The sequence below is a fragment of the Sphaerodactylus townsendi genome, linkage group LG03 (genome assembly GCF_021028975.2).
Source record: "Sphaerodactylus townsendi isolate TG3544 linkage group LG03, MPM_Stown_v2.3, whole genome shotgun sequence".
Lineage (NCBI taxonomy): Eukaryota > Metazoa > Chordata > Lepidosauria > Squamata > Sphaerodactylidae > Sphaerodactylus > Sphaerodactylus townsendi.
Genome location: NC_059427.1, coordinates 17,428,865 through 17,547,536, shown reverse-complemented (window position 1 = coordinate 17,547,536; position 118,672 = coordinate 17,428,865). Strand labels below are relative to the sequence as shown.

Below are 118,672 nucleotides of genomic sequence, written 5' to 3'. Positions count from 1 at the left end.
AGTATTGTGAGAAAGAGAGAAAAATTTCTCTCTGTCAACATCGTGAAGAATTTTTCCACATAACTACTGTAATTTGGATGAAGGGGGTATTAGAGGGGGATGTAGAATATTGAAAATATTATTTAAGTTACGTGGGTATTAGGAGTACATGTGAAGTTAAAATAACTGCTCTCATCACACAGGAAGCATTCGTTTCATAGAAAACAAAATACCCACTTATACCATGTCCTACTGTTAACAGAATTTGACAGTTTGAATGTTTCTGTGGAGTCCCTAACTTTCAGACAATTTCCTTCATAGTTGGAAATGTAATATTTTTTTCTATGAATTGCTATCTGTTTCCACACACAGCGGTTACCCCAGAATGAAGCTACTTCTAGTCTCTTGCTTCTCTGTAGTACTAGTAATACCACAAGTATGACATGAATGAGTCAGTCTCCATCTTTTTCCACACCATTGTCTGGCATTCTGTTTTTCCAGATGTTCAAGAAAAAGGGAAGAGCCAAGGAGTGTTTTCTATTTTTGGTGGCAGCCAGCTGTCTGCTGTATCTGTCTACCGTGGGGCAATTGCTGTCAGTAGCCTTGCAGGTTCAGGTTTCTAACTGATAACAGCAATGACCGCATGACATCAAGGTTTTAAATTCAGCCCTAAGGCCAGATCAGCTTAGAGCAGGAGTCTGCAACCTGTGGCTCTCCAGATGTTCGTGGACTACAATTCCCATCAACCCCTGCCAGCGTGGCCAGGCTGGCAGGGGATGATAGGCATTGTAGTTCATGAACATCTGGAGAGCCACAGGTTGCAGACCCCTGGCTTAGAGCAATCTGTTGGTTCAGGCAAGGGACATGTCTCTCACCACTTGTTGTCATGGCCAAAACTGCCTCTCTAGCCAGCCACGGGCCTGGTGGGAGCAGTGCAGTGGGGAGGCCTGTCCTTCCTGCAATTGTGCTACAGCTGTGTGTGTCCCAGATGGGCTGCAAAACATCTCTCCAGCCTGCCTTGGACTTGTTAGGAATAGGGCTCTGTGGTGGAAGACGCCATCAAGTTGCAGCAGACTTATGGTGACCCTGTAAGGTTTCCAAGGGAATAGATGAGCAGATAGGTAGCTTGTCATGACCTGCCTCTGCTTCAAGACGCTAGTATCCCTTGGTAGGCCACCAAGTTTAGTATTTGGTCTCCCGGCCAAATACTAAACCTGACTGAGCATGCTTCGCAGCTTCTGAGAATTGATCAGACCAGACTAACTGGCCACGCAGGGCTATACTCTGTGCTAAAAGCTGGCCTCCCTTCATCTATTGGCATGTCTGCACAGGAAGGCTCTGAACAAGATGGTTGGAGGGGAAAAAACACTGTACTCTGCTGCAGTTGGTAATACAAAAAAAGGAGTGAAAAAACAAGGGCAGATATTTTTTTTCCTGTAGGGCAATAAACTTTACTTTAAATAAAATACACAGCAAAAGCCGGTCATTACAAACACACCAAACTGCAATCGGGCTGCCTCAAACCACCACGGTTCTCATCACAGCCCAAACCCAGAAAAACTGCTTGAAAGGCAGGAAGTGGCACTATTGCCCAGTAGGGTAGGAGGACAAGAGCCAGGAGCAAGCATACACTTGCCTAGGAACTTAAATGCCCCACCTGCCAGAGCAGACAACATTCAACAATGCAAATGTACCACTGTCATGTGACTGGGGCAATCCGGGATAGGACAAGGGTGAGTTAGTAGGGGAGCCACCCTAGTTGAGCAAGGCTACTGTCCCCACATGTACACACAATGCTCTCTCCCTCTCTCTCCTGGTGTCACCCAATGGTACCCACAAGGCACCAGCCTCCTCATACTGTTGGCCCTAGAGACAATGCTGGAGAAGCTATAAAAAGAGGATGTAACATCACGTTGCCTGGGGGAGAGAAACAAAAGGAGGACAAGGGCAGGCCTCCAATATGCTGTAGTGTGTCGAGAAGCCCCCTAGATGGGGCGTCAGTGTTCCGTTTTAAAAGGCCACGCTGTAGAGTCCCGGGTGGCGTCTCCCTTACAGCAGAGAGGTTCTCAGAGGCAGGAGCAGTGGAGCTTCTGTGAATCAGCCCGACCTCTGCTCTCTGGTCGCCCCACAGCCAGCAAGACACAACCATGTAAAAACAAACAGCAGGTTTCCTTAACTCATCCCTGCTTGGGTTTCTTCCCCTTCCAACAGCCTTTCCCTGTAACTCGCTGGCCACTAAAGATGATAGTGTCACCAATAACTCAACAAGCTAGGAGAAGTGTGCGGGGGGAAAGATCAACTACCAGCATGCAATGCTGCCAGGAAACAGGTGCATGCTGGCAGGAAGGGGGAAGGGCAGCCCAAAAGTGGGACCCAAGTGCCAAAGTTTCCAACAGCAACTGGTTTTGGACAGCCACCACACCGCCGGGAGTGTTTAGGGGCAGGAAATCTGGGTCATACCAAATGGGATAGGAAGGGTTTAAGAATCTACCAGCGGGCTATGCTCCAGAGAGGTGAGGCCAAAACAGCTCCGCTATCTGGGGATTTCAGAGGGGCATCTGCCACTCTAACCCTTCTTTGAACTTCCTTATCCCGACCATCTCTGTTCTCCTGCCAGAGGGTGTGGGTCAGAGGCTGATGCTACGGTGGTGCTTGAAGGGGTGGGGCTGAGCATTGCGGCACTGCTCCCGCTCCTCCAGCTCATCGCTGTTCAGGCTTGCAGCATCCGACAGCCCCAGCAGGTGCTCAACCGAGTCAAACTTCTGCAGGTCAGAGGCAATGGTCTGGAAGCTGAGGACCGAGAGAGTGTCAGCAGAGGGGGCCGGTTCCGGAGGCAGCGTCGACCCTCCATACAGCACGGCTGGACAGGCCTCGGCACCAACCGGGGAAGCTCGCCGCCCCACCAGGCGCTGCAGCCGCCGGGCGTGGATCTGCTCGCTGATCTGCTCCAGGTTCCGCAAGGCCACCGAATAGCGCATCTTGGCCTGGGCCACCTGCTTCTCCAGGGACGTTACTCGGGCCTTGTGCTCCTAAATGGTGGGAAAGGAATAACTGAGATCAAACGGTCTACATGAGTTTTCCCTGCTTCTTTGCTTTCAGGGTGAGGAAAGAAAATACCACTCAGGCAAAATTCCAAACTGAAGTGTTTAGCATTCTAGGAATCTGAGCTGGATTTCAAGCCTGTGGACAAATACTAGCATGATGGAAGGGAGATTGCCTTTTTGCTAATTGCTAATTGCCTTTTAATTGCTAATTGCCTTTTAATTTGTTTGGTAGACAATAGTCCAGGCAGTAAATTACCTAAATTTTACCAGGCACCAAATTACCTAAGGAGCATTACAGATGAGATCACTGTTCCTATTGTAGATTCATGCAGAATAAGAACTTCATAAACCCGGTAGATAATAAACAATATCAGCTGAAGAACTTCACAATGTACAGTTCTAAAAACATCATTTATGACATCATGTGCTTATACGAACAAATATCTATACTGGGAAAACTATAAGATGTCTAAAAACACACATTACTGAACTCAGAAGAACAGGAGCCCCTCTAGTTGCACATTTCCCGGGGCGGCGGGGGAGGGGTACAATAAGTATTAGCCCATAATGTGACACTCCTGAAGGAAGAGGGAGAGTGGGTTTTTAGACTAAAACCTTGGGTGCCATCTGGGCTAAGTGAAAATTTGAAACTTATATTTAAGACCTTTAAAGTCAAAGTTATCATTTCCTGCAATTGAGTTTAATTTCAATTTTTTTTTATATAGAGCCTGTTCAGTTCTAAGGTGTTTTATACTCTGCTATATAAAGAACTGACACATGTTATATACACAATGATCCTAAACATTATTTTGAACGATGGCCCTTTAAGGGTTAAAGGAACACTTATTGCATCAGATTATATAACCCCTTCAGCCAGATTCCATCTTTATTGCTCACGGTGAGAGAGGCTTCCACTAAGGTAAGCAGAATAGCTGTTTAATAATTAATTAATTTTGCCGCTAGTTTCCTAGGGTTCAATTATCAAAGAATCTTCTAAAATAATATTTTAATTTTCTAAAAGACTTTTTCTGGTCATAGGTTCCTAAGATTTTTAACCTAAGAAAATTATTCTAAATCAGGGGTCTTCAAACTATGGCCCTCCAGATGTTCATGGACTACAATTCCCATCAGCCCCTGCCAGCATGGCCAAGTGGTAGGGCTCATGGGAATTGTAGTCTATGAACATCTGGAGGGCCATAGTTTGAAGACCCCTGTTCTAAATGAACTCTATTTGGTTATATGTTTTATGACTTGTTAATCTATGAGAGTATTTTCCCTGATTACAATAGATCCCCTGAGGAAAACACAGGTGAAACACATCAGGACTAGGAAATAACAATAAAGGATTTATTCAACACCATGATTCTTCTGCTTGTAGACAGTTATCCAGACACTAGATTGATCTCCTCTCTGCCTACCAGAAAAAGGTTATTTCTGAATGAACGCTTAGCCACCGCTGAATCAGAAGGTTCCTCCTATCTCTTCCTTACAGCCAGTTACTGCTAACATAGCCTCAAGTCACCAGGCATCTACTAACTCAACTACCAGATTTCTGTGCTGAACAAACCACGCTATTCTTTGCCAAATGAATTCACAGGTAAACAAATTATCCTCTCTCCCTGACTACCCATCCAGGAATCCAGATTCTGAGGTGTGCCAGAGCAATGTCTCGCTTGTCTAGTGTGAAAAAAACATTGACAGAACTCAAAAACTTCAGCACGCACTGAACCACCTTTTTCCCGAAAGCAACCTTAGCAGACCAGACACTGATTTTGTGGAACTTGGTGAAAATATGAGGGGAGAACAACGCGGCTGCCGCAAACACTTCCAGCCTCAAAGTTTCAGAACTGGTGCCTCACAGAACAGCAGAGAATCTAATTCGGTAGGTGATTTATCAGAGGCAGCACAGCCTTCGGTGATGTGTCCTCTCCAGCCAAATAGTGAGGGAGGTCTTTGGAGTGTTCCTGCCCCTTGTGTAGCAAACGTAGAAAGGGACCTTCTGAATGCTAGATCTGATGACAGTGAGGTAATTCCGAGATTTGGGCTTGGATCCTTTGAATGAGGACCATGCGCGCTAGTCAGTTTCCTCTGTGACATGTGCTGTGTCTTCCACTGTCACTTGCGCAAGATCAATGGCTTCCAATGAGCCTTGCGCAAACAGAAGGGCTAGTGAAAGAGGAAGTGCCTTCCATGGCAGAGAAAGTCAAGTATGCACAGAACTCATCTGTGGGATTCAAAGATCTGTGAGCAGAGATGATGGCCGCCGTGCACATTGTCTCAGTGCTTCTTGAATCAGGAAAATATACAAACTGGGGAATGTTTTGGCTGTCCACAGGTTAATAAAGATTTTCCCAAGCACGGGGAATGGCAGGTATGTGGATCTACAGACACTGTTGCCAAGGCACAGTCATTGCACTAAACTTCTGGGACCTCTGATTCTTGAGAAGAATCCTAGTGTCTTCATTCTTCAGGAGATGCATAGAAACCCAATGTGTGGTGGAGAGACCCAAAGTGTACAGCCACCACGTAGAAACCTCACCACAAAGACTGCTCTTCTCAATTCTACTGATTAGTGCCATTAGTGCTCAGGGTCGTCACAGAGATTTTTTTTTTTCTGCTCACTGAAAAACAGTAAGGAATCTGTGTTCAACCTCAACCCTTCTCCTTCTCTCAGCCTCATCCTGAAAAAGACTACACTGAAGAAGCAGACCAGACTGGAACCTGCAGCCATCCACTACCAAAATGAGAGGAAGGCTATCGCTAGGTGCAAAACCCAAGTCCCGCCTTCTTACTCCAACACTAACTGAATCTTTCTTGGCAAAGAAGGCGCTTTCTAACTAATGGAGAGATCACTTCAGTGTCTGGATCACTGGAGGATGACAAACGCAGAGAATTCAGTTTCGTGCTCAGTTATTTCCAACTCCAGAAAATCTTTTAAAAACATTTTTATGCCATCTTTACACCCAAAAGAGAGACCCAATATCACATTTTTCCACCTTCAGACATAAAATACTCCCTGCAAGGCTCTTCAAGTAACATTTGAAGACCACCTTTCTAACACAACAAAGATTCCTTTGTGATTTCAAGTGCAATTCATTGGGTATTCTAACATTGCCAGTATAGCTGAAGCCATTTGATAAACAACAACTCCCAATTTGGGGATAGAGGTTAGCAGCTGTAAGATCAACATTTTCAATTTTTGAGGAACCGCCACATTCTGAATAGTGCGGAAGTTAACATTCTAACTTGGTTTGTGCTTCCTTAATATCATCGACAAATGTGGGGGTGCAGGGGGACACACCCAACTTTCAAGGACCAGACCAAGCTCCCCATACACTTTGTGAAGAGACCTTACAAGCTCTCCCCCGTAGAACTGCTGAGGGAGGAAGTCTCACCTCAAGAATCTGGTTGAACTGAGCCTTCAGCTCAAAGTAGGGCTTACTCTTCACAATGACCCGCTTCAGGGACTTCTGTAGAGACTGAACCTTAGCCTCTGCTTGCTGACAGAGCTGGGTGACCCGTTGGTGTTCCCGTTCACTGCGTAGCCGCTCCTCCTCTGCCTCATTCACCTAGTGGGGGAGAAAAGGAGGAGGTCAGAGCCAAGAGCTAACGCCGGGCACAATCCCTCAGTCCTCCTATATGGCCATGCCTGCTGAACCTCACCCAGCTGTCTCATCTTGGACTGAAGAATCAGGCCTCACGAAGTATTACTCCAATTCTTCAAAAGACTTTAAAATTATACAGCAATTCCCCAGAATCTAGTGAGCTCTGAATGGTAGTTTGGTTCCCCCAATGTTGAACATTTTGAAACTGGTATTGTCAAAGGCTTTCACAGCCGGATTCAACTGGTTGTGGTGGGTTTTCTGGGCTGCGTGGCTGTGGTCTGGTAGATCTTGTTCCTAACGTTTCGCCTACATCCGCAGCTGGCATCTTCAGAGGTGTATCACACATGGAAGTCTGTTACACACTGTGTCTCTGTGATACACCTCTGAAGATGCCAGCCACAGATGCAGGCGAAACGTTAGGAACAAGATCCACCAGTCCACGGCCACGCAGCCCGGAAAACGCTCCACAACCATTTTGAAACTTATTTAAAACCACCTTTCCATTCAAATACAGTCCTCTGTTGTACATTGCTGTTTTGAACTGATTCTTTGAATTGCCTCCTCTTGTTGCAGCAAAGTGGCATCTAAATAGCTCATTATAAACAAATTAAATAGGTGGGCACAGACTTTCCAGAGACTTGACAGCATGGCTGCTCCGCTGGTGCTTTGCAAGCTCACTCCCTGCCTTTTTACGCGAGGGGTCACACTGCTGCCAACAGTGACTGCCAGCACGCCAGACTGCCATTTTAGAGCAAACCAACCTATACCACTATTAATGCTTCTGCAACGTGATAAGTTCTGCAAACTTGGTAGACAATTCCAAAGTACCGACAGTCACTGAGAACAGTAGTGAAATAGGAAGAAGAGGAAAAGAATAACCAGGCTTTGGGGGGAAGGGAGGTCATCTTTGGTGGACCTGGTATTAGGCTTACAAAAGCCTCATCCCCCCCGCCCCCACCCACCCCGGAACTCATGAAACGCTAGATCAGTGGTGGCCAACCTTTGGCACTCCAGATGTTATGGACTACAATTCTCATCAGCCCCTGCCAGCATGGCCGATTGGCCATGCTGGCAGGGGCTGATGGGAATTGTAGTCCATAACATCTGGAGAGCCAAAGGTTCGCCACCACGGCACTAGATCTATGGTGCAAATGGCGAGACCTTTGTTCTTCAGCCACCCAGTCAATCTAACTTTTTGCTTCCTTTTCATAACTGATTCAACTCTTGCTTGTCTTGGTGATGAAGGAAGGAGAATGAGAGCGGCAGCCTTTGTCTCAGCACAGGGGAGCTCACGGCTGGCTGAGGAAGGGTCTGATAACAGGGCAAACGCCAGCTCCACTTGGTGAACTTCGCCGGACACATGCTCGGGTTGTTTGCCTTGACTGCAGGATTTGGGCGACCACGATTGGGTTTGGACCCACCCCCAACCCTTCCAGTTAATCTACTACCTCATTTCCTGGTTTGCAAACTGCACCGGCCTTGCACTATTCTTTCATGTTCCCTACATCTGCCAAATGGATTCTTCCTCCCCAAGGCAGAGGTTCCCCTTGAACTACACTGATTATTATTTTACTATTATTATTTATTCGCTTATTTATACACCCCGAAGGGCTCAGGGCAGTTCACACACCCATCAAACATAATACAATACAATTAAAAATCGAATAATCCCAATTAAAACAATATGATAAAACAGTAGCAGTAGCATCAGTAACCTGTCCATAGTTAAACAATTAAAACAGATGACGTCTGGTACTAAACCCCGGGAGAGGACTGGCAGATGTTCAAATAAGCCGATGGCACAGAGGGCAACAAAGAGGGCGGAGTCAGCGGCCAGCCTCCCCAAAAGCCCGGCGGAACAGCTCGGTTTTACAGGCCCTGCGGAACTCCCCAAGGTTCCACAGGGCTCTGTCAGCTGGTGGAATAGTGTTCCACCAGGCAGGGGCCAGGGCTGTAAAGGCCCTGGCCTGGGTAGAGGCTAGCTGCATCATAGAGGAACAAGGGACCACCAGTAAATTAGCCTCTGCAGAGCGGAGAGGCCGACTCGGGACATAAGGGGCAAGGCGGTCTCGCAGGTATGGGGGCCTCGCAGGTATGATGGGTCTCGCAGGTATGATCCTTTCATCCTTACGGCGTGCGCAACTGTACAGCCCTCAGCTTCCCCTCAGACAGGCTTTCACCTTGCACGTGGCGTGGTTGAGCATCTCTTGCCAGGTGGGGTCGAGCCGATTCTTGTCCGCCATCACACCTTGCTCAGCCACAAAAACCATCTCCCGGGCCGCGTTGTGCATGCTGACCGCTCGTTCGTAGCGGAGCGCGGCCTTCTGGGTCTCCTGCTGCGCCTGCCAGGGCCAAAGAATGGACAACTCAACAGAACGGATAACAGCGAAACCCACCCTGCGCGTGGCCGGGAAAAGAGATGAGAAAGCCCCAGCTCCTCCTATCTTCTCCTTTCCCCGGAATCATTCGCCTCCTGCAATCTAGATTTTTGAACCGAAACGAGTCTGAAAACTGAGCGGCACCATCGGGAGAATTATTGGTGGCTCTTGCTGGGCTGCCCCACTCCAAGCTGCAGGTAGAGGGATCACTTGTTGGGCTGATCTCCTGTCTCCAAAAAAATAAAAGTTCCCCATTCATGCTGAGCTAGCATGTGTGTGGGGGGTAGGGGGAGGAGAAAGGGTGCATCTTTTAAGAACGAATGTTCCTAAATTTAACATATTGGTCTTCCTTTAAAAGAGGGATAAGATGGAGGAATAGTATTGTGGTGTTATGTCTTGCTGTTATTTCATGCTTGTTGTTATACAGTTGCTGATAAGGTCAAGCTGTTATCTTAAGAACATAGGAACATAAGAAAGAGCCTGCTGGATCAGACCAGAGTCCATCTAGTCCAGCACTCTGCTACTCACGGTGGCCCACCAGGTGCCTTCGGGAGCTCACGTGCAGGATGTGAAAGCAATGGCCTTCTGCTTATCTTATTATCCTATTATGTGTATGATGCAGTTATATTTTATGCTAAGTGCTAATATGCTTTTGCTGTTTGTTATTCCGTTAAGAAATGTTAATATTGTTGACATGCTGTTTAGTGATGTTTGATAAGCTGGGCTTATGGTTTTGGTGTACTTGTTGTTGTTCATATTTATTTATTGCTCATATTTGATTCTGTTATTCTGTTTTGTTGGTTGTTAGCCGCTCTGAGCCCTATGGGGGAGAGCGGGGTACAAGTCCAATAAGTGAGTGAATGAATGAATGAATGAATGAATGAATGAATGAATGAATGAATGAATGAATGAATGAATGAATGAATGAATGAATGAATGAATGAATGAATGAATGAATTAGAAGCCTTTCTTCTTGAGAGGGAGAAATCAGTCGGACACTGCAACCCTCGCCATAATGAACCCACCCCACAGACATACACTCACACATGCTGCCTGTTTAAACGTCTGTGTTGTGGTGACAAGGTAATCTCAGTGCGCTTCCACAGTGCCTCATGCGTAAAGGAAACGGGAGGCAAGAACAGCCAGGAAGGGCTTGTCCTCATCTCCCGCCAAACTTTCCATCCTATTCCTCTTTCTTAAAAACTGGGTGAGAGTCAGATGAAGTTTGGTGCCTTGTTGACTAAACAAGGAAAGCCAAGAAGCAGTGAGAGTTTTGGGAAGGGGCTGTCCCTGGCAGAGTCAGGTGCGTGGGAAAGAGAGTTATTCTAATGACAAGGCCCGTGATCGCTGCAGAGGGCAGTCTCGTATCTTGTCATCTCTGGGGGAAAGATAAAATTGCAGTTTTCACAAATCTGGTTTGGCGATCTCTGAGAAATAACCTGAGCTGCTCTAGAGGGATGCAAAAGTATGTGGAACCAGCTTTAGGTGTCGCTTCACATCAGTAATCCTGTCTCAACAATACCTCGCCTTCCTCTTCCATTATCTGTGAGGGATGAAGAAAGTACGCTGGGGGTAGACTTCTATGAGGAAAATGACCTCTACTGATTCAAGACAGCAAAGAGGATGGTGCTGAAAACACCCAGAATTCCTTGGTCATGAACAAATGAAGACCTAGTTCAACGACCACCACTTTTGAGACGTAAAATGAAACCAGAGGAATTCTGAATCCTCTGAGTATTTCAAACTTCCTCCGCTTTGATGTATTTATTTCATAGAGGTGTGGGCACAATAGCATCTAAGCCACAGGTATTTGTTCAAAAACAGGTAGGGATGTTGACAGTGGTGGGATCCAAAAATTTTAGTAACAGGTTCCCTCGCCAGCCCCCCCTCGGCAAAGGGGGCAGAGGCGTACCTAGGCAAACCTGAGCCCTGGGCAAAACCTGAGTTGGATGCCCCCCCCCATGGGCAGCCACCCCACCACGACCCCCAAATTTTCTTTTTGCACCAGGTCATTTCTAAATCATTATCACATTATAGAAAATGCCCCAACTCACAAATCTGAACACAGCAATGGTGAAACACACAGGTTCTTTGATAGAGACTGGTGAGATAAAAGGTACGAAAGGCTGAGAATCAATGAATTGCAGTACCTGAAAGGGATTAACCCAGTTCAGGGAGCTACATTATTAGTCGCAATTGCTATATGGAACCTTCACGTTCAAAGGAAGTATGCCTCTCGGGGAGGCGAGGGCGTGGAGATGGAAAAGCGGACCCAATTAGTAACCCCCTCTCGGCACACACAAATAATTAGTAACCCACTCTCAGGAACTGGTGAGAACCTGCTGGATCCCACCTCTGGATGTTGATGCATCTCACAGAAGAGCTGCATAAAGCCAGTGACTCCCGTACCTCTTTGGCCAAGCGCCTTGCCTCGTAGTAAGGGCGTGCTTTCTCAATGCAGCTCCCCAGCTGAGAGCCTTGAGCGTTCAGCTTCCGGGCGGATTCTGATAAAATCCTCCGATACGTTGTACGGGCTTCCTGTTACATTCAACAATATAAACACAACTTACTCGAATCCTTGCTTCTGGACAGATTTCCAGGTCCCAACATACATACTATATTGGCGACATGGCTACCTACCACAAAACCCCATCTTTTGTAACCAGTGCCAATATTTCAACCCATAATGTGTAAAAACACTGATCGCATGACCACTTTGCACTGTTACATCAATGGAGCTGAACCAGTGATGTAAAAACTGCAGCCTTGTATTCCAAGCGGTCCATGTGATCCGTGTATCTGCATATCCCCCGTGTAGCTAATCGCAAAGAAGTAGTTGAATCCCAAAATGTCACAATGATAACTTTTGAACTGCCAAGCAAAATCTGCACACGCTGTAAGCTCCTGTATGCGGTCCCTGTCCGGTGAATAAAAGTCCCTACAATTATCAGAAGAAGCTAAACAATCCCTGAAGCTAGAAAAGCTTAGAGAGCCAGCATCATGTAGTGGTTAAAAGCAGAGGATACTAATCCGGAGAACCGGGTTTGAATCCCCACTCCTTCACATGAAGCCTGCTGGGTGATGTCAGGCTGGTCACTGTTCTCTCCGAACCCTTTCAGCCCCGCCTACCTCACAAGGTGTCTGTTGGGGGAGAGGAAGGGAAAGGAGTTTGCAAGCCACTTTGAGACTCCTTGTGGTTGAGAAAAGCACAGTCTAAATCAAATCCGAACTCTTCTCTTCTTCTGAAGCAATGCCCTATTTATTCACTGATATTTCTTATAATAGATTTTCTTCAGTTGTGTTGCATTCTTATAGCTGTGAGTGTGTAAGGTGCCATCAAGCAGATTTAAGGTGACCCTATAGGGTTTTCAAGACAAGAGACGAACAGAAATGCCTGGCTCTGCATGGTGACCCATGATGGTCCTCCTTGGAGGTCTCCTTGGTGGTCTCCCATCCAAGCATGAACACCAGCCCTAGGGCTTCTTAAAGGGACAGAACTAAGTTAGGTTCCCTCCCATTGAATACTATACAAAACATAGCTAAACCCATACTAACTGTGGGGAAACTAAATCTTAAAGGGGAAATAAACAAAGGCCTTGTGGGAGCATGACAGGTCTCCCATCCTCCAAGCATGAACCTTGTTTTGCTTCTGAGATCTGACAACATCAGGCTAGGTCCATCTATATAGCAGAGAAAATGCCCCAGCACCCCTTTAAAGATTACTACCAGTATGATACAAACACCACCACTGTCTCATCTGTCACTGTCAGAACAGGTGTTGGACTCTGTGTGGAAGTGTGTCAGGGATCCTTGCAAGGTCCCCAAAAGGAAGCTGAGCCACAAAAAAGAACAAGGGAAGTGATCGGCTCTTCCTCCTTCAGTGTTCACACTTGAAGCAGGTCCCCAGACAGGGTGGTGGTGGAGTGAGCATGAGGCCCTCCAGATAAGAAGGCAGCAGCATCTCATGAGGGCCAGAGCCAGCCACATTCGTATTACCCCTCCCACACAGCAGATAAACAAGTGAGACTAGAATTTGGAAGGAGAGTGAATGTTCCCGCTGAAATTGGCCCGTTCGATTCAAAGGTGGCCAAGGAGGTTGCATCTGGGGGAAGCACACAGCTGAGCGACACAGCAAGTGCTCTGCTAACTAAAAGCTCCAACTTTCCATCACCAATTACACATGTACAAGCAGGGGCAGAGTGAGGGGGAACTGCACCCGGGGCACGCATTCACCCTGCACCCCCACCGTGGTGCCGCCCGCCCCAGGGGCGTCGTGCCCCCCTTCCCCTTTGGCGCTATGCCACTGTGCACAAGTGAAAGGCCTTCCACTGAGCCAGACCCTTGGCCTCACAAGGTCAGCCTATCTACTTGAATTGTCAATAACTTCCCAGGCGGTCTTTCACTGTTGGATCTCTACCTGGAGATGCTGCGAATAGGAGCTGAAGCCATTTGCATGCAAAGCAACTATTCTGCTGCCAAACCCTGGGCCTCCCCTACTGAAAGAGATACACAAAAAGATAAGTGGATTGAAGGGAGCTGCATCAGCAAAGGCCTTTGCCTGAGACCTTGGGGAGCTCCTCCTACTCAGAGTGGGCTCAACTGTCTGACTCGGTGCAGGGCAGCTTCTTGTGTTCCTACACAGCTTTGCATATGTGCATCTTTGCCCATGCTCACGCACAGAGCAGACAAGTGGCAGTTCATTGGAGGAGGATGCTCTGTTACATATATTCAAAAATGGTAAGAGGAGTTCCAAGTGCTGGAGAACACCATCTTTACTCACATCCAGTTGCAGCTCCACACGATTTATCTCCTCATTTGCCTGGTTGAGATGCTCCAGTTCCTCCTTTGGTTAGGAAAAAAGGGAGTGAGTTTCAAGGAGCAGGCAGCAAACCACACGCAACTCTTTACCAAAGGTTGTGTTTGTACGCTCAAAACCCCAACAGACGCCTCAACTGCAGTGCAGACATTTTTCAACAGAAAAAGAAAAATCCCCTTTTCCCATTCAAAAGCAACTGAAAGTTGTATACAGCTGATGAGTGAGTTATTTTATTCTTCCGGGGCCCCTTCCACACATGCAGAATAATGCACTTTCATTCAACCCACTTCCACAATGGTTTGCAAGTGGATTTTGCTATTCCACACAGTAAAATCCAGCTGCAAAGCAGATTGGAAGTGGATTATTCTGCATGTGTGGAAGCGGCCTCAGTAAACAAAGGCATTCACAAAATTTGCATCTATTTATTTATGCAAAGACAGGGGGCGTAGGAGAAGGGATAGATGGACAGTTGTGGCAGAGATACAGGAAGGTCTCCCACAATCCTAAATGTAGATGGCAGAAAACAAAAGTCTCTAAATTTATTCAACCAGAAAGGGAAGAAAAGGCCAAAAAATGTATTTTTACCAAAAGACAATACCAGATCCAATTTGTTTGCCTATTTGTTTTTGTTGAAAGATTTCCAACAGTTTCCTATACAACCATGAGGGATAGAAACTTGTGGTTTGGGGGAAGGAACTGGAGGTGTGTGGAATCTGGAATCCTCTTGGTATTTCTCATTAACCAGCAGGGTATCTTTCACTGTGAAGAGCCACAGAGGAAGGAGGCAACATGTAAGAATCCATGCCGCCGCCACCCTCGTGCCAGAATGAAATGGGTTTTTTTTTTATCAGAGACTTTAAATCGCTAAGTGAAAACAATTATTCCAATCTCCCTTGTACAATAAAAATACCCATTTTGTTTCTTCACATATTGCCTAAACCAAACCAGCATACTCATTAATCTGTATAAGTTTTAAAGCATGTTTGCAAAGAGGACAGGATGGTTGCTCATATCCTGTTTGGGTTCTGAGATTGCACTAAGCCCAGCACACTCCTTACATTCTTAAGGGCTAGAAGCATTTCTTTTAAATACACACATCCATCAGTATCCCAAATTCTACACCTGAATATTCAGGGTGCGATCAAGCCCTACCCTGAGGTTAATCACTTCTACAGTGCTGAATTTGAACTAACCAACTGTCAATGCAGTTTCTTTACTCTGCTTTATTGAAGAACATCTATACGACAAATTTCAGCATATTTAACTACCAGGATTCATCTCTGCCCCTCTCTTCTCTTCTTGGCCCTAGGCCAAGACTGCTGGGACCTATTGTCTTGAGGAAATGGTGATCATCCCCAAACAAAACAATTTTAGTGGCCTCATAAAATAATAATTTGTAACGTTCCTAGAGCTGCCATATTTTTGTTACATAAATTTGCGTAATTCAAGCACAGTGAGGGGCAGACTCCAGCAGAAGCAGAGCTGACAGCAAAAGTCCTCTGTTTGATCCTAAAGCTGGCACTGGCAGATAAAGAAGACATTTGCTGTAGGAAATTGATTCAGCTGTTATGGGTGCTGTTTTACCTAGCAGTGTACGTGTCAAGTCGATTATCTGAATTACCATTGGCTGTGCTACATTTTAAAGCAGTGATTGTTGTTCTAACTCCCACTTACTGCAACTTTAAAATCTGTCTCCCTGTTTTGCCAACCAGCACAAGCAAATCAGTAACATTCTTATCAGTCGTCCAAGATTGTCATTTTTGTTCCAATGTGGGATGGGTGGGTGAAAGAGTAGCACAATGTGTGTAAGAGCCTCCTCCTGCACTGCTGTCCATTTTAAGTTGGCAACACTGTTGTGATGCTACCCACCCACATGGGTACATGGGGAGCCCGTGGGCACAGCCCCGCAGGAAGCATCTATTGCACATTCTCCCGTCCCATCCTCCATGGACCAAGGTGCAAAATGCTCAGCAGGCCCTGAGCTTCTGAGCCAAGCTCCCAAATGCATGCGTATGAGTCACGCCATTCAAACCTGTGCATTACGGAAAAAATGGAGGCTGCTAGCTTTTAAGTCAAACATTCCTGCCAGCTAGTCCCTAATCTTGGCTTTTAGAGAAGAAGTCCTGGCACCTGGCCCAGAGGCAGATGCATCCGTAAATAACTCAGCAGCCTTGTTTGGTTCCTGGTTGGCTGACAACCCAGAGGGTTTCCCTAGGGGAAGGGTGGGGACCAAAGCAGTCTAACCTGTTCCCTTCGGATGTGCCCTTAGAACAAACCACATTCCGAGCTTCCACACTGCAGTTGTAAGAAGGCAGAATGCCCCCCTGGGCTGCCTGCAGGCTCCTGAAAGAAGAGTCCCGCATTATCTCACCTGGATTCGGGGGTCCAGCTCTTCCTCCTCCTCTTCCTCAGTCTTCTGCGGGGTCTTGGCATCCCCACCCCCATCACAGATGGCTTCTGGCACAGGCGTTCTCTGCTCCTGCCCCTCTTCAGTGGGAGTCCGCAGCTCCCCAGGAGGTGTCTGCCGCCCATCCCCCATGTTCATGCCCAGCACCAACCGTTGCCCAGATCCCTCCATGCCAGGCTCCCACGGCCCTTCTGCAGTCTCCAATCTCCCTGCCTGGATGGGTCGGGCTTGTCACAGGGACGCAGGTACCATTCTAACACTGGGACTATCCGCAGAGGGTTGGCAAGAGGCTACCAGGCTCACAAGAATGCATTTGGCACAAGACGGCAAGGAGAAGTAGGCAGAAGACAAGCAGATCTTACAGGGCCAGTCTGGAAAGTGATGGGGCACCTCCAGATTCTGTGTGCTATCCACACCAGAAGCAAGCAAGTCGGATTAGCTTCGCAATACTGACCCCACAGATACCGCAGGTAGAAAAGGCACCCACAGCGGACGCTTGCTCACAGAGGGGGTGGAGAAAATCCCCCCACCAGGCATGTCCTCCACCCCCTCCTCCACTGCCCACCCCTAAGACACCTCCTCCAGGGGAGCAGCCAGTATCCGAGTTGGAGAACTGAAGGTGCTCAGCAGAGACAGGGCTGGAAAAGAAACCAGGAGAGGAGTTATAGACGCTACTCTGCATTAAGGCAACAGAAAAGTCGATATCCCACCGTCACAAATCAAGATTGTGCTGACACACGAGGCTTCCATTTGCCATGAGATACCTCTGTTGGTAGATATCATGGCTCAGCTGTAAAAAGCCCCAGATGCGGGCATGGTGGGATGGTGGTCCAGAAGGTGACACGGCTAGGCAGGAACTTTATTCAGCCCTGATATATGAAGTGCTATCCTAGGTTGTAAAAACTGATCCTGATATACAGCAACATGAAAGCTGTTATTAGATCTATCATGAAAGCAAGCCTGGCTCAGAGTTTCTGGTTACCAGCTTGCACACAGGAGTATTGAAGATCCCTCAAAAAGCTGCCACCATATCATGAAAGCAAGCCTGGGAGAGCCACGCTTGTTTCAGTAAAACCTGGGTTCTTTTCTCCAATAACTCCAACCAGCTGAGGTCTCAACGATTTTTATTGAAAAACAGAAAACAAAGAAATAAAACATAAATGCAGTAAGAGATTGCCTTTGTCCCCATTCCGGGAACCCATGGCCCAGAGATGTTTCTCTGTCCACGTCTCAAGATGAAATTCCCAAACCTTTGTTTTCCCCTTCTCAGGAAAACTCTGTTCAGGCCATGAGGTAACTTAGGCCTTTGAAGTTTCATCCTAGCACCTCTGCATAGTTTCCTGTCCTCCCTCCAGGAGATCAAAAGGCAAAGATGCTTTTCACAGTCATATGTGACTTCCCTTTACTGTAGCGATAGCATCATTCCATGACAAGATCCATTCCTAAATACCTGCATCTGAAGAACTGCGTGTGCACTTGAAAGCTTATACCAAGAATAAAACGTTGGTTTTAAAGGGACTATAGACACAAACTTATTTCTCCTATTTGCTCGCCCCAGCATTTACATACTAGGAGGAGAGTTATTTGGCAACAGTTTCTTCCCCTCTTTACTGGGAGCCCACAGCTGCCCAGAAAATATGTCAATTAGTTCTCAGAGCTATAAGGGATTTGAACTCTAATCTGAGCCATAAGGTTCAGCTAGAAAACAGGCTGTTTGAAGGAGCTGGGAAGGGAGCTAGGACGCCAGTATAATTTATTTCTGCACATCATCTGCGCAGCTCTACATCACAAACAAGGACTACTGTATGACAGCCTTCACGTGCAGGCAGTGCAAAAACATGTCAGCATGTTCAGACTTCGTCTCAAAGGGGCCTTGAAGATTTATTTTTGTTCCGATTTTGTGCACGACAGCTTATAAGCAACCTTAGCCGTCTAACTGTATGTCACAGCCTCCTCCAACACTGTCAGCCCAAACTCTTTAGGTGCCAGATACGAAACATTCAGATTTTTCAGGTTTGTAGGTGCCAATAACCAAGGTCCAAGTTTCTGCTACTGAAGGAGACGCCCAGCCCGCTTCTACCACTCCTTTCAAGCAGGTCGCTGTACACCAATTTCAGATCATTTCGCTCTCTGACCTCACCTTCCCCACTAAACTAACACACACAATTTCCAGAAAACATCATCATGCCCATGGTGTGAACTATGCTGTGATTGCAATTATATAAACTTCTGAGCTGAGCACCCATGGCACGTACCCACCCACACAGTCCCAGGTCCTTGAGTATCAGCAAGGAGAGCACTGCAGACCCCTACTTTGATCCTGATAATCCTGGGATCCCACCCCCCCACCCCGCCCCGCCCCGCCCCGGAGCAAAATGTCAGGAGGCTAAGAGTTACCAGAGCCATCAATGGATAACTGGATACATCCTGTTACTGAGGTGGAGAGAATGCCGGGATGTTTGCGGATGAAAGAATTGCCTCCCACATTTCTTCCCGTAAACTTGAACTGACCCTTCCTTTTCTTAATCTGTATAGAACTTTTAGGGGAATTTCCTCGCTTGGCATGCACCCATCACCGCAACATTGCAAAGGGGGGTACTCCAAATGCAAGATTTTAGCCCCCTGAAACCCAACAATGCTTTTGGATGCAGCCTAGCCTTTGGATGGCTCGGAATCCACTCTTTCAGATCCAGCGAAGGGATCCCTCTGCCCCCACCCCACTGAGATCGCATAGGCGAGAAAGGGAGGGTGCCATCGTACGAATGCTCCCAAGCCACCCAACGAGCTCCCACGGCAGGTGGACTCGAACCCGAGCCTCCCTGAGAAGGGGCCACATGAAGCTCTGGACCCTTTCCCCAGTTACCCTGCACCCCTTTCCGCTTCCTCCCCCACCCAAAGGTGCTCCCCATTCAACGCCAACCAAGCAAGGGAAAATGGTTCTATTTACCTTCAGCTCCAGCTGCAGCCCCCTCCAACCTCAGCAGAAACGGAAGCGGAAACTGTGGTCCTCCGAAGACCCTTCCCTTCGTACGTACAACATGGCGGCTCCCGACTCTCTCATCCAATTTGCTGTTTTACGGGCTGAAGTGTTCCCCACCGCGAAGAAAATGCACAGAGCTCTGTAGTGTTGTCCAGCTCGGCCACCGCTAGACTATGGAAGCCAACGAGGACACTCTGAAGTGTTTGTCAATTGGGATTGGTCACTGTGGGAAGCGCCATGTTGAGTCACGCAGGAACTGGGATGATTGACATTCCGTAACGAGGGACTGGGAGCGCTTTCCGTCCCTTGCGGCCATATCCGCAAGGGGGCGCTGCACGGGTGAAGGAAAGGGGTCGAGGCTCCCATAAGATGCTAGCTGAATATTGCAACGCTCTTTCCGAAAGGAAATTTGACTGGTCTGAGCAGTTGCCTTTTGTTAGCCAGTGGGAGGTCTCTAGGCGTTTATAGACCCTTTTATTGATAGGAAAGGTGGAAGTGTTTTTCGGGTTTTTTTCTTGCCTTCTTTTTATTTATATTATTATATTTATTTATACCGTACATTTCTACTCTGCCAACCTCCCAAGGAGACTCGAGGCGCAAGTTACATATAAACATACAGTAAAACAATACAATAATATAAAAACAGTATAAAATATATAAACATTAAAATCAATTTCCAACAAGATGGCATAAAACCTACACAAGAACATAAAGGTCTTGCAATGTGGTTATCGACGGAACAGAGGGGGATAGGGAATAGTATGTCCCAAGCAAATTCATTATTACGTTTTTATAGGATCTGCTTCCATGGATAATGTCTGCAAACCTTTGAATTATACAACTCGTCATGTATGTCCTTTGGCCTTCTAGGGCAACTGTTTTGATCACTGTTTTGAACCAGAATATGGGACTAGATAAACTCCTGGTCTCATCCAGCAGTATGCCTGTTAATTCTAAAAACAATACAAGTTATTATAGGTGGTTTCTGCTCAGCACGCTAATAAGATGTGTAACACATTATTATTGAACCCTGTTTGCCTTCGCATTGGAGATTTCACCCCTCCGGGAAGCAACTGCAAACAGTCGGGTTGCTGTGGTTCCTTTGGTTTCTCCAAAACGATCGCTAGTTTAGCCATGTTTGTAAAACCCGAGTTGAGGGAAATATAACGTGCTAAACCTGGCTTGGGGAAGAGCCCTGTGTGAAGTTCCTCCCCCAAACGGGATAAATAGATATAAATAGATTCCTGGGCCCGTTATATTTGGGCTGTACGGAAACCACCATACTTGTGTTACTGTTTTTTTTCCAAGCAGGTACCCTGTTCTTTTTCAAGCAGGAGGAAGTTGATCAACTGCTGCTTTTTTCTATCACACAGGTGCAGTTGCTATGGAAGTAGAACATGCTTAATCTCTGCCTTTCTTGTATTTATGAAAGGCAATGGAAATTTATTATTACTGATAGATATTCAATTCAATAAGCCTTTATTGGCATATACACGATAGTTCCAGTTAAAATATAGTTCCAGTTAAAAAATACAGTTCCGGTTAAAAAGTGAATAGTAAAAAACTTCGCGTTTTTTCAGTTTACAAACTTCTGACAAAAACTTTGCCACTATAAGGCAACAATGAAATCCTGACAATTTAAAAGCATAACTACTTTATCTGATTCAGTATAATCAATCGTAGGGTCTATAGCTTGGGATAGCAGTGGCTAGGATCAGAGTTCTTGGTATAATACGCAGTTCAGGAGAATGTGTGGGATGGAATCCAGCTGTCCTATGCTACAGGTAAAGAACTTCTGATCGCTTGGAAGACCTTTAAGTCTTCCTCTATGTAGCGGAGATGGCATGATGTTAAATCTAGCCAGCATATAGGCTCTCCTGTGTATGGGATTTGTGAGCGCTGTAATATAATAGGCTGGGTATCCCTGCGTGAAAGGAATTGACATATTTGTTGGTGAACAAGATTTATTTGCCAAGCTCTGCAGTTGTTGATAGTCCATTGCTAACAGCCTCTCTTTAATGAGGTCAAAAGTTTCAGTAAAGGTTAGCATATTGAAGGAGTCAGACTGATAGATATTAGAATTCCTTTATCCTACCTTCTTCCTCCAAGGAACTTGACAGTTCCCTCACCCTCATTTTGTCCTTGTCAACAACCTTGAAAGGCATGTTAAACTGAAAGACTACCAGCCCTAGATCAGTCCTGTGAGTTTCATGGCCAAGTACATTATCTTCCCACTTCTTTCTATTAGTTTTCATCGCTTGCTGGGCAAGTGTAAATAATCTTCCTCATCACATAAACTAACTCAAGGGAAGCGAAGCTTTTCTTTAATGACAGCTACTTCTAGAGTTGCCAACTTTTAAACTGGTTGCTCTAATCTTCCCAGTATTATCATTTTAATCTACAAGCAATTATTAGTGATGTTAATTCATGCCATGTCATGTCATGAAAAGCTTCAGCTGCTCATTCCTACATATAAAGTCTCTGTTAAAGGGACAGGACAGTCTTTTCCCGGCCAGCTGACAACCTGATGAAAGAAAACCCACAAGCAAGTTATAAAGACAGTCACTCTCTCCCACTGCTGTTTCCCATGAACTGGCATTCAGAAATACACAGTTTTGAACATGGAGGTTCCATTTACCCATCATGGCTAATAGCCATTCATAGACCAATTTGTCTCTCACAATACTAGAACCAGGGGGCATACATTGAAAATGCTGGGGATAAGAATGAGGACTAATAAAAGGAAACACTTCTTCATGCAATGTGTGATTGGTGTTTGGAATATGCTGCCACAGGAGGTGGTGATGGCCACTAACCTGGATAGCTTTAAAAGGGGCTTGGGACAGATTTATGGAGGAGAAGTCGATTTATGGCTACCAATCTTGATCCTCTTTGATCTGAGATTGCAAATGCCTTAACAGTCCAGGTGCTCGGGAGCAACAGCCACAGAAGGCCATTGCTTTCACATCCTGCATGTGAGCTCCCAAAGGCACCTGGTGGGCCACTGCGAGTAGCAGAGAGCTGGACTAGATGGACTCTGGTCTGATCCAGCTGGTTTGTTCTTATGTTCTTATGTTCTTAAACAAATGGTCACCACTGTAGCAGGGAATATCATAAGATAACCACACGGCATAAAGAAGTACTTTGGTCTCTCCCAAATTTGCTGCCCTCAGTTCTACTGGATAATTGTAAAAAAATCGTTTTCTCCTTAATATGCATGACTTCTTTTTTTTTTTTGCCATAAACCTATGGTAACCCCTGGTGGGGTTTTCAAGGTAAGAGATGTTCAGAGGTTTGGTATTGACTGTCCACTCATCATGCCCATGGTATTCCTTGGAGGTCTCACATCCAAATACTAGTCAGGGCTGAGATGGAGAGTATGTGATTGGCTCAAGGTCTTCCAGCAAGTTTCCATGGCAGAAAGGGGATTCAAACCTGACTTTCCCAGATCCTAGTCCAAATTGGCCCCAATGACGAAGGCTAAGTTTTTTTCTCACTTCAGAGCAGGATTCCACCAGGAGCGAAGTAGTGCCTCGTTCACTGCAAGAAGTGAAAAGGCACTAATCCCTATGTCCACTGGCTGTGAACTCTACCATTTAATTACTCATTAAATAAAGTAATACTTCCTTTTATCTATCCTGAACCTGTTTCTCAATAACTTTACTGGATGCCCTGAGTTCTTGTATTATCTAGGCAGGCAGAACTCTCTCTATTCACCACAAGCAAAATAAATCTCTACTATGCCCAACCCCACCCCTCAATTGTCTTTCTCTATATGTCCATCTGTTGAAATCATTAGGGAGAACCATATTTTTTAAAAATGTTTTACAATATAGGAAGCAAGTTTTGGCAGTACAGGTAGCATTTAGGTGGTCCCCAAGTTCTTGCCAGGGTGACAGACAAAATGCTTCTCCAGGAACAAGTACAGTTAGACATTTTTGAAATAATGTCTCGAAACCAATTATGGCAAGAAAGACAAATCGAAATGATGAAGATATGGACTGAATTTACAGATTGGATGAGAGAAATTGGAGTCAAAGAAGAAAGATGGGAGAAGAGGCTACAAAGGATGAACTTGCTGCTGCCTACTTAAGACATGAAGAAAGAAAATCCCTAGGGGAGGAGGGAGGGGAAAGGTATAACTTTGGATAAAATGTAAAGTATGCAATATGTTTGTAAGAATCCGGTCCAAATATACCAATAATTTTTTTTTTAAAAAAAGACAAAATGCTCCTCCTATACTTTTCTGCAGCGAGAAGGACAGATATTAAACATCCTTTAAAAAGAACAATTCCCTCTGCACGGCGATCAGTCCATGAAAACAAAATACATTGCTACGGCAACTCAGAAGGGACAAATGCAGATCCGGTAACCGAGCATCTGCTTTGTTTACTCGAAGGTCTCAGGTTTCATTCTCGACAACTCCAGCTGAAGAAATATTAGGTGGTGATGGGGAAAACCCCTCTGCCTGAGACTTTGGCCAGCTGCTGCCAGAGACAATACCGACATTGGTCTGTCTCACTGCAAGGCGGCTTTCCCACCATCATTCTTTTAACGTTTTAAAAAGCTTCAGCGGGTGCAGCTCGTCTCTTCCCAGCATTAGAAGAATGTACCTGCCAAACTTCTTTCATCTCCACATGTATTAAAGCAGGAGTTCCCAACCTGGAGTGTCTGCACCCTCAGGGGGTGCAAGATGGAATTTCAGGGTGTGTGGCACAGGGTGGCTTGAGTCCCTTAGTGATGAGTCATGAGTCATCACTCAGATGGCTTCCAGTGTGCCTTGAGCAGCGGTAGTAGGTGGTTATGTTGTGAAGATAGTGGGTTATTTAATCAAAAGGAGAGAGAATAATAGAATTCACATATCCGTAAAGGAAGTAACTGATTGCTTTCAAAATCACTGTAACGCAACATCTGGCATAATCATTATATTCTGTTCCACTCATACGATTGTGAGAGTTCTTTAAGTATTTTGCCCCTGGGGGTCTCTCAGCTTGCCCACTACCTCTGGACACACTCACTGTACCTCCCTCCATCATTTGAATTCATTTGACCGATCCTGTGCTTATTTCCCCTTGTCCATCTAATCAAAAGCCTCTCTTGTTGGCACTGATTTCTCCTGCACTGAGGAGAAGTCATGAGGTAATGTTTGTCTAAGGTGACCAGATGGTCACCTTTGTCCAATAGTCAGAGACGGGGTAAAGTGGCTGCGTCTTGTGCCGGGAAGCGGAACTGCCTTCTGGGGCTTGCCGTTTCCCGCCCCGTCATGGGCGGAAGCGAGCAAGCCGCGATAACGTCAATACTCTTTGACGATGTCTTGGCGCTGCTTGCTTGCGAATGGCAAAGCCCCCCCCCCCCAATGGACAGAGGCGCCTTCAGCTCCAGGGCCACTCCCCCCGCGGACAATTTGTCCTTGTGCCCCAGAAGGCAGTGCTGCAGCCTCCCAAAAATCGGGACAATTGAAATAACCCGCGGGATGTGGGACAAATTGTTTGAAGGCGGGACTGTCCCGCCAAAAGCGGGACATCTGGTCAGCCTGTGTTTGCCCCAAGGTCACTCCAGTTTCCCACTGCCTAAGTCAAGAGTGACGTAAACTCCTTTGTGTGTGTTCATTTCTCCATATTCTGACCAACTACACAGTGCTGTTCACTTTTCCAGAAGTTACTCCCACATAAATGGTAGCAGTGGTTGAATGCGCTGTGACACAGTATTCATCACGAATCTTGTCACTCGAGCAGCACATTTGCAGAAGCCCACAAGCACGCGCGTGTGAATCATTATTATTAGAGAAAGCAAGAAAAAAATTGGATCGGCGTCTTTCACAAATGATGTCGTTCACAACCAAATCAACGATTTGAGCGAAGATAGTTTGAAGCAAGTCACCTCAGATGTTAGAGCTAGTCCTCTTAAAATCTCTGTTCAATTGGATGAGTCAGCATGTCTCCGGTCGTAGTGAACTCATAAGATTAGCGAGGTATGTCAGCGACGGGGCCGTGAAAGAAGATTTCCTGTTTTATAAAGATCTCAAAACAAGCACAACTGCAGCTGCAGTATGTGATGCAGCTGGTGAAAAGACTTCCTTGCCAAGCATGACCTATATTATTTTAAAAAGGAATGTGCATTCACTCTTTCTTACAAACTGGCGTAGGTAGGCTCACTATGACGTACTTATTTACAATGCTCTGGGCCAGGGGTGTCAAACTCGCGGCCCTCCAGATGTTCATGAACTACGATTCCCACCACCCCCTCCCAACATGAGCATTGGCTATACTGGCAAGGGCTGATGGGAATTGTAGTTCATGAACATCTGGAGATACTTCTCCCCTGTACCTTCAGACCCGTCCCATTTGCCTAACCCAGTCATTTCACACTTTTATATGCCACACTTCCTGTGGCACATGATGTGAGGTGTTACCATTTTAACATTCACAACGGCCCTTTGAGGTAGGATAAACTGGTCTGAAATTATGCTGTGAACTTCTAAGGGGTGGGGGTTACAACCAGGCCTGTCTGGTTTCTGTCCAGCACTGTGATCGTGATACCACCTCCGCTTTCTAGGATTCTTGGCTAGTCTTGAGAGCTGGTTGCTTAAAACTGGCTCTGCCCTTATAACAGAAGCCTGACATGCAGCAGTTCTAACAGGTGAAGCCTGTTCCTGGCATGGAGATCACAGGATTGGGGAAAGCACCACTTCTTGATATTTGCATTTAAAGCAAAGGGGGCAGTACAAGTTTTCAAAGGCGACAGCCTCAGCTATGGAATATTCCTACACCCGTACATGGGTACTTCCTCTAGCACCGTGAAGAATGTGCTGTTGATTTGCAACTGACTCACAGCAACCCGATCCACAGGGCATCCCAGGTAGGAGATGAACAGATGTGGTTTGCCACTGCCTTCCTCTGAATAGCAACCATAGTCTTCCTCTGCATAGCATCCAACTGCTGACTGTGCCCAGCCCTGCTTAGCTCCTGAGTTCACGTGAGTCGAAGCTAAGTTGGACTTTACAGGCCACTCTAGCACCCTACGTTATAATTTTCCATGCATTCTACTTTTTAGGTTTGTTTTCTGCATGCTGCCACATATCTGGACTTTTGCTTTTACAAACGCGATTGCAGAGATCTCCCCTCCTGTTAGGCTTTTGACTTTTTATTTTCAGATATAGCATTTGTATTTTGTGTTCTTTTCACATACACACACAGGTTCTCCAAAAAACCCTATAAGATTAACTGAGATAGAGGGATTTCCCCAATCCTGTGCAGTGAAGATCACGGCAAAGCAAAGGTTTAGGATTGCCAGTTAGTGAGGGGTGGCTGGGTGATCTAATCTGGTCCCCTTAACCCAGTGATAGTGAACCTTTTTGAGACCGAGTACCCAAATTACAACCCAAAACCCACTTATTTATCGCAAAGTGCCAACACGGCAATTTAACCTGACTACTGAGGTTTTACTTTAGAAAAAACAGTTGGCTCCGAGGTGCATGTTACTCGGGAGTAAGCTTGGTGAAGTAATCATGCAACACTTCGAATGGGTGAATTGCGACCCTGGCAGGGTTTACTCAGAAGCAAGCCCCATTGCCAGCAACTAAGCTTACTCCCAGGTAAAGGATCATGCCCAGGCCAGCCTAGGTGTGGGTGTGGGTGTGATTTTCTGCCCCTCCCCCATGATGAACTCTGTGCACGCGTGCCCACAGAGAGGGCTCTGAGTGCCACCTCTGGCACCCATGCCATAGGTTCGCCATCACTGCCTTAACCGAAGTGTAGCCTGCAAAAATCAGGAGGTGGAATTTTCAATGAGGTGGAACTGAACATTATCAACCTCTATGCAGATCAGCCTGCAGTTAAAGGGAAAGCTACAGCAATCTGCTTAAAAGACAACCAAGAGGCACTTGAACATTCGTCCTTCAGTAGCCTAACCTTAACACCCATTTCTTGTTTGCTTCCCTTTAAGAGACAGCTGCAAAACAAATTAAGCGAACACTGAAGGCTTTTCAAGGTGATCTGCCCCGTCTCTATCATTGTAACTGCACCTATCAAAGGATGCCTATATAATTGATTTTTCCCTCAAGTTGGTTCTCTTTCTTGAGAGTCTGAGTGAAAATAGATACTGTAGTTAAAAAGAAGTGGTTATGTCTGAAGAAGCTTAACGATTAGAGTGGTGAGTGGGGGCTTTTGAGGGGGTTTGAAGGCAAATTTTAAGGAAGAGATTTGGGTTTTTCTGGTTTTAACTGACAATGTTTTCAGCTATTATTGTAAGCCACCTTGTTCCATGAGGAAAGGTGGAGTATAAATATTTCCATACATAATAATTACGCAGTTTATGTGGAAGCTTTCAGAGCCCCGAGGAGACTTTTAATGTTATATGTATTGAATTTTATTATACTTGATTAATTATCCTTTCTGTGCAATGTTTTTAAAAACAGCAAACTTACTGCATATCTTCTTAACTCTTATAGATGCTTTTAAGGATGTTCTAGTAAAGCTCTCTTTTTATCGTGGTTTTTACACAACTCAAATACAACAGGCTGAGGCAGCTATTTATCCCATTTTGGGGAGAACTTCACATTGTGAAACCCACAGTGGATTCAGACTGTTATATTTCCCTCAACCCAGGTTCTACAAAAATCGCTACACTGGTGATCTTTTTGAGGAAACCAAAGGAGCCACAGCAACCTGGATTGTTTGCAGTTGCTTCCTAGAGGGGTGAAATCTCCGGTGTGAAAGCCAACAAACTGGGTTGATTAACAACGTGTTAACACAGGTTATTAGTGTGCTGTGCAGAAACCCCCTATGCCTAAGATCACTTACTGGGTCTCTAAAGATCTTTTCTGCCTTGGTTATTTGTTTTACTTATATGTGTCATTTAGGGAGTTCTACTGATATAGCTGTAAAAGACAAGACAGTAATTCTTTGAGTCAAGTCTGTACAAGAGAAACACACATTGTCTTGCAAAGATATCCTCTCTAAAGATATTCTCTATATGAGCAATGATATATGCACAGAAGACAACTTTAAAATTTCCACACATAAGTGCCATCTTTTTTCTCTTTGCAGATTTATTTAAGGGGTAAGATCACCTTGATTTCTTCTGCTCTTTCTCTTCTTTTTGGAGATTTCCAACAACTTGTGTTGTGGCTCTAGGAGCATATATTATTATCAGGTAATTTTGTATGTGTTGGCCTTTGGGTAGTTTATTACATTGGATGCGGCTGATACCTAGTGAGTTCCTGAGCATGTCAAAATAAGGGGCTTAGAAGGAGGGAAGGTGGTGGCAACTCTAAATATTTGTGTTCAGGAACTGTGCTTTATAAGAAAGAGGCACATCCAGAGGTGGGATCCAGCAGGTTCTCACCAGTTCCCGAGAGTGGGTTACTAATTATTTGTGTGTGCCGAGAGTGGGTTACTAATTGGGCCTGCTTTTCCGTTAGAAATTCCATTAGGTCCAAAAATCATAAAGTCCTGTTGTTTGCTATATGGCTGGTTAGCGAAGGTAGAAAACGGGATAATTCTCCCCGTCGGGCTGTTTTAAAAACGTGTTTTAGAAATATGGTCAAGTTCCTTGTTTAAGGAAAGTATCCTTCTTTTGATTTCTAGAAACAAAATTAAGTATTTGAAAGTATTAAGTATTTGACAGGCAGTCAATTAGAGGAGAAGTAGTTGTTTCTGTTGGCAGTAGACGATAGGACCGTGGTGGCGAACCTTTGGCACTCCAGATGTTATAGACTACAATTCCCATCAGCCCCTGCCAGCTAGGCCAATTTGCCATGCTGGCAGGGGCTGATGGGAATTGTAGTCCATAACATCTGGAGTGCCAAAGGTTCGCCACCACTGCGATAGGACTTCCTATAATGAGTTTAAATTATGGACAGAAAGATACCAGCTGGAAATTAGGAACTTTTTTTTACAGTAAGAGGTTTTTACAGTAACAGAGAAATTATTAATGCCCGGCCCCGGAATGCCCGGCCACGCCCCCGTTGTACCCTGCCCAGCCCCATTGGCACTACACCACTGTTTGAACCCCACCACCATGAGAACCTGTTACTAAAATTTTTGGATCCCACCACTGGGCACATCACACAGGAATGTTTGTGTTCTCTTTATCCTCTTTTGAAGCAAGAACTGCTTAACCCCTTCCCTTCCCTTCATGTGAGAATCTTGGGAAAAGGAACCTGAGTGACTTGTGTACACCTGGCGACCAGAGTGAAGAGACTTAACTCTAGGTCAGAACTGCATTAATTTCTTCAAGAACGGCTCTACCAATTACCCACATAATTATTCTGCTTTATGAGGAATTTTGTAGCTTGCTTCGAGACTGTTGTCAAGTATGTGTTTTCATCTTTTCAAGGTTTATTCATGAAGGACAAAGTCATTCTGTACATGCTTAGGAACACTCTGATCATGGTTCGAAGTTACTGGGGATCCGAAATCTGCAATCTTACTGTTAAGCCTTGATCTTTGGGGGTGGATAGAAATTCAAGAGATGAAAGTCCCCCATGATTTGGTTACCAGTTAAAGTCACAGGAGCCCAGCCAGTGGTGGGATTCAGCAGGTAAAAGACAAGACAGTAATTCTTTGAGTCAAGTCTGTACAAGATAAACACACACTGATATCCTCTTGCAAAGGATGAGGTGAAGTGAACCGCTTCAGCCGAACCGGTTGTTAAAATGGTGCTTGTAAACAACCAGTTGTTAAATTATTGGAATCCCACCACCGGAACCAGTTGTTAAATTATTTGAACCTAGACAAAAAAAAACACTGACCCTCCTACCCTGCGGCATTGTCCATATTGACCTTTTTTTTTTGCTTCACCTCTGCTTGTGAGGTGCAAATTAATTCTCCTTCTTTCCCAGGCAGCGATGGCTCCTAGAGTCAGTGACGCAAGAGAAGACAGCAGCTGCAATTCCAAGACCCGACCAAAGGATCCCGCCCTAGTCCAGAAGAGCTACCAATGCCCGGTGTGCGGAAAAAGCTTCCAGCGGAGCCCCAACCTTCTCACTCACCAAAGAATCCACACCGGCGAGAGGCCGTACCAGTGCCCACAGTGTGGGAGATGCTTCAGTCAGCAGTCAAGCCTCACTATCCACCGTAGGATCCACACTGGGGAGCTGCCCTATCCCTGCCCGCAGTGTGGGAAACGCTTCCGCCAGAGCTCCAACCTCCTGAAACATAAACAGCTGCACGCAGGCATGAGGCCTCACCTGTGTTCGGAATGCGGGAAGCGTTTTGCTCAGCGCTCCAACCTCCTCACCCACCAGCGAGTCCACACGGGAGAGATGCCTTTCCTTTGTTCCGAATGCGGGGAAACGTTCAGGCAGCACAGGAGCCTCATTCTCCACCAGAGGGTCCACAAGGAAGATGGATCTTGGGGCTACGATTGCCCCGAGTGTGGGAAAACCTTCTCTCAGAGTTCAGACCTGGTGAAGCACCTGAGAGTCCACACAGGGGAGATGCCGTACAGCTGCCTGTACTGCGGGAGGAAGTTCCGCTACGTTTCCAACCTGAACAGGCACAGAAGGACCCACACTGGGGAGAAGCCCCACGCTTGCCGCCAGTGCGGAGAACGCTTCAGCCACTTATCCAGCCGGAATATGCACGAGAAGGTCCACACGGGTGAGAAGCCTTATGGTTGCGCAGAATGTGGGAAAAGATTCATCTCCAGCTCCAAGCTCCTAAGGCACCTGAAGATCCACTCCAGGGAGATGTCCTATATCTGCAGCGAGTGTGGAAAAAACTTCCTTTGCCACCCGAACCTCAAACAGCACCAACGAGTCCACAGGCCCCGCAACTCCCGCTTAAAAGGAAAGCCAAGTCGATGACCCAACCGGTGTGCTGGGCTCCATCCTCTCTGCCAGGTAATTCATTGTTCATTTCCAGGGGTCTGCAACCTGCAGCTCTCCAGATGCTCATGGACTACAATTCCCATCAGCCCCTGCCAGCATGCTGGCAGGGGCTGATGGGATTTGTAGTCCATGAACATCTGGAGAGCCGCAGGTTGCAGACCGCTGACTGAGGGCTTAAATGGGGCCCAGTGCATAGATCAGTGGTGGCGAACCTTTGGCACTCCAGATGTTAAGGACTACAATTCCCATCAGCCCCTGCCAGCATGACAAATTGGCCATGTTGGCAGGGGCTGATGGGAACTGTAGTCCATAACATCTGGAGTGCCAAAGGTTCGCCACCACGGGCATAGATGGTTGGAGGGTCCTGGCAAAATTCTGTTGAAAGGACTACCTCTCTGCCTGCAGTTGGGAAGCAAATACTGGCTGATGCTCTTTGGAGAGGGAGAAACTAGGGGTCCTTCTGCTAGTAGCAATAGCTGCCCACTTGCTCTCTGGTTACTCTCACCCTGGTTAGTGGCCCTCGGCAGTTAGTTCTGGCAGCGAGAACAATGATCTGGAGCAGGCACTATTGCTAGCCCACTGTCTGACAGAGAAGGACCCCCTCTGGTGGTGATGGTTAGACCATTACAGGGGGCCACCCAGTACTAGCAGTACTGCTCTTAGGGTTGTGAGAGAGGGAAGGCCTAACTGTGACTTCTAATGTAGCATAGGGGTCTGATCTTCTCAAGGTCGTTGGGCCTTGGCAACTGCCCCGTGTTGTCGATCCCTTCATGAATCTTTCAGGCCACCTTTACCTTAATATGACTCTGGGGTGGGCGTGATTTGTACCAGAGAAATGGTGCAAGTGAACAGTTTGATTCCCCCCCCCTTCCTAGTGGCAATACAGTTGTCATCTTTCAGTAGGAAAATGCATGGAGATCTTGGGTACTGGCCTGGGTAGGGGGAGAGACCTTATCAGGGTACAATGCCATATAGAGTCTGCCCTCCAAAGCTGCCATTTTCTCCAGGAGAACGGATCTCTGTACTCTGGAGAGCAATTGTAATACTGGGAGATCCCCAGGTTCCTCCTGGAGGTTGGCAACACAAAGCAGCAAACTCGGGATCCCTGTTTGACAGTAGTTTTATAGTATTAGATCCAACAGCAATTCTCCCGCTGTGCTCTTGAGTTGTGGTCCGTCATACTGGATATCCAGTGGTGGTTTGTGAAAAGATGTGGTGAGTCCCATTGGCTTAGATGGGACAGACACATCATGGGAAATGCGGCTATTAACTGTGGGGGGTTAAGTGGCCCTCCCCTCTCTCACACACTGAATAATGCACTTTCAATCCATTTTCAATGCACTTTGCAATTGGATTTTGACAAAACCCACTTGGAAATTATTGCTAAAGTAGATTGAAAGTGCATTAATGTGTGTGAAAGCATCCATTAGTTTCTTCCTCTCCCCCAGCCTCCCACATTTGATATTGGCTTTGGACACAAAAGATTATCTACTGTTATGTTGTCCTTTTGTTTCTAGGTGCGCCTGGCTGCAGCTGAAAGCAAAATGCTTCCCTTGATGAGCGTCTGGTCTGATCCAGGAAGGTTTTCTCTTCTCCTGGTCACAGATTCTCCAAAGAAGAGTCCTAAGAAATTGCATATGTACCTGTAAGATATTGTGGACTTGGTTGCTTTGAGAAATCCTTTTCTCCAAGTTTTCAATGTGTTTAATATCTCAAATGGCCTCATGACTCCATGGAGCAACTAGTGATGTGGGAAGACTTCTGGAGCTACTAAGCACTGAATCAGAGCTCCTGCACATACTGTGACTCGGAATGATCAGACGCAAAAAAAGAATTATGAGCTTCTGGTACAAGAGGCTCATCTGCTCCTCCTGTTTGAAATTAGTTGATAAGGTTGAGTTGCTGTTGGGTGAACACAGCCATAACATTCTAAATCTTAGATGCTTTGGAAGCAAGCCAGATTAACATCTGTGGCAGATACTTCTGGCCAGTGATTTAAGACTGGAAGTACGCTTATTCTCCACACCCTGCGTAAGGGTGAACAGTGAGGATTATGTTATGATGCAGTTATTGGTTGAAGTTACACAAGTATGTGTTTCTGCAGAAATAGAAGGCATTGGATCCAAGTGGTTGTGCATTGAAGAACGAGGGACAGTTTCTCAACTGGTGTCCATGGGTGCTCAGGAATACATATCTGTATTCCTGCTGAAGGAAATGGCCACATAATAGTGAGAACTATAACTTCTGTACAAAATGCAAAAGTGGCTGAAAGAGAATGGAAAGCTATTAAGTGTAATGCATGTGTGACTGGCTAAAACTGCTCCCAAGCAAACTTGGAGAAAAACAAAAATTCATATGTGAGCTGTGAAAAGTGGCCAGGAGTGTGGAAGTCCTGAAGGCCTATAGAAGATTGTATATGCTGGAAGAGGGGGGGGGGGGGGGAAGAGAAGGTAAGATGTAGAGGTTTGGCATGAATAACTTCTCCGTTAGTTGCTACAGCAATACAAATTGGGTTTCTGAAAGTAAGTTCTGCCTATTTCAAACAGCCCACAGATCTTTAATTTAATTTTTTTTGGTGGACAGTAGTTTGAAGGGGTCTTATTCTTGTGCTTGAAATGTTCTGTGCCTTGTGCTTAAAAGAGGACTTCTGTGGATGGCTATTTGTGTGTGTGCATATGTTTCCTCTATAATAAATGTCAGATCACTCACTTCTCTTTAGTACAGCTGCTGGGTGCATTAAAACGAGAAGACCATTACAGGCACATAGATGGGTCAAATTCAGTAAAGTGGGAGGAATGGATTAGTTGCCAAGAGCATTTGAATTTCCTGGCAGTAACAAGAAGAGTACCCAGTCAGAGCTTTTCTATCAGCCCTTTCTCTGAGGGACCCAGGAGAATATAGATGGTCCTCCCTACCCAACTTTATCCTGACAATCTGATGGAGTTCGGGTTAAAGTGGAGAGAGTGTGACTCTCCCAAGGTCACGCAGGGTCCAGTGTGGTGTAGCACTTAAAAGTGGTGGACTCTAATCTGGTGAACTGGGTTTGATTGCCCATTCCTCCACATCAAGAAGAAGGAGGAGGAGGAGGAGTAGTTTGGATTTATATCCCCCCTTTCTTTCCTGTAGGAGACTCAAAGGGGCTGGCAATCTCCTTGCCCTTCCACCCTCACAACAAACACCCTGTGAGGTGGGTGGGGCTGAGAGAGCTCCGAAAAGCTGTGACTAGCCCAAGGTCACCCAGCTGGCGTGTGTGGGAGTGCACAGGCTAATCTGAATTCCTCAGATAAGCCTCCACAGTTTAGGCGGCAGAGCGGGGAATCAAACCCGGTTCCTCCAGATTAGATACACGAGCTCTTAACCTCCTACGCCACTGCTGCTCCTACGCCACTGCTGCTGAAGCCTGCTGGGTGACCTTGGGCTAGTCACAGTTCCCTCAGAATTCTCTAAGCCCTGCCTTTCTCACAAGGTGTCTGTTGCAGGGAGGGGAAGGGAGAGTGATTGAAAGCTGCTTTGCTTTCTTCTGGGGAGGCTGTTTTTAAGAGCTCTATGGTTCCCTCACACTGCTGATCCTGGATTTTTTTAGAACTAGTGGGCCTAATATCCAAACCCTTCTAGTTCATCTTTCAAAATTAAGGCCCCCAGGTGGGGGGTGGGCGGGCGATGTCCCGGGTGGAGCAGTGGTGGAGGCATGGCTGGGCCATTGAAGGGGCATGGTGGGCGTTCCAGGGTGGGGGCAGGCAACGCCGCAGCAGGGGTGCAGGGCGCATGCTGCCCCAGGCTCAGTTTCCCCTCGCCCCACCCCTGCCCCAGTATCAGGGGAGGGGGGCAATTAGCCATGGTGGCAGGGGCTGATGGGAATGGTAGTCCCTGAACATCTGGAGAGCCACAGGTTGCAGACCCCTGCCCTAGGGCCAGGGGTGTCAAACTCACAGCCGTCCAGATGTTCATGAACTACAATTCCCATCAGTCCCTCCCAATATGAGCATTGGCTATACTGGCAAGGGCTGATGGGAATTGTAGTTCATTAACATCTGGACGGCTGTGAGTTTGACACCTGTGCCCTAGGCAGTCTTGCATAGCTAGTGCCTCCCTGGTCAAAAGCTATAAGACAGGATTCTTTCTTGTGGTCTCTGTACAGGATTTCTCTCCCTCCACCCCTTCCCATTGTTCTGATCTTCCTACCTCAAGAGAGAACTGTCTAGCCATTTGGCTGTCCACAACATTCTAGGAAGTGTACAGGAGTGATATTGTAAAAAGGGGTGAGATAGCAAACCCTCTGCCCCTCCAACCATTTGCATAACAGACAGTTTGGTGGATGGGTGGATTATTTCTGGTGCCTGTACTCTCCGCTATCTACAGATTTGGTGAAGAGCTCCTGTGAAATGCACAGTGTAACTCAATGGTTGAATTATTGGGGTGGATGTTAGAATAGAGGGGTATTTCCCAATGGAGCTTTCAAGCCAGAGGAGAGAGAGCGAGACGCACACTTGCTTCTCATCAGCCCTCCCTACCATCTGACTGCATCTGTTGCAAGCTTTTTGTGTAGGTTTCTGGTATGATCAGCACCTTGGCCTTTAAGATGCCATCATGGCTTCCCCTGTTTCATTACTTTAGTTCAGTGGTGGCGAACCTTTGGCACTCCAGATGTTATGGACTACAATTCCCATCAGCCCCTTCCAGCATGGCCAATTGGCCATGCTGGAAGGGGCTGATGGGAATTGTAGTCCATAACATCTGGAGTGCCAAAGGTTCGCCACCACGGCTCTAGTTCATAGGTGTCAAACTCGTGGCCCTCCAGATGTTATGGACTACAGTTCCCATCATCCCCTGCCAGCAGGCAGTGGATGATGGGAACTGTAGTCCATAACATCTGGGGGCGCGAGTTTGACACCTGTGCTCTAGTTTACCATATACCCTGCCATATAGTCATTATAATAAAGCCTTTTCCCAATCACTGATTCTGAGTAAGCTGAATCCAGCCAGGGGTCTTGGATCTCCCTAACTCACCCATAGGACCTCTGACTTGGATGGATCCAATTGTAGATATCTTTGCTGTAACCATTTCACCACAGCCTCCTGGCACATGGCCAAAGTATTCAGGGCGGTGGTCATTCTGGCCATCTATCAATAGATACAGCTGGGCATCATGTGCATATTGATGACACCTCAGCCTGAAGCTCTGGACTAGCTGGGCAAGGAGGCCAATCCAATCCAAAAACCTTTATTAGGCATAAACCAGAAGTACCATACATTCCAAGTACAAAAACAGGATCATTGTTATATATCATGTAGAACATGGATTTAAAATGTAGCAACTGCTTCAGAAATTTCTACATTAGGGCTGTTCAATAGCTTAGACATTTTTAGTGTGTATGAGAGAAACTTAAATTCTAGAGATAGTAAAGCTCCCAGATCGGTTCTAATATCATTATACCTCGAACAGTAAAGCAGGATATGAGGGATTGAGACCATAGCGTTGGGACAGTACCGACAGCAACGCTCACTTTGTGGGATGTTAAAGAAACGACCTTGAAGATAGACAGAGGGGAATGAGTTTCACCTTGGCAAGGAGACACAAATAGATGTTAAATAACATTGGAAAGAGGATTGCCCCGGAGGGAACCCAAACAGCAAAGAGTCATGGCAAGACCCTCCCCTGTAGCACCACCCTCTGCCCCTGATAATGGAGAAATTAGGTCAGCCATTGAAGGGCGATATCCAAAGTGGCGAGGAAGTGAGTCACTAGGTCACAATCATTGGAGTCAAATGCCACCAAAAGATCTAATAGAAAGAGCAGCACTGACTCGCCTCAGTCCAGCTGTCTGTGGAGATCGCCTTTTGAGGGTGACCAACTGTGTGCCAATGGCCAAGCCAGAAACTGAGCAGAAATGGATCCAGAACTGATACATTATCCAGGAAAATCTGAAGCTGTTCTGCCACTTCTCTCTCTACTACCTTACCCAGAAACAGAAGGTTGGATACTGGACAGCAGTTAGTTAGATTCAAAGGTCCTAGAGATGATTTTTTTTCAATCTCAGGGTTTGCCTCGAGATGCTCGAAGGAAGGTTATAATAAAAGGAAGTGTATAATCAATCACCAACTGTTTTCTAGAAGAGAAGAAGAGTTTGGATTTATATCCCCCCTTTCTCTCCTGCAGGAGACTCAAAGGGGCTGACAATCTCCTTTCCCTTCCCCCCTCACAACAAACACCCGGTGAGGTGGGTGGGGCTGAGAGAGCTCAGAAGAACTGTGACTAGCCCAAGGTCACCCAGCTGGCGTGTGTGGGAGTGCACAGGCTAATCTGAATTCCCCAGATACGCCCCCACAGCTCAGGCAACAGAGCTGGAATCAAACCCGGTTCCTCCAGATTAGATACACAAGCTCTTAACCTCCTACGCCACTGCTTCTACAGCAAAAATGGAAGTAAATTTTATTGCCTATGTCTACTGCATAAAACCCTAGTCACTAGTTAGTGCAATATAGAATCCCACATAAGTTGTAATGCATACAGCTATCCTAACACAACATGCAGAAAGTCATCCACAAAGGTTTTTCTCTGTCATGTGGCCTTTCTGCGTACAAGACCTTTCTGTGTATTAAAATGTTATTGCAACACTCAGTGGACTGATAACCCTACATTTATTATTAATGATCACAGTCCAATACAAGCCCATGCCAGACCAGGCTAGGAATATTGTGTTTAGCAGCATTTTCCAACATGCGTTGATTTGCACACGTGCTGTACAGTTATAGTCATTAATTTTAATTACCTTTAATTTCCTAATTATAATTTCCTTCCCATTATTCTTTGCTGTTCTCCGTGTGTGAGTATTGCAATTCACTGTACGTTTGCTGTATCAGAGACAGCATGTTCTCAGCAACAATGACTGGGGCGGCTGGCCAAAAAGCCCTCCAGACACCTTTCCCCGGACTTCAGCTGCAGAGACAAGAGCAATTCACCTCTCTCCTCTCTAAACGTTTGTATGCAGGCTGGGTGGAGAGCTAAGTTGGGAGAGAAGTTCCAACTCATTTTTTTTAAATAGAAGCCACTATCTCAAGGATAAATTTTGAACAATGGGCAAGGAAGTAATTCTTCATGATTTGCACAACTGTTCGATCAAAAAGACTTAGTTGGACAAATGGTTTGGCCATTCATCTCTTCTTAGAGGGCTGAGGCATTAAAATAATACACCTTGTATAGTAACTATCTCAGCCTTTGGCTGCCTCTAAGGCCCCTTCCGCACATGCAAAATAATGCGCTTTCAAACCACTTTCACAACTGTTTGCAAGTGGATTTTGCTATTCCGCTTCAAAGAGCACTGAAAGCAGTTTGAAAGTGCATTATTCTGCATGTGCGGAATGAGCCTAAGTGTCTGAAACAAGTATTTTCACAATCAACGTTCTAAGTTATAGACTATGGAATTCCATGGAATTATTTTAAACATATCAAGAGAGACGCATACAGTGCTAATTTATCACAGCAAATGCCATATCATGAATGAAAATGCAATCTTATAGACTGGGAAAGTATGGAATTCTAAAAGGAGGGTAAAAATATTTTGCTTGCCGGTTTGGACTGATACTTCCAGGAAACAGATAGATGCCAAAAGAGATTTTAACAATTTTTTTTTATTGAATATCATAAGGAACTGGAATACAATAAATTCAAAATTGGAAAATTCCATGTCTACAATGATAACAGGTGAAGAAATAATAAGCGTACAGAGAAAAGAACAGTAAATATAAATATAACAAAACTCAACAAATTAAAAATTGAAGTTTTCAGGTAACTTCTCTGGATTACAGGAACTTCCAATGCAGTCCTAAACAAAGTCACACCATTGCGTGTCCACTGAAATTTTAAAAAGATGGTCACATTGCCTAGGATTGCACTGCCAGTTAAATTAAAGAGAAACGCTAACTCCTTTCAATGGGGTTGGCCAAGCTAAAGAGAAAGTACAATTCCTACCGAGCTAACACTAATTAGATTCTTTTACACGGAGGGGGGAAAGCCTTATCCTTGGTGAAGGACACGGACGTTTCAGTAACTGCTAGCAACGGCCCTAATTTTGAAACCTGCAAGAAATCAACAGATAAGGATTTTTACCACCACTGAACCATAATTAGACTAACAAAGCTTACAAAGTAAAAGGCATTTGCCCATTCTCTCCTTAACCAGCAGATCAACTCTCATCTTACATTTCCCTAGTTAATTTTGCCCATGTGACTTGTAACTGCACTTAATGCTGCATTCTTCTTTCTTGATACATGATGCGCTCACGGGGTTACAGGAGGAGGATGCCTGGCTGCGAAAAACTGCTCTAACCTTTGGTGATTTTTTTTTAAATGGTGGCAGGTTATAAGTTAAATCTATTGTGTTCTTTGCTGCCGTTCAGATTCAGCTGCAACTAAGTTTTTTTTTTCATTCAGGCCAATCAAAGCCGACCCTTTTTTGGCATAGCTGAATGACTGAAGTTCTGGTCCGGCATGGGAACTTCACATATGCACAGTACGAGGACGCAATGCCCCTCCAAATGCTTTAATACGTACATTTCTTCAGCTGTGCTGTATCAAAGAACAGGCAAGTACCTCCAGCTCAGAACAGTAATCACGATCAGTGTTTCATCTAGATGCCCCAAACAAGCTACTTCGCAGGTGCATGAAGAAAGTTGAGCCATTTCTGTTTGGAGTTCTCGGGGATTCCACCAGACAATGCAGGCAAGTAACCTTTCGTTGGGTCAGGAGCTTGCCTATTCAGGTTAGAAATATCTTTATGGTTCCTTGCAAGTGTTTTATGTGATCCTTGACCCAGATCTAACCTCTCCCTTATGTGATCCTTGATCCAGATCTAACCTCTCCCTTGGTCAGGAGAAGTTTAATTGAATTTTTAGGTGGCTCTCCCATAGGGCTGGGGTTGTGTAGTGGGTGCAGGACAGGTAAAACAGGACAATATGATAAGGTGCACACTTGTGGCTCCACCCACGCACATACACTATTGCAAGCTTTTTTCCCCCAATAAAGCTTGTACACACCAAGCAGGTTCTGATTTTTAGGTGCTGAATTTGCCCATCACCAATAACGGTGAAGGTCCGAATTTGACAGAGGTGACTGATATCATAGTATTTATCTTACTCTTATTACTAGATGGTTACCTACTATACAGAACCTACAACATCCACAGGAAATTGGAAAGGAAATAAAAAACAAACCCACAGAAAGAGATATACCAATCCTGGACTCATAATCTGATGTCAAGAAAGATATTGCGGGGGAACGGGAGAACCCTTCAGAATGTATAAGATTTCAATTTGTAAAAGCATGCTTTTACACACCCTTTTCTCTCTAAACTCTTGAAGCTGAGAACTTCAGAGCTGGGACAGTGGAAGACTACAATCCTACCTGAGATCGTGCAGGTCATACCACCACAGATGGAACACATAAAGGGACTAACTTAAAACACACCCACCCATGCGCACACACACTATTATACTTGTATCTTCAGCTAAAGGTTAAAATTAACAGACTTCCACAGTGACTTCTACAGTCACAGAGACAGATTATGGCAGCAAGGTGGAAGAACTCAGCAGTAGACAGAAACTCCGTCCTCTTTCCTCACCAGCGGTTTACTTTTATAGCCTGCTGCAGTGACCCCATGGTAAGACACATGCCTTCAGAACTCTGCCCTACCTGCTGTCTGTACAGAGAAGCCCAGACAACACAAAGTGTATGTAACTCTCTTCCTAGATTTGACAACAAATCAGTCTCCACAGTTCTGCTTTTCAAAATCAAATCCTTATAAACAGGAAGACAAAGTTGGTGCCCCCCCCCCCCTCCCGGGGCCAGGCCGCATGTTCCAAAAATTTACAAACAATTATTCAAATTGGATTACAGTTTGGGGGAAAGTAACAACTCATTGTTTTCTTGTTCATCTCCCTGCGTTATCCCCATCATAGAATGCATGACAGGAAGACTATTCCGTCGCTTGAGATTGCTCTGTCAAGGTATGGGATAAATGCCAGTTAGAGCAAGAGACAGAGATGGCATGTTTTCTGGCATCACTTTTTAAGCTTAGTAACGTCTTCAGTATTGCCTATTGTCCCACCCCTCTCCACGGGAGAACAGTGGTCGAACCTCGGAGGTAAAAGGATGACAAAAAAAAAATACTATAGTAAATTCACATGAGGAATGGAGGAATCAAAGGAAGATTACTATATCAGGACAGTCCTATAAGGTCTTGTCATGCTAGCCTCTTAACATAATTTGGGCTGGAACTCCTTGGAAATTCAATTTAGAAAATTCATATTGAAAAAAAATAACACAAAACGAACAGACATGATATTTTCCTGTTGGGAACAAGCATCTGTTGGCAGCCATCCATTGAAGCTTGTGCAGGTACCGATTCCAGATCCACAAGAAATGAGAAGTTTTGAAATGTCACAAGCTAGCCTTACCCTTTCCTGGTCAAGGAAATCAAATTCCAAAGTCTGTGTCCCTTAAGATAGCAGGAAAGAGAGTGATATGACACTTGGTGCAAATGTTTTGTGTTCCCCTTAGTGGTCTTCTGCACAGGATATGACCTCATCAAAGGGACATGATCAGGAAAAACAAAACAAAAACAGCATTCGGTGGATTTCTCCATGCTCAGACACTGCACCCGTACAGGAAAGGACCATGCACTATAAATTAAATTAAATAATTTTTATCAGTGACTTAAAGCTCCACACTATCCAGATATAATACTTTTCTCTACCAATAGCAATTAAACACACACAAATTCGGGTGAAACTCTAGAAGACGACAAACAGCAAAGTCTCGCTTCTGTGAAACGATATCTGTGCTTACAAAGAAAGCCTGGAGGGGCCACGTTTATATTACAGACTGCAATATAAACCAACTTATAACCACCCCTTGGGAATAACCCAAGATGGGGGGGGGGTGGGGAGTGAAATTTAAAGTATTTATTTTGAAGGCTACTGCAAGCAACAACTAGTTGATTATTTTTTCTTGGGTCATTCCCAGGACATCTATATAGGGCGGCTGCTCTTTTCAGCCCCCTCATGTCCTGTCATGTTTCTTTATGACCACGCTCCCAATTTGTGTGTACTTTCCCACAAAGAACCCCAGGAAGAATCTAGGAAACCCTAATCAAAAATTCCTCTGCACTCACATAACAACTACATTTCCAGGGATTCTTTTGGGAAAGCATCAAGAATCAAATAAATCACAAGATTAGTTTACAATGGAGATACGGCTGGATACCCTTGTTGCTATGCTCCTTCAGGTCTTGCACAGATGTGCACAATGCAAAAAATAGCTTGTGGATTCCACAATTTGGTCAATTTAAGGCATATCCAACCTTCCTCCTTGCTCAAAAAGCGGTGCCTAAATGATGCGGCAACCAGATCCCCAATTCCGATTACTGTTCTGCTGTGACTCAGAAAGCCAGCATTTCATAACTAGGTACCAGGCCCAGTCCATTCACCTCCTAGTTTCCAAGCTTTAGTAATCAAGGGCACTCTACTTTTACTTTTACTTCAGCCAAATGGGTAGATGTAGCTGCATCACAGAGCAAGCGAGTAGAATTAGCAGGTTCACTACCCTGCTTAGTGGAGGGGGCCACCCCCTCTTTCTGGCCCCAGTGGCCATCAGGAGCTTGTGACCAGGTTGTTGCTACAGGTGAGGGGTCTGTTTCAGACAGAGTTAATCCCAGGGTTCCATCCTTCACATGGACCCTTTGATGGGATACAAGGCGTGAGCTCCGAGCAAAGCACTTCCCACAGTCAGGGCATGTGTAGGGCTTCTCTCCTGTGTGGATTCTCTGGTGAGTGACCAGGTCAGCGTTGATACGGAAGCTCTTGCCACAGATGTGACATTCATAAGGCTTCTCGCCTGTGTGGATTCTCTGGTGTTTAATAAGGTCCGAGCTGTAACTAAAACTCTTCCCGCATATGCCACAAGGATAGGGCTTTTCTCCTGTGTGAACTCTCTGATGGCAAATGAGATGTGAGCTCCGCTTGAAGCCTTTCCCACAGTCGGGGCATTCGTATGGCTTTTCTCCTGTGTGGTTTCTCTGATGGGTAACCAAGTCATAATTGACCCGGAAGCTTTTTCCACAAATGGAACATTCATAAGGTTTCTCACCAGTGTGAACCCTCTGATGCCTGATCAAGTGTGAGCAGTCACGGAAACGCTTCCCACAGATGCCACAAGGATAGGGCCTTTCCCCAGTGTGAACTCGTTGGTGGGAAATCAGGTGGGAGCTCCGGGTGAAGCTTTTCCCACAGTCAGAGCAGATATACGGCTTCTCTCCAGTGTGGCTTCTCTGGTGGTTGACCAGGTCATAGTTAGATCTGAAACTCTTCTCACAGATGATGCATTCATAGGGCTTCTCTCCAGTGTGGACTCTTCGGTGAGACATCAGTTGTGAACTCTGAGAGAAGCCTTTCCCACATTCCAGACAGATGTAGGGTTTCTCTCCTGTGTGGACTCTCTGATGGGACACCAGGTCCGAACTGAACAGGAAGTTTTTCCCACATTCCAAGCAAGTAAATGGTTTCTCGTCTGTGTGGGTCTGCATGTGTTCTATCAAGCCGACCTGCTGGCTGCAGCCTTTTCCACACACAGGACATATATATGGTTTCTCTTCTGCATGCCCTTTCTGATGCTCAACAAGGCAGGAGCTCCCATTGAAGCACTCCCCACAGACAGGACAAATATATTGCGTCTGCATTGGGTAAACGGATGCAGTTTCATTCACTGGAACATCTCCATTCCTAGGGAAAGATTCATTCTCCTGGTGCTGCATGGAGTTTCCCTGCTCTGTCTCTGAGCTGCTTTCACTGCTGTCTTCCGCTACTTCAAGGTCCAGGGAAGCTTGGCTCTCGCAATTTCTGGGTGGCAACCCAGATGGCTCTGCTTGCTTAGAACCTCCTTGCTGAGAAGTCCCCTCTTCATCCTCATTCACCATCCTTTCCCCTGTTGGATAGAAAAGAGAGTCCAGACATGAATACTTTTTTACTCTGGGGGAAACCAAGTCACACTTGCTTCAGAACACTAATGCAGTGCTAGTCTTGATTGTCCTCATGTCCACACTACAGGCCAGAAGGTGAAGGACAAAGACAAGTATGTTAACTGTACGTATCTGTATAAACAGATGTAAAAATAAACAGGAGATCTGTGGCACCTGAGATACAGTTTTTATTCCAGAATACACTTTTCCAGGCTTCTGCACTTCACTGTCCATTTCTTCAAAGGCAGTAACCAGTTCCTGACTGTAAAGATATTTTATGTGATGGGTATGAAAAGAAAATAAGCAGCATAGGGCATGAAATGCCAGAAGAAGAGGGTCAAATGTAATTATGGAAAAGTCAGATCTAAGAAAATATAGAGATAATTCACTGGTTATACTAAACTAGTTGACACCTTTACAGGGTGGGGTGTCTCAGGTTCGCTCATAGTGATCCTCGCTTCCTGCACTTCAGGGATCCTCAATTCTGCTGCTTGTTAATTTTTTTCCTTCCCACACTCCCCACCGAAAACATCCACAGAAATGAGGCACTCTTTGCATTTTGTGGGTTCTGGTCTGCGGAAGTTTATGCCAGAATACAAATGTGTTATTCTTGGAGGAGCCGCAAAAAGAAGAGTTTGGATCTATACCCCACTTTTGTCAACCGTAAGGAGTCTCAAAGCATCTTACAAACTCCTTTCCTTCCTCTCCCCACAGCAGGAGAGAGGTAGGTGGGGTTGAGTGAGTTCTGAAAGAACTGTGACTAGCCCAGCTAGCATGTGTTGGCGTGCACAAGCTAATCTGGTTCACCAGATAAGCCTCCACAGCTCAAGTGGCAGAGTGAGGAATCAAACTCAGTTCTCCAGATTAGAATCCACGGCTCCTAACCACTACACCACACTGGTTGTCCCTCTAGAACACAGGTGTCAAACTTGCGGCCCTCCAGATGTTCATGAACTACAATTCCCATTAGCCCTTGCCAATATAGCCAATGCTCATGTTGGAAGGGACTGATGGGAATTGCAGTTCATGAACATCTGGAGGGCCGCGAGTTTGACACCTCTGCTCTAGAATTATAAGTGCATATTATAATACACATCATTTATTCCACGCATAATATTTGGCACCCAGATCAGTGAAACTTGCTATATACATCTCAAGGCCAGCAATAATAAAAGAACATATTTCAAATTGAAATATTTATTTTTATTTATTAATTAAATAAATTATTTATTTATTTAATAAATTATTAAACTTTTGTTTAGAAATATGGCAGAATCCAGAAGACTGATGGAAGGGTGGAGAGAGAAGGTGTCTTTTGGAAATGAGAAGGTCTCCAGGGTGCAAACCAAAAAGGGGTCCTTTTAAATGTGGCAGGCCATGTGCCCTCTTGCCCCTCCTCTCACGAGAACAACCACTCCCCCCTGAGCTGCAGTTAAGTATCACGTTGGTGGGAGCATTAATCATGATTGAAGTTACCCAGGGCTAAGGATTTGAAGCCAATTCCTTGCTGAAAAGAGTCCATGGCTCACTTTGATGATGACTAACAGGAGTGCAGACAGCCTACTGAAACAGCAGCTAATGCAAGAGTGGGAGGGCTCTCTCTGGAGAGGGCAGGATAAGGGAGGCAGCCATATCTTTCCAGCCCATTCCTCTCTGTCTCAACAGTGGTTAGCAAGGCCCCTCCATTACATCTGCCCAGGGCTAGGCAGTGACTTGGGGAAGCCTGAACATATTTTAAGCATTATTCTGTACAAAACAGCCCAAATGTTTGCAGACCGGATTTTCCACACTCCCTTGAGGCAGCAGTGTGTGACAGAGAAAATGACTGCACTTTTCAGGAAAAGCCTTGCTTTTTGCTTGTTTTATTCTGCAATCTCTGTGTTTGTTCTGGGTTCGCTCTGCAACCATAAGGGCGAGGAACTTGCTTTTGTGAAGCCAAATTGTGAAGCTCCACAAGAGTATGTTATGATGCTTCACCCAGCACAGAATATGACACACGATCCAAGCGCTGGCGCAGCATGGTAGCCAAAGACAGGAGCCAGGATATCCCTCACCTCTGCCAAGGACTCATGAAGCGTGACCTTGGGCCAGCCACTGATTCTCTCAATCTTAGCAGCAGGAAAATAACAACTAGGTCTGCCTCCTTCCCACACCTAAAATGAACCGTGTAAATAGTATCGTGGGAAGGAAAAGAGAGAGAGAGAGAGAGAGAGAAAGAGAGGAAATAAAAGGCTGAGACTTTAATCCCAAGCAATAAAGAACTTCCTTGGATCCTTTTTGCTTTTATACACGTGTTTTGACAGATGGCAGTCATCCTTTGCAAACAAGGAAACAATAGATCGAGTCCAGGCCAGACGGAAGAAACAGTAAAGCTAGCCCAAGGCCAACCACGACCAGCGCAAAGGCAGCGGAAGCAGGAAACGAAGAAAGACACACACACCCCCCATCCGATTCCCAGCAAAGGATTAGTTTAGAGATCAGGCGACAAGCGGCTCTCCTGCCACCCAGCGTCCCATGATTGATGGCCGCATAATAGGCCCAGCCTAACCCAGCGTTGCTACTAGCCCTGCTTACCAGAAACGGGTGCAAGGCGCTGCACCAGGTGAGATCCCGGACACGCGCGCGCGCTCCCGCACCCCGGGGCAACCTCCGCGACCTGCCCCGCAGAAGGGAGGCAATTGGGGCGACCGGAGTGCAGCAGACAGCCGGCCCGCTTGCTCGCCGCGCTTCGGGTGTCGCCGGCCGCTGAAGGGTTACTGCTGCTTTGCAATAAGAGGCTTCCGGCCAATCAGGACGAGCGGATCGCGGCCGCTCTCCACCAATCGGAGCTGAGCTGAGTCAGAAGCAGGAAGCACAACCTCGAAAAGGCTCCTCCGGCTCACGAGAGCGCCTTCCTTACATAAGGCGGGAGGGAGCATCAGCGACCTCTGGTGGCCGGACACATAGCGAACCTTTTCGAGACGGAGTGCCCAAATTGCAACCCCAAACCCACTGATTTGTCGCAAAGTGCCAACATGGCAATTTATCCTGAATACTGAGGTTTTAGTTTAGAAAAAACGGTTGGCTCCAAGGCGTGCGTTACTCAGGAGTAAGCTTGGTGGTAGTCGGTGGCTTTGCTTTGAAGCAACCGTGCAACTCTTCCAACGAGTGAATCACGACCCTAGGAGGGTTTACGCAGAAGCAAGCCCCATTGCCAGCAACCAAGCTTACTCCCAGGTAAAGAATCACACTTTAGTTCTTCACATGAAAATCAGTGGGGTTTAACAGCGCTTAACAGGGTTACCTACACTGCTTCCCCAAAACTAGGTCATAGGTTTAATGCTAATAATCGTGCCCAGCGGCCCAGGCCAGACTAGATGTGCGTGGGGGGCACTCTGTTTGCACGAGCCCACAGAGAGGGTTCTAAGTGCCACCTCTGGCACCTGTGCCATAGGTTCGCCACTACTGAGTTAGTGCCTTAGCGACATTTGCAGCAGAGCATGTGGACTGCCGCTTTACACTCCCTTCCCGGGCCCTTCGTGGGCATTAGTTAAGCAGTTGTCTTTGGGGGGTGTTGAGGGGTTTTTCTGGACTGCATTTGGGGCTGGCCCCTTCAGAAGATCTGATGGCAGTAAAGCAAGCTTGATTTTTAATTGCGATCCCAAAGCCACTTTGGCTATAAATGGGGCCTGTCGCTCCAATAAAGAGATAAAATCAAGAGGCACTCGGGGCGCAGAGAACACGTCTGTAATGCATTAATTGCTTCCATCCTCCACGCCTGGTGCAAGAGTTTATAAAGGCCTTAAAGAAACCACATTCATAGAAGTTTATGATGGAAGGTGATTGTGATTCATTGTAAAAGGAACAGCGTGAATAACAGCACGGGAAATGTAAGGCTGGGCATGTGCCGGTGAAGGGAGTGTCCGACTTAGGCTGACCACTTACTGGCTGTAAGGCCAGAGGGGACAGGGAGGGTGCTTTCTTGGTGCTAGGCATGATCAATTGAACCCTAATTGCTTTGCTGGGGAAATGTTGAGGCTCACCACCTCTCTGCACAACCCTAGGCAGAAACTAAGGAGCTGATTTTTTTTTCTTACTAATCTTACTTGCTAAAAAAGTAATAATTGCTTTTCCTCTCTTTTTTTAAAAAAAACCCTCAAGATGTGCAGAGTCAGATGTTTACTATTTTAGCCACCTCTTTCCCATGCCTTGAAGATGAGCGGGAGAGCATCCCTAGTTTTGGATGCCAGGACTACTACATGCAGTAGGGTGTAAGTTGTAGCGAGATCTCAGTGATTTAATTCCAAGTAAGCACAGTTAGATATGCAGTCCAATCCTTGTTTACGGGGAACCAATCCCCCACTGATTTCAGCAAGACTTATTGAAAAGTGGTTGTAGACTGAACTGCAGCCTTATCATCTGACCCAATGGCATATTTAATGAAAATAATTTAAACATTTATATACCGGAGCCACAACTCTTAATCAACAACAAAAACATGCTTACTATAAACAACAACAATAAAACAATGAACAATACATATACAGAGGATCCCAAATAAAATAATATCAAGTCTCTGTAATGCAGTAAGAGATCCACTAAATCAATTCTCTGTAATGCAGTAAGAGATCCACCAAATCTTTGGCTGGTGGTCAATGGAAGGTGAGAGTATTGACCCCGGGAAAGAACAATACTTTCAACAAATATGTCTTCTTCAGCCACTTTGGGCACAGTCATTAAATGGAAAATATATAATATTTTACATTTAGTGATTGTGCCCAAAGTGGCTGAAGAAGACCACCAGCCAAGGATTTTATCAACATCCTGTTCATCTATGAATACATGAAACCTATCAATGGAAGTTGAGCTTTTGAAAGGCATCGGATATTGGTATCTTTTTACACCATTAGTGGATCTCTCACTGCATTACAGAGACTTGAAATTATTTTATTTGGGATCCTGTGTGTGTGTATTGCTCATTGTTGTGTTGTTGTTGTTTATAATATGTATGTTTTTGTTGTTGATTAACAGTTGTGTTTCCGGTATATAAATGTTTACATTATTTTCATTAAAATAGATTTTTATAGTTCGCACGAGAGCCAGACAGATTTTCCCCCTCCTGTAAACAAGATACTGTGTCTGGCTCATTATATATATATATACTGTCTCTGGCTCATTATATATATTTTCCAATGCCATATTTACCCAGCATTAAAGCTGATACAATTTAATTACTCCAAACTCATTGTGAACAGCACTATGGTGTCACCTTGGAACTCTGGGCAACTTTAAAAAACTTGTATTTTACATATTGTCTCTGTGTGAGCTGTCAGATAAAGCAAAAGATCTGTTTTCTAAATAAATGGATGCATTTGCTGGTATCAACTCTACAGGAACAGCTTCTATCATAGCGGTAGGACAAACGGTAGCTGCTCATTGGGGTTCTGCCAGTTCCTGGATGGAATGTAGGGACTACTTTTCCCATATCTAGCACAACTCCTCCCTTTTTCTAAAGCGTGCCAGATAAGAACCCAAGGTTACCAAGTATAATTATTTTGCCCAACTTCATGGTGTCCCAGCTGAGATCACAGACTGCAGCCCAATCACTTCAAAAGGTATTTTCCGGGGAGAGCTCAGCCTTATTGGAGACACTTGTAGGTTAGATGTGAGGGAAGTGCTTAATCCTGCTGTTGTAACAACAGACTGTCCAAACACAAGGTCTAGGGGGGAGATGAATTAGTCAATACCTTTGGAACATCTCCAGGACATGAAAACCAGAGCTTTCCAGGAGGTTGACTGATCACGAGGAGGCTGTCAAACCCTGTTTCCAATCTTTTGCAACTCTGATGTAATGCTCAATCCATAGGAATGCAGATCGAATGCTAATCTTTCCCATACAGTAGTCCACAAATATTTGTACATTTATAGTTCACACATTGCTATTTTTACCTGTAGGGGCAGCTCTGAGATAGCCTTGCTGTGAGTGAAAAAAACCCAAAGATAGACGAGGCACGGGCCACCAAGTGTTTTCAACCAGCCCTTTATTATACTCAAGTGCTAGAATATTTACACATATATATATATATAAATATACAAACAAAAATTCCCAGCATGTCAAGTTAAGACGTGCTTGAACTATTCTTATTACTCTTCTTCCTGAGAGGGAAGGATGGGTCAGTAGCTACCCCTAATGTCTGATAATCGTCTAGTCACCTCCCTGTGAGGGTCCACAACTTGTTCTAGGTGAACAAAACTACTGCATTTTTATTACTTCATGAAGGTTATTTTTAAAGAAACTACCCCCTATGGTAGAAGCGGTTTATACAAGGTTAGGATAAGTCCTGAATTACTGAATGGAAGAGAACGAGACCCATTGAAGATAGTGTTATTCCCATCCACCGTGATGCACAATCTTCTGAATAAAGTATTCAATTTTAAAGACCTAGACTAGCATGAGGAAGAGAAAGAATGAGGAAAGCTGATGGATGTTAAGGAATAGTCTGCTTGGGGTGATTTATGTTTAGGTTGGTGTTCTAATCAGACACACACCATCTTTTCCATAGAGGACAGGTGAGAAGTAGACAATGCATACACATGAACCAGAGGAAAGCAACCAACTTCACATCAAATAAAATTTGTGCCAGCTAAGATACTCATATAAACAAGGAACAATCAAATAATATACAAAATGAGAGTCGATACAAATTGTAGAAGCCTAAAAATGAAGATGGGTGAATTACAAAATTGAATTGAAGGATACTCTAGCAATAAGAGGCACATGGAATTACGATCGATAGGACAATGTCATCCCAGAGAATAAATCCTACAGGAATAAAAGAGAACAGGCCAAGTTGGAGGGGATATAGTGCTTTCCGAGTAATCAATATTCAGAAGAACCCTATCATCACCAAATCTCTGTGAGCAGAAATTCTAAATGTCATGGGTTATAAAACCAGAAATTGTACCAGTACTAGGAAGGTTCAGCTAGTGTTGGATTGATTAAATAGGGGTCAGCCTTGGTTATGAGAAACCCATTCGTTGCTATTTCTCCCAAAACGCTGTGTCCTGTTACTTGTGAAACCATCAGTGGTATCTCTGATGAAATCTCTAAGGAGTGCTTGGAAGTCAGAGAAAACAAGGGTTTAATTGATAGGTGGTAAGGAAGATGTTTTACAAGCATCGTAAACAGGATACACATCTAAGGAAGTCAATTCTGGCTTACGACGGCTTATGTTGGGATCAGCGTTGTTACTCTCTGGACTCCTGCTTTATTCTATTTAGGTTAAATTAAGATAGCAGAATAATGACACAGTAAATGTCAGGTGGTTATTTTGAGTTATCAAAGCCCATCAGAACAAGATGAAAATGCTGCTTCATTGAACAGGATCATAAGGCAGGTGAAGGAGAAAAACTGCTAGAAATATACAAATAAATTTAAAAAACCTCCTTACATGCATGTGAAGCAGGAAGCCAGGAAGGGGGTAAACGCCGCAGGGAAGCAAAAGGCAAAAATCTGCAACATCTACTCCCCCCCTCCACAGAGGTTTCTAGCATCTGGATCTTTTACTTCATGCAACGCATCAGAAGAACCACATCGAACCAGGATGACAAATGTGGTTTCAGAAGTAAAACCAAACAGCAAACAATTGCCAAGATTCAAATGTGTAAATAGCTCAGATTAAGAAACACCAGAAAAATAATGTTCGTAACTGTTTAAAAATCTGCTTTCATAACAAATAACTGAAAGGATAGACCATGGAAAATGCGCTTTTCCAATCCAGCAGGGGAGATCTGTGAGCTGATGTGTATTCCTTTGGGCCCCATAAAATGACTGAAGTCATGTGACTACCACATGACTTCAGCCCGGGTCTTTCTCAGAAGTGTGGTTCCAGGAAACTGTAGGCTTGTTAAAGCCTCACTTCCTTTGGATGCAAATTGGTTGAAACAGTTAGCTAACGGCATTATCATACCAAGATGCTACATCCCCATTTAGGTTACTGAACACAATGAACCATCCCGTCAAGGATACAGAAAAGCTGGAGGCTGTGAAAAAAGGAGCAACTTTGTTGATATGTGTGTGAGAAGGCCATTGAGTAAATTGAAAAAAATATATATCTGACAACAGCGGACCAAATTGCTATATCAGTCTGCCCCAATCCAGTATCAAGCAAGGAGTGGACAGGTATATTTTTTCAGTAAAAGGGACATACAGGTAGGCATTGCTGAACCCTTCGTCTGACTGTATCTTACACACATTTTGTGCAGTCCTCAGCAAAGTTGCAGTATCAGGAGTGAGTGTGGTTGGGAGAAGTGTGGGTCTGTATGGGGGGATGATGAAGAAGAAGAGTCTGGATTTATATCCCCCCTTTCTCTCCTGTAAGGAGATTCAAAGGGACTTACAAAGGGACTTACAATCGCCTTTCCCTTTTTCCCCCCCACACACAAAAACCACTCTGTGAGGTGGGTGGGGCTGAAAGAGCTCCAAAGAACTCTGACTAGCCCAAGGTCACCCAGCTGGCATGTGTTGGAGTGCACAAGCTAATCTGGTTCACCAGATACGCCTCCACAGCTCAAGGGGCAGAGCAGGGAATCAAACCCGGTTTTCCAGATTAGAGTGCACCTGCTCTTAACCACTATGCCACGCTGGCTCTCAGGGAGATCGGTTATATGCAAGGCAGCCACAATTGCATGTTTATTTTGGGGTGGGTATATTTTTGCCCTGACCTGGATGACCCAAGCTAGCCCAATCTCATGAGATCTCAGCTGTTAAGAAAGGCCAGCTTGGGTAAGTATTTGGAAAGGAAACCACCAAGGAATGCCAGGGGCAGGCAATAGCAAGTGTCTTGCCTTGAAAAGCCTACTGAGTTACTTGATGGCACTTTACAGACACACATTTCTTTAAAAACGGGTTCCTCATTATCACACCTAGTTTGACCCTGAAATAAATTTTCAGCACAGAAAACGTGGGTGGGAGAGGACAGCATAACGGAGATGTAAGGCCTGGCACACTATGGTGGGCCCAACGTATGGAGGACAACCCACTGATGTTGTCAGGCGGAAGAAGAGTTTACTGTTGGCACAGGTTGCCAGGACAACAGGCAGGCCTTTTAAGTGGATCAGAATGATATATGAAGGGGAGAGTCACGAGCTGTAAGAAATCAGAGATGGTTCATTCTAGACTACCAGAGGCTGAGGTCTAACAAGGGCAAAAGCTGCTCCAATTCCTCATTTGTGAACTTCTCCACGGCATCTGGCTAGCCATTCTTGGAAGACAAAACACTGAACTAAGCAGAAGCCTGGTCTGACCCACTTGTGGCAATTGTTACACACTATGGTAAAACACAAATTGAATTATTTTGGAACAACAGTGCAGCTTTATTACTTTCCACAGATTACCTTTTTACAGGTACCCAGTAACGCGTTAAGTGGATCGAAAAACCTTTTCCGCTTGTACATCAAACGCTGCATCCCTCTCGAAACAGGGTGGAAGGGAAACTAGCGTAAAGTACACTCAAGATAGAAATCAAAAGTAAATGTACATTGCCGGCAGCCGCTTCCACAACAGAAGGCTGTGTCGATGCGTATGAAATATGATGAAAACACACCCTAACTATGCAATAAGGAAGGCAGTAAGAAAAAAGCAATATATATATGTGTCATAACGAGATCAAACGATAGCTGGAGAGATGGTTTCAACAAGGATACTAAATAAGCGGCACGGAACACCTCTCTTGTTTCAGGACTTTCATTTCATTCGCTTCCGAGGAGAGACGTCTCCGTTGCTGGTGGCGGATTGCTGGGAAGGAAACGCAAGGCTGGAGGGGGAGGGACACGGCATCTCCTGGCCGTTGGAGGAGGTGCCAGCCGGATGCATCATGCTAGGGCCTGAGAAATCGTAATATTGTGAAGGGTACGGAGGACTGTAAGATGTTCTGCCCCGTATGTCTTTCATGACTTCCAGGATGCCCTGCAGTACACTTGTCTGGCTACTCAGTTGCTCCTTCAGAGTTTGATCACTCGATTCCAGAGCGCTTACGAGCCTCCCTATGTCCTCGGCGCTCTGTTCCATTTCGTCTTTGCGTGCTGAAAGGTCCTCCTTGTAGGCACGTTCAAAGGAAGCCACTTCTTTGTGGGTGAGGTCAGACAGTGTCCTGACGAGTTCGCTGGTGGCCTGAGAAGTGACTTCCATCAGCTCCTTCAAGGTGTCCCCCCTCCGCTTTCTCTGCCGGCAACGAAGGTTGCGCATCCTCTCTGCGGCGGTCAGCGGTCGAGGGCGCAGGTTGGGCGCTGAATGAACAAACAGGAGAAAGACTGTCAGCAAGGAGCATCACTGGGTACAAAACATTCTGTACTTTTAAGGCAACAATGTGCAGATGCACTAGGGAAAAAACAGGCAAAAATGTACTCCAAATTCAACGCCATCGTAACATATTCGTAGGAAAGAAGCCAGATTCTGCAAACGGAAAGCATTAATTAAATTATGTAGATGTATATATTTGATTACTTTGCATACTTTATTCTGTTAGCTACTGGCAGCAAGGAAACTGGCATACTGAATCAGATAAATAGTCCATCACAAAAGATATTGTCCACTCAGGCTGACTGTGGCTTCTCAGGGTTTTGGGCAGAAATCACACGCTACCTGAGATCCTTTAACTCGGGACTGAACCTGAGAAAAATATTCTTCTCCATGCAAAGCAGCTGTTCTTCCACTGAAACACAACACTTCTCCAGCATGGTGCAGTGGTTAAGAGCAGGTGCACTCTAATCTGGAAAACCGGGCTTGATTCCCCGCTCAGCCACTTGAGCTGTGGAAGCTTATCTGGTGAACCAGATTAGATTGCGCACTCCAACACATGCCAGCTGGGTGACCTTGTCACAGTTCATTCAGAGGTCTCTCAGCCCCACCTACCTCACAGGGTGTTTGTTGTGAGGGGGGAAGGGAAAGAAGAAGAAGAAGAGTTTGGATTTATATTCCCCCTTTCTCTCCTGTAGGAGACTCAAAGGGGCTGGCAATCTCCTTGCCCTTCCCCCCTCACAACAAACACCCTGTGAGGTGGGTGGGGCTGAGAGAGCTCAGAAGAGCTGTGACTAGCCCAAGATCACCCAGCTGGCGTGTGTGGGAGTGTACAGGCTAATCTGAATTCCCCAGATAAGCCTCCACAGCTCAGGCGGCAGAGCTGGGAATCAAACCCGGTTCCTCCAGATTAGATACATGAGCTCTTAACCTCCTACGCCACTGCTGCGTAAGTAAGATTGTAAGCCCCTTTGAGTCTCCTTACAGGAGAGAAATGGGGGGATACAAATCCAAACTCTTCTTCTTCTCCTCCCATTTGAGCCGTTATCACCTTCTGACTGGGTCACGCCTGCTACAATCAGTGACAGTCCCTCACACTGTGCTCTCATACTTTCAAAGCTTAGCTTTACAGCACAGACTGGATTCCCACCCCTGCCCCATTGGAAATCCAAAATTCACAATTCACTCCTTGGCACTCAGAAATGGAAACGCCTCGCTAAACATCGTCTTCCTACTTCAAACAACCTCGAGGAGAAATAAATCAACAAACCACTCAAACATATTCTTCTATGAGTCCACAGATTGGAGGGGGGAGGAGGAGGAACCATATGAAAACAAAGGCACTTCCCCCCCCCCCATCAGACATACCCCAAATAGCAACAAAACTCACCAGTGAGCGAGTCATTGGATGGCAGAGGATCTGTGGGGGTACCAGGGCCAACACTCCCATCCATGGATATATCAGAGTTTGCTGCAGGAGATGCTGCTTGGTTTTCCAAGTTAGCTTCACTCTGCTGCGAGCCAGCTGATTCAGGCAGCAGCAAACAATCCCCGTCGGGCTCTTCAAAAGTCCCTTTGTCACTCTTTCCTACAGACAGCGGCGGTTCATAGCCGGCATCTTGCGTTTCTCTGTGCTCCCGACGTCGGCGATCCACAGGAGGCCTCGCGTTGCTCCCTGAAAGCCGCGGGACGACCAGGTTTTGCTTGATGCAAAGAAAGCGATTAAGTTCTTCAAAATACGGCCACACTCGGCGCCCGTGGCCCGCATTGCTGTTCCCATCCACTATCTCTTTGAAGCCGCGTCGAAGCACCTTGGCACGTTCGCGACACTGCTCCCAGTCCCTGTTGTATCCCCGGGCGCGCATTTCGTCAGCTATCCACTGAAACTGTGCGACTGTGCGATAATTGGAAGCCAGAGCACTTTGCACAGCGTCATCACCCCACACCTGGATGAAGGCCCGCGTTTCCTCGTCAGTCCAAACTGGTTGGCGGCGTGATTTGGTAGCGGAGGAAGACCCCTGGGAAGAAGGCGTCATTGTGCCATGATTCGGCACTGGCACGGTCTCTGGAAGGGTATCAGACAACATGGTGTGCTCCGAGGGTGACACGGTGATATTGGCAGCAGGAAATTTTAAAATGGTAGCAGGAAACCTTTCAATGTTTTGGGTGTAGTAAAAGGAGTGCTAGTGAAGGGGGGTAGGGGTGTAAAAGAAGCTCCTAATGATAGAGTGCGGATAGAGAGATGGGATGCTCTGTACAATGCACTCTATGATCACGATGGCAATTCCCCCACTGAGACATGTACATCTCACACAAACGTTACGAGAGACACGCATCTCGCATCTTTGTTCCCGCAAGTTGGCCTGCAAAGAAAACACGTGTAACCTCAAGAAAATGACACGGGGTCCGCATTCCGACAGGCGAAAAAAAAGATACGTGGCAACGGTGCAATTCACGTGTCTAGCGTAACGTGTGCAGCAGTCCTAAGTTCCATTCCTCTTTTAACTTCCACTATTCTAGGCACCTGACAAATATATTTTAAAAGTTGAACAAGTTTTGCATAGGTTGAAGGCACATTTCTAACCACCGCTGTCTTTCACCTGGGCTAGTCCGCATGCAAATGAACAGTTACTCACCTGTGTAGCTACCATCCGTTGAAATGTAGGCCGCTCAAGGAGAAAAGAGAAACAGACAAAATTAGAGGTGGAGATGTGAAGGGCAAAATGAACATTCTGGCGTGAAAATATGACTGAGCTTTGTGAGGCAAGGGCAACCAGCCATCCAGTCATTCACCCCACAGAATTATGAGGGCTGGAAATGTGCTTCAAGAGCAAAAAGACAAAAAAATGAGGAATCCTAATGTACCAACTGCTCATCAGAAAGAAACTCAATGAATCTGAACAGTCGCTCAGGGGTCATTTAGAAACAGAACTTGGCAGAAAGAGCACTTGAGTATAAGGGCTGGAGCGTGGTGCAAGAAGTAGGGGAATTTTCCAGTGTAATTGGAGCACTGTATACTCTTTTCAACATCAAGAACCAAGGGGGGTTGTGTATTAAAACGCCACCACTTCCGTCTGGACCTTCTTTTAAGAGACGTGCTCTGTGGGGTCCTAGCGCCTGCCAGTTTCTAGCGGCCACCATTTCATGCCTCCCTCAGTAGCGTCTGTAGTTAGGTGAATTCAGCAAAGGGGCTTTAAAGGCAAACGAGAAGCAGCAGTAGTTTGCCACTGCCTTCCTCTGTGCAGCCTTCCTTGATGCTCTCCCTTCCCAGTACCCAATCTGCTTACCCTCCATGATCTGATGAGATTGGGTTAGACTGTGCTGATTTTCCTCCCCCTGCTCTGATAAGACTTCATAAAATCCCAGCAACAAGACTGGCCAATCACTAACGTCTCCTTTTGAAAAATATGGTTCTAGCAGCTAATGGATTGAGTGGGAAACCGCTTTAGACTCTGAGCTGTGTAAGCCCCACGTAAGACGGAGGTACTGTATATACTCACGTATAAGCCGAGTTGAGAAAATCCCCCTCGGCTTATACGGGAGTCACCGTTTTCTATTCATCACAAGGAGGCTGGGGGTGGGGCCAGGACAACCTCCCTGCCCCCTGGAAGCCGCTTGTTGCTGCCCTCATCGAAGCTGAAGGGGGAACCCCAAGGCACCCTGGCTGGCTGGGCTTCGTCAAACCCAGGGAGGCAGAGGGAGCTCCTTATTTGGGCACTGACTCCCCCTGATGTCACTGCCCAAATAAGGAGCTCCCTCTGCCTCCCGGCTTCCCACCCTTGGCTTATACCCGAGTCGATAAGTTTTCCCAGGTTTGGGCAGTAAAATTAGGCGCCTCGGCTTATACGGGTCGGCTTATACACGAGTATATACGGTAGTTGCTTTCTGTCTCTACAGCCAAAGGTTTGTAGACTATATAAAAGGTGAGCAGCTGAACATGCACAGCCCCTCCCTGCCGCTGAGGACTCTTTATCTTACCCCCAAAGGAAAGAGCAGGTGGGGGTTTGCTGCTCTTCCTCCCCTCTCTGTGCTGGAATGTGCTGTGGCACCCCTGCCAGCACCACCAAACTCCCAGGGGCATGTTAGGGATTCTCGTGGAGCTCCCAGCCATAGTTTTGTGGCAGGGCTCTGCTCTGCCTCGCTTGGGGGGTGGCTTTGTTTCGCTCAGGGGTCTGCAACCTGTGGCTCTCCAGATGTTCATGGACTACAATTCCCACCAGCTCCTGCCAGCATGGCCAATTGGGGATTGGTGAAACACGCTTTTTCAATCACTGGTACTAAGAAACTGCAGGAGGTGCAAAAGGAGGCAAGAGGGGTTGTTTAATGGGGGCTAAGGAGCGTTTGGAACCACCGGTGGGGAAGTGCAGTCCAGTAGGTCCTCTCCCCGCAACCAGGACTGAGACCAGCAGTGTGCTCTTAGCTTTCTCTCCTCCATAAAATCTATGTTGTTTTGTCTTGTCAAATGATCGTCAATTCTCAGGACTACTTTATAAAGCAGAAACACACTAATTGAACTTCCACAATAGACACAGGGCCGCACGGAGTTCTTTTTGTCGAAAGAGGTATACACAAAAGTCTGGATGTTTGTGAGTTTCCTTAGCGAGATAGGCGAGAGCACACCAAGACTTGTAAAAAGCCCTTCTCGTCTGCTCTCTCCATGTAACCAGTCAAGGAATTTTAAAGTCAAAAGACAGCTTGCCTCCTTTGTTATATGCTATAAACCTCTGGTGATTTGCAAACGTTACAGCTATATATTTAACATTAAGTTGTTGTCTTATTGTGTGCATGAGTTTGGTGAGGTAACATGTACGTCACGCAGCTCTATTAACTGGTGATGACTGTGAATGTGGTTCTCTGCGGGCCACAGAGTTAAGTACCACAAGTTTAACTACAGTCCAAACCAGTCTTTCTGGGCAGAGTTATCTTTTTCGAATTCCTATTTTCTTGGCAGAGGTGATCTGTTTAGATCAGTGGCGGCGAACCTATGGCACGGGTGCCAGAAGTGGCACTCAGAGCCCTTTCTGTGGGCACGCATGCACAGAGTTCATCATGTGGGGGGGGGGGAATCACCCCCCCACACACACACACACCAAGGCTGGTCTGGCATGATCCGTTACCTGGGAGTAAGCTCAGTTGCTGGCAATGGGGCTTGCTTCTGAGTAAACCCTCCTAGGGTGGTGATTCACCCATTCGAAGCGTTGCATGATTGCTTCACCAAGCTTACTCCTGAGTAACATGCACCTCGGAGCCAGCTGTTTTTTCTAAACTAAAACCTCAGCATTCAGGTTAAATTGCCGTGTTGGCACTTTGTGATAAATATGTGAGGTTTGGGTTGCAATTTGGGCACTCGGTCTCGAAAAGGTTCGCCATCACTGGTTTAGATTGACTTTATGGTGTTTTATCTCTTGATTCCCCCTTCCCCACACCCCAAAATAATCTCAGCCTCAGTCGTCATAATATCTTACTACCCTTTCTCAGCTGGGAGGAACTGCAGGGGCAGGGAAAGACAGCAATGTGAGCTATCACCGCGTGCCCAGTAAATCAACATCCATCATTAACAGAACCAAAAAATGTGGGCATGATACTAATCTTGCTAGCAAACATAATCTGGAATGAATAATAGCCAAGGATGCCTGACAGCAGGAAAGAAACATGGTGGTTACAAGAAGAATTCTTTCAGACTCAGCATCTTAAAAATTATAGGCCCCTTCCGCACATGCAAAATAATGTGTTTTCAAACCACTTTCACAACTGTTTGCAAGTGGATTTTGCTATTCTGCTTCAAAGCTTCAAGCTTCAAAGAGCACTGAAAGCAGTTTGAAAGTGCATTATTCTGCAAGTGCGGAATGAGCCATAGTGATTGTCAGGATCTGCTGTCCCCTTTAAAGCCTGTTCAGTCTTCTTGGTGGAGAGGGGAAGCTGCTAAGTACTTTCCTTACTGTCTAGCTTTATGGATTCCAGCATGAGCTTCCCTGGCCACAACTATTTCAAGAGGCAGGTTTCAACTAGTTTAAATGAGAATTCAGCAGCCTGTTCGTCCGCTGAGCCTCTTTCTTTCTTGAAGTTCTCTAGCACTTTCCTTGACTGTATAACGAAACCAGCTTGCAGAATTTGGAAACATCAGGAGACTTACACCAGGCCAACCTATCCCCAAAAGCACAGGCTAGGTGACAGGGGAAGAGAACTTCAACTGTGTTCTTTCAGCTAAATAAACTGCTACAGAGCGTCTTCTATTCTGCTTAGGCGCTGCTTTTGGCCAACTAGCGGTTAAACTGACACAGCCAAAGTAAACAAGGGTTCACAGGCTAGAGAATTTTCCGCTTACAGGCAAAGTCCATATTTATGTAGTCCAGGAATAGGGGTGGAGGTCAAAACTTTCCACATAGGTGACAGATTTGCGAAAAGTTACGGGACAGTCAGGATATGGAATCTGGGTTCCAAGAAAGTAGGCGAGGATTGCTCTGCAGGGGCCAGAGTGTCAGTCCAAGTCTTAGAGACCCAGGTTGAAATCTACTCTCATCCATGAAGCCACTGAGTGATCCTAAGCCAGTCACACACACACACACTCATCCTGATTTACCTTACAGGGTCGTTATGAGGACAAAAAAGAAGATGCACAATGTTCTCAGTTTCCACTTAATCATTACAAGAAAGTAGAATGCAAGAAGCTATGCCCAGGGCAGATAATACATAGCTACCATAGCTCTTGCTGACACAAATATTAGCTACACTAGTCCTGCTAGGATCTCAATTTGCATTACAACTGGACAGGGAACCAGCATGTTCTAAATCAGTGGTTCTCAACCTTCCTAATGCCACGACCCTTTAATACAGTTCCTCATGTTGTGGTGACCCCCAACCCTAACATGTATCCATTTTTTTGAATGGAGAACGCTGATAGGTTGAGAATCGCTGTTCTAAATGCTACCAAGAGATCAATTGCAGGGACTGGACATGCACTGGATGGGTATTTTGAAAATGTTGCAACTGACTCCAAACAATTTAGTGATGCCCTCTACAAATCAAAACGCTTTCCCCAGCACTGCAATCCAAAATGCATTTGTCAAGGAACTGACTCCCGAAAAGCAGAAGGTACATTTACACCCTGAATGAGGGTAGATCAGGGGTCTGCAACCTGCGGCTCTCCAGATGTTCATGGGCTACAATTCCCATCAGTCCCTGCCAGCATGGCCAATTGGCATGGCCATGCTGGCAGGGGCTGATAGGATTTGTAGTCCATGAACATCTGGAGAGCCATAGGTTGCAGGCCCCTGCACTAGCTCCTTCTGATCTCAAAGAGCCCTCAGACACAGTAAGTTCCAGAAGGTAAACCTGGGAGGGATTGGTGAGTGGCGGGTCCTAGGGTTGCTAATGTCAAGATGGGAAATTCCTGGATATTTTAGGGTGGAGTCTGGGAGGGGAAGGAGCTCAGCAGGGGATATGAAGCTATAGATCATGAGCTTTAGAGCACATCTACCAGGCTTGCTGTAGTGCAGGAAGTCTCTTACTTCACACTGGCAGAATGTTACAAGCTTATTGGCCTCCTGCCAGTCCACGTGGCTGACTGGGATCATCCAGGAACAAGAAGAGATTGTGCCGTTCCTGTAGTTAAAGAGTTCCCCTTTCAGAAAGAGATGGCCCTGGGGAAAAGTAAGTAATTATTTCCCCTCCCTCGGGGATATTTTCTATGCTCCTAGTTGTTTGCTAGAGTATTGAACCAGTACTGTGAGACAGTGCCATGTAAAGACTTCGCCTCTGAGCGAACGACAAAGAGAAGGAGCCAATTACAGCAGATAGACTGTGCCTATTGCAATGGAGGGTAATGCTTATGTGTGGTACCAACAGTCCCACATCCACTGCAAGAACCGTTCCTAAGACCAAACAGTCATGGGGAAACAGATCTAAGCACTCCAGTCCTGAGGCTTCACAGAGATAGAGAAGAGATCCTTACCCAGTGAACTCACGTCCTCACCATTCTCTTCCATGATCTTTATCGAAGCCCCTTTCCACTTCTTCCCCCCAAACTTGTACCCACGTTTTCAGAGAAAGATCAGCCTCTGCAATAAACAACAGAAAACCCCAGTCACAAGCAGCTTCCCCAGTTACCATACAGAAACCACAGGGCAATAAAGTTAATTAAGTTTAGGCAGGAAGAGGCAACTCTGCCCACTAAACATAAATTCTGAACAAGGGCAAAAAGCACCCACGAACCTAATTGGTCACTGAGATGTGAATTTCAAAAAGGCATTGCCTGTTATGATCCAGTCACAAAGTACATTAGCCACCTCTGACGGTTAAAACTGATGGGTCAACCTGTCCCTGCTTTCATCCCATAAGTTCTTTGTATGATTAGCAACACATCCATTAAAAGCTTTAATACTGATCTCTCAGAGCAACCCAAGACTGAAATGCAGACAGTTAAAAGGTGAACTATTAAAAATGTATGCCATCATAAAATGAATTATACACTAAGGATAAATGGGTATACACATGGTGGCATAGAAGTTAAGTAACAGATTAAAAGGGGAAAGGGTACAAAAGCACAAGAGATGGAATATGGGATTTATAAAAGAGGAACAAACAAGGAGGCTAGCAGCATGGTACCGTTTTAACGCTCTCCCTCTTCTAACTTCCTGTTTTTGTAAGTCTGGTTTATACCTTCAAAAGCTGTGATCATCTACACACTGCCTCTGCCTATTCCAGTATACCCCAACTCTCTTGAGGAGTCAGCCATTTTATTAGTATCACCTCCTCCTTAACATATAAATGTTTGACCATCCAGTTTCAATACACTCAATACACTCAGCACCAGAACTGCATGTTTTGACCTGCCCATCGCCTTCTCTTCTTGTGAAGTCTTGCTCACCGAGTGCTGGTTACAACACAAATCAAATGTGACATAGACTGTAGCTTTCTATGTCTACCAGATTCACAGGGGGCGGGGCGGGGCAGCACAGCTCTGATATTAATTATTTTTTAATATTAGCCAAATAATTCCAGACTTTTCTGTTCCCTTTTAACTGAAGCAATTTATGCTCAGATTCACTTCTCCCATTTCAACTCCAGTTCGCTCTCAAATTGACTTCTCCTGCAGGACAGAAGTTTGAAAAGGACCATTTCACATTTGAAACAAATATACACTTTCGGTCTTGATCAAGCCAATATTTAAAGTCCATTTTGAATCTGAGTTTTTGCTTGGCAGTGTCCCAGGTCATATGCTGCTACTTTTGGTGACACTTTTACTGAGTAAAGGTTTATTGTTTGAAGACTTCTTTCGCAATGCATTACTGAGAAGTTTTTATCCAAATAAGCACATAAATATGTTCATCTTGTGAAAGACCGGAGGCTGATTTGTTTACTTTCTTCTCTGCCATGAATCCACCAAGCAGCCTCTCAGCTTCTTCTGCCATATGCAACATAGGAATAATACTGACCTATTTACAGGGTTGTTGTAAGGTTTCTCGAAAACAGGGAAGTGCCCCAATGAAGACAAAGCATTGTCACTGGGGAACCAGAGGGTTACGAGCAGCAGCTAGAGGCGGTCAGTTACACGGAGGGGAAAATATGATGCCAGGGCATGCAATTGTTGCTGCGATTGTTATGACTCATTCCCTCCCCCAACCAACTTCCCCCGCGCTACGGGAGGGGGGGGGATCCCCCCAAACCCGGAAGTTGCTGCTGCAGTGCAAAAGCCTAACCCTCTCTGCCCACCCGGTGCACTCCTACTGAGCGATTATTTTCCAAGAATTTATTAGTCTGTATAAAAATATTCCCTACAGCTACATTGTCACACACAGACAACCCGCTAAGCTCGCTTTCCTGCCCTTTAAAAACACTTCCCCGTCCCTCTTTGTCCCCCGCGCTTTCAACCTTCCAATCGGGACCAATTGCAACCCCAAAGAGACAAAGACCACCCCGCAGCGGGGCTTCTGGATGCCCCTTTCCTGTTTCCCTCCCCCTCCCCAAAAAACCCAGACAGCTCCGCCCTCCAACCCCACCCATCCCTTGCACCGTCCTACAGATCTGTTTTTTATGTTTGCTCTCTCAGCTGGGAGCTCCACGTACCAAGAGCTTGCGGAGTCAAGAGCCGGATCCAACCCCTAAGCAACCCCCCTCCTAGGGCGGGCGCAAGAAGAGCTGCAGCCAAGGCCTCTTGTTTCAACAGATCCCAATATGGTGCCAGAGCAGCTGCCTCCGACCGGATACAGTCGTGGATTCAGACCTCTGAACAAAGAACAAGAGAGCACGAGGGATCTTCCGGGCTGGAGGATCAGAGCCCTCTGGTGGCCACAGCTCAGGAGACACGCTTGTGTAAATACGCACGTCACAATTGTGACACGGGACAGGGCGCTCAAAGCGCACAGAGTGACGAGCTGAGTTTGCTAAGCCGGCCATGGATCGCATTGAATGCGGGGCCAGCGTTTGTAGGACACCAGCATTCATCTTTAAGCCCAAACCTTTTCAAAAGGGTGTGTGCCTGTCTACAACAAAAACAAAATGCCATTGCATGCTTTAATAAAGCAATATATTACATTGGAATATTAGCCAGGGGAATTATTATTAGGCCATTATTAAGCCTGGCAAAGGAAGGTTGTTGTCATCCTGTGGATCTTTACTTGGTTACTCAGGAGTCTAGCAACCCCTTAAAGATGAACAAAATAAGCTTTCGTGGTGCATTTGATGAAACGAGGCCTGACTCTGTAAGGTTATGTTGGAGCAAATTTAGGGTGTTTTTTTTAAAGGTTTCAGGACTCCTGTTTAATTTTGATACAATGGAGTAAGATGGCTATCCTGCCATTGAACACACTGGAATTTGTTCATCGTGTAGTGGTTAAGAGCGGTGGACTCTAATTTGGAGAACTGGATTTGTTTCCCTGCTCATCCACATGAAGCCTGCTGGGTGACTGGTCTTCTTGGACTAGTCGCAGTTCTCTCCAAACTCTCCCAGCCTCCTTACCTCACAAGGAGTCTGTTGTGGGGAGAGGAAGGGAGGGGGTTTGTAAGCCGCTTTGAGACTCCTTACAGGGGAGAAAGGCAAGATACAAATCAAAACTCTTCCACTCTTTTTAAAGACTTTTCATGATGCAGCCACTATTCAGATATTGTTACAAGGAAACTATGGTTGCCAATTCTGTGTCAGGCAATTCCTGGTGATTTGGAGGCAGTGTCTGGGAGGGTGGAGTTTGGGGAGAGGAGGGAGTTTAGCCGCAATGTGATGCCATAGAGTACCCCCACTAAAGATGCTGATTTCTCCAGGGAAACTGACCTCTGTAGTCTGACAAACCACTACAATTGCTGGAGGGCTCCAGGCTGGGATCACCTTTTTGAAGATGTGGAGTTCCCTTGTGGGACAGGAGATTAGACTTGAAAATTGTATTTGATACTAAAGAATATAAAGGGCATGTATAACCAATATGACCAAAGAAAATCAAGATGGTTTTATCTCTCTCTCTCTCTAGGCCAACTGGTCAGCAGTTAGATGCAGGCAAAACCAGATCGCTAAGGAATGTGATAGAGAGTGGTACAGGGTCAAGAGGTCAGAAGTCAAAGGAGACATGGAACTTGTAGGATCATTGTACTTGTGTTTTTCTATATTTTAATGAACACTGAAATTATAGTAAAATATATGAAAAGCATGCATAAGATGTAGTCTAGTATAATCACATATCATAATAATTTTTCTTTTTCTTTTTCTTTTTTTTTCCTTTTATGTACACTGAGAGCATATGCACCGGAGACAAATTCCTTGTGTGTCCAATCACACTTGGCCAATAAAGATTCTATTCTATTCTATTCTATTCTATTGTTATAATCATTTTTAATCTTTTAAGTGAATAAGTTGTATGTATGTGAAATCTTTTTTTACACTGGAAATGTCCCTCTCTTGGTACACCCCTCCCTTGGGAATTCTGGGGACTGTCTGCTTTGATAAAAACCAGGCATGATGAGATCAGCTCTCTTGAAAGGGGAGGGGAAACATTCCAGCTTTTGTGTAAGGAAAGTGAGACTAGCCAATTTGATTTTAAGGTAAAGGAATGAAGGCATATCTGGGAGAAATATGATCAGGATAGAGAAGGGATCATTATGACGATGGCCTTACATCACTGAGGGGAAAGCCTCAGTGATGGACTATAATGTATGCATTTTCTAATTTTCTATTTTAAAAAATTGTATCTATAAAAGAGATAAGGTAGGTCTTTTGTCTGGCTGGGTGGGATGCCCTTTGAGAGAGCACCCTGTGGGAGATACTATTCTACACAGTAAAATAATTTCGTTTTCTTAAAAACTTGAGTCTTTGGTCTTTTTCTTCATTAGTCTCTCTTAACGTGAACTGGACAGGGCTATAGAGGTTCTAGTCCGACACCCTCACTCTAACAGTTCCTCCCTATCTGTCGCAGGGAGTCCTGATGTTTAGGGTTACCAACCTCTATGTGGGGCCTGGAGATCTGAAATCGCAATTGATCTCCAGACTGCAGAGATCCATTCCTCTGGAGAAAATTACAGCTTTGGAAGGTGAGGTGTTATACCCCATTGAGGTCCCTGAACTCTGACCTCCCCAGGCTCCACCTCAGGAATTTTCCAACCCAGAGCTGGCAATGCTACCCACAGCTGGCCAAATGTAAAGAGAAAACCAACCAAGCCTTCATGGCCCATCATAAAGCAATGAGGGTATGAAAACTTGGCTTCTGGTCCAGTGGTGGGATCCAAAAATTTTAGTAACAGGTTCCCTCGCCAGCCCCCCCTCGGCAAAGGGGGCAGAGGCGTACCTAGGCAAACCTGGTGAGACTGGTGAGATAAAAGGTACGAAAGGCTGAGAATCAATGAATTGCAGTACCTGAAAGGGATTAACCCAGTTCAGGGAGTTACATTATTAGTCGCAATTGCTATATGGAACCTTCACGTTCAAAGGCAGTATGCCTCTCGGGGAGGCAAGGATGTGGAGATGGAAAAGCGGACCCAGTTACTAACCCCCTCTCGGCACACACAAATAATTAGTAACCCACTCTCGGGAACTGGTGAGAACCTGCTGGATCCCACTTCTGATCTGGTCTGGCCACACACCACTTGTGGTCTATATTGCCTGCTAGGTGTCAACATTGGCTAGAGGGTGGGTGTCATTTGGGGGCCAGTGGATGCTGGGTATGGTGCTTCTGCACCATCTCATGTTTGGGGCACCAGGGCCATAGCAACTCATGAGGAAGTTTATTTTCACTGACCTACATGGGCACTTCTGGACTATGCTATGATTTTTGCTAGCATAACATTCTGCTGGTTCCAGGGGTTATACCCAGGCTGGAGTGGCTTAAGGAGGGGACTAATTCCCGCTATGCCTCTGAGCTCACCTCCTCCCATACTGGCACAGGGGATTGAATTACAAGTAGAATGTAAAGTATGGTCGAATCCCCACTACCGTCTTAGCCAGGTTTCAGAACACAAACGACCTCAAACCTGGTTAAGACGGTAGTGGGGATTCGACCGGGGAGGTCGTCCCTCAAACCTGGTTAGTTTGTGTTCTGAAACCTGGCTAAGATGGTAATGGGGATTCGACCTATGATGGGATTTGGCAAGTGCCAGTCACACAATCCAGTAATGAAGGAGTTAATTGTTGCATGCTAATTAGTGAGGTCAGAAGTCAGTGACCAGGTAATTGATACCTATTGGTTGGGTGGGCTACATGCAGGTCTGCACGTAGGCTTTAGATATATCTTCTTTGTGTTGCACTCTGCACATGCTCACTCACTCTCTCAGTCAGTCAGTCCGCTCAGCTCAGTTGAGTTCAGTCTATAGCTTAGTAGCCCTGTAATAGTCTAAGCAGCAAGCTGGCTGTTGGTGCTAGCTAGTAAGAAAGATGTTTATTGTTTTTCTTCCAAGTTTCCCTTCCCTGTAGTAAGTAAACTTTATTTCAGTAAAGCAACTGGTCTCTGCCTCATTATTGCATTAACTCTGCTAAATAAGTATCTGTCCACACAACAACCTATCTTTCCTTCTTCTGGATTTTTTGGGTTACAGAAACTTTAGAAGCACACCAAGCCGAATAATCAGATTAATAGACCTGGTCCAATATAATAGTGTTATTAGATGGTCAGCTGTTTGGGGTGTCAAAACTGGTCTAAGACATTTTACCCAAGGGCAGAAAATTCAAATGGTACCCTCGTTTTAAGTTGTAAATTAACTCAATCTGTTAGGAAATGTCCATGCTAAAGTTTCATGGTTAGGATGACTGAACCATCAAGAACAGGCAAGACCGTTTCAATAGAGTTTTACACAGAGAACTTCAAGTATTGGCTTATGGTTCACATCTGTTTATCTCCCATTCAGCCATTATATGCGGTCCCCAGATATTGGTATCTGAGGCAGCCGCCTAACTTTGCCTCATGGAAGTGCCCTCTTCGAGAAACAAACCCTTACATCAAACTGTTAAGAACATGAACACCCATGAATCTCAGTGATCGTTTTATCATTTCTGTGGTAATTTCATTGCGCAAGATGCTTGTCAATTGAATCAGTCATTGAATCAGTTTGTCTCCAAAACAATCCTGGGAGCAGCAAGCCCATGAAGTCTAACATTTTGTTACACACACACACAAATGAATAATTGCCTTATGGCTTATGTTTATTTTGAACCATCTGGGCTTTTGTTTAAATATCATTATGTGGTGTTCGCTACTTCTCCATTGTACATGGGCTTACATGCAGTCATTCTCATAACTGTTAAATCTATTTTTGTTTTTGTGTTTTCCATGCCAGTGTAATTTTTCAATATGAAACCTACACTGACTACATTATGAGTTCCTTCTGATACCTATTCCATATTAACATCATCCACACTGGAAACATGCTTGATCATGCCCTCTGTCTGTACTAACTCTCCACTAAGACACAGCCTCCACCCTGAGAAGCCTTCCTTAGGGTTGGCAATTCCTTGGAGAAAAACAGTCTTGACCCTTTAATAGTAGATTGATGTGTGTAAAAATGGGCAGCTGACGCTTTTTTGTGGCACAGAATTGTAAGGCATCATCTGGTAAATGACACTCCATTAAGCCACTTTGCTTCCTCCATCTTGTGATTTTTTTCTGTTGGTAGAAGTTTCTTTTGACTGGAGAGATTTCTTCCACTCCAAGGAAGGATACTTCCCATTTAACATGTAAAAGTACCCCACCTGGGGGCGAATATGGATGGCCTAGCTTTATGGTTTGGGGCTGGACTGGAATATCCCCTCAGTTCAGTCAATAAATAAGGTCAGCTTCCCCACTCAGGACTGCTTTAAAAGACTGCCCACAAGAATTGCTCTGAGAGAGTGGCAGATTTGTGTGTCTCCCAAGTTTTTTACTTCAATATTTTTATCTCCATTTCATGGTTTCTTCAAAAGCTTTACCTCAGAAAGTGGGCCTTTATTGGGGGAGAGGATTACCACAGCGCAGACTTTCTTCAAATGTTTACTTCAGAAGAGGTGGAATCTTCAAATTTTTAAACTCATACTATTGTATGAGTTAAATACATTTTTTGAATGGATGAGGGAGACTCGCCCTCCCATAAAACTGTTTTCTCACCAGTGGGTTTCAAAATTTTATGAGTAATCTTATATCAGGAACCATACGGAAGGAAAAAATGGCTGACAGGGCTAGGGCTAGGCCAATCTCCCTACCCACCAGGGTTGACAACAATCTGGAAGAAAAAATGTCTTGCCCACTTAATAGAGGCTTAATGTGATGTTGTATACTATGTGTATTATGTCCCTTCAAGCTATTACTTACGGCAAACCTATGAATTAATGACTTGAAGGTTATTAATCCCCTCTTAACTCTAGCCTAGCACTAACAGCCCAGGTATACTTTAAAAAGTCTACAATATGAAGCACTTTGGGGGAGGTTGTCTGGAGATTTCAGATGAAATACCAGCACTCTGTGCATGACACTTAGCTCTTCTAGTATTCGGGTGAGGCAGTGGGTAAACAGAACAGGTGTCTGGAGACCCTAATGCTGTGGCACCTAGAAATTTAATTGAAGCAATTAGTATTTTTCAACAATTATTTTATTTACAAAGTTATAACAACACTTATATTTCTTTATATACAACTCAACTCACATTATAGCCTGAATAAACTTGTGAGGAACTGAAAAGTACTTCATAGTTGACTTTATGGGGAAAGTTATAATTAAAACAAAACCGTGAAGACTGAAAAATACGTCTGACACCTAAATTTTATATGCTAGCTCCTGGAGCCAAAGAAAACTTGTAGAAGCCTGCCATAATGGGCTGGGTAAAGACCAGTCAATCAAAGATAAATTCATATAAGACTGAGATTCTTTGGGTTGATAATAATAATATTAATTTATACTCTGGCTTTCAGTAATGTAGCCAAGCTGAGTTTAAGGTGTAAGTCTGTTGTACTCCCTTTGAAAAAGCAGATTCGCAGCTTGAGGGTGCTAGGAAACCTGCGTCTACCAAAGGGAATCCAGGTCTTACTTGTGGTGTGTAGCAACTCACCATACTGTCTTTTAGGTGCTATGTCAAAATGTTATCACTGAAAATCTAATCGCATTTATTCGCATTTAATGGCATTAATTAGTCACTTATATTAAATAATCAAAAGACATTTATTCCGATGTTTCATTAACATTTATTAGTTATTTGTAGTTACCTTAAGAAATTAAAAAAAACCTCTAACTCTCAATCTGAGCTGAATGAAAGGAGCCAAATCACACGGATATCTAAGCTTAATGTTGATTAGGCAGACCCTGAGGGCCCAGGTGAAACACAAATACAAGTCCCTAACGTGTAACAAAAGGAGGCCTTTCAGGGTGCTTACAGCCGCCAGGCGTTCAGTAGTAAATCCTCCTGACTGAACCAAGGTCTGAGAAAGAAAGTTGAGTTAAAGGTGCATGTATTATTAATATCTAGGAACAATAAATTAAAAAAAACATATCTAGTGCTAGGCTTGCCTATGTTTTTGCTCTGTCGGTGCATTCCTCCTGTCAGATTCTGTGTTCTGCCATTTGTCTAAGCTGGTGAAGACTGAAACACATAGGGGCTTTCCCCACTACAGAAGGGAGCTAAGGTCGATTCGGTTCCCTTCAGTGGAGGGCAATTCCAGGCTGTCCCCACAGCAACTGAGTTGGCCCCCTGGAATGGAACGAAGTGGGCGGGATCATCTTGGTGCCTGTTTCACTCCTCGATCGTGATTGGAGCTTGTGTTACGGTGGAAAACAGGAGCGTTCTTTTTTTTTTTTTTACAGTTTTTACAGTTTACAGTTTACAGTTACATGCACTTTCTGCCCACCACGACTCTCCTGTTCTGCGCATGCCACAAAAGTGGCTCTTGATTGGTTGAACGGATGAGGTGTTGTTTCGATGCTTCCCCACTTCGAAGCTTCGAAGCGGTATCGACCTTGTTCCGGCAGAAAAGTGTAGTTCATAACTGCGACAAGGATGTTGCAGTTCTGAGGGGGCGGGGAGGAACTGAGACAAAGCAATGTTGAGCTCGGTGGCAATGGGGATTCACTGAGGCGAACCTAGGTAGAAACCAGTTCAACTCTGTCAGTGGGGAAAGCCCTGAGACAATGTCAGAGGCCGAGAAGCATCCGGAAAAAGTTGTCTTAACAAAGCGGAAACCTGTTCCAATGTTTTCCCCCCTTATAATTAACCCTGAGTTTCACAAGCATGAAACCCTGAGCATGTCATAGAAAAACGATCAGATCAGTCTATAAGACATGCCTCTCAGACTCGCCAAAGGAGAACATCTTTATATCAAAGAATTGTTAACCTGTCAAAATTCCACAAAGTGATATGTGTCTGTCTGTCAGGCCTGAAGGGCACTAAGCTTTTGTATGTTATCCCAAGGTGTCAGGAATTCTGTGATGTATAGGAATTTAATTACTTATCATGTGAAGTTTTTCTATAAAAGGGGACAGTTCCAAAGTCAAAGTTGAGTCTTTTGTCCCAGGGCGTCACTGCAACCTGTTTCCCTCTAATAAACTTTCTAACTTTTTAAAATCCTTTGCCCTTGTCAGTTTCTTTGATTTTCTAAACAAGAATTGGGTAACTTATCCTGTTCCCTCTAATCGGGGTAACAAAAACATTTCTTTTTTTTACTAAGGCGTTTAACTACAGGGTTATATCTTTTTAGTTTTATGCTCTGCTCTTTCCCTGAGAACTCTTTTATGTATTTTCAGGTGTTTAATTGCTTGTTTTTAATGCTGTTTTATTTTTGTACGCTATAATTTAAAAATGATTTTATGGTGGTGATTTTATCTGTAAGCTGCCTCAAGCAGGAGTCTGGAAAGGTGACATATAAATGTCATAAATAAAAAAGAGCTATGGTTTACCTGCTGTACTCCTTGCTATAAAAGGAAGCTGGTATCCATGTTCTGATCACATCTAACTTAGACAGTGACCAAAATGTCTGTCATTACGATGCTCTGTAATATAATGTAGCATACCTGTGTCTTGGGAACTGGGTCTTTAGTCCTCTGTTCAGTAGCTCCCAGTTACTCTTCCGCCGAACCTATGCCAACTGAATATAATACGAAGTGGGTTCTGGCTCACAAAAATGTATACATTCGTTAGCCTTTAAGATACCATGATACTTGCTCTTGTTCTGGAAATAAATTCTCTTGCAGAATTTACTTCCATGTAAACTTTATATCGAATATATAGTACCATGAAAGCGTTTAAAGGCTTCTTCAAAATCTGAATCTGGTAAGGTAACTGTGCAGTGATTTGGCATCATTGAAGGGCAGTGGCGTATCTGCCTAGGGATAAGGGGTACCCCTGCCTAGGGACAAGGGGTACCCCTGCCTAGGGACAAGGGGTACCCCAAGGGTACCCCTTGTCCCTGGGCGCCACTCTTCTGGTCACGTGGGGGGCGCAAAATCGGCCCCCCACGTGATCAGGAAGTCCTGCTGCCTCATTGTTTTTGCATGCCTTGACCTGTCCGAGGCACGCAGAAATGATGAGACAGCAGGACTTCCTGCTGCCTCCAAGTTCCCTCAACCCCGCCCTGGACTCCTCCCTCCCTCCCTCCCTCCCTTCCCCCCCCTGCCGGCTGGGCTCCCAGCCGGCAGCCTGCAGTCTCTTCTGACCTCCCCTCCAGGCAGCCCAGAAGAGACTGCAGTCTCGGCCTCAGAGACCATCTTTTATAAGCACTGAGGCCGGGGGTGGGGCTTGGGGAGCAGGAAGGGGTGGGAGTCTGGGCGGGAGGTGGGCACCCTAAACCTTGCCCATGTCCATGGTGACATGGGTGGGGTTGAGGGCAATGGGGGCAGAGCCAAGATGGGCAGGGCAGGGGCAGAGCCTGGGGGGCATCCTGGAGACAATTTGTCTCCGAGCGCCATTTACCCCTGGTACGCCTCTGTTGAAGGGTTTTCTGAAAACAAAGATTATGGGACTGAAGCCTTTCTCGAAATCTCCAATAGCTCTACAGACCCTGAAAGGCAGCCAAAATGGCATCACAATTTCCTTTGGAATCCCATTCTTCTAGCACCCTGGAGCTTCTTCAGGTTGGCCATTTATTATGATAGTCCTGTTGCTCCTGCTTGAGGATGGGAGGCAGGAAACAGAAAGAGATATGAATGAAATTGGGTGTCAGATTTTCTTTTCTCCTCTGACATGCCTGAGCTCTAACCTTCTGAGATCTTAATGTACTGCAGATTTAACCTAGATGCTCATGTTGTTTTAACTGCTGAGAATTCTTTAAGGAATCCTGGAATATATGTTTGATAGACGGTGCTGAGCCCTAACTTGGATGGCTCAGGCTAGCTCAGTCTTGTCAAATCTCAGAAAACAGGCAGGGCCAGCCCTGGCTAGTAGTCGGATGGACTGTTACCAAGGCAGTTCGGAGTTCCTACGCAAAGACAGGCAGCGGCAAACCTCAGTTCATCTCTTACCTTGTAAACTGACACCTTTCTTGGAGTCTACCAAATGATTTTAGAAAGTAGGTGGGACCAGTTGGGGCTTTTGCTCAGAAAGGCTTCATATGGGCCACTGGAGATTTGATTGGCTATGTGGATTTTTTGAAACTTTGCTTCGGCTACAGCTGCCATAACAGTGCATTGTTTTGTTGGTTCTACCGCCTGCACAGGTGTTTTATGGCAGCCATTTTGTGGCTGCTCCCACTACCCTATGTCGGCATTCCAAAAGTGCCCTCAGGCTGAAAAAGGTTGGGGACCCCTGCCTTATGGGATTACCATGTCAGTTGCAACTTGACGCCCACCCCCACTTAGGCGACGGACATATTTGGGCCCACTCGCGGAGACTTATGGACCCCATTGAGTTCCAGAACATCCTGCAGGAGTCACCACCTGCTGGTGACTCTCTCGAAGAGCTGATAGGGAGCTGGGAAACCAAGCTCTCTGAAGCAATCAAGACAGTGTCCTCTCCATCCCCGGTCCAAATTGACCCCTTGGTATACTGAGCTGAGGAGGACTAAACAGGAACTTAGATGACTGGATCGAGTGTGGTGGCATACTCATGACGAGGAATAGAGACATTTGTTTAGGACACGAATGAACGCTTACAAGAGAGCAGAGAAGGAGGCAAAAAGAATTTTTTTTTTTGCTACTACCATTGCCGCTGAGAGTTCACACCCAGCATAGTGTTTTAGGGTAATTTGGACACTAACAACCTTGAATACAGGTCCCAAAATCTCAGGGATTGTGAGGCTTTTGTGAGCTTTTACACAGGAACAATATGTCTCGTCACCTGGGTTTTTTAGCTGGATTGTTTAAATGGTTTTATGATTTGTTTTTATTGATTGTTATTCATAGGCTTTTATGAATTTTATGTATGATTTTAGGCTTTATGCCATTGTAAGCCGGCCTGAGCCCTTTAGGGTGAGGGTGGAATATAAATATAAAAATAAATAAATAAAGCTCAAAAACTTGCATGTTTTGTGTGACAATTTGGTCCTTATAAAAGATATCAAGCAGATTTTGTTTCCTACTTTTTGTAACCACTTTGCCATACTAGCTCCCATGTGTATTCAGGCCCTCAGAAAGAGATATCTGGAGGGTGGCATTATTCCCTGGCACCATGGGTTAAATATATATCCCCCCTTCCTGATGTCTTGAGATCTGAAATTACAACTGTTCTTCAGGCTACAGAGATCAGTTTCTCTGAAGAAAAAGGATGTGGTAGACTCCAAGGCATAATACCCTGATGAGTTCCTTCCCCTCCCTAGACAGGCCCCACACCCAAATCTCCAGGAATGTTCTAACTCTAATTTGACAACCATACCCCCTACAGCAACATGGACCTCTAGCAGGATATGCACTTTGGCCCTGTGCTTGTCTTTCATAACTTGATAACCATTCCAGTGTCATTGAGGGCTAGATATTGTGGAGAGAATGCTTCCTCACCGTTATCTCAGCACTTAGCTATGTATTATGTGGGCTGGTTTCTCAGTGGATCTTCTAATACATGTTTTACCCTTAAAAATCACTGTGAGGATGCCCCAATTTGGATCAGAGCAATAACCCTATTGGCAAGTGAAGCTACGCCTTATTTCTGCATAATTTTCTCAATAGAAACACCCTTCCATGCTATTCTTCCAACTATTAAACAGTTAATAGTTTCAGCAGGGGGAAGCAGCAGGTATGATACAGGTATCAGTCCTTTCCACCATTGACAATTTGAGGCCAGTACTTCATAGTGGTTAGATCATGATCTGAAAGGCCTGGGTTTAAGCCCCCCCTCTGCCACGGAAGGTGACCGTGGTACTCTCTCACATTCAGCCTAACCTACATTAGAGTTGTTGTGAGAACAGAATGACGGTAATGAGTGCCACACTGAGCTCCCTGAAGGAAGGGGAAACAGCATGGGACTCATTTTGCTCCAAATACAAACTGCCTTTTAACAAGGTGCTCCCACGCCAGAGGTAAAAACACATTTAAGAAATTCAGTCACACATCTGACAGGCTACGGGGTGGAAAGCATTTAGGTTTTTGTGTTTTAGAACTCTGTGTGGATATCAGAAGACCTCAAAATGTGCAATTTCTTTGCTTTTAAGTTCAGAAGAACTTTGCTGAAGTTAATTTCAGCTTATTTTCTCTTCAGAAAGCAAGAACTGTATAATGGCTAGTGTCCAGTTAGGATCTGGGAAGCTCAGGTTCAAATAGAATAACCTTGGTCCACCTAACCTACCTCACAAAGTTGTTACAAGTACAAAATGGAGGATGGACATGTTATCTTGCCAGCTGCTTTGGATTCCCAATGACGAGTGGGATGTAAAAATTCAAATGAGTGAATGATCCTCTGTGTATTAATGAGGGTGACAAGGCTTACCTCCTAAGCATATTGTTGCAATGTTCTAGCAATATATTAATGTCTTAGTCCTTTTTTGTAATATTCTGGTTGGGGGAGAGATAGTGGTTTGACCACAACAGTCCAGTCATTGAACAGGAGGCTGGGGGTGAGTGGGAGTGACAAAGGAAACTGACAGAAATATTATGCACATAGAAAGAGCAGATTCAAAATCAGCTGCCAGAAAAACATTGGCCCCTTCCGCACATGCAAAATAATGCGTTTTCAAACCACTTTCACAACTGTTTGCAAGTGGAATTTGCCATTCCGCACAGCTTCAAAGAGCACTGAAAGCAGTTTGAAAGTGCATTATTCTGCATGTGCGGAATGAGCCATTGAGTATATGCGGCCTCACAAGAGCTGGAAAAAACCAAGGGAAAAAGAAAAAAACCACAAAAGTAAAAATTAAAGGAACAAAAATGCATGTGGAAACTGGGAGATAAACTGAAGCAATATAGGGCTGGAACTGACAAAAAATGTAGGAAAAATGAGTATATTTGCAAATTATTCTTTTATGATGGATGGAAGGAACCCCGTTTACGGTTGGTAGGTTTTTCTCTGGTAAGACTCTTAATGCCTTCTCGGCTGTTTGAGTTAGAAATTCATCAGATGACACTTTTCTTATCTCTGCAGCTGAATGCCAGGAAAAGCTTCACCAGTTAATTTCCTGCTTGCTGCACAGCTGATTAGAGACACACAACCTTGCAGCTGGCAGTCCTTGCCCATGAACAAATCCTAACAGGCAGAGAAAGACTTAGGGTCTATAGCAGTGATGGTAGGATGGACATATGAGTTATGTCTCCTCTCCAGGGCTTGCTTTTTTCGGGGCGGGGGGGGGGGTGTCTCTGAATTATCCACAGTAAAAATAAAGCAATTACTAAGGATACAAAATCTGAAATTGTTAACAAGAGAGACTGTAAATATTCTACACATCACCATATGCACAAGTGGGGAATTAGGTATTCAATACCAGAATTGGCATCCTGAGAATATAAGCACCTATTTAAGAAGAAAACAAATTTATAGTTGTTATGGCTGCAGAGAAAAAATATGAAACTTTCATTGGTTGTGTCTGATGGAACAGAAATGAAACTGTACTTTGGTTTGGGAATGATTTTTCTTTGGCACACTCTAATCTGGAGAACCAGGTTTGATTCCCCGCTCTGCCACTTGAGCTGTGGAGACTTATCTGGAGAACCAGATTAGTTTATGTACTCCAACACATGCCAGCGGGATGACCTTGGGTTAGTCACAGTTCTTTGGAGCGTTCTCAGCTCCTCACCTACCCTCTATGGTGTTTGTTGTGGGGATGGTGGTGGAAGGAGCATGAGCATTTGTAAGCTCCTTTTGGAGTCTTCTTGCAGGAGAGTAGTATGTGAGAGAAATGCAAACTTCTTTCTTTCTCTTGATAACTACACACAGTGATATGTTTGCTCTCCAGTCCACTCCTTATTTTGCTCTGTGCCATAATAATAGTTTTAAAAGGAAACACATGTACTTAATTTACATAACATGTTTTGAGGGGAAAATGTGTTTTGTTTCTTTGTAAAGAATGTAATTCTGAACTTATTTGCATGCACTCTGAATGGAAGGCTACAAAGGACAATATCCCCCCCCTACAGGCTATAAAAATATGTAAACCAATACAAAAAAGTGTAACTTGTGCATGTATTTAACACCCCTCCACTTTCTCGATAAGACATGTGGAAATAAACACCCTTTCTTTTTTCAGTTAAACAGAATAGCACAGATTACTCCCCTACTTCACCCCAGAGAGAACCTTTATTAATTAGGATTTCCCAGAACTAGATCCTTTTCTACTGGATTAGCTTGTTACTCAGTGTTTACATTTGTTTTAGCCATTCTTTATTGAAAACAAATCAATTTTTTACCAAGCCTTCTAAGAATAAAGAGGTTATTTTTTGTTAGCAAATATCTTGTGACTCATTAAAGATGAACATCAATAGTTTCAGTTCTCATTCAGAACTTGCAAATGAAGCATCTCGTTTGTGGAGTTTCCGATGCTTAATAAGGTTTGAACTCACACTGAAACTTTTTCCACACTCATGACACTCATACGGCTTCTCCCCTGTGTGGACTCTGTGATGTGTAATAAGGTGTGAATTGTTACGGAAGGTTTTCCCACATTCAGCACAGACATAAGGTTTTTCTCCTGTGTGGACTCTCTGGTGACCAACAAGCACCGAGCTATAAGAAAAGCTTTTCCCACACTCAGGACATTTGTAAGGTTTTTCTCCTGTGTGGATTCTCCGATGTATAACCAAGTGTGAATTTGTATTGAACTTCTTCCCACAATCACTGCATTTGTATGGCTTTTCTCCTGTATGAATTCTCTGGTGAATAATGAGGTCTGCACTTCGACAGAAATTTTTGCCACACTCTAGGCACTGATAAGGTTTCTCAGTCATGTGGATTCTCTGATGACTTAGGTAATCTGACTTATTCACTGTGTTCCTTTCTAGGGCAGCTTCAGGACATTTTTTTTATGCTTCTCCTCTCAAAAGTGAATTCTCTTCTTATGCACAATAAGAGCTGTTCTGCTAAAGCTTTTCCAGCACTCCTGGCATTTATGGGGTTTCTCACCTGTGTGGGTTCTCTGGTGCGTAATAAGAGTTGAACTCCTGCTGAAACTGTTTCCGCAGTCCAAGCACAGAGAAGGCCTGCTTCCTGTGTGCACCCCTTTGGTGCATTATAAGATTGGTATACAAGGGACAGTTCTCTCCCACAGTCTCACATTTGGAAGGGTGCCTTCTCTGAGTGGCTTCCCCCTTCTGGTGCCTCCTGAAATTTGCAGGCCTGGTTGAAGTTTCTCCCACAGTGAGGACAGATATAGGGCTTCTCTTTTGTGTGGCTTTTCTGATGTGCAATGAGGTGGGTGCTCTGAACAAAACTTTTTCCACATTTGGCACAGGTAAAGGGTCTGTCTCCCGTGTGGAGTTTCTGGTGCCGAACAAGGTCAGAACGACGGAAAAATCTTTTCCCACAATCAGAGCATGGGTGTTTTCTTTTTAGGTCTCCTGAAACAAAGCCTTTCAAGCGGGGGGCACGCCTGGCCTTACCCTCCTGCAGGAGAACTTGCTGCTTAACTTCTTCACCTGTGGTCAACATTTCGTCCACATCTGGAAAGAAGAGAGAATACAGACACAGGACACAGGTCATTATTTTCACAGGATCTTGGAGGGGAATTAGGTCAAATAGTATGTTTATGATTGGATTATATGGAAGTGTGCCAGCCCATAAATCCGGTATTGGCAGACTTCAAAAAAATTTTATCTTGAGTAAACATGTTATCTTCATCTGTATATAACTGACATATACAGCAGCCTCCCACCTCCAGGAAAAAGAAACAACACTCCACACAGCAGGGTCTTTCCAAAGAAGGCTTTTACCACAGAGTTGCTATATGTACACGATAATATATACAGAGATGCTAAAACAGTTCAAAGTGTCTTCGTGGGCACTTGTTTCCAACAGGAACACAGGTACAGTACAAAGGAGTTGCTTATATACACAGTTGCACCAATCATTGTAAAGGTCACTTGCATCTGATTTGAGCCAGTCTGACTGCTGTTTTCCAGCTGTCAGATCACTCCTTTTTGCTGACTCATGATGCTGCTGGATAGGATATGATCACCATGATCTAACTGTCATGACATTATAATACAGCTAGCTGTATGGGCACATGGCAGTGAGATTATGTTGGCAGTCTTGGGAGTAGGGGAATGGATCTAAGAGGAGTCACAGGTCAGTGGGGAGCATCTACTTTGCATGCAGAAAGTTCCAGGTTCCATCCCTGTCATCCCCAGTTAAAATTATTAGGTAGTAAGCAATATGAAAGACTTCACCCTGAGACCCTGGAGATGACAGGCCAATGGCATGATTCAGTATAAGGCAGGTTCATGTTTTTATCTATTTGTTGACACCACAGATCTTCCATTGAAAACTGCAATGCAAATAGTTCATCCACAAGCTTGTATAGAGAGGACAACAGAATTTAAAAGGTGTTAAGTGGGGAGTCATTATACTAACTCCGTGGTGGCGAACCTTTGGAACTCCAGATGTTATGGACTACAATTCCCATCAGCCCCTTCGAGCATGGCCAATTGGCCATGCTGGCAGAGGCTGATGGGAATTGTAGTCCATAACATCTGGAGTTCCAAAGGTTCGCCACCACTGTACTAACTGAACTTGATCATCAGAATTTCTATGACATTTCAAGAGGAAAATGTATAAACTGTTTTTATTGTGAGCTTTTGCTGCTTGAACACCATGCAATTCAGTGCCTCTGTTCATGTGGTGTCTTTGGGGACCCTCACCTACCTCATCGTGCTGTTGTGCAGAAAAATGTGAAAATGCCAGCATGTATATCCTGAGATCCTGTGGTGGTGCAGAGGGCAGAATTGAGATATACTGCCTCAACCGTTAGCCACTTCTGTGGCATAGAGGGGAAAACTGCAGGACTGTGGTCAAAGCTCTGCTCCAGACCAGAGTTTGGCCCTGAAGATCCAAGCTCACTTCTAACACCAGGTAGTATTCCCTGGGGCTACAGTACTCACTCAGGTACTGGTTTTCAGAGACAAGCTGGTTCAAAACAACACTTTGGCTTATCTACATGCTCTTTTACAACCATCTTTGCTTACTGATTTCAACCATTTCAGCTTCAGTTTTCAGCTTCTGGTAAAGAACTTCGAACGAAACCAAGGGCTCCACCCAATAGGACCAAACTAAATCTCACTGATAATTTGGGGGGAGGGGGAGCAGACTGTTCCATTGTACACACATAAACACAGTAAATATACCGCAGACTCAAAGCTGACTCAACCTTCTATCCTTGTGAGGTCAGTAAAACGAGCATCCAGCTCGCCGGGGGTAAAATGCAGACAACTGCGGAAGAGGCAATGGCAAACCACCCCGCAAACGTCAGGGCTAACAAACGTAGTAATGCGATGTCACCCCATGTGTCAGTAATGACACGGTGCTTGCAGGGGGGCAAACTTTTACCATGTTTTATATACACAGACAGCACATAAATCAAGCAGGTGCACCGCTCATTCTAAACAACCAGCCTCTGCTGCAGATTGTGTGTAGCTAAGGAAAATGGAAAGGACAACTCATTCCTCAGACTTCATCGCCAGATGACACGAAGACCCACCTCCATGTCGGCACTGTGGACTGCGCGACGGCTGGACAAGCTTTCAAGTAGAGAGGAGGGCTCTCCGACTGCTTAAATGCCAGGTGCCGCGCCTTAAAAGCGCACTAGTGGATTCCGCACAGCATATTTATAACGAATTGCAATCGTTATAAATGAACTCGTTTCCCCTTCCCCCTGAATCGCTGGCATGCTGCCACTGAGCCACGGTCCCTCCCTTTGGAGACGTGGCTCCCCCACAGAACATTCTTAAATCCTCCCATTGACTGCACAGCCGCTCCCTCGCCTGTCCTGAGCCCCTGCCCCGCACCTAAAACGCTTCCTCAACGTCCTTCGAGATTAATGGCTGCCGCAGCCACGGGGAGGGGTGGGTAGGTGGGGGGGTGAGGAAGGAAACGGCCCGCAGTGCACCAGTTCTCACCTCGGTCGGGCATCGCGTGCACGGTTGGAAGGCGCGAGTGTTTCTTCCGGCCTCTCTTTCAGATGGGCAGGCAGCGGCTCCGGCTCCATTCAGCCTCCATTCCAGACTGTCGAGCGTCGAATTCCGAAAGCTCTATTCTAGCACCTCCGTGCCCGAATTGCGGAGGGAGGGACTTTGATCGCCGTTCCTTGGGAAACAAACGGCGCCCTCTGCTGGTTACGGGCTCTCTGCGAAGTCTTCCTGTGCGACCAAGTCTGATTTTGCCGGTGGGAAATGGTTTTGTTGAGCGAGAGACGGTGGTGCATCGCAAGGCTTGGTCGTAGTTTCTCTCCTGTGTAATAGTATGACTGAGGCCTAGTGTAGGTGTGCAGGAGGGGAAATCCTGACCTACCGTGGTTGGCATCATTTTGCAGGCATGTTGTTTTTTTAAATATGGTCTCACGTTTAAAACACACCCACCCAAGCTCTGTACAAGTATTAAAAACACAAAAGGAACACTTAAGTTCAACCACGACATTGCTAGTATGCGAGTTTTTGAGTTTTTTGTTCAGACTATATGATTTAAAAGAAAAAAACAAAGGGGAAAATAAGTTTCAGGCCTCCTTGTTTGCCCATTATAGGTGCTACTGGGCTACGCCTTGAACCTTTGGCACTCCAGATGTTATGGACTACAATTCCCATCAGCCCCTGCCAGCATGGCCAACTGACCATGCTGGTAGGGGCTGATGGGAATTGTAGTCCATAACATCTGGAGTGCCAAAGGTTCGCCACCGCGGGTATATAATGTAACAGATCTATAATATAAATATTCACTGTTCAAAATATATTACTTTCATCTAACGAATACAAATTCTTGCATTTGACAAAGTGGTCTCTAACCTATGCAGATAAAGATTTTACAGTTTAAAAGACATTTTCCTTCTACATTACAGTGCCCTAATATCAGTGTGGGAGGGAAGACAGCACAGTATAGCCTACTCTTGTTAGATTTCAGATGCTAAGCAGAGTTGGTACTTGGATGGGAGAAACCCCCCCCCCCCTTTCCCAAAGATTCTGGAAGGCCATGGTCAGCCACTTCTGCTTAATCAGTTGCCTTGAAAGCTAGTTGCTATAAATTGGTTGTGACCAGAGGTGGGATCCAGCAGGTTCTCACAGATTCCAGAGAGTAGGTTACTAATTATTTGTGTGTGCCAAGAGGGGGTTACTAATTGGTGATTTTGCCATGTGATTTTTACCTTAGTTATGCCCCTCCTCTCAGCAGTAGCGCGTAGAACTTGAAGCAGTCTAGCAGGAGGTGCACCAGCGTGCGTGGCAGCCTGCGCCTGCATGCATTCATTTCCCGCCCAAGGACCGGTGCAGCGGCTGTGTCCTTGCCACAGCCCCGCCCAGGAATGCCCCGCCCAGGAACGCCCGGCCACGCCCTCGTCGTGCCCCGCCCAGCCCCGTTGGCGCTACACCACAGTTTGAATCCCACCACCATGGGAACCTGTTACTAAAATTTTTGGACCCCACAACTGGCTGTGACTAGATGGCACTTTCGTATGTAGGTAAGTTCAGTATCCTCAGACAGCATGAGCTTAGTTCATTCTAGAATCTAGAACAAGGTTGACTGTGCAATCCAAAGGGGGGGGGGGGCTGAAGGTGGCACAGATGCGGGTGCAGAGGGACATCTTGGTGGCTGGCCGCTGCAGCACCCAAACCCAGAGGTTTGGTCCTACAAGCCTCCACCACAACAGCCTCCAACTTCAGTTGGCTCCTAAAGGACTTTCAGCCTGGGAACAGGCCCTATGCCAGCAGCAGACTTATGCCACCAAAAAAGGGTGGCGTAAATTTGTGTTTCCTATGAGATTTTTCACACAACGGGCGTCTTTTCCCACCCCTTCCCATGCCACTTGATACCCCACTGGAGGCTGTGTGGATGCACTGCTGCGGCACCATCCCCAGCCACGGCTGCACCCACCCACCCTTGGATTGGGCTGTCCAAGAGTGCTGCATGGTTTAATATATAAGATGTGCGTAGCATAAAATGTTTTAGTATTATTTGTAAGCGGTACTGCAAAGGCTGTTTCATTTGTTTTGACTTTTAATGGGCATCCAGGTTCAGGCGTTTTCTTGGGTTTCAGTCAGATTACTACATTGAAATATCTCGTTGCTTTAACTGTGAGCTTGCTATAAATATGAGTTACGACATGAATAATAAATACAAACGTAATCAGCTTTGGGAAATGAGGCGCGAAGGTGTCTGATCTTGTAAGTGGCTCGTTCACATCCGCGGACAAGGATTTTAATGTAACTAATTTAAATGAATTACAACAATGACATTCATAACCCCCAGCAGCTGCCGTCGGGGTCAAATAAACCGCATGCTCGGATGAACGAGATTTAATCACATTCTCCCGATTTCCTTTCCCATGCTAAACGATCGGTTGTGGACAGCAGAGGGCTCTGTATAGATGTTGGCTCGGTTTGCAAGCGCCTGAAAGGGTGCGGAAAGCAAAGACACTTTTGTGCTTCCGGATGGAAGGGCTCAGCACCACGCAGTTCCTCGCCTCCCGGCGGGGAGGTCTCCGTGCGCCAAACCAAGGTGAAAAGACTTGCAATGCTAAAGCAGCGACGGCCAGCAGCAAGAAGGACAACACTGTCGGCTTCCACTTCCTCCTTACTGGGCTGGCTCAGGAAAAGGAGCAATTCGGTCCTTTCATACCGTGGAGAATCCCAGTGCGTGAAAAGCGCGGGGCAACAACAACCCTCCCGTCGGGGACGTCTGGCTGCTGAGAAGCAGTAACTACTCGGGGAGATGTTTTGAGAGTGAGAACCGGCTCCTCTTTGCAACCGCTGGGAGTATATCGTAGAAGCTACAGAACAGAAACGTTGTTTGAAGCGCGTTTGCCAGATCTTTGCATCTCGCGAAAATGGGAAGGAGGCGCGGAAGTCTCGCAGGGCTTAATGGCTGTGCTGTGAAGGGCCATGCGCTTTGATGGTACTGTTAGTAAAGCAGTAATATTAGCAGGAGGAGAAGAACAGCTGTTAGGCCGCACACGGTAATAATTAGTATTTATATCGTGCACTCAGGTAGGTCATGCAGTCTTCGTAGGACCGCTGGAAGGAGAGGCCAGGATTATTAAAATTTATTTATTAATTTAATTTATTTGTTGCATTTTTACCCTGCCAAGTCTCCTAGAGGACTCAGGGCGGCTTACGATAAAAGCATATAAACAATTTGATACAATAAATAATACACACACACACACACACACACACACACACACACACACACACACATATATATATTGGTTTATTTACATGTAATAAAGGATGAACAGGAATTGAGCACAGCAGTATTTATGTGTCACTTTTAAAAAAATGCTCAGAACGTTTCACTTCAATAAGCCTAGTGCAGGGGTAGGGAACCTTTAACACTCAAAGAGCCATTTGGACCCATTTTCCATGGGAAAAGAAAACACTTGGAGCCGCAAATAATTTTTGACATTTAAAATAAAGATAACACTGTATATATTGGGAGGTTTTTTTTTTTACCTTTTACTCCGCTCATTCTGAGAAGCGCATGGATGCGCCCGCCCTGCTGCCTGCAGGGCGGGCAAGGATCGGGCCAGCGGCTCGGCTCATGGAGCCGCAGTGCAAGGGCAGAAGAGCCGCATGAGGCTCTCGAGCCGCAGGTTCCCTACCCCTGGCCTAGTGCAACAACCACGTAAGGTAGGCCAGTGTTATCGTTCTCATGCTGAGGGTTTGGGGAGCAGGGGCTAGTTGAGAAATCATGGAATTTTGACCCAGGTTGGCTCCCTGCCTTCTCTGCTTATGCACCAAACTGGCTATGGGTGGTGTGATTCCCAGAGGAAATGAGGTCAGGTTTGCACAGTCAATGCACATCATATGCATCTCTCTAGACAATTGGCAACCCCACCTAATTGTGGAATAGAACTTTTCCTTTTGAGTACTGGCATCTTCCTCAGTTTGGGAAAAATAGAAGGCATTCAGGAATAGAATAGAATAGAATAACTTTAATGTCATTGTGCACACACATTGTGCCTTGTGTCCACACAACGAAAATACAAAACAGCGAAAATACAAAAATACAAAGCATTAATAGACGAACATCACCTGCAATCCACTAAGAGCGGTGGGGGGCTGCAATCTGCACACCCCCAAGTTACAACCATCCCTGCACAACCATCTCTACGCAGCCATCACCACGCCAACACATCGCCATGGAGTTAATCATAGCCACAGCTCTAGGATAAAAGCTGCCTCTGAGTCTAGTTGTCCTGGTCTTCATGATCCTGTATCTTCTGCCAGATGGTAATAGTTCAAAAAAAGAAAAAGCAGGGTGAGATATACCAAACTTCAGGATATACCAAACTTTTTTCAAGCAGCGGGAGTTATAAAATTCTTCTAAAGAGGTGAGAGGGAACATCTCCGGTATTCCAGAAACAGTGTAAGGAAAAACCTCCATTGCATCTTGATAGGGTTCCATCACTGTGGGAGGATCCCCAATTGAAGGCAGTCATATGCAAGGCAACCACTGACAAGCCAATGAGGGTAGGGATGCTATAGAAACAGTTTCTTCTCTCTGCTTTGAGTCTGCTCGCATACAGCTGCCTTGAAGAGGTATGGAGGGCAGGGAGCTCTGTAATACTAGACTTAGCTTAATTTTGTGAATATTGGTAGACAGTGGTCCCAGGGCAGAGAGGTGCTTTAGAGGTGGTACAAACAGGAACTAGATGCTGAGAAATGACACAGCAGCATGTGGCAATGGCCCAATGTGAAGTGAGAATGAGGAGGGCCGGGGCTGATTTTTTGCAGGGCTATGTAGATATAATGGAGAAAAGTGACAGTATGTTCAAGACAAAGGATCCCTGTCTGACCACAAGATATTAATTCAATTAAAATGTGGAATAAATGTCTGGGTAAACTGGGTGTTTTTAAACATCCAAATGCTTGAAGAATTGGGAAGTGCGGGTTGAAACTAAGTATTGGGCAGCCGGGCTGGGAGGAGAGGGTCAGCAGAGCTTGCTCACAGCAATAAGACCCTATGGAGAGGTACACCTGTGCACACCTCTAGAATCTCTTGCAGAGAAATCAGCTGGCCTCTTTTCAGAGGATTGCTTGTGTTTAAATTCTCTCTTCTGTCTTGGCAGGAGAATGTGCAGAAGAAAGTGATTAATTGTCCCACTCTTCTTTTGTTTTGAAGAAATGCAAATCCACTTGTAGCGAGGAAGGAGATGATTGTTTAAAGCAGGATGAAAATAACTTAGCAACTACCAAAGAGATGTTCCATCTAGGAAAGTTCAGTAGAACTTAGTGATTCCGGCCGTGAAAGCCTTCGACAATACAAAGTTCAGTAGGTTGGACACGGTTTTATTACTCTTTTGAAATATTTGATCAACCTCCTTTGATCATAACAAACAACTGACAAGGCGGGCAGGAAACGTTAATGTGGAAGGTGAAAGCAAGTCCCATTGTTGAATAAACTCTCAAAGAGACATCATATGGGAGAGAAATTCTTTAAACATCCCAGTCTTAGGAAGGTATTCTGGCCAGCTCTGTTCAAGGCAGTACCACAGAGAATCTGTACATATCTGGAGTCCGGGAAACGTTTCAGTCACAGTAAGAACTTCAGCATTCACCAAAGAAAAACTTACAAATGTCCTAAATGTAGGAAAAATATGGGGCCAGTTGAACCCTGAATAGACTCCAAAAAGTCCACATGGAAGAAAAACCTTATAAATGCTCTGAATGTGAGAACAGCTTTAGTTATAAGGATGATCTTATTAAATGCCATCGAGTTCACATGGGAGAGAAACCTTTTGTATGTACTAAGTGTGGGAAAAGATTTAGTCAGAGCTCAGACTTTGTTACATATCAAAGAAGCCACATGGAAGAGAAACCTTTCGAATATCCTGACTGTGGGAAAAGTTTCACAGTGAGTTCCAACCTCATTGAACACCAGAGTTCACACAACTGAGAAACCCTTGTACGCAGAATGCAGGAAGAGCTCAATTGAAGCTCACATCTCAGCGCACCTCTGAGGCTACACATTGGGAGAGGCCTTTCCAGTGCCCTGTGTGGCAAAGGCTTCACTTTAGTATCTACCCTTTGTAAAACATCAACGGATTCACTCAGGAGAAAAGCCTTACAAATGCCCTAGATGCAAGTAATGTTTTAGAGAGAGCTCAGTTCTTACACAACATATTACAACTCACATGGGAGAGAAACCATACATATGTCATGATTGTGGGAGAAGATTCAGGCTCATTCCGCACACGCAAAATAATGCACTTTCAAGCTGCTTTCACAACTGTTTTTGCCATTCCGCACAGCTTCAAAGAGCCCTGAAAGCATCTTGAAAGTGCATTATTCTGCGTGTGCGGAATGAGCCTCAGTCAAAAATCATTTCTCATTGCTCACCAGAAACTTCATGCTTGTAAGAAATCTCTAGGTGACTGGTGTAGGCTTTCTCTGTCAGGATAGTTAATGAGAATGGAGGAGGATCTTTGAGTAGATGCTGCATATACCTTAGTTAATGTGGGAGAAGGAAATAGATTGAGAAGCTGATTAGACTTTGCTGTCTTTATAGACTTGTGGCAATGAGGGAAGAGAGCAGTCGATCAGCACTGATTTTAACAGGCTTAACACCAGACACGAAACCACCTTCATTACAGTGTGTGACCTGAAAAGCGGTTGGTACCTGTTAAAGCACATCCTCTAGCCAGGATGATGGCATACAAATGAAATAAAGTTTTTAAAACAGTTTTGTTTGTACTAAACATACAAGAGTTATTTTGGGTTAAACCAGTGGCCCAATTACCTGGCTGTGGTCTAATAGGTTGTTGTTCAGAACCTGGTATACAGTAAGGTCTCGCTGAACACCTGCTACTGTATACTACAGGAAATTAATTTGGTGCCTTCTGCATTGGAGACATTGGCCGTTTCCCCACTTTGGTCGTTTTCCCTTTGCTGCGCGCTACTCTCAGTGCGCGTCATTTCTGGCGCGCGCCCGAGCTTCCCCATCAAAAGGCGCCGTTTTGAAGAGCGCCAGGACTGACGCGCGCGGAGGGGGCGCGAGAGCGGCAGCTTCGGGGTGGCTGCGTTGTCGCCACCCCTGTAGTGGGGAGTGCCGCAGGACCCTGCACTATTTGAGGAGAGTAGCGCGCAGCAGAAGGTAAGTGGGGAAAGGCCCACTGACTCTGCCACAGATCCCCCTCCTTTCTTACGGGGGCTTCAGGAACCATATTTTACATGTACTTGTTGTTGACTGTATTTTGGATAAAGGATGCTGTAAATGACACTACAGTAGGCTATAGTAGGTTTATCATGTAGATAACATGAAATGAATCATAGTACATTTTTATCCCTCACTATATTGCTACAGCTGATCTCTGGTCCTGTGCCCATATTGTTTGTTCCTTGACCTATTTTCAAATAAACTGCGGTCCCATTCTGTTGTGCTAATTATTTCAAAACATTGATGGTTTTTCATTATTGTTGGCTGCTTATAAAAACAAGGCTAAATGTATTTCCATCTGAAAACCTTCACGGTAGGCTCACAGGTGTTCCTTATCCTCTCAGTCGATGCCCTTGTAACGTTCAGGATATCGAAACTTTACCACACATTCTTCTTTTCTGCAAGTTTTATTTTTATCATTGTGGGCATCAACAGAGGATCTCCCCGCTATTGTCAAAATTTAGAGGCAGCACAGAATAATCCTGCATACATCTTTTTGTTAGAAGACAAAAATGTTAGGATCACATTAGAGGTGGCAAAATTTCTGCCAGAGGTTTTCAGAATGAAAATCAAGCAGCTGTTCCCGTTGTAATATTTTGCTCCTAAAATCTATGCAACCTTCTCCTTTTGTTCTTTTAATCTACTTGTTTGCTATTGTAGCAGGTACTGTGTTCTGCTGTATGTATGTTTTTATGGTCAATTGATCACAACAATAAATATTCTCTTATCCCACACTTTCTCCAGGGAATCAGGCCATCTTTCTTATCTTTTAATAGCCCAGTGAGGTTGGTTACGCCTTCTGAACAGCAGGATGGGTGGCAGTCTATTTATAACGATGAAAAATAAGTATCATTTTAATGTACGTACGCCTATTAAATTGCCATTACTGGTAACTGAATCTTGTCAGAAGCATATCAAATGACAAACTAGCACTAGCATAACACAACAATCCTTTGGGGGTTGTTTATTGGTGACATTAATTGTACCTAATATTTTGATATTTACAGCAAGACAACTACCAAAAACCACACAAAGCAGCCTGTCAAGAAAGAGGCCATTTTCTGAGGAAAAATCCACTTAATTCCACTCCTACCCCCACCCCCTGGGCCCAGTCCCTTACCAACCGGTGTCAGCCACGCCCATAGACAGTTAGCTGTTCAAGGACCTTTCCCAAGCCTGCTAATTACTGGTAGCTCACAATTCAGCTGGATAGGGCTGGGAGATGGAGAGTTTGCTCTCCTTCAGAATCCTCCTCAGGGGAGCCCAGCGATTGGTTGGAGGGTGTCGGAGGAGGTCCATGGCCTGTGTTTCTATAAAATATCATCTATGCTGTTAGGCTACATTCCCTATGATATTGAAAGTCGATTGAAAGTTCATTATTCAGCACGTGTGAAAGCGTCTGTAGGCGTACATTAGACTTTAAAGGTGCCTGTTCAGAGTTGGGATCCAACCAGTTCTCACCACTTCTCTAGAAGTGGTTACTAATTTTTCTGAGTGCCGAGAAGGGGTTACTAAAGCAACCTCCCTGCCAATAGGGACTGGAGGTGTGTGTGTGCGGCGCCGCCACTGTTTGAATCCCACCATCATCAGAACCTGTTATTAAATTTTTTGGATCCCACCACTGTGCCTGTTGTATTTTGGCAAAAGAGCTGTTCCTCTGGAATGATTCCTGCCACTCCTGGATCTATTTATGAAACCCATAAATTGGTTTCAACAATGGGCTTTTCCCGCCCATCAAACCACAGCAAGAGTCGAGCCCTGAATGGAGATGGCAGAAGTGTGCACAGATGAGTGCCTGAAGGTGTTAATACCGTGTTTCCCCGAATATAAGACAGTGTCTTATATTAATTTTTGCTCCCAAAGATGTGCCATGTCTTATTTTCAGGGGATGTCTTATTTTTCCTGTGTTCTGTTCGTCGGGCATGCTTCCAAACAAAAACTTTGCTATGTCTTACTTTCGGGGGATGCCTTATATTTCGCACTTCAGCAAAACCTCTACTATGTCTTATTTTTCGGGGATGTCTTATATTAGGGGAAACAGGGTAGGAACATCACACACTGGTTGTTATCTTCACCCTCACTCTCCATAAATTCAAAGTCCTGTCTGCAAAGGGACCGTATGTGTGTGTGCTGCCAACTGCACACAGGCTTTACACAATCTACACCTTCCATTTGATTTTTGCGGAGTCCATTTTGCTCAGCCCCGGTCGTATTTTCCAGCAGTGAGCTTTGCGGCAGCTTTACAGCAGTTTTGCAGCGAGGTAAGTTGCCTCCCTGTTGCTGTTCTAGTTTACGTTTGCTGGGAGAAAGATCGTATATAGTAGAACTTCCTTTCCAGTAATCACCCCCGAGAACTGTCACTCAGCAATGTAACCTGAAGCTGCAGTTTGCCACGCACAGATGTAGGGAGGGAGTTGAGTGTGCGCGGGAAGAACTGCAACTTTGCACCTGCATTCTTGATGGGGAGGGCCAACGCAAGGAAGTCCGAGAAGCGCTTTGCAACTCAGGGCACCGTGTCGTGCCTATTTGCAAGCTCACCGAAGTCAGTGGGAGGTTGTTCCGCTATGTTCCCCAAAATGGTGAAAGGAAGCAGTAAGACCCCGGATGTGTTCAAGTATTCCAGATCACTAATTTCCTGGGCTCCTGTTTTGAATCCCGAGTTGCAGCCACTAGAGGAGGCTGCATTAATATCTGCGGGAGGCAAAACAACCCGTCTCTCTCTCTCTCTCTCTCTCTTTGCCGTTCCCTGTCCCAGTTTGCAGGGAAGGAGGCGGGCTTCTTCGGAAGACAACGCCAGTTGATCGGCTTCGATCCCTCCCACGTGGTTGAGCGCTGGGGGGAGACCTTGAGCCTTGCTTCCTGTACGCCCGACCGAAGTGGAGACTGCCTCTCCTCCACTCTCTTGTCGGACAGAGCCCGCGATGGCAAACAAGTGTTAAACCTTGCTCGTTCCTCCGAAGAATTGTAGGTAACGGGCTGAGCTGGAAGGGGGAGCGGGGTAGAGTGCTGCGGAGTCAGGTGGAACTATGATCCGGAGGAGCGTACAGGGCTAAATCCCAGCCAGCATTTTGCTTCAGGGCGGGACATCAGCAGTAGGAGCCCCTTCCGGGATGTTGCTGCATTTCCTCATGATTGCAATCGGGCATTTTAGGATTGCCCAGCATGAAGCTGTCTGGGGAAAGGCAGTGCTGTCTCTTGCCCGCTGTCTGCCTCTTTCTAGCACTGGTATTTCAGTGCTCGAGGCATGGGGTTGGCTTATCAGTTGGCTCATGTCTGGCACAACACGGGGTGATGAATGACACACTCCTGTCCCTTGACAGTGCTCATCTGACAACTTTCTTGAAACTTTTGGAAACTGCATGCTCTCCAGTGTACCAGTCTTTCAAGTGTGTGCCTATTAGTCAAGCTCCGTCAAGTCACAATTATTTGATTTATTCATGTTCTTTGTAGCCTGCCTTTCTCACTGGGGTTCGAGGCAGACTATACAGAGTGCGTCAATACAATCAAACAGGATGGGATATTCAGCAAACCTCTTCTTGGTTTAATTTCCCTTCATCATCTTGAGTCTAATTGAAAATATAGGAGCCATTGTGTTTTTTCCCTTTATCTTTAATTGTTTGCCAAGATTTAATTTCTTCTTTTATTTTTTATTTATTTTATTTATTATTAAATTTATATACCGCCCCTCCCCCGAAGGGCTCTGGGCGGTGCACAACAGCTGGACAACAAAGAATAAAATACACAAAATACAGACTAAATAGAATATTAACTATAAAATAAAACCCTTTAAAACACAGTGTACAGTACAACATTTTTGGCGTCCATTAAAATCCACATTAAAACCTTCTTGAGCATCTATCATGCCTCCATAAATTAGAAAATTAATATTTGTATCACTTTCTTATCATAACATGCTTCTCTGGTGATATTGCTGGTGGCTTATTCTTGTTGCATCCAAAAAAATATATAGCCCATCTTTATCTAATCAAATGGTTTCCATTTTGAAACATATTTTTTCTTCAGTTTTTTTTTCTGTCGTACTACTAGTCCAATTATGTAGTCATGCTTCCAAATCTGCTGTTTCTAATTTTATTATCCTCTGGTGAGGGTTCTTAATCCAGTCCTCAATCAAAATCAGACCTGCAGTTTGTTATTGTCAACACAATTTTTGTCTTCTTTCAATTAATGTTATATCCTGAAAAGATCCAGCTTCTTTAGTTTATTCCATTAAGTGTTTCAGAAGCAAATGTGGATTGATAATCATCTTAGCCATGGTGTTGGTGAAGCATTTCAATGTAAATTCTTCTCCATCTATTCTTAGTTCTTTAATTCAAGGGTCTTGTCTGATCTTTTTGCCAATACTTCTAATACAAGAATAATTAAGAATGGTGATAGTGGGCATCCTTGATCCGTTCCTTTTTCAATTTGTATTCCTCCCACTGAAATTCCATTTATTAAAATCTTTGCATGTTGTTTTGTATAAATACTTTGTATCCAATTCAAAAATCTTGATCCACACCTTATGTTTTCAAGCATTTTCAGCAAAAAAGACCAGCTTGCATTATCAAACGCTTTCTCTGTGTCTAGAAAAACAAAGGCTGTTTTCTTTTCACCCCACAAATACTATTGCATTTACTGCAAAACAAATGTTATCTTCCATATTTTTGCGGGGGGGGGGGGGGGGACAAATCCTGTCTTGCCTTCATGTATTCATTTTTCTCAACCTTTTTACCATTATTGAAGTTAAGAGTTTATAATCCATATTTAATAACGAAATTGGTCTATATACAAATGCAGTAAGGATGGATCAGTTCCTTCCTTATGAATCAGAGTTATATGGGCCTCTTGCCATGATTATTTTTAATATTTTCTCTGTACTAATTTCATCCATAACTTTATGCAAAGGAAAGATTTAAATTTCTTCCAAGCACTTATAATATATCTGTATAGGTCCATCAGGACCTGGTACCTTTTCTTTCTTCAATTCTTTTATAGTTTGTGATATTTTTGGGGTAGTAATAGTTTGATTTAATATAACACTGTATTTTATATACTTTCCATTGTAGCTTCCATTGAACCTTCTTTTTGATACAAGTTTGAGAAAATGGCAAATAGTTCCTGTCTTTCTTTTTCTACATGTGTAATCTTGTCTCTTTCTTCATTCCTGTGATTGTTCTGTTTAGTTTCTTCACAACTGTGCTAAGTATCTTCCAAGTTAATTTGCCTGTTCAAAATGTCTCTTTTAAAACAGAGATTTAAAAAAGAGATCAAATAATTAAAGAATCGACTAGATCCGTTTGAAAAGGAGGAAAGGATTCTTTAATTATTTGATCTCTTTTGTAATTATTTTATCTTGGCATATTTTATGTTATTTCTCCAACAATCTGTAGTCATCCCCGCAGGGTCGTCGCTAAGGAATAGGCGAGACGCGGAGGAGGTTTCATCTGGTGGAGAGCGTCAGCAACAGGAAGCGCGGGATTTCGTGATCCTGACAACTCTGCCCTGTGCTGGTCTCTGGCACCTTTTATTAGGGTTTCATTGTGGGCGTGTAAAGGAGGTGGGTAGGGAGATGAGCGGGAGACCGGGAGACCTGGAGATCATCATGTGATGCATGATCTCACCTGGCTACGTGCGGAGAGGAGCGTAAGCGTCTGAGCCTAATCCTCACCTGGGGGCAAGACCATTGTCCCTGCGCCCGGTGACTGAGCCAGACAGTTCATGACCCGTGACTCATAGGGGGATGAGGAGTGGGGGTGCGGTGCGACCAGAAGGCCGTAGGTCCGTTGGCGTCCCAACGTTCTACCACGGCGCTGCTGGGTCAGCAGTGCATTACTACACAATCTAATTCTTTCCAATCTTTTCTTGGTTTGTTCCAGTTTGTCCTTCGTTTGTTTTGCTGTGGTTGCAGTTTTCTCTCATGTAGGCTTTACTAGTTTCCCGGATCATAGCCATCAAGATGTCCTGTTTTATTGATTTTTAAAAATTCTTCTAAATCTTTTCGCATTTTTCCACTGTTTCTTATTGTAGCAGTCGATTGTCATTCAATCTCCATCCTTCTCTTCTACTTTTGTTTAACTGCCAAATTACTTCTACCAGATTATGATTTGTAAAAATCCTTGGTTGAATATTTGCTCTATAGTTTTAGATGTCCAGCGCATGTCAGTTCTTCAATAAGATTGATGTTTATCAGGAAAAAAGCTAGAGCTTCGTGTATTTGGATTTTTTCTGTCTTGCAATTGTTACAGTTCTAATTTTTAATCCAGTATTATTGCATTGTTTGTTGTATGTATCATACTGTTTATCGCATTTTGTAATCAATCTCATGTCTCAGTACAGAAGGTGAATTACAAATGAAGAAAGTGAATAAATATCATTTTTGTTAACACAGAAACTTGCTCCTAAAGTAAGAAACCTAGAGCCTGTTGTCCCTGTTTGCATTTCATTCATTCATTCATTCATTCATTCATTCATTCATTCATTCATTCATTCATTCATTCATAAGCCGCCTCACCTCTGAAGGGCTCGAGGCGGCTCACAATATGGCTGTTCTCTAAGACAGCGAATCAATACAAAAATATAACTTAAACCCATTAAAAACTTAACCAGCAGTTACGAGAAATAAATACAGATTAAAACAACAGAAGTTGTTAAAAGCAGGCGCCCGATCTAAAGGCCAACAGAGGGAGGGGGTAGGTAGGACCCAAGATGGAGTCAGGATTAATGCTTATTATGAATCTATCTGATTGGCCTGTGGATTTTTTTTTGGATGTGTAGCATAATTATTTATGGCTTGATGTTATTCTTTTTTACCTTCAGCTCATGCTGAAAGGCTGAACATGAATTCTCAGTGACAAGAACCCATCCAAGTTAAACAATCCTTGCAAAAATGATGTAGGCTGGAGGCTGGGGGTGGTGGTGTCTGAATATTGACGGAGAATGAATAGGCTGGAATAGGTCTGGGTGAGGCAATCATTTCCAGAAGCAAGCGAGGACTCAGGGTGGGGAGAAGCTGTGCACCTTTTTTCTACTTGTTCCAGGTGCCTGAACTCTTGGGCACAGTTTTAGGGAGCGAAGAAGTTCTGAAATGTCTACTTAAGCCCAATATAGATTCTCTACTTTTCAGTGCAGTTTCTATGGTTTTCCATTCCGGTTGTTGCTTTGAAATCCCTATGTTTAGTTTTACAATGGTTTATACAGAAAACTATTGATCAAACTGATAAAGATTTTTGATAACTATTTTGCAGCCAAATTTTTTTTCTCACTGGAAAGAATGCTGGATGGTTCCTGGAAGATAGATAAAGACCGTTCCTTCTGGCGAGGAAAGTTTCATGGAAGCGCTGTCACAACCAACAGTTGGGATACGGAAATTGTATTCCTGCTCTGTGTGTGGGAGGAGTTTCAAGAGGAATTCTCACCTCGTTCGACATAAGAGGCTCCACACGGGAGAGAAACCCTATCAATGCCCCGACTGCGGGAAAAACTTCAGACAGAACACTGATGTGAATACACACCGGAGAATCCACACAGGGGAAACACCCTATCGGTGTGAACAGTGTGGGAAAAGTTTTCGGTACAGGCCGAGCCTCCTGAAACATATGAGATGCCATGATGATGAGAATCTCTACGACTGTCTGGAATGTGGAAAAAGCTTCAGTCTTAGTTTGGTTTCCAATGCTTGTCAAGATAGTTGCGTGCTGCGGAAACCGTATCGATGCCCTGACTGTGATAAAAGTGTCCAGGCGATCTCAAATCTTGTTGTACACCTAACAGTTCCCAGGGCAAGAGAATCCTATGCATGCCCTGACTGTGGGAAAGGCTTCAGCTGCAGCTTCCAACTTATTAAACACAGGAGTCTCCAGACCAGTAAGGAAATCCTGTATTTATCTATTAAAGCATTTCATGCTGTATTTCCGCCCTGAAGCGGTAAACGTGAAAACATTTTAACGATTAAAAACAACCTTTAAAATTGTAAAATAATTCAATTAAAACATATAAACAAACAATACGAGAGCCAGGGAGAAGTTTCACTACCAATATAGGGGGTGTGCCAACAAAGAAAAAAAGTCTTCATCCACTGGTGGAATACACCAATAGAGGAAGAGAGATGAATTTTCCTGGGGAGGGAGTTCCAAAGTTGTCCCCCTTTTCTTGGTCAAAGTGGAGGGATGAGACAATCAAAGGCTGTCTTGCATGTGAACTCTAAAAATGAGTTCTACGAATGAGGAGCCATAAAGTTGAAAGGAGAGGTGGCAAAAAATGGTTTATGGAATGGAAGGTTAAGATTATTAAGAGTGATAGCAGATCAGCCAAAGTTGAGGGATGTTTAGTTGGGGCAATGATATTGCCTCTGGGAGCTGGTTAAACTTCGTGACCTGTGGCTCCTTCCAGGACAACTTGGATGTAGTGCCATGAAGGACTGACGAACTACAGGTGGGGATCATGGTTTGCATCATTGCTATATGGATGCACTCAGGGCCCTGTTGCTATTTGAGTAGAATTTTACCTTGAATGTCCATATATTCCCAATAAAAAGAGGATAAAATCCAGATAAAGCCAAGTCGGATTTGCTCGTATGAACTTGATCTTCTTTCCCCCTGAACCAGGATTTTCGATTCCTAATCCGAATGGTCTTTGCAGTCTGGACCAAAGCCAAGCACCTTTGCCCTCAAATCCTCAGGATGCAGAGGAAGTGGAGTGTCTAGGAAGCATCTGTGAAGGTGAGGCAATGGTGGGGCCAACAAGGCTTGAGGAGATTTGATCTCTGCTGGATTGGGTGGAGCCTCTGCCGAAGGTTTTCTGCCCTGTATAAGTATTTGCCCCTCCCTCTCTTCTCCCCGGTCCATGTTCATCAGTCTGTTCCTAATTTTCAGAAACATTCCAACATTATAGTTGAAATGTATACAGCGTTTCTTTAATTTTCTTTTCCAAACTATGATTTTTTCCCCTTTTCCTGGGTCAAGGTGACTCATCCCTGTATGTGAGGTCATCTTTGGTTGAATTATATATTTTTATTTTATTTATTTTAAAACACTGTTATCCAGAGGTGGGATCCAGCAGGTTCTCACAGGTTCCCGAGAGTAGGTTACTAATTATTTGTGTGTGCCGAGAGGGGGTTACTAATTGGTGATTTTGCCACGTGATTTTTGCCTTAGTGACGCCCCTCCTCTCAGCAGTAGCGGCAGAACTTGAAGCAGTCTAGCAGGAGGTGCACCGGCGTGCGTGGCAGCCTGCACCTGTGTGCATTCGTTTCCCGCCCAAGGACCGGCGCAGCGGCTGCGTCCTTGCCACAGCCCCGCCCAGGAATTCTCCGCCCCTGGAATGTCCGGCCACGCCCCCGTTGTGCCCCGCCCAGCCCCATTGGCGCTACGCCACAGTTTGAATCCCACCACCATGGGAACCTGTTACTAAAATTTTTGGATCCCACCACTGCTGTTATGCCACCTTTCAGCTCTGTGAGCATCTACAAGTGGGCGAATATAAAAACATTAAAAGTCTAAACAAAAATGTGTAATTGCCAATGCAACAGCAAATGCAACTGTGAATGAACCCCACCCAGACTTCCTGTGAATGAACCCCACTTCCAGGAAGCACATTCCAGTAAGCAAATGTACCTTACTCCCTTGTGAGGTGGGCAGTACATATACCCCGCCACACAATCACTTTACACTATGCCATGGAGAGAAACACATCTCACCGTGACATGCCTCTGAAGATGCTGGCCATGGGTATAGGTGAAACAAAAACTACCAGACCTTGGCCACATAACCTGGAACACCCACAACAGGCAAAAATGCAGTTAACATTATAAAATAGTTCAATTAAGATGCATAAATAGCGACACTCGAAGGAGAACCGATTACACCTATTGGGGTCATGCACAGAACATCCTGACCGTGCGAACGGTAATCAAAATGATAGCAGCGATATCCTTGCTGCGCCTGGATCAGCTGCCAGTTTAGGGCCCCTTCCGCACATGCAGAATATTGCACTTTCAATGCACTTTGAAGCTGGATTTTACTGTGTGGAATAGCAGAATCCACTTGCAAACAATGGTGAAAGCGGATTAAATGTGTATCATGGAAGCGCTGTCACTTCGCATGTGCAGAAAGGCCTCAGTCTTACAATAAATGTGCATTGACCATACTGTGCTAATGCAGCTCACATCAGGATGGCAGTGCCTGTGTTGAAATATAGAGGGGTCATTGGGTTATAAGGTAGCCAACTCTCTCCTGGCAACCGGTGGTGGGGAAGAGGGGGACTTATCAGGAGCAGGAGGGAAGCTCAGGCCATGTTGCTGCTGGTCATGTCACTTCCAGTAAGCACAGGAAGTGATGTCATAACATTGCTTATGTAATGGTGATGCTCTGGAATTCAAGCAATAACTCTATAGTAAAAATGGTTTTTACCAGCAGCTGGACTTCCTCCTCTGTCAGTAAACCCCCCATGAGCCAGCTGATCGGTGGCAGGGGGTGGAGCCGGGGGGGGGCTGGCAATTTTATCAGATTTTATCAGTTTCCTCTAAAACAATGGGGGGGTGGGTGGAGATAAATTCTTTGTCCAATGGATTGAAACTAGAGGTGAAACTCACTTCTAACTTACCCACAGTATGATCCAGCCTCTCCCCCTGTTGAAAACTTGCCTTCGTTTGCTCCTCAAATGTGGCTTGCACTTCTGTTCCAGCAAGGGATGACTTTGTGGGAAAAGAGTACGGAGAAGGGGAACCTCAGCAGAAGATGATTTTGCCTGCAAGATCTTCTGGAAAGTTACTGGGAAGATTTCACGGACTTGACAGCCAAAGCCCAGAAGCCTATAAGAGTAGGCCAAAGCATGAAAGGTGGCAGAGGAAGCAACCTGAAATGGACGAAGATGAATCCACTGATAAGGAGAGAGGCAACTTCCCTGCATGTGAAAGACTGCTTAACTCAGAGAGGAAGCACCTCTGCTTTGTGTGTGGGAAACAGTTCCGTTACGAGTCCCAGCTGGTCTTGCATGAACGGATTCACACAGGAGAGAAACCTTTTGAATGCGGTGTCTGTCAGAAAAGGTTCCGTGACAAATCAGACCTGTGCAAACACCAGAAAATCCACTCCAAAGGCAGGCTCTTTAAATGCCTCGAGTGTAGCAGAACATTCATTCACCAGTTGGCCTTTGTTAGACATCAGAGGCTTCATCCAAGAAATCAAGCCTGTGAAAATGACCGAGTGTATGTGGCGGTCCTGCCCTCATACCATGTGGAAACAGAAAGGAGTACTGGGGATGGAGCGCAACCTACTGAGACTCTTAGCTTTAATTATAAACAAAAGGTAAGTTTCTAGCCCTTCAAAATCATAGAGCTGGAAGAGACCCCAAGGGCCATCAAGTCCAACTATCTATACCAGTGGTGGCGAACCTTTTCGAGACCGAGTGCCCAAATTGCAACCCAAAACCCACTTATTTATCACAAAGTGCCAACACGGCAATTTAACCTGAATACTGAGGTTTTAGTTTAGAAAAAGCAGTTGGCTCCGAGGCATGCATTTACTCAGAAGCAAGCCCCATTGCCAGCAACCGAGCTTACTCCCAGGTAAAGGATTGCACTTTAGTTCTTCACGTGAAAATCAGTGAGGTTTAACAGCACTTAACAGGGTTACCTACACTGCTTCCCCAAAACTAGGTCTTAGGTTTAATGCTAATAATTGAGCCCAGCGGCCCAGGCCAGCCTAGATCTGTATGTGGGGGTGGGGGGACTCTGTTTGCTCGTGCCCACAGAGAGGGCTCTGAGTGCCACCTCTGGCACCCGTGCCATAGGTTCGCCACCACTGATCTATACGTTTATAGTCTATGGCAGCGGTTCTCAACCTGTGGGTAGCGACCCCTTTGGAGGTTGAACGACCCTTTTCCAGGGGTCACCTAAGACACTCTGCATCCGTGTTCTCCATCTGTAAAATGGATACATGTTAGGGTTGGGGGTCACCACAACATGAGGAACTGTATTAAAGGGTCGTGGCATTAGGAAGGTTGAGAACCACTGATCTATGGGATCATTCCATTTAACAATCCTGAGACCCTTGAAGAAAGAGTGGGATTTTATTTATATCCTTGCAAGGCTCAGGGCGGTTCCCAATATAAAAACTTTAAAATATAGAATTCCAGTATATACATTAAAAAAATTGAACAGTAATACTAAATGCCAATGCCAATAATAAAAATATAAAACCGATGGCACTAAGTGATCCTTTCCTACCTCTTCGCCATCCCCCCGGAGGCCAAAAGAGAATTCACAGATGTCAAACTCGCGCCTCTCCAGATGTTATGGACTACAGTTCCCATCATCCCCTGGCAGCATGATGCTGGCAGGGGATGATGGGAACTGTAGTCCATAACATCTGGAGGGGCGTGAGTTTGACACCTATCCAATTCCTTTGATCCGGCCGAATAGTTGAAAAGGCCTGGGGGGACCGCCACGTCTTGCAGGCAGTGACGTAGGTATAGATTTTTATGGGGGGGTTGGGGGCATGGCCACGCCCCCACCCCTGGGGATGTGGCTACACCTCCCCAAGCCCCGCTCCCACCCTCAATACTTATAAAAGCAGCTCTCCAAGACCAGGGACAGCAGACTCCCCTACCTTGCCCCCCCCCCAGCAGCTGGCAGTCCCTTCTGCCCTCCCCTCCGGGCAGAGGCATAGCTAGGGGAAATGGAGCCCGGTGCAAAATCTGAGTCCCCCCCAATGGGCACCCACTGTGATACTGGAATCCACCTCCAAACAGCATCACTTTCAAAGGGGTTTAAACTAGGGAGCCCAGATTCTCCTTTTAAATTCATCCCCTGCTAAAACAACATTGAAAGTGATGCTGTTTTGGGGTGGATTATCCCCCACCCTGAAACAGCATCACTTTCAATGTTTAAACTGGGGACCTCAGATTCTTCCTTTAAATCCATGCTGAAGGAGGTGGATTTAAAAGGAGAATTTGGGGAAATTTGAGGGATGCCTGCTGTCAGGGGTGCAATTGTTAAGCTAACAGCACCAAACTTTCAGGGTATCTTTAGGAGACTCTCCTGATGATACCACCCAAGTTTGGTGAAGTTTGGTTCTGGGGGTCAAAAGGTATGGACCCTCAAAAGTGTAGCCCCCATCTTCTATTAGCTCCCATTGAAAACAATGGGGGCACCCCCTTTAGGAGTCCATACCTTTGGACCCCCTGAACCAAACCTCACCAACCCTGGGTGGTATCATCTGGAGAGCCTCCCAACAAATCCCTGAAATTTTGGTGCTGCTACCCTAAAAACTGCGCCCTCTGCAGGCCAAAAACTGAAAAAACACTAAAAAAATACAAAAACCCCACAAATGGTGGGCGGAGCGTCAGACATGTAATGGGGGGGGTTGAACCCTAGAAACCCCCCCCCCTTACCTATGTCCTTGTTGCAAGCCCTACGGAATTGCCACAACTCCTGCAGGGCCCTGACATCACTTGGTAGCTTGTTCCACCAGGCCAGAGCCAGGGCTGTAAAAGCCCTGGTTCTCGTCAAAGCTGGCCGGATTTCTCTCAAGCCGGGGATCGCTAGGAGGTTCCCCTCTGACAAACTGAGGGGCCTTGTAGGACAGTATGGGGAGATGCAGTTCTGAAGATATGCAGGTCCAATATTACTTAAGGCCTTAAAGGTTAGCACCAAGACTTTGAAAATGTCCCAGAACTCGACCGGGATGAGATATAATGTTTTGGTGCCCTATGTAAAATTTTTATCTATATGAAGAGCACAACCAGGGTTAATTATGCCCCCTCACAAAACAAATGTCCCTACTTGAACTTAACTGAGAGATTTACAAAGTTCTGTGTCTAAGTGCTCAGTTGAAGGGCAAGCTTCAGTCATATTGATATGTGAGTGGATATTGGAGACTTCTCAAAGGTAATTGGGGTTGTAGAGGTGCCAATTCACTAACAAACCTAACCTGCCTCAGTCCAGCTATAGTCGGAGCTTGTCTGTGATGGTGACCAGCACGGTCTCCGTCCCATGGCCAGGACAGAAGCCAGACTGGAAAGGATCCTAGACCCGTGGTGGCGAACCTTTGGCACTCCAGATGTTATGGACTACAATTCCCATCAGCCCCTGCTAACATGGCCAACTGGCCATGGTGGCAGGGGCTGATGGGAATTGTAGTCCATAACATCTGGAGTGCCAAAGGTTCACCACCACTGTCCTAGACCAATGAGTCATCCAGAAATGTCTGAAGTTCCACTACCACTCTCTTAACTACCAGATTCAAAATTGGGTGGTAGTTGGCTGGATCAGCAGGATCGAAAGATGGCTTCTTGAGGAAGGAGTGTCCCACTGCCTCTTTCAGCCTCCCTGGGAACACTCCTTGCTCAAAGGAGTGATCGATGATATCCAGCAAGGGGTGTCATAACACCTCTTGGCAGGCCTTCAACAGTCACGGGGGCCACGAATCAAGAGGACAAGAGGTTGGTCTCACAGCGGCAAGCACTCTGTCGACATCAGCCTTGGAGAGCTACCTGAAATAGTCCAAAACTACTATCTGACTCAATTTACACAGGCATTTGACTAACACAGCTTTATCATACTCTTGCCTAACCATTTAACCCAAGGGTGTGCTTCTGCTTGCCTACTCACTATTACATCCAGTAGTCCTAACAGCCACTAACAAAACAATATTCCATACCAGTGGGCCTCTAGCCCGCTATTGACTCTGACTCATATTGGGTAGTTTAAAAGCAAAGCTGAACATGTATTCAGACATTTTAGGTCTGAAGAGGGGACCTTGATCTTGTGAAATATCCTTGATGTAATAATTGTGAAATAAACACCATTATTGGTATATGATCCCAGAACCGTTTAGGAGGAGTTTGATGAATTAGCACTGTCGTTGGAATATGACCGTGGTGGCGAACCTTTGGCACTCCAGATGTTATGGACTACAATTCCCATCAGCCCCTGCCAGCATGGCCAATTGGCCATGCTGGAAAGGGCTGATGGGAATTGTAGTCCATAACATCTGGAGTGCCCAAGGTTCGCCACCACTGGAATATGACCTTAGAACAGTCTTTGAGGAGTTCTATCAACATTAGTGTTAATTAACCCAGTTTTCCAGCCTGTCCGTTTGATTAAGGTGTGTCACTAATAAAAAGAAAATTGCTCACAGGGAGAGAAATCAGGTTAAGAGCATGTTTATTTCCACAAGTTCTCAATCTCTTCTCTTGGGCCCCTTTCACACATGCAGAATAATGCCCTTCAGTCCACTTTCAATGCACTTCGCAGCTGGATTTTACTGTGCGAAATAGCAAAATCCACTTGCAAACAATTGCGAAAGTGGATTGAAAGTGCATTATTCTGCATGTGCGGAAGGGGCCTCAGTGAGGGACAGGATAGTTTACAGAGTTATAAAAGACAGAGCAAAGAAGAAAGCACAGCATCCATATCCTGTTTCCGCAATGGTGCTAACCACCCTTTCATACTACAGGATACCTGCTCTCTCTGGACTGTAGAGCTTGTTGAAGGGACGCAAGTTTATTTAGCTCCTACATAACAGGTAAGATGCTGAGAGGAGAAGCAACTTGTTGGGCAAATTCAGAAATCTAGAAAGAGGATGGATTCTGTTTTGCCCACTTATGCTTTAACTGATTAATGGGTAGGGTCTTCCTTTCATCGTTGAGAACATTTCTTAATCTGGGAGACAGATCATGAGCCCTGCTAGATCAGACCAGTGGTCCATCAAATATATCATCCTCAGTGCCCAACCAGTTGTCTTGGACTCATTCCGCACATCCAGAATAATGCACTTTCAAACTGCTTTCAGTGCTCTTTGAAGCTGTGCGGAATAGCTGTAGTCGACCCACGTGGTCAGCGTAAGAACGAGACGAGACGCGGAGCCCCCCACCACCCAACGTTCTACTACGGCACTGCTGGGTCGGCAGTGCGCTACTACAATAGCAAAATCCACTTGCAAACAGTTGTGAAAGTGGTTTGAAAACGCATTATTTTGCGTGTGCGGAAGGGGCCTTGGAGAACCAACTACAGGGCATAGAGGCCAAGCCCTCCGGTGCTATTTCCCAGTACTGGTACTTATAGGTTTTCTGGGCCTGAATGTAGAGGTTCTCATTGGTCACCATAACAAGTCGCCATTGATGGACCTGTCTTCCATGTGTCTAACCCCTTTAAAGGCACCTATTCTAGTAGACATCACTGCATCTTCTAGCAATGAATCCAACAATTTCTTGTTGAGTAAAGAAGTACTTCATTTTGTCCATAATAAATCTATTGCCTATCCATTTCATTGGATGCCCTTGGTTTTAGTATTATGGGAACAGGAGAAAAAAAAAACTCCCTGTCCTATAATTTTATAAAACTCCTATAATTAAACACCCTAAAATGTTATAAAGCTCCCTCATATGCTCCCTTAGTTGCCTGATTTCTAAACTGAGAAGTCCCATACCCTTCAGCCTTTCCTCATAGGAAAGGTGCTCCAGCCCTTTAATAATCTTGCTTGTCTTCTTCTCTAATTTTTTTCCTGTTCTTTTTTGAGATACAGTAACCAGAACTGTACACGGTATTCTAAATGAGGCTGTTCCATAGAACTACACACAGGCATTACAATATTGGCCACTTCATTTTCAGTCTCCTTCCTAATAATCCCCAATATGGAGTTTGCTGTTTTCACAGTTGATGTACTGTTGACGTTTCGTCAGTCTTTCTACTAGAACACCCAGATCTCCGCTGTGCCTCTGAGTCGGGCACACTATTGTATTTCTTGAGGTCCCTTTGGTTCTGGTGTATTGAAGTAGGGGAATGGAAATTAAAATGTTAAAGATATCGCTGCCATCTAACTGTGGGTGTTTGGGCTAAATGCTTCCCAGGTAATGGCTGCCAGGGGAAAGAAGGACAGCTGAAGAAAAATAAAGGTAGGAGAGAAGAAAGTAGGAAAAAAGGGGTTATGGCAGTTTCAAGGAAGGGAAACAGGAAATAGCGAGAGGGAAGCAAAACACACACATCCTTCCAAATTCTTGTGGTTGCCCCATTTGTACATAAATAAATCTTCCACCAGCAGATGTGAATTTTTTTAAAAAAATTAAATTACGCTTCCTGATTCATTGGGGACAGATTTCTATTCGATTTGATGTGTTCTAACCAATCAATTAACTAAGCGTTACAATGCAATTGGGAACCATGTCCCTTCTCAGCCCCCAATGTAACAATTTTTTTCTTGCTGTTGAGGCTTGAATAATTTGTGGTCCTCTATGTCCACTAGCAGGTGACCAAACAGCAGGTGGAAAGCAGGATGAAGACCTTCGTAAGGAACATACTTTTTCAGAATCAGTTTGAGTTCTGATTGAAAGACTGCAAGAAATTGTGTTTCAAAATCCAAGACCCGAAACATAAGATACAAGGGAGATCGCCAAGGCCACAGAAATTTCCACTGTCGGATCTTACAGGAGAAGAGAAGGAAAATTTTTTGGCACTTTCCAGAGAATGTATTGAAATCACGTGCCAGTTTTGAAGCCATGCAGTCAAGAAACGACAGACACGCTCCAATTTTGGAAAAGCAATGCTCACACTTGGAAAAGCAATGCTCACACTTAGTTGTAAATCAGACACCAACTTCTGAAGAAACTTAGCCAAAGCACAGAATCCGAGGAAATCATTACGGAGTTGAAAACACTAACCTCCAAACAATCATAATTGTGGCGAACCTCTCTGTTCCTCCGAAGAAATGCCACAGAACAGAGTCTGTTATGATGTTAATGTTGTATTTACGTTTTCTCCTGTTTTTATTCAGTATGCAAGCCTTACTTTACAACAGATAGCCTACATGAGCGGGAAGGGACCCATAGATGGTAAAGAATGCATGTATGCCCTAAAAACAGAGTTCTCTTTGCCAACTTCAGTACATCTGAGAGAGCAATTGTGGAGATGTTGTACAAAACTACACTAGAAAGAGCTTCTGTCTTAAAGCTTGATCCATGCAGTGTCTACCTCTGAATGAGCTTGAGACAACCAAGTGGGATTCAGCCGGTTCGCACTACTCCGGCAGAACCGGCTGTTAAAACGGTGCTTGTAAACAATCAGTTGTTAAATTATTTGAATCCCACCACTGGAACCGGTTGTTAAATTATTTGAATCCCACCACTGCAATCAAAGAATAACTTAGCAGATCGCTTTAAGATGGGCATCTGCCCTTATGAGCACAAATAGGAAGATTTCATGTACTTAAGAACATAATATGACATCTGATGAGCATCGATTGAGCCCAGCATACTTTCCCCACAGTAGGTGGCTGAAGTTCCAAAAGGATTTGGATGAAGTTCCCAAGTGAGGCACAGCTGGCAACAGTCTTCCCTTATTGCTTGTTCCCCAGCTCATGATGCTTAAAGGTATACATATTTTGTCTAATCCCTGTTGCTGCAGACCAGGCAATCACTGCTTTAAAAAACATGCAGAAAATAAGTAGAGAAGAAGAAGAAGAGTTTGGATTTATATCCCCCCTTTCTCTCCTGCAGGAGACTCAAAGGGGTTTACAATCTTCTTGCCCTTCCCCCCTCACAACAAACACCCTGTGAGGTAGGTGGGGCCGAGAGAGCTCCGAGAAGCTGTGACTAGCCCAAGGTCGCCCAGCTGGCGTGTGTGGGAGTGCACAGGCTAATCTGAATTCCCCAGATAAGCCTCCACAGCTCCATAAGTACTCCTCCATCCTCTTCTAGAGCAGCAATTGTAAGGCTTAAGGTTCAGAGTGGTTCTTTGAATCATCATGGCAAATTTGAGCAAGCAGTTGTCTGAAATTATGTTTTTGAAATAAAAGTCTCTTGTTGAGATGCTGATTGCTTGGGCAAGGGGCAAACTAAGCACATTAGAGCTTCATTTTTTAATATATAAACAAAAATAAGTGAAGAATCTGGGCCTTCAAAGTTCTTTGGCACTTTATTGAGGCCTTTGACTGCGTCATGGAGCGTCCGTGTACCTGTCCGATCTGAAGCCTGCATGATCAGGCTGATGTATAATGATTGGAGAAGGATCGTCGTAGCTATATTGGCAGGGCTGCGGCATTTCATGAAGAAGGCCACAGGTTCAATTCCTGGCATTTCCAGCAAACGAAACGAAGAGCAAAGTAGGGAATGGCCTCTGAGATATCAGAGAAGGAAAAGATAGGAAAAGAATGGGAAGGCTATAAGGGGGGTTGTTCTCCTTTTGTGTTTTTTGAGACTTTGTGATAAGTGAGCCTTTTGTATTTTTTTTAATTTTTTCCCTCCCTGTTTTGTGTTTTTCAGTTAAGAATAAATTTTTTAAAGTGTCACTAAAAGTGTCTTATCATCTGTTCAGCCATGCTTTCCATGATATTTAGCAGCTTTCGTTGCCTGTACAGATGAGTTTATGAAGCTATTATGATTTTGGTATTGATGTCTTTGGGTATGTGGCCGTCGAAGCCTCTTCACGGCATGGTTCATCTGAAATTCTGGTGGGAAAGTTTTTTCGGGTTGTGTTTGGTCTCAGGATCTTGTTCCTAACGTTTCGCCTGCATCTGTGGCTGGCATCTTCAGGGGTGTATCACAGAGGCAAGTCTGTTACACTTCCCTCTATGATACACCTCTGAAGATGCCAGCCATAGATGCAGGCGAAACGTTAGGAACAAGATCCACCAGACTATGGCCACACAGACCGGAAAACCCACCAGAACCAGACTTTGGGTATTTAAAATTTTTTAATAACCATTGTACTTTTTTATTCGCTGCCCTGAGGTTCCCATTGTCTTGGTTGGGTTTAAATTTAATACTTCACATTTTTTAAAATCTGGAAATCTTTTTTGCAATAGCGAGTCAAATTTTGAAGTGTTCCCAATATCTAATGTTGGATCATCATACTGATATGCTGTATGAGAGAGTTCTTTGGAATCGGGATGGGGAGGTCTCTTGGGATGGTTATTACCCTGGAAAATTAACAAAATCAGTAGACACCATGGCTCCCTGGTTCTAACTGACAATTTTATTTATTTACATTATTTTTGCCTTTCTGGCTGAGATTCAAGGCAGATCACGGCATCTAAAACAGTGTGAATAGCATGTTGGCCAATGAAGAATGATGTAACTGATATGGTGGTGAATCCTTGACTTCTCCAGATGTTATGGATTGCTGGTTTGTTCAGCCCCTGCCAGCATGGTCCATATTGGCCATGCTGGTAAATGATGGGAATTGTAGTCCATAACATCTGGAGTGCCAAAGGTTCACCACCACGGAACTAGAATTACAGAGTTAGAGATCAATGTGAACAGCAGACTGTCTCAAGAAAGGTAAACTAAATACAGGAACTGGACCACGAAGCATAGGGCTGGGTGGTAAATGGGCAGACATCCTGTACAATAATATCCGTAACTGATTATACTTGTTCTTTTATAAAGTGCCTTCCTAAACTGTTCCATTCTATTGCAGTTCTAGTCTCTTTATAAATGCCCTAGATCAGTGGTTCCAACCTTTTTTTCACTTGCTTACCCCTTGGCAACCCATTTTCCCTGAAATCGTATGCCCATATTAGCAAACCTATTATATACCGGTAATTTTTTTCACATACTCTCAAATTTTCTGCCAAGGCACTCCAGAGAGATGGGATCCAGCACTCTCACAGGTTCCCTGAGTAAGTTAATACTCATTTGTGTGTGCCGAGAGGGGTTACTAATGGGGTGTGGTTTTGCCACGTGATTTTCTTTTGCCTTTAGTTACTCTCCTCCCTCTCAGCAGTAGCACACAGAACTTGAAGCAGTCTAGCAGGAGGGCACCGGCTGCGGCAGCTCACATGCTGCATTTGTTTCCTCTCCTCAGCCTAAGGACTCTGCCACAGCGGCTGCCACGCCAGCCCCGCCCCAGGAATGCCCTCACCACAGAATGCCTGGCCATCGCCTGCTGTGCCTCAGCCCCCACTGGCACTACGCCACAGTTTGAATCCCACCACCATGGGAACCTGTTACTAAAATTTTTGGATCCCACCACTGTGTGTACCCCAGGTTGGGAACCACTGCCCTAGATGCAGGTTTGCTTAATGCAAACAAGGCATGAAATGTAACAGTTATTCTTTGATAACTTATTAAGCAGTCGCTCAAGACCGTACACACACTCTCTCTTGCTAGTATTTTTGGGTTTTGTGGAGGACTGTCACTCAAGGATCCCCTTCTAGCCCTGCACTAAACCTAAAGTAGTTTCCCCACTGATGGGCTTCTGGGGCCCCTCTTTGTTCTCCTCCAAAGCAAAGAAGCTAGTCCTGCCTTTCTTCCATTTCACTGGAGTAGAAGGTGCTTCAGAAGAGCTGGAGATGCCTCAGCATTGGGTCAAATGGGCAGTCCATGGCTCAGTGGTAAGAAGAGGAGTTTGGATTTATACCCCGTCTTTCTCAGCCATAAGGGGTCTCAAAGTGGCTCCTTCCCTTCCTCTCCCCACCAACTGGCACCATATGAGGTAAATGGGGCCGAGAGAATTCTGAGAGAACCGTGACAAGCCCAAGATCATCCAGCAGGCTTCATGTGGGGGAGTGGGAAACAAACCTGGTTCTCCAGATTAAAGTCTGTCTCTCTGGCAGAGCATTGGCTTGGCATACAGAAGGTCCCAGTTTCAACCTCCAGCATCTTCAGCTAAGAAAATGTCAGGTAATAGGTGATGTATGAGACCTCACTGTGGGTCCCCGTGCGAGGTTATAGCAATGCTTCTAGTACCAAATTACCTTGCCTGCTAGTGGCTGAAGAAGAAGAAGAGTTTGGATTTATATCCCCCCTTTCTCTCCTGCAGGAGACTCAAAGGCTTTCATAATTGTTCTTTGCCGGGAGTTGTGTTATTTTCTAGGCTGTATGTCGTTCTAGCAGCAGCTCTCCTGTCAGGAGAGAAATGCTGGTAGAACGCTACAGCCCTGAAAAAAACACAGCACTCCCAGTGATTCCTGCTGTGAAAGCCTTCGACAATACAACCTCCTTGCCCTTCGCTGCAACAAACACCTGTGAAGTAGGCTGAGAGAGCTCCAGAAAAGCTGTGACTAGCCCAAGGTCACCCAGCTGGCGCAGGTGGGATGCACAGGCTAATCTGAATTCCCCAGATAAGCCTCCACAGCTCAGGCGTAGAGCTAAATCAAAACCCAGTTCCTCCAGATTAGATACATGAGCTCTTAACCTCCTACTTCACTAAAAGAATCCTCTGTTTGTCTAGGACTTTCAACTCCACATGGGGCCTGGAGATCTACTGGAATTTCAACCAGACTACAGAGATCAGTTACCCTGGGAAAAAAAAGGGTGCTTTGGAGGGTGGACTCTATGCCATTATACCCAACTGAGGTCCCTCCCCTCCCCAAACTCCACCCCCCTAGGCTCCACCCCCCCAAATGTCAACATATTTCCCAAACCAGAGCTGGTGGCAACCCTTGTCTAGTCCAGAACAGTCTGATGTCGGCTTATAGCAGTTTGATTTCCAAGGAGGATGCTTCATTTTTAAAACCAAGGTGATCGCAGTTTGGCTCCATAAGATGCCCTCGAGGTTCAAAGATGCACCACCTTAAATATTTCATCTCCTATTCAAACTAGTAAGTGCTCCTAGGCAGGAGGCAAAGGAGAGGCCTGCAGATCAGGCATGAAACATCTTCCTTTTCCTCCCACCTTTAACACCAGCCTTTGTAACCATTCCGGAGAACTCAACAGCTTGCATTGTTTTCTCCCTCATGCTCAATCTGGAGCAGCAGTGGCGTAGGAGGTTAAGAGCTCATGTATCTAATCTGGAGGAACTGGGTTTGATTCCCAGCTCTGCCGCCTGAGCTGTGGAGGCTTATCTGGGGAATTCAGATTGGGCCCGCATTAACTCCTGCACACCAGCTGGGACACATCTCCCAGGCCGGCCATCACAGCCGAGCCTCTCGTCCCCCACCTACCTTACAGGGTGTTTGTTGTGAGGGGGGAAGGGCAAGGAGGTTGTAAGCCTCTTTGAGTCTCCTACAGGAGAGAAAGGGGGGAATATAAATCCAAACTCTTCTTCTTCTTCTTCCCACTTTAGTTGGCCTCGGTGATCGATTTTCAACAAAATGGCCTTTTCTGTTTGCTTTTGGCTGCTCACAAGACCATGCACCTTTCTTTAATTTTCTTAAATGCCCGTCTCTGAGAGTCTGAGGCTGATTCCGCATGGGCCAAAAACAGTGGTGTGAAAACGGTATAAACCCTTTTACACCCTTTTAAACCCTTTTACACCATTGTCACACCATTGTCACGCTGCTGGTTTTGGCCCATGCGGCATCAGCCCGAGTCTGCCCCAAGGAATGGAAAGGGGATCCGTTCCAGTGACAGGAGCCGCTGCTTTCCTCGCCACTGTCGACTCTCAATGGGTTAAGGAAAGGGCTTTGCTGCTGCCAGCAGAGGCCCCTCGATTTTGCTCCGAAAGGCAGAGAGGAAGTGGCCGCCTCGCTCCCTTTCTGGCGAGGAACATCCTGGCGCAGAGTCAGGCGACGTCCTGTGCAAATGCTAATCTGCCCCCCGCGAAGTCGTGGCGGCGAGAGAGCGGCGCGCTGGACTCGGGGGAAGCGGACCGAGGAGGGGACTGAGCCGAGCCCCGCGGCTCCTTTGCAAGGGAAAGCATTTCGACGCCGCCGATCCTGGGTGAGGCTTCGCGCTTCACAGAAGCGGGCGGAGGTGGTCTCGACGTGCGGTGGCTGGGAGGCGGAGGGGAATGTTTTCATAAAGCACGTGCAGGTTATCAAAGGCTGGCGTAACTCCTGAGTAAGCGGGAGTCTCGTGACACGTTAAGGTCTTGGCACAATTTTTATTCCAGCAGCTAGACCACACTGGAGAGCGTGAAGATGCTGAAGCATCGGGCTGTAGCCCATGAAAGTTTATGGCGAATAAAGCTTTTGTCTTGAAAGTGCCACAAAACTGTTCAGTTTTTGCCAACAAGGTTGTGTGTTGTGTTAAGTGCCCTCAAATTGCTTACGACTTAGGGTGATCCTATGAATCAACGTCCTTCAAAACTTCCTCTCATTAACAGCCTTGCTCAGAGAGCTGGCATACTGAGGGCTGTGTGGCTTCCTTAACTGAGTCAATCCAACCTCAAGTTGGGTCTTCCTCTTTGCCTGCAACTTTTCTTAGCGTTATTGTCTTTTCTAGTGAGTCTTGTCCTCAGGGTCTTGTCCAAATTGCTAATTGGTTTTAGTATTCTCTCTCTTGGGGATTTTTGAGATCAGACACACATAACTATTTCCTTAGAATACACGGGAGTTGGATTTCCTTACTGGCCACACTGTGAATACTCTGTTAGCTGATTTATGAAAGGGGGGGGGGGGCAAACAGTGGCTAGCCTTAGCAAAACTGCTTTCAGCCTCAGCTGTGCTGATGTGTAATGTGGGAATAATACAGCTTCTCTGCCTTGCAAGGTTGTTCTAAGAATTCATTCAGAAATGTGTGAGAGACACAATGAGCATTTAGGAAAATCTGCCACATAAATGTTTTATATTTTCTTTCTTCCTTCGTTCCTAAAACAATCTCAGTTGGGATTGTGTCTTTTCAGCTGGTGAACAGACAATGGAGGAATTTCCTCTGGAGCGCTGTCTTGAGCAGGTGGAACTTCATATAGTGCAACAGCAGGAATACCCTGTATACAGGGCAACAACAAGAATACCCCAAAGGAATATTTCCCAGGTTTCACAGGTAGACGAAGCTTCTGAAGATCAGCAGGAATCAGACACATTAAAGGATAAATGTGTGGAGTCCAGAAAACAGGGGTCTGCTCCTACAGAAGGAGGCAATGAAGTCATAAAATACCCTATTCATGGAAGAAAATGTATGTCCAATAAACAACATCCATGTCCCGAGTGTGGGAAGATCTTCAACCGGACTTCATCCCTTAATGCCCATCGGAGAGTCCACACAGGCGAGAAGCCGTATAAATGTGCTGAGTGTGGGAAGAATTTCAGTAAGAGTTCACACCTCATTGCTCATCAGAGAATCCATACAGGCGAAAGACCCTACACTTGTGTAACTTGTGGGAAAAGCTTCAATCATTCCTCACATCTCATTATCCACCAGAGAACCCACACTGGGGAGAAACTCTATAAATGTCTAGAGTGTGGGAAAAACTTTCGGTACAGCTCTGATCTCATCAGACACCAGATTGAGCATGAGGGAGAAAAACCTTACAAATGTCCTGACTGTGGGAAATGCTTCAATCGGAGTTCAAACCTTCTTATACACCAGAGAATCCACACAGGAGAGAGACCCTACAAATGTCTTGAGTGTGGGAGAAGCTTCAGCTACAGCTCAGTCCTGATCAGGCATCAAAGAGTACACACAACTGAGAAACCTTATAAATGCCCAGAGTGTGGGGAAGGTTTCCATGTGAATGCCAGCCTCAAGACGCATCATAGAGTGCACACAGGAGAGAAACACTATTCATGCCCAGAGTGTGGGAAAAGTTTTAAATGGATCTCACACCTTGCTAGGCATCGAAAGATTCATGCAGTGGAGAAACCAACATAAAAGCTGGGACTATTGCAAAAACTTAATGAACCCATGAAGCTGCCTTGTACTGATCTGTGAAGGCCGATGTTGTCTATTCAGACTGCCAACCGTTCTCCAGGACCTCAGGTGAAGGTCTTTCTCTTCACATGCAACCTTTGCAGGTGGGCGGTATACCAAATCTAATAAATAATAATAACAATTAACAGAAAACACCAGGGATTGAAAGCTGGGACTTCCTGCGTACAAAGCAGGAGATCTACCACTGAGCCCCTGCCCAGCTTTTTTGCATATATTCAGAGATTAAGTTCAAGTGTACTAGTTCATATGTTTGTATTTCTCTCTCCATTTCCCTTTTTTTTCCTGTCTGTTTTTTAAAGTGTGTGCCACTTTGGGCAAGAGCCTATTCGTTTTATTCTTTTGTAAAGCGAAATATTTTATGCACACCAAAACAATAATAGAAATATTACATCCAGCATCTGGCTTCTGGTGATTTAAGAGGTTATGTTTTTAATGCTTTCTGCTTTGTATTTGTTACCTGCCTGAACCTGAGGGATGATATCAGTTTCCATATCTCTGAAGCTACCATCCCCCAATATTTTTTCCTAATAATTAACAGTGCAATCCTAAATAGAGCTATAGAAGAGTCTAACTATGCTCTGGATTACATTGCCAGTACAGTCAGCCAGTGTGGTGTAGTGGTTAACAGCGGCGGACTCTACTCTGGAGAACTGGGTTTGATTCCTGGCTCCTTCACATGAGTGGCAGACTCTTTTCTGGAGAACTAGATTAGATTCCTCACTTCTTCACACGAAGTCGGCTGGGTGACCTTGTGTTAAATCACACAGTTCTCTTAGAGTTCTCTCAGCCTCACCTACCTCACAAGATGCCTGTTTTGGAGGGTTGGGGGAGGTGATTGTAAGCTGCTTTGAGACTTTGGTAGAGAAAAGGAGGGTATAAAAACCAACTATTCTTCGTCATCATCCAAGTGCCTTCTGCCTTACTAAGAGATAAAGGACAGTAGGGAGAAGTTTGCTGCAGATCACAAACCCCCTTCCTTTTTCTAAACCATTTTCTTCACTTATATGAACTTATGGTGAGATCGGCAACTGGATCCACCGTTCAGTGTTCATCTACTCTGTTGCAACTGACTCAGGGCGACTCCAGTAAGTAGCTTTTAAGGCAAATGAGAAGCAAAGGTAGTTTTGCCATAGTTTTCCTCTGCACAATCTTCCTTGATGGCCTCCCATCCAAGCACTGGTGCTGCTTAGCTGCCTGTGAGGTAGATTTGTTTATGTAGGGGCCCAAGTTGGCTTACATAATTCTCCCCTCCTTCATTTTATCCTCACAACAACCGCCTGCTTGAGAAAGCAACCGACTCAAACTCACTAAGTCACAGTGAAGGATTTGAATGTGGGTTTCCCAACTCTTATTTCGACACCACCACACCACACTTGTAGCTTAGACTGATACAGAATGGCTTGCCCAAGGTCACTCAAGCAAGTTTCAGGGGTGGGGATTTGAACCTGGGCCTCTAGAGCTTAGCTGAGTACTGACTACTAGACCCCACTGGGGCTCAACCATTTTGGTTGCACTGTGTGTGAAGTGCTGTCAAGTCGCAGCTGACTTATGGCACTTCCTACCTGTATGGACTGAAACTGGGACCTTTCACATGGTAAGCCAATGTTCTACCATTGAGCCACACCCCTCCCCTACATGCAGTAGAATGACATTGTGGCTCAATGGTAGAACATTGGCTTACCATGTGAAATAGGAATGTGCTGACTCGATAGGCAGAGGATCAGGGAGATGGGGAAGGGGCGTGGGTGGGTGTGCTCCCTGCACTGCAAAACGACTTTAAAAAGATAGGTGGTGAGAGAAAGAGGCCAGCCCTTTTAACAGGTCAACCAGCTCCCCAGCTATGTGTCTAGTGCTGTCAAGTCTCCACCAACTCATGGCAACCCCTGGTGATGTTTTCAAGGCAAGAGATGTTCAGAGACCGTTTGGCAATTACCATTGCCTACTTCTGCACAACAACCTGGACATTCCTTGGTGGTCTCCCCTCCTGCTACTAACCAGAACTGCCCCTGCTTAGTTTGAGGTCGTCTGGGCCATCAAGGCCAGGACCTAACCCACCCACCCACCTTTTAAACTCAAGCTAAATACGGATGCTCTCCTGTGCGGTTGAGGTTTTCTTCAGCCGTGCCAGTAGAGGGCGCTGCTCACCGCTTGCGGAGAAAGCGCGACTCTTGGTCTCCTTGTTGAGGAGAACTCCAAGAACGAACTTCCTGCTATCGTCAGTTCCGCTATTTTCAGCTCCATCAGCGGAGGTCTGGGGGCGGGGGGATCTGGAGGTCAGCTGCCCTGCGTGCACCACCGGAGACAGGACTACCCAGGCCCTAAAGAAGACTGTCACTCCCGCGCGAACTTCTCAAAGGAGGAGCAGGATCTGCAGGGAGAAAGCAAGAAAGACCCTTCTTGTAGCGTTTGCTCAAGGTGGGGACTGCCCCAGAATGGATCTGGCCAGGTTACCACTGCCTGCGTTGGGCTGAGCTTGCGTGGAAAATCCACACTCTGTTGCAATAAATATCTCTAGAGTATAGTATTTTTAAAAATTGGCATGATCATAATGAACTGGCGCTTCAGCTCCTGCCTAACCGGGAATGTTTTGGAACGTTCCTTCTTTTTCACCCAAAAAGCATCATAAAACTTTGGTCAACCTTGGATTGCCTGCCTTGGTATGATTTCTTCAGGGGCGTATTGGGTAGGCAGCAAGCATGGAGAGGAGGCGACTGAGAAGTGGTGTGATAACCATCTTCCAAGTGTTTGAAGGGCTGTCATATTGAGGATGGTGCATGGCTGCTCTTGTTGCTCTTAGAATATAGGTTAGCTTGTAAGCCTTCAGACTGTAGCCTCGACATCCCCTGCCAGCATGATGCTGGCAGGGGATGATGGGAACTGCAGTCCATAACATCTGGAGGGCCGCAAGTTTGACACCTGTGCCTTAGAAGGTCGGACCAGAACTAATGGGTTGAAATTAAATCAAAAGAGTTTTTGACTAAACAGTAGGAAGAATTTCCTGAGTGGCTCGTCAGCGGCACAGACTTCCTTGGGGGATGGTGGTCTCTCCTTTCGAAGTTCTTAAGGAGAGGCTAGATGGTCATTTGACAGCAAAGCTAATTCTATGACATACTATGACGGGATGAGCCAGTGCTTGGCTCTTGTGGCCCTTTCTTACATGCCCAGAGAATGCCAATTGCCCTTTGTGGTCAGGAAAGGATTATCTTCCAGGTCAGGTTGCCCAGGGAACCTGGATTTTTTTTTTTTTTTTGCCTTCCTCTGGGCATAAAGCAGGGGACGGGGGTGATGGCGGGGGGAAGAGTTGTGACTTTTCTGCATTTTACAGGGAGTTGGACTAGATGTCCCTTGAGGTCCTTTTGAGCTCTAGGTTTCAATGTTCTGTGTTTCTGAAGTCACTCCAACAGTAGGGTTACAAGATGCTGCCTAGTTTCCCAGTACTTTGCATGGAATAAGGGCCATGGTACCTCTCCCCTTGAGTCACCTGTTTGCAGAAAACAGGGAGCAACGCACAGTGGGCAGGTGGAAGGGACTGTCAACCAATTATATCTGTCTTGGGGGAATTTACTGTATGTTCACTATACATTCCTGAATGTTTAGGGATGGAAGCATCTACTATTCATGTATATATCAACAAATACTGACCAAATATATTTGTAGTGCAGCAGAACAGCTCCAAAGCTCAAGC

The 118,672-nt window shown here is 45.2% G+C and overlaps 7 protein-coding genes across 13 annotated transcripts in view; 3 read left to right on the top strand and 4 right to left on the bottom strand.

Moving 5' to 3' along the window:
• Nucleotides 1-1,404: 1,404 nt before the first annotated feature.
• On the bottom strand, nt 1,405-19,344 carry SH3BP5L (SH3 binding domain protein 5 like). Of its 2 annotated transcripts, none has more exons than XM_048488055.1 (7): nt 19,177-19,344; nt 16,194-16,867; nt 13,787-13,849; nt 11,416-11,544; nt 8,809-8,970; nt 6,419-6,592; nt 1,405-3,008 (listed from the first exon to the last, which is right to left on the bottom strand). In XM_048488055.1, the coding sequence occupies exons 2-7, from the start codon at nt 16,398-16,400 to the stop codon at nt 2,607-2,609; spliced, it is 1,137 nt and encodes a 378-aa protein (XP_048344012.1). In that variant the 5' UTR covers nt 16,401-16,867; nt 19,177-19,344; the 3' UTR covers nt 1,405-2,606. The 2 variants fall into 2 exon arrangements, with proteins under 2 accessions (XP_048344012.1, XP_048344014.1); XM_048488057.1 differs by lacking the exon at nt 19,177-19,344 and adding an exon at nt 18,627-18,915.
• Nucleotides 19,345-30,058: 10,714 nt separating this feature from the next.
• Nucleotides 30,059-31,018, top strand: LOC125427724 (zinc finger protein 239-like). Its single transcript, XM_048487276.1, has one exon. The coding sequence runs from the start codon at nt 30,059-30,061 to the stop codon at nt 31,016-31,018; it is 960 nt and encodes a 319-aa protein (XP_048343233.1).
• A 7,637-nt stretch (nt 31,019-38,655) lies between these two features.
• Nucleotides 38,656-79,139, bottom strand: LOC125430201 (zinc finger protein 271-like). Its single transcript, XM_048492033.1, has 2 exons — nt 78,627-79,139; nt 38,656-43,766 (listed from the first exon to the last, which is right to left on the bottom strand). Exons 1-2 carry the CDS (start codon nt 79,053-79,055, stop codon nt 42,549-42,551), a joined length of 1,647 nt encoding a protein of 548 aa, XP_048347990.1. The 5' UTR covers nt 79,056-79,139; the 3' UTR covers nt 38,656-42,548.
• Nucleotides 53,382-64,555, bottom strand: LOC125430177. 2 transcript variants are annotated; one of them, XM_048491999.1, is made up of 5 exons: nt 64,393-64,555; nt 62,279-62,384; nt 56,964-56,996; nt 55,718-56,392; nt 53,382-54,317 (listed from the first exon to the last, which is right to left on the bottom strand). In XM_048491999.1, exons 2-5 carry the CDS (start codon nt 62,310-62,312, stop codon nt 53,776-53,778), a joined length of 1,284 nt encoding a protein of 427 aa, XP_048347956.1. In that variant the 5' UTR covers nt 62,313-62,384; nt 64,393-64,555; the 3' UTR covers nt 53,382-53,775. The 2 variants fall into 2 exon arrangements, with proteins under 2 accessions (XP_048347956.1, XP_048347957.1); XM_048492000.1 differs by lacking the exon at nt 64,393-64,555 and adding an exon at nt 63,762-64,215.
• A 28-nt stretch (nt 79,140-79,167) lies between the features above and the next one.
• Nucleotides 79,168-82,381, bottom strand: LOC125430196 (zinc finger protein 22-like). The gene is made up of 2 exons (XM_048492025.1): nt 82,218-82,381; nt 79,168-79,766 (listed from the first exon to the last, which is right to left on the bottom strand). Exons 1-2 carry the CDS (start codon nt 82,228-82,230, stop codon nt 79,378-79,380), a joined length of 402 nt encoding a protein of 133 aa, XP_048347982.1. The 5' UTR covers nt 82,231-82,381; the 3' UTR covers nt 79,168-79,377.
• Nucleotides 82,382-92,166: 9,785 nt separating this feature from the next.
• LOC125430174 (zinc finger protein 883-like) lies at nt 92,167-108,001 on the top strand. Of its 5 annotated transcripts, none has more exons than XM_048491978.1 (6): nt 92,167-92,424; nt 96,705-97,323; nt 98,064-98,177; nt 100,141-100,763; nt 104,916-104,984; nt 106,701-108,001. In XM_048491978.1, exons 2-5 carry the CDS (start codon nt 96,789-96,791, stop codon nt 104,979-104,981), a joined length of 1,338 nt encoding a protein of 445 aa, XP_048347935.1. In that variant the 5' UTR covers nt 92,167-92,424; nt 96,705-96,788; the 3' UTR covers nt 104,982-104,984; nt 106,701-108,001. The 5 variants fall into 5 exon arrangements, with proteins under 5 accessions (XP_048347935.1, XP_048347936.1, XP_048347933.1 ...); XM_048491979.1 differs by having other exon boundaries at nt 106,704-106,807; XM_048491976.1 differs by lacking the exon at nt 104,916-104,984 and having other exon boundaries at nt 106,704-108,001.
• Nucleotides 108,002-112,723: 4,722 nt separating this feature from the next.
• The window catches only part of LOC125427723 (zinc finger protein ZFP2-like), an 8,642-nt gene continuing 2,693 nt past the window's right edge, over nt 112,724-118,672 (top strand). Inside the window, exons 1-3 of the mRNA XM_048487275.1 lie at nt 112,724-113,055; nt 113,940-114,925; nt 117,208-117,402. Coding sequence (XP_048343232.1) covers nt 113,974-114,925; nt 117,208-117,402 — 1,147 coding nt within the window. The 5' untranslated portion in view covers nt 112,724-113,055; nt 113,940-113,973. The remainder of the gene's footprint in view (nt 113,056-113,939; nt 114,926-117,207; nt 117,403-118,672) is intronic.

What these genes read in the sequence shown, in the direction of transcription:
- LOC125430174 (XM_048491974.1), top strand. Translation starts at nt 96,789, where the DNA reads ATGGAAGCGCTGTCACAACCAACAGTTGGGATACGGAAATTGTATTCC. An exon ending in TCTAGGAAGCATCTGTGAAG is followed by an intron (nt 98,178 to 100,140) that starts GTGAGGCAATGG and finishes CTTCTGTTCCAG; the next exon opens with CAAGGGATGACTTTGTGGGA. An exon ending in GCTTTAATTATAAACAAAAG is followed by an intron (nt 100,764 to 106,700) that starts GTAAGTTTCTAG and finishes TATGTCCACTAG; the next exon opens with CAGGTGACCAAACAGCAGGT.
- SH3BP5L (XM_048488055.1), bottom strand. Translation starts at nt 16,400, where the DNA reads ATGGAGGGATCTGGGCAACGGTTGGTGCTGGGCATGAACATGGGGGAT. An exon ending in CAAGGCGCTTGGCCAAAGAG is followed by an intron (nt 8,971 to 11,415) that starts GTACGGGAGTCA and finishes TGGCCCTGGCAG; the next exon opens with GCGCAGCAGGAGACCCAGAA. An exon ending in TCAACCACGCCACGTGCAAG is followed by an intron (nt 6,593 to 8,808) that starts GTGAAAGCCTGT and finishes CTCCCCCACTAG; the next exon opens with GTGAATGAGGCAGAGGAGGA.
- LOC125430201 (XM_048492033.1), bottom strand. Translation starts at nt 79,055, where the DNA reads ATGACTGAGAAACCTTATCAGTGCCTAGAGTGTGGCAAAAATTTCTGT. An exon ending in GGAAACTCCACAAACGAGAT is followed by an intron (nt 43,767 to 78,626) that starts GCTTCATTTGCA and finishes TACCCAATGCAG; the next exon opens with ACGCAATATATTTGTCCTGT.
- LOC125430177 (XM_048491999.1), bottom strand. Translation starts at nt 62,312, where the DNA reads ATGGAAGAGAATGGTGAGGACGTGAGTTCACTGG. An exon ending in TGAGGACGTGAGTTCACTGG is followed by an intron (nt 56,997 to 62,278) that starts GTAAGGATCTCT and finishes TTTCTCCTTGAG; the next exon opens with CGGCCTACATTTCAACGGAT. An exon ending in ATCCAATGACTCGCTCACTG is followed by an intron (nt 54,318 to 55,717) that starts GTGAGTTTTGTT and finishes TTGTTCATTCAG; the next exon opens with CGCCCAACCTGCGCCCTCGA.
- LOC125427724 (XM_048487276.1), top strand. Translation starts at nt 30,059, where the DNA reads ATGGCTCCTAGAGTCAGTGACGCAAGAGAAGACAGCAGCTGCAATTCC.